The 141,098-nt window shown below is 48.5% G+C and overlaps 4 protein-coding genes across 18 annotated transcripts in view; 3 read left to right on the top strand and 1 right to left on the bottom strand.

Annotated features, from left to right (window-relative positions):
• Positions 1 to 29,697, top strand: part of FAIM2 (Fas apoptotic inhibitory molecule 2) — a 33,089-nt gene extending 3,392 nt beyond the window's left edge. Inside the window, exons 2-12 of the mRNA XM_082741236.1 lie at positions 282 to 477; positions 2,820 to 2,920; positions 3,379 to 3,443; positions 3,844 to 3,897; positions 9,370 to 9,420; positions 9,762 to 9,801; positions 10,546 to 10,583; positions 11,116 to 11,203; positions 11,454 to 11,549; positions 13,235 to 13,288; positions 26,111 to 29,697. Coding sequence (XP_082597362.1) covers positions 282 to 477; positions 2,820 to 2,920; positions 3,379 to 3,443; positions 3,844 to 3,897; positions 9,370 to 9,420; positions 9,762 to 9,801; positions 10,546 to 10,583; positions 11,116 to 11,203; positions 11,454 to 11,549; positions 13,235 to 13,288; positions 26,111 to 26,260 — 933 coding nt within the window. The 3' untranslated portion in view covers positions 26,261 to 29,697. The remainder of the gene's footprint in view (positions 1 to 281; positions 478 to 2,819; positions 2,921 to 3,378; positions 3,444 to 3,843; positions 3,898 to 9,369; positions 9,421 to 9,761; positions 9,802 to 10,545; positions 10,584 to 11,115; positions 11,204 to 11,453; positions 11,550 to 13,234; positions 13,289 to 26,110) is intronic.
• A 17,661-nt stretch (positions 29,698 to 47,358) lies between these two features.
• Positions 47,359 to 52,310, top strand: BCDIN3D (BCDIN3 domain containing RNA methyltransferase). The gene is given in 3 exon segments (XM_082741237.1): positions 47,359 to 47,642; positions 51,519 to 52,084; positions 52,086 to 52,310. Coding segments are annotated over 3 exon segments (876 nt in total). The 5' UTR covers positions 47,359 to 47,408; the 3' UTR covers positions 52,162 to 52,310.
• A 15,525-nt stretch (positions 52,311 to 67,835) lies between these two features.
• Positions 67,836 to 98,894, top strand: NCKAP5L (NCK associated protein 5 like). 12 transcript variants are annotated; one of them, XM_082741224.1, is made up of 14 exons: positions 68,162 to 68,292; positions 82,849 to 82,926; positions 85,554 to 85,622; positions 86,702 to 86,859; positions 87,605 to 87,673; positions 87,798 to 87,836; positions 88,568 to 88,687; positions 91,485 to 91,598; positions 92,834 to 95,454; positions 96,331 to 96,493; positions 96,711 to 96,792; positions 97,153 to 97,373; positions 97,540 to 97,682; positions 97,992 to 98,894. In XM_082741224.1, the coding sequence occupies exons 2-14, from the start codon at positions 82,893 to 82,895 to the stop codon at positions 98,350 to 98,352; spliced, it is 4,194 nt and encodes a 1,397-aa protein (XP_082597350.1). In that variant the 5' UTR covers positions 68,162 to 68,292; positions 82,849 to 82,892; the 3' UTR covers positions 98,353 to 98,894. The 12 variants fall into 12 exon arrangements, with proteins under 12 accessions (XP_082597358.1, XP_082597357.1, XP_082597359.1 ...); XM_082741229.1 differs by having other exon boundaries at positions 97,153 to 97,461; XM_082741234.1 differs by having other exon boundaries at positions 68,201 to 68,292; positions 86,731 to 86,859; positions 97,153 to 97,461.
• A 16,308-nt stretch (positions 98,895 to 115,202) lies between these two features.
• TMBIM6 (transmembrane BAX inhibitor motif containing 6) lies at positions 115,203 to 135,312 on the bottom strand. 4 transcript variants are annotated; one of them, XM_082741240.1, is made up of 10 exons: positions 135,163 to 135,312; positions 125,379 to 125,466; positions 124,689 to 124,797; positions 121,422 to 121,542; positions 120,192 to 120,240; positions 119,986 to 120,083; positions 119,698 to 119,777; positions 119,298 to 119,398; positions 118,611 to 118,686; positions 115,203 to 117,194 (listed from the first exon to the last, which is right to left on the bottom strand). In XM_082741240.1, exons 2-10 carry the CDS (start codon positions 125,432 to 125,434, stop codon positions 117,171 to 117,173), a joined length of 714 nt encoding a protein of 237 aa, XP_082597366.1. In that variant the 5' UTR covers positions 125,435 to 125,466; positions 135,163 to 135,312; the 3' UTR covers positions 115,203 to 117,170. The 4 variants fall into 4 exon arrangements, with proteins under 4 accessions (XP_082597366.1, XP_082597365.1, XP_082597367.1 ...); XM_082741239.1 differs by having other exon boundaries at positions 135,171 to 135,309; XM_082741241.1 differs by lacking the exon at positions 135,163 to 135,312 and adding an exon at positions 134,445 to 134,953.
• Positions 135,313 to 141,098: the final 5,786 nt, after the last annotated feature.

Genomic DNA, 141,098 nt, shown 5'->3' with positions numbered 1-141,098 from the left:
AGCCCCATGTGGGGCTCGATTCCAGGACCCTGGGATCATGACCCAAGCTGAAGGCAGAGGCCCAACCCACTGAGCCACCCAGGCACCCCGATTTCTTTCTTTTCTTAAGGCTGAATAACATTTCCTATCCTGCATAAAATAGGGAGATTCTCATCTGTGCCCCCAACCTTCCTAGTGCAGGTGAGAAAGTACCAGAAATTAGGGGCTTGTGAGAAGGACTTGGAAGACTCCCTTTCCTTGGTGACTGTCTGTGACTGTCTCTCCTTGCCTCTACTCCACAGATCTCCGTGGCTAACAAAGCCCCCGGGACAGAGGGGCAGCAGCAGGCCAGTGGGGAGAAGAAGGAAACTCCAGCAGTGCCCTCGGCCCCACCCTCCTATGAGGAGGCCACCTCTGGGGAGGGGCTGAAGGCAGGGGCCTTCCCCCCGGCCCCGTCAGCCGTGCCTCTCCATCCCAGCTGGGCCTATGTGGACCCTAGTAAGTCTCTGAGCTCCTGGAGGCAGGAGCATTAAGGGGAGTGTTGGGACCAGATGAGAAACCTGGGTAGGAGGAAGTTGCCTGTAAATAGATGCATTGTGTGGTTGTTATATGAGGCTCTGTTGTCAGAGGCTTGGGATTTGGAGGACTCTTCCAAAGGTAGGTCAAGGAGGACTCCATGGAAAGGGAGAGACACAGTGTCTGCAGTCACAGTACTCTTGAGGGAGGTGTGTGGATGTCAGCCTCTGTGCCTCTCATGGCCAGGCATAATTCGTAGGCAGGCTGACCCAGGCCAATTCCAGCTCTCTGCAGACCAAGAATCACAGCCAGTGGGAGCCCCTCTGTCAAGATGAGCAGACTGTGGGAGCTTTGCCTCAGGGCTGGGAACATACAGTTCCCCACAAGCTATAAGGAAGGACCCCCTTCAAGCTTTCCTCAGCTCCTATGGCCTCCCTCAGCAGCTCCTCAAACTACCCTTCACCCCCATCTTATCAACTCCCACCCTCTCCAGCAGATTCTAGAAGGAACCTCAAGAATAACACCTCAGACAGAGCCTCTACTCACCAGCAGTGGCCACCACGGTCCACACCCCTTACCACAAATCCCTCGGCCCAGAGCTAAGCAGCCCTATACCTGCTGTGACCTGTTGGAAGGCCAATGAAAGTCTGGTGTTTGTGGGAACCTTCTCACTGCCCCAGATACCCACAGGACTGCTTTCTTTCTCCTCTTCTCCCACTCTGTGTCCTGGCCATTCAGGCTTTGGCAGGGGCTGTAGACAGAACGTGAAAGAGAAGTGCAACATTAAAGGGTGAGGGCCTCCAGGCCCCAGGTTTGTAGTGGGTTTCCCCTCTCTCCCCCTTCCTCAGTTTCCATTTCTGGGTTGCAGAGATTAGCTGCCTTAAGTAATGTTTTCCAGGGAACTGCTGGGGCAGGAAGGGACCTCATTTTAGTCCACATGTGACAAACATTTAAGTGTGTGCCAAGCACTGTGTCCAGCCCCCATTAAATTTCCAGGGATGCATCTCTTTGCAAGACTTGCCCTCGCAGACCTGACTCCATAGACAAGCATGCAGTGACAGAGGCCTGGGCAGCTGACCTAACCCACCCGGCAGTCGGAGAAGGCTGCCTTGACAAAGGGATATCCGCACTGAGTCCTGAAGGATTACATGAGTTAGCCTGGTGAAGAGACAGGGAAATGAGTGTTTGGGCTGGGAGATGATGATTTGCAGAGGTCCAGAGGCAAGAAAGCACATGGCTGGAAAAATAGAGTCAGCTGGAGAAACGTGTAGGAGGGAGGAATGTGCACCAGGGCTGAGGGCTCAGGGGAGGCTGTGGAGGCTTTGTTAAGGATCTTGAACTTGAGTAAAAGGCAGTGGGGAGCCATCAAAGAGCTTGATGCAGGCTCGGCTTTGAAAGACCAAAACTGATGTTTTTGCTCCGGAGAGTAAGATCATGGAGAAATGGCAGGAAGAGAATGGGAACTGAAATGACAGAGGACGAATACAGAGCCTAGTCTTAGGAGTGGCCCAGCTGAGGGGTGGAAAGGAGAGGGCAGCAGAGTCCCTACCAGGCACAGAGCCATAGGCTTTCACTTTCATCTAGTTTGGTCCCCACGAGGTGAGTATCACTGACCCTAGCAGAGAGAAGACTCAGAGATGGCTGGTGACTTGCTCAAGGTCACACAGCTAGTCAGCCTTAGAGGAAGGATCTGCATGTTGGTCTTTCTGACTGTGGATCCCATGCTCTTCCCCAGGCCTGATACCTAGGCTCTGGGTTCTGGGAGCAGCCCCCAAACTTCATTTCCATCCATACCCTCCTTGCCCTGGCTTTCCTTCCCTCTCTTGTCTTCCCCCTGCCTTGCTTCCAGGCTGGGGTACCAGCAGGTCCTTCCTCCCCAGCTAGTCCCCAGTTCTTACCCCAAGGACCTTAGAGCAAGCTGGGGTAGGACCTTTGACCCTGGGATGTGCTAGGTGACTCCCTCTCTGGTTCTCAGCCACAAAGGGAGAACAGCCAGCAGGTTCAGGGAAAACAAGTGGGGGACGTAAAGGGTGGTTATTTGTTTGCCCGGGCTTGGCCCCGGAGAGCTCCAACCAGCGTGTAGGAAGCGGAGAGGAGATGACAGTTTATTCTCAGGACTCAGACAGGAGAAGCAGGTGGGGAGAGTGATCTGGGGATGGGATGGGTTTGGGTGAGATGTCTGAGAACGGGGCTAGAGAGAAAGGCATGCCCAATCCTGAGAGCCACTTTGACAAAAGTCAACTCTGGACAGGTGGCCACTAGGAGCAGCATTTAAATGATTTAAATGTCTGGGAGCCCTCATGGCCCTCCCCATGTCCATCCAGGCAGCTCTAGTTATGAGAACGGTTTCCCCGCTGGAGACCATGAGCTCTTCACCACCTTCAGCTGGGATGACCAGAAAGTTCGACGAGTCTTCATCAGAAAGGTAACCACCTCTCCCAACTCTCAAGGACTCGGGGTTAGGTGGGGAGAGTCCCTTGGGAAGGCCCTGGTCCATCCTTCTGTCTGCAGATTCGTACAGAGGCTACCCCTCTCCCCCTCTCCAATGACCCCAGCTGGCAGTACCTACTGGGAAGCATGTCCCTAGGTTTCAGCCCACTTCCTCCTGCTATGCCTAACCCAGTGTCTCATCCTCTTTCTAAATACTTGGGACCTCTCGTCCTGTAGGGGTGGGCTCTGGATCATCTTTGCTCTTTTTATACCTTGTCCTTAGTCCATTCTAGTGACCCCCAAGAAGGAGAGTGGAGGGTATAGGATGCAGGTCTAGAGAGGAGACTGAGTTACTGGGAAGCTGGGATCCCCCTGAGCCTCAGTGGGGGGCCAAGTCTCTGTGGCCACAGATGGGGCTCTCCAAAGCTGAACAGAACTCCCTCCTACCCCTAGGTCTATACAATCTTGCTGATCCAGCTGCTGGTGACCTTGGGTGTCGTGGCTCTTTTTACCTTCTGGTGAGTTGGTGGCATGGACCTGACACTTTCCAGGGACAGCCGTGGTGAGGCTAGATGGTTCTGGGAATGTTTGGCTAAGTGATTTGGCTAAGCAGATGGCCTCATGCTGGGAAGGAACTTCAGTGAGTGCCCACAAGGAGTCCTCCACTCAGGGGCAGGGGGTGGAGAGGACCTGGTGGTTTCTGGGCCATCAGGTGTCCACAAGGCAGTCATCCTCTCAGATCTTCCAGCCCCACAACCTGGTACCTCCCCACCCCAGCCCAGGACTGTGGTGGGGCTCCCTGTGCCCCACAGGGGTACCTTCCCCCTTTCTCCTCACCAGTCCTGGGAGCCCTGGAGGGTGGATGCAGAGATGGAGCTAGAGGGCACTTTCTGATTCTCCCCTCTCCTTTCTTTGCAGTGACCCCGTTAAGGACTATGTCCAGGCCAACCCAGGATGGTACTGGGCATCCTAGTGAGTATACCCTAGGCCTCCAGGCCCCTTCTCAGAGAACCCTCAGTGGCACAAGGTGGGAAATCTCCCCTGACAGAAGCCAGGCCCATGGCTCCTCCCCACCCTAAAGGGAGACTGTCCTCACAAGAGCATGGCCAGAAGGACCCTTCTGGTGTTTAGATCTGAGACGGAGGGAAGAAGCAGACTGAGGTTCTGGTGCTTGCACAAAGAAGGGAGGGTGGGGCTGGGGCCCCAGCTGGAGAGACCCAGACCTTGGCCTTGAGGGGAAGGGGGCCTGGAACACCTTGGCCCACACTAATGATGATGTTGCTACTCTAATTAATGTTGTTATTAATGCCTATGAATTATTCATCGTAATAGGTACCACTTACGGAGTGCCTAATAAGGGTTGGGCGTTGTTCTGTGTGCTGGATGTACAGTATTGCATTCGATCCTCGAGTCAACTGGGAAGGATTACTTCAGAAAACTGAAGGTTCAGAGAGGTTGAGTAATTTGCCCAAGGTCACACAGCTAGTCAGTGGTGGATTGGGGATTCAAATCCAGGGTTCAGGTTGAGGCCTGTGCTCTTCATCACTCTGCTTGGCAGGTTCCCTTCCTCTCGAGCCACTCAGCTCCTGCTTGTCCTCTGGAGCGTGGCAGGTAACTTAAGAGAAGAAGTTTGATGGGATAGCTGATTCCTGACCCTCTTATCTGGGCAATTAGGGGTCATTCTGGATAATTCTAGGCCAGAACTACCCTGGGCTCAAAGCAGAACTGCTCTCACCTAAGTCTTGTTCAGCCTATGGTCCATTTGGTAAATAAGGGACGAGACTAGCGGAGGACTGGAAGGCGCCATGTAAGGGAATCTGAGACACCTCAGAGAGCCATGAAGGCTTATTGGGCGGAAGTTCTGGATGTCTGGTGAGGAGCTTGCACCCTCCAGCTGTGCTAGGCCTGCTTTTGGGCGGAGATATGGTGGAGAGGTTGGCTTGGCCTCCTGGACCACCCCAAGTCCAGAACAGTCTTAGAGTAGGCTTTGAATTAACACAAGCCAGCCATAAACTGACAAGAAGGAGAGTCGTCCTGGCCTCTACAGCTCTTTAGAGGAGCAGAGGAGTGGAGAGGTAGCTCAGTCAAGTTGGGAGTCCCAGGGGAGGAGACATTCACACCTGGAACCTTACTTAAGGCGTAGGGCAGAGGGCCTGTCTGCAGACCAGACAGAAAGGTATACAACTAGGGGAACAGGGAGGCACTGTGTGGTAAGCTAATGAGACCCCAGGGACTGCCCCCGGGCCAGCCCACATGGCAGGTTGGCATGGTTCCCAGTACGTCAGCACCGCCTGGCAGACTCAGGTGCCCTGAGGACTCAGGAATGGAGTCCCCAGGCCCTTCAGCAGGCCTTCTGTGGGAGGGTCGGCAGGACTCCACGTCCTGAGCCGACGGTGGCAGGGACACAGCCCAGGAATGAGCAGACTCGGAAGTGGGGGCAGAGTCCACCCCACTGAGAATCCGGCCTATGGATGGCGAGATTGAATGGTCCTTCACCTCCACATCTCTGGACAGAAAGCGGAGATATTCCCCCCATCTCTGGGTGGGCGGAGAGATGTTGGGAGTGGGCATGGACCCTGCGCTTTTTATGTCACAAAGCCTTGGAAGTACTTGCAAATTCTACCACCAGAATGCTGCCCTCTTCTCCAGAAAGCCAGCCTGTGGCTCTGTCCCACCCCAGCCCCTTCCCTCTTCTCAGCTCTCTCCTCTTTGCCCCCCTGAACCTGCTTCTGGGTCTGAGACCTCATGGGTCTCACCTCCTACCACATACCAAGCCCCTAATAGCAATAAGAATAAGACCACTCTTCCCATGGTGAGGCACCGTGTCAGTGCTTTCCAGGTATTATCATTTGATCCGGAAAACAAGCCTACCAGGCAGATACTGGGATTATCCCCATTCTACAGATGAAGACGTGAGGCTCTTGCTTCCTAAGCCTCGTAGTGTTGCGCACTTCCCCTAAGTGCTGGCTACCTCCCTGCTGCCCCGGGATTGGCCCTAGAGCGGGACACACCGAGGGAGGACACTGGGTTTGGACGCTTTCCTCCACCTGAGCCTCACTCCCTTGTTCTGACACTCTGTAAACAGACCTTGGCTCCAGCCCAGGCCCTGGGGCCCCAGCACTGACAAGCAAGTTTCTTTCTTTTACTTCTGTGACTCATTCTTTGCCCCCTGGGATGGCGGCCTTCCAGCACCCCCCTCAACTCTCCGCCTTCTCAAGGCCCCAGTCATCTCCCTTAGCAGGGATCCTGCCGTATTGTCTGATTATTGTCTGATTGCTCCCTCAGGGCCCTATGGTGGGAAGGAGTTGGGGCTGTGGGCATGGGGGGTGGGGGTTGGCAGGCAGAGGAAGAAACGGTAAGACCAGAGCCAGGAGAGGTGGGTCAGAGCCTCTCTGGGAGATTGTCAATCTAATAGATTGTCAGTCTAAAAGTAATAACAACTCCCACTCTCAAGTCCTTACCCTGTGCCAGGCCCTGTGCTAAATGTTGGGGTGCGTACTCTCTGTCCTGCTACAGCTCCGTGAATCAGTACCAGTATTGCTGTTTCACTAAGGAGGAGACGAGGGGGTTCTGCAATTAAGTAACTTGTTCAAGGTCACACAAAGTGGTAGAGCTAGGCTAAGAATATGAGTGTTGGGCTCCAAACGGGCGCCGTAACCCCTGGGGGGATGATGTCCCTCTGCCCTTCCTCTGATACCTGGTCTTGAGGGCTGAGGAGCTGTGGGCTAGGAAGAGAAAGAGACTGGGTGGGCTCTTGCCCTTCGGATACTCCCAGTCTGGAAGGAAGGCAGGACTCACACCCAGGACGCACATAGACAAGGGTGTTGTTATTATTATTATTATTATCATCATCATCAATATTGCCAACGTGACTGACCAGTGACTCAAGTTGAGACCAGAAGAGAGCAGATCCTGGAGTGTTTCTCAACTGGGGCCGGATAATTCTGCTGTCCCTCACTGGTCCTTGGCACTAAGAACTCCTCAGTCACTGGGGCAACTGTCCCCCATCACTTGAGAGCAGCTGAAGTAAAGGAGAAGATGATGATGGAAAGGTCCTATTTGCTAAATCCAATAGGCTTTTCTCCGCTCCTACATCCCCTATGCTTTTGGATTTCATCCAGATGTATTTAAAGGTCACCTAACCATTGCCAGGCCCCAGGTTAATCTGAGGAATGCAAAATGAGTAGGTCACACCAGATGCTACGTCTGGGCAGGGGTTCAGGTGAACAGGCCCGTAGGGTGTGGGGCGTGGGCTGCAGTTAAGGAATGTCTATGGTGCACGGAGGGAGCCCCTCTGACCCAAGCCTTGGGCATCCCTGCCGGCTGGTCCTTCCCAGCAGGAGCAGAGGGTGGTGGGCGTTTTAAGAGGGTACAGAGGGCAGGGAGGAGGTTGGCAGGGCAGATCAAGCAGGGCTTTGCCAGGTCTTTGGGAATTCTAAACAAGGGAGTCCCAGGGTCGGGTCTATCTGGGGCTTAAAGGGTGAAAGGGAGGGCTGGAGACAACAGGACCAGACAGAGAGAGGCGGTCCCACCTGAAAGGGTGATATTGGGCAGGGAGAGAAGGTGACAGATCCGAACGCAGCCTGGGTAGGAGGATTGGCAGGTCCCCGTGATTAATCAGGTGAGGCCATCAGAGAGTCAAGGATGCAGAGTTCTCTGGTTGGGCGATGTGGATGTGCGTAGTGTCCTCTGCAAGATGAGACTCAGGAGCAGGGGCAGGGAGGAGGACAAGTTCACTCCTGACCTGCTGGGTTTGGCACATTTCTGAATGGCCGTGTCTGCCGAGTTGGCAGTTGCCTGTTCAGGTCTGGGGTTGAGAAGGAACATCTAGATGAGAAACAAAGGTGTGGGAGCCGTGAGCCTTTGCCTGTTAGAGGGAGTCCTTGGGGGAGTGAGCCCCCAGGGAGAGCATGAGGGGACATTGCCCAGGTGGGATGCTATATCAAAGGAACGGGGACTATTTAGATTCTCTGAAGGCGACTGGGAAGGAGTGGCCTGGGGCATAGGAGGGGCCCCAGGAGTGTGTCATTTTGGAACCAGGGGAACAATGGGAGTGATCAGATGTTGAAAAGTCAGGTTAAGACAGGGACTAACAAGTGTCGCTGGGACTCAACAAGGTCACAGGGCTGTGGCAAAGCCGGCTCTCATTAAGTGGGGCTGGGTTTGGGTTTGTGGGGTTGGGGAGTAATTCAGGGATGGAGAAGGATACTACGAAATGGGGACAGCTGTTTCAAGAAGCTTCTCCAGGAGGCTGGATGAAGTAGCCGTAGCTGGAACTGGGGAAGATGTTGGCCGAAGATGGGAAAGAGCTGAGGAGGGCTGTGTGGGAGGAGAGGCACCAGCAGAAAGGCTGAGGTATTAGAGAGAGAGATGGTGGGACCCCTGAGTGGGTGGGGCCTGGAGCCCAGGCTGGGGCGATGGGCCGGGGATGGAAGGACAGGAAAAAGGGCACACAAATGCATGGTACAGTGTTTGCAGATGGCAGGCGGGGAACCAAGGGAGCCCCACGTCATCTTGAATCTTTCTGGGATGCGTCAGGCCAGATATGCAGGAATGAGGCAGCCTGGGATGTCTGTGGGTGGGGGAAAGATGGTTGGAATTGCTGCTGGTGGGATAGGTGATGAACCCAGGAGGAAGAGGGCCCTGTTGAGGGCCCACTGGGGGCTGGAGACCATGCACTGATGCTGGCACCAATCTAGGTAGGCATGGACACACGCCTGGAGTCCTCAGCCCCTCGTCTTCCACCTCCTAGACTGGTCCTCACCTCCACTGCTGTCTAGAAAATTCTCAGTCCTCAGCCCTTCCTGTTGCTGGATGGCACCTGACCTCCCAGCCGGTCATCCACTGGACATGGCCTCCTGATCCGGAAATTCACGTCACTAGTACTTCCTGCCTGGGCCAGGTGCTGGCAGGACAGATGAGGGCCCGTCCCTTGATTCACTTGCAGTCTAGTTGGGGAGACCAACAAGAAAGCAACAAGGTGATGACAAGTAGTGAGCAGGGCGGGAGGGGACTGACCGAGGCAGTGTAGGGCAGTGGTTACAAGCTAGGACTCTGGGGCAAGAAGGTTTGAGGATTACATCAATTATTAGTCCTAAAGCACTTCACACTCTGCCGGGCACACAGAAAACTCCGTATGCAAACTTACTATGGAGTATTGAGTGTCTGGGGAAGCCACTTTGGACCGGGTGTGAGCTGCCCCATGGCACCCCTGACCCAGAATTTCCTGAAGCTCGTCCAATGCCCATTCCTGTCTTTTGGGATTGGATGGCCCACCTGCCTGTTGCCAGGTTCTAGGACGACTGTAGTCTTCAACCCCCTTCCCCTCGCCCAATCTTACTGCCTGACACCTGAGGGCAGGGGTGGCGGAGAGGAGAATGAGCAGGGCATTGGCTGGAGGGACCTTGGGGCACGGGCTGACTGGCCCCTCCCTCTCTCTCACAGCGCTGTATTCTTTGCGACCTATCTGACCCTGGCCTGCTGTTCTGGACCTAGGTATGTGATGGCTCGAGGAGCAACTTGTGGGAGCATGAACAGGGTCTTGAAAGTTCAGACCCTTGTCCTGCCCGCCCCCAGGGTACAGTGCATGTCTGAGAGGGCTCTATCCTCTGCCTCTGTCAAGCCTGCCCCTCTCTCCTTCACTTGGGGCCTCTGAGGTAGCAACAGGAACGCGTGGATCCACTGATGGGGGTGCCTGGGGATGTGGCTGAAGGAAGGGACTCTGAGGAGTGGGGGATGGGGGCAAGACCGAGAACCCCTCCCCGTGGCAGTGACCCTGGCCCGTGCCTATTGGTGCCCCCCACCTTCTCCTCTGACCTTGGTGTCTTGCCTTGCAGGAGGCATTTCCCCTGGAACCTGATTCTCTTGACCATCTTCGTAAGTGATGTAGGGGTGACTGGGGACAGAGGCTGAGTGGAGATGGTGGGGGGAGGGAAAGAGGATGGGCTTCGAGGGCCAGGAAATCTGGGCTGGGGATGTCCAATGTGAGGTCACTGGTGGAAGCAAGAGCATCCTCATCCCACTTCTGCCACAAAGACATCCCACCTCTCTTTCCAGATGGGCTTAGTCTCCCCCAACTCTATCCACTGTCTCTCTTCTTTGTGATGTTGTTTTTTTTTTTTTTTAAGATTTTATTTATTTATTTGACAGAGAGATCACAAGTAGATGGAGAGGCAGGTAGAGAGAGAGAGAGAGAGAGAAGCAGGCTCCCCGCTGAGCAGAGAGCCTGATGCGGGACTCGATCCCAGGACCCCGAGATCATGACCTGAGCCGAAGGCAGCGGCTTAACCCACTGAGCCACCCAGGCGCCCTGTGATGTTGTTTTTAAGAGGTTTGAATGAGGCATCCTAGGAGCTACCAATAATGAACAGTAGGTCATAGAAAGGTGGGGAGGAGGTAGAAACAGGGCTGCCAGAGAACGAAGGGGACAGCTAGTGCTGGCCTGTCAGGACACTCCTCAACCAGGCCTGAGCTGTGGAAGTGAGTGTGGGGGGTGGGGGCGAGGCAGACACAGAGCTGAAGGAAGCACACCAGGGGTGGAGACCCAGGCTGGGCCTTGGAGGTGTCTGGTCCCCGAAGGCTGAGTTCTGGAGCATTCCCTCATCCTGCTTTTCCTTCCAGACCCTGTCCATGGCCTACCTCACTGGGATGTTGTCCAGGTAAAGGGAACAGGTGGAGGGGGATGGGCCACACTCTGAGGGGATTTGCTCCTGAACACATCCCTTCAGATAGCAGTCAGATGGGGAGGGGGTTCAGGCAGGCAGGAAACATTGGCCTGGAGCCCTCTTCTCACACATTCCACTCAACAGTGACAGTGGGACCTGGCCAGGTCAGCGAGGCAGAGGTGGGGAATGGAGAGGAGCAAGGTGACCTCTTGCGCTGCAGCTTAGAAGACCCCAGACTGGCTGATCACCCCATTCCATGTGAGCCTCCTCCTGGCGGCAGCACCAAGCCCTCCCCACCCTCCTCCACTCCCACATTCTCAAGATCCTTCTGACAGAAGTTTGAGTCTAAGCAGGCTCTCAGGGAAGAGGCTGGGAAAGCAGGGAGAGGGAGGACACTGGGAAGGGGGCAGGGTGAGGACCTGAGGTCAAGGGATCAGGGACTGAACGAAGATGGTGGGCCTGGGAGGAGGGCCGGGGAGACCAGAAGGCCCGCCCAAAGCTGAGCTCCTGGCCTGGCATCCTGCAGCTACTACAACACCACATCTGTGCTGCTGTGCCTGGGCATCACGGCTCTCGTCTGCCTCTCTGTCACCGTCTTCAGCTTCCAGACTAAGGTCAGCTTCAGGCTCGCGGGCAGGGCAAGGGCTCTGAGATGGGGGTGGAGGGGAGCTCCAAGTTTGGGTCCCTGGCTAGGGAGAGGTGAAAGGGACGAGTGGGGTCTGGGGACGCCTCCTGGAAGAGGAATGCTGGCTTCTGCCATGTAGGCCTCCGCCTTCTGGCCAGCACGCTGCCCAGCGGGGGCCCCCAGAAATGCGCAGCCCTCCGGGGCAGGCCCCACAGCTGACGCCTGTCCTGTCCCTGTAGTTCGACTTCACCTCCTGCCAAGGCGTGATCTTCGTGCTGCTCATGACGCTCTTCTTCAGTGGACTCATCCTGGCCGTCCTCCTGCCCTTCCAATATGTGAGTCCTGCCTCCCAGCCTGGCCCGGGGAGGGAGGGAGAGCCCCCCTCGCCCAAGGCTGCTGTTTCCTCCCCCACCCTCCAGGGAAGGCCCCGAGCCAAAGGCCTCCAACTTGCCGTCCTGTCCAGCCCTCCTGGCACCTGTCCTGGGCTGGTTGGCAGGATAAGCAAACAAACAAGGAGGCTTTTCTTGGCAGGCCTGGGCACCTGCTTGCACCATGAGCCACATCCGGCTTCACCTTTCTCATTCTCCCCTCTGGGGGGAAGGGGAGGCCGGATGTGTGGGGAGCATAGCACATTCAAACCCTAGGCAGAGAAGGGAGCACAGGAGATCCAGAGGACCACGTGGCCCAGAAGGACCCTGGGGAAGGGCCCTGGAGCTCTCAAGGGATCAGCCAAGTCCAGAGAGACAGAATCTGGGTGGCCAGGCAGTCAGGAGGTGGGGCAGTGGGGCACTGAGCCTACCTCCTACCCCATTAGAGTGTCATCTCAGCTGTCCAGTTGGGCCTGGGAAATCCAACTAGGCCTAAACAGGTTCCAGTGACTGAGGCAGTCAGGCTGCTGCCGATGGAGAAGGGGGCAGACTGAGGGCATCACAGGAGGGACTGGGGTTTAATCCTGTGAACCCTAGGGATGAGGCTATTAGACTTCTACTAAGGGCTCAGTGCTTCTACCCCCACCCCAGGCCCCACCCAAGGCTCTTCTTAGCCACCTTTGGTGCAAAATTCCGCTCACCCCCCGTTGCCCCTTTTCTGCCAGGCTAGGGCCAGCAACCCTCGCTCTCCCCTTCCCCACCCCATCCTGCCCAGCCCCAGCCCCCAGGGTATTGGCTTCAAGTCCAGGACATCAGGATTGGTTCTAGCGTTTCCTTGGCACTTTCCAGGATCCTGTTGACGAAGGGAGGAGCCGGAGCTGGTCTGGGGGCCCTCTGTGTATCTAGGATGGGGGCGCGACTACAGGAAGGGGCCTCAGAGCTTCAAAGAACCCTTTATTGACTCAGGGCAGGCTAATGGGATGCTTGTGTTTCCAAGAATATTCTGGGAGAAGGCCTTATGGAGGGGGGCACAACTGAAACTTGCTGGGTTTCCGTACCCATCTAGACGCCCCAGAGACCTAGGGGGAGCCAAGGTTGGGCAGGGGTGCTGTTCCTGTCTCTGCAAACAGTCCCATCATGCATAGCTGCCAGGGGCTCCAGAGGACCCTCCCCACCCTCCCACACCCCTCTGAGTCCTTCACCCCTTCAGACAAAGCTAAGGAGTGCTCCTACAGAGGAACAGACAGACCCCGCACAGGACAGGGATGAGTTCACCCTGGGGGAAGTCAGCAGCTTGAGGCCAGGCTCAGGCAGGGAGGATGACAGGGGTCCTCCAGGGTGAGTCTCCCTCATCCAGCCTGAATCTGGGGCTGTGTGTGCAGGGAACAAGTACCATCACCTGGGAACGGCCCTGCCAGTCCCTCCATGATCACGCTATCCTGGGGTTCCCCAGACCCACCTGGAGCCCACAGAGAATCACGGACCCCTTGGTGTTCTGGGGCTTCTTAGGGACAGCTGAGGGTCAGGAGGTCCTGTGAGAGATGGAATCCACCAGCGAGGTCTGTGCTGTGTCCTTTGGTCTCTGGACAAAGCCCTCCTCCCTGCACCCGTCATCCCCATCCCCCTAAACCCATTTTGTGTCTGCTCCCCAGGTGCCCTGGCTTCACGCAGTGTATGCCGTGCTGGGAGCAGGCGTGTTTACGTTGGTGAGTGTGGCTCCCTGGGGGGGGGGGGCGCCTTCTCAGCCTCTGATCACCTCCCCAGGTCCTTCCATTGTCCCTGCCTTCCTCACAGTCCTCCTCCCTGACACCATACGAAGCTCCTGTAGGCGGGTCAGGGCTCAATGCCGCATTCAGGGAACTCTCTCTGGTCTCCAAGACACACCATCTTAGCTTGGCAGAGGGTGGGTAGGGAGGGAGGTTGTAACAACAGGATTAGAGCTTCGGACAGAGCTGAGAAGACGCACTCCTAGGCCCTGGGGAGGCCAGTGCTGCTTGTGGGGATGGGAGAATGAGGGTGCCCTGGCCACAGGGACTAAGTTAGTCAATGCTCTCCTAGGGGTAATCTGGGAAGGCTTCTTGGAGCCAGGGAGATCCCAAGCGTGAGAGAGGCACTTAGTTCAAGCTCACTTGTGGTGACTCTCACTGAACTGAGTGTTGAGGACAATGACAATGACAATAAGAGCAATAGCTAATAATTATTGAGTACGTCCCCCCACCAGCAAGCCCTCTGTGTGCATTTAATCTTCACTGTAACTCTATAAAATGGGATCTATTGCCATCAGATTCAGATGAGGAGCTTGAAACTCAGAGACTAAACGACTTGCCCAAGTTCACATCGTTAATCCTAGGAAGTGGAGGGTGGGATTGCGACCCCGGATGGTCTGACTCCAGAGCCCCAGTCTGGGTATAAGGCCACATGGGGGAAGGCTGGCGTGCCTGGAGCAGAGGCCCAGGAGACAGGAGGTCTCCAGGGACAGACAACTGCCTGGAGCAGCCCACCACAGGCCCTTTGCTCAGGTGGGCTCCAAGCACTTGAACGTGATGCTGCCCTGGGACACCCCCTACCACCCGAGGTGGGCAAGCCCATCTTGGTGACTTCTCAGAGAACATACAAGGTAAACATCCCTTGCTAGCACAAGCCACCACCCGAGCCTCCTGTCCCTCCCCCATTGGAATGTTTAGCTCAGCTCAGTCTGGCCAGAGTTCTAGGCTCATTCATAGGGTCCACCAGCTTGTGGGTGACACACTGGAAAAAATGGAGGGTCAGAACCAGGAACAGGGGTTTTGAGGGGTGTGGACAAGGAACGAGGTTTGGTAGATTGAATCATTCATCTCCACGGGTCTTTATTGAGCAGTTACTATGTGTGAGATTCAGTGCTCTGTGCCCAGGGCACCGTGGTCAATAGGAAGAGCATAGTGCGTGGCACATAGTAGAGTTCAGGAACTGTTTTCAGAATGAGGAAATGACCTCTGGCTTGGAAGCCGAGGCTGGAAGGGACTGAAAAGGAATCTAGTGAAACTCCAAGCCCTCCCTTTTATAGAGGAGAAAACTAGACCACAAAGAAGTTAAATGACCGTCTGGTTTCCTAGCAAGATAAGGGCATATCAACTAACCATGGTCTTGGTCATAACTAGGTTAACCCATTCATCCCAATTTACCCAGAACTTGCCCAGTTTGAGTACTGAAAATCCCACTTCTTGAGGGAACCGTTAAATCCTAGGCAAATCGGGAAGGTTGGTCACCCCACCGCGCTAACTTCTCTTGGCTCCTGCACCAACGCTCCCTCCTCCAGGCAGCACCTACTTAAAACAGATTTCAGTGAGGAGGATGGGGTAGGGAATAGGGCCAGGAGGAAAGAGAGAGGCCAGGTCACACTGCGGGGAGTGAGCCTGGAGACCTTCAGAGGGCGCCATTTGCCAGAGACAAATGGAAGAAGCTGGGTCAGTATTGCCGGGTGGAGTGAGAGGTGGGTGAGCCTCGGTGGGGAGTTGGGGAGTTTATGTGGTTTCATGGGGATCGGGGCACAGCTAGCGTGTCTGCTAAGCAGGAAGGCTGTATATACATGTAGGGCTGGATGAACAGTAATCTCTTAAATTTGTTTAATAATTCCCTGTATTATTAGAATAATAAAAATAATCCCAGTCATCTGTTCCACCCTTTACATTTTACAAAACACTTTCACACCTGTTGCCTCATTGGATCTCCACCACAACTCAGGGAGGGAGGCAGCGTCTGATGTTACAAGACCTGCTTTCCACATCTGAAGCCCTGGGTGTTACAGGCTGCCACAGAGTCCCACTGCCAATAAGGGGCAGCCTGGTGCCATTTCCAGCACCCCTGCAGTCCCCCTTCAAGAAGGCAACTCTTAGAAGCTTGGAGTTGGTAAGAAGCTGGGGCATTCTCTCCAGCCACCCCCCTGCTTCTTCCCCCCAACGGCATTGCCCTCTCTCCTGTGTTATTCCCGTCAGCGTGGGAACAGGCTAGAATTTCTCCCGTCTGGAAACACACACACACAACAACACTCTTGACCCACACCCCCTTCTAGCCACCCCCATTTAGAGCAAAAAGCTCTATTAAGGAATCTACACTGACTATAGGCACCCCCCGCCCCCCCAGGAAGTAGAGCTTTCCTACGAAACCTTTCGTAAACTGGAAGAACGAAAAGTGAAGAAGCAATCACCATTAATTTCTATGGAAGAGATTCTGAGTGTCCCAGACCCCAAAAATGACCTCTCTTGGGTTTTTCTGCTGCCTTAGGTCACATCTTGCGGATCTTATGCACAAAATAAATAGAGATAAAGCACAGGAGCTCACAGACGCAGCTCAAAGCTGCAGCGGCTTGATGCCAGAGATGCTGGGTACAGTTCCCAGGCAAGGAGCTTGGGGGCGCTGCTCGCTGCTGGGGGTGCGTGCTGTCTCTGCTACAGCTCTCGCTGCAAAGCAAATGCTGGAGATGCTACAGCTGCTTTTTTTTTTTTTTTATAAAAGTGAAAATCCTCTTTGGATTTCTTTTGGCTAGCGAAATCAGGTGCTACTGCAGGTCTTTTGTAAAAATGAAATGGCATAAGTTGAATTTTCGGCCAGAGTGGGGACCTGTATTTCCAATTCTTCTCCTCCCTTCTCTCCTCCAAATCCTTCTCCGGTTCTCTCAACCCTCTTAATGCTCTCACCAGGTCAGTCATGGCCTCCATGTTGCTAAATCCAGAGGTCATCCCCCAGCCCTCACCTTGCCAGACTCAGCCTCTTTGATACAGTTGCTCATTCCTCCGCCCAGAAGCGCCTTCTGCCCCAGGCATCTTGGACACCAGCTGTCTGGTCTTCCTCTAGCCTCCCTACTCGCACTGAGCACCATCGGGCCATCGGCTCTTCTCTCTCTACCCTCACTGCCTACAGGATCTCAGACTGTCTCAAGACTGAATACCATCTTTTAATGCTGATGGCCCTAAAACTTATCTCCAGCCCAGACTTCCAGACTAGAATTTCTGGTTGCCTACTCAGTATCTACATTTGGAAATCTACGCGGCACCCCAAACCTATCATGCAGAAAACTGAGCACCTGCTCTCTCCCTGAACCCCTGTTTCTCCCACAGCTTTCCCATCTCTGTTAATGACAACTCCGTCCTTCCTGTCACTCGGGCCAAACGCCCTGCTGACATCCTCCACTCCTCCGCTCTCTTCACACACCATATCTGGCCCCGCAGCAAATTCTCTTGGCTCCACCTTCTAGCCAGAATCTGACCACTTGTCTCCACCTACATGGCCACTCCCTGGGCCATGTCCCAAAGTGCTCCCACTGGTGGGGTCCTCACAGTCTGTGCTCAATGGCAAGCAGCTAGAGGGTTCCTGTTAACCGTGAATGAGGTCGGATCATTCCTCTGCTTGGCCTTCAGGGATCGCTTCCCAGTCCTGCCAGCCCCTGCTGACCTCACCTCCTCCCATGGCCCCTTCCCCCACTCTGTCCTTGCTGCCCCTGACCATGGCCGGCTCACACCCAGCCCAGTACCTCTGCACCTGCCTCCGTCCATCCCCTCAGATCCCCTCACAGCTCTCCATGTCCCCGCCTTCAAGTGTTCACTTTGTTTACAATCCTGTGTGACTGAGCCTGCACGCACGCCTACACGTGAACGCGCGCACACACACGCACACAACTCCCTCCTCCTCTTCCCTGCTTTATTTCTCGTCATAGCACTTCTCATCCTCTGACATATGCTTTGATTTTTCTGGTTGGTTTAGTTGATTGTCTCCCTGCAGCAGAATTGAAGTCCCTTGAGGGCAGCGATTTCCGCATCCCTGGTGCCTCGAATAGTGCCTGGCATGCAGGAGGCACCCCCTTGGTGTTTGTGGAGTGAATGGCTACCTGAGGGGCCCAGCTGGCTGAGGGGCCGGGCCGGCTGCGGGGCTGGTCAGAGCAGGGCAAAGAGCCTCAGTTGCATAGTGAGTCACAGGGGAGGAGAAACCACAGCGCCTAATTACAAGTTAATGTCTCATTAGGAGAACAACACACAGAAAGGCCAAGGCCAGGCTCCTCCTGCAGATTATGTAAACAATGGTTAGGAGCACGTTGTGTGACGCCCCCAGATGCATCCCCTGCCCCTCGTTCTCCTGGGTCACCAGGAGGGGAAGCAATCCCTGAAGGCCAAAGCTTCCCTGGGTCCCCTGGGAATGGAAAGAACTGAGAAGGGGCCCTGGATTCGTTCTCCTCCTCCCCTGAGTTTCACGTGGACAGAGGCCATCAGAGGCCCAGCCCCACAAGAACTGTCTTGGGGCCTTTCCATTAACCCCCACTCGGAATCTCCTTGGCCTCAGTCTGACCCTGCTTCCTGCATCCGCTCTGTCCTAAGGAAACTGTGGTCCCCTAGTCTCTTCATCTGCTTACCCTGGCCTCTCCTACCCCAGGAGATGGAGAATTCTCAGCACCATGAGGGGCCCTCCCAGCACTGTGGCTCCAATGAGGAGATAGCACTCAGAGCCTCCTTGCCCAGCTGCCCAAGGAGGGTGTGTGAGAAAGGAGAGTGCTGTCGGAGGAGGGTCCAGACCCCCAGTGAGGAACTCCCTCCCGGACCCAATCCTCCCAGCTGGGGCCTTGGAAGGGCTGCTAGAATCTAAGCTTTTCCTCTCCTGGAGACTGTCAGCCCCTCCCTGACAGTCTTTGGCATCTGTGAGCCGCCAGGCTAGACGAAGCTGAGCTTGGGGGTGGGGAGCCTAGGCTTCTTGAAACCGAGGTCCTGCCTTGAGGAACAGGCCCCTCCAACACCTCACCTGTTGAGCCTTGGTGCATTCTCAAGAGGCTTTGGGTTTTCTGCCTCGCCCCTATCTCATACCCCCCACTGGGCACCAGACCCAAATGCCCATAGAAGCAGGTGAGTCAGCCCACAGGTAGGTACTTCAGGGTGGCTTCCTCCTCCTCACCCTTTGCATTCCCTCTTCTCTCATGTAGTGCTTTCATGTAGAAGCTCATGGAAGGTCAGGCAGGGGAGCGTGAGGGCTTGCCTGGGTGGGATGATGGGGTAAGGTAGAGGGGCTGGGACAGAGCAGGAGGGCTGGGCAGGGAGAAGGAGAGAGCAGGTGGGGCCAAGGGCCTGGCCAGCTGGTTGCCCACTGTGGCTGAGCCTCTGTGCTTATACGGCTCTACCTCAGAGCTGGGCCTCCTCTGGGGAAGCTAAGGTCTCTATGCCACCTGAATGAAGAAGCCAAGCCAGGAGACTTAGGAAAGGAACTAGGCACAGGACTTCAGAAATTAGGTGACAAGCCCAGTAGGAACAGAACTCTCCCCTGCCCAGCCTGGCCAGTCTGGGGACCTCAGAAGACATCACAGTCTCTGTTTTAAGAAAGATTATCAAGAAGCAGTGTGGATAGAGAAGAGGCAGAGAGACCAGATAAGAGGCCACTGCAGAGTCCCAGAGTCAGGGACAGGGTGGCAGGAAGAACATATGTTGGTCAGAACTGGATGCTTCAGGGCCCAATGGTGTTCGGATGAGTGAAGCTTAGGTAGGAAGATGCTTTGTTTATAGAGGTGCTGGGTCTCCAAACCTGGGTGTTGGCCCCTGACCATGGGGAAGATGTGCACGGCCATCTGTCCTCAGCCCCTGGAAGAAAGGAGGGCAGAGACTGAGTCCTCAGAGCTGGTGTGGACCTATTTGTGCTGAGGCCTCAAGAGAGCATGCCCCCCGCCCCACATACACTCCTACATACCACACGTGCCGCACAACCCCCCATGTACCACACACACCACACATGTACCACACATAAACCAAATACCACACACACCACACAACTCCTCCACATACCACATACCACATGTACCACACAACAACCCCATGTACCACACACACCACACACATACTGCACACCATGTATGTACACACACACACACACACACACACGGGCACACAATGTTAGCTGCCAAGGCTGGATGAAATCCCCATTTTCCTGACTCTCAGCTCAATATTCTTTCAACTCTACCTCCCTGTCCGTTTCACAGGGAAAACAGAGGCCTCCTGACTAACTCACTCCACAGCAGAAGGACCCAGAGAGGCTTTCTCAACCTCTGAGACCAGGCTTTTAGCAGTTACTTCTATCCAGCCCCAACAGAGAATCTGTGTCCCCTGTGCCCCATGACTGGCCTAGGTCAGCCCCTACAGCTTCTGAAAGTTTCTAGAAAGAGACTCCTGATTGTTTTCCCACTTCACCCCTCTCCCTGCTTAGAAGCTCTTTTGCATCAGTTTTTTACATGAGCCTGAAAGATCTTTTGAGAACCTTCTCTGTTCTGCCACCCACCCTCAGGCCACTAAAACAGCCTTAACACCTCACCTGAGGCCTCATATGAAGCCTCTGGAAGTCGAGTTATTTCCTCTGAGGGCTACAGGTTGGAGGTGGAATGCTGGGTAATTGCTCCTTCAGGGGGAAAGTGCTCTTGGTGTCCCCCTCCCAGGACTCTTCTCAGTTTCACTTCCTGAGGCGCAAATCCTCAGCAACCAACCCCCTGCTCAAACCAAGCCCTTGAAACCCACAACTTGATCCAGAGAAGGCAAAAGAAGCCCCTCTCCCAGCCCCCAGGGATGGGGGACTCATGGAGAAGGGTGGCTCAGAGTTCCTGTAGGGAGCAGGAGTATCTAACTGGCATGCTGGGGCAGGGAAGGCACCAGTCGCTGCTCTCTTATCCAATGCAGAGCTGGGAAGAGGTGCTATCAAGATCTAGCTTGTCATCTTAACTACTGTGACCCAGGGCAGGTTACTTGACTTCTCTGTGCTTCAGTTGCTTCATCTATAAAATGGGCTAATATGAACTAGTTCACAAAGCTGTGGTAATAATTAAATAAGATACTTTATGAAAGGAAAAATGAAAACAGCCTAGCACCTGGAACTTGGTACTTTTTCAAACTATTTTTTCAAAGTTTTTCAAACTTTTACTCTTTTTTAAAAAGATTTTACTTATTTATTTGACAAAGAGAAAGATCACAAGGCAGAGAGGCAGGCGGGGGGTGGGAAGCAGGCTCCCTGCTGAGCAGAGAGCCGGATGCAGGGCTCAATCCCAGAACCCTGAGATCATGACCAGAGCCGAACACAGAGGCTTTAACCCACTGAACCACCCAGGCGCCCCTTGGTCACACTTTTTTTTTTTTTTTTAAGATTTTATTTATTTATTTGACAGAGATCACAGAGGCAGGCGATAGGGGTAGGCAGAGGCAGGCGGTAGGGGTGGAGGGGGAGCAGGCTCTCTGCTGAGCAGAAAGCCCGGATTCGATGCGGGGCTTGATCCCAGGACCCTGGGATCATGACCTGAGCCGAAGACAGAGGCGTTAACCCACTGAGCCACCCAGGCGCCCCATAATAGCTTTTACCCTTACCATAAATGTTAACCTTGTACCTCAGAGCACCAAATTTTGGAGCAGAGTACCTGGGGTTCAAATACATTCTCCACCACAATCTAGCCCTGTGGACTGATAATATCATATCACCTCCCTGTGCTTCCGTTTCCTTATCTTTAAAATGCAGATAATAATAGTACCCACCTGTAGGTTGTTGAGACTTGCGAGTGAATTAATATATGCAAAGCACTTGGAAAGCGCCTGGCGGGTCATTAATCAATAATATCACCTGTTAGCATTAGTCAGTTGCAAGATTTGAACCCAGGTCTTCATGACTCCCCAGTCCGTGTTGTTAAGCACTGTATTACTCTCGTGCCCTTCCTCAGAAGACCACACATGGGCTCTTTTACACACTCTCCTACACACTTTCATCCCCTTTATCCTGGGCCAGGCTTTCTGGCTCATGTGCCTGCCAGACCCTGTTCCCTAGTAGCCACCTGGAGGTGCTCAGGCCCACATGCTGATGTTGTCTGTGCCATTGAAACTTTTGACACTCAGTCCAGTGAAGACGAGTATCTTCTATTGGTACCAGCCTCTCCTCCGCTCCCCTACTCCTGCACCTGGTCCTGCATCCCTGCCAAGGGCACAAGGACTTAAGGCTGGCAGCCTCTTCCTATAGACTCCCCCATGCCTAGGCTCACTCTCCAGCCCAGAAAGTGGGGGCAGGGTCAGGTAGGCACAGTACTCACTGCAGCCCTCCCCAGGAAGCCTGCAGCCCTCTTGGCTGTGTGCTCTGTGCTTCTCTTCCCACCTCTTTCAGCCTTTTACACACGCGCGTGTGCGCGCAACCCCCCACCCCCACCCAAAGCAGTGTCACAAGGTGGAAGGAGAACAGGATTTAACAGTCTGTCCTCTTGGCTGTGTAAATCAGGCGAGTCACTTAGCCTCTCTGTGCCCCAGACTCCTCAGCTTTACCATGGACACAATAACAGAACACTCATCCTGGAGGCTTGTGTGACGATTCAGTGAAAACACTCCCCAACTCTTTTTTGTGTGTGTTACTTTAATCCTTCTTTTCAAAATTTCTAATTAAATTATATATGAATACATTCATATAAAATGTATTATAAAATCAAATATAAAACATTTCAGTTTTTAACTCTGACATACTATAGATAAAGCAAATGTCACTTGCACGGCCTTCACTACCGTCCTCAGAGGTAAGCAATCTTAGGAAGATCCCAGATCTTTCTATATGCATTTTATAGGTATCTGCTAGCTAGACTTCTATGACATGGTTTTGTGCAGGTTTTTGTTGTTGTTGTTACAGAAAGGGGATTTTATGATGTAGATTTTTCTGCAGCTTGTTCTTTTCTCATGAAATCCTATTTCAGAGCTGTTTCTGCCTCAGTACTGCTGCCCACAGTTTATTTAACCAACCCTGGTTGCGTGTTTGGGGTTTCCAGTCCTTCACTGTTAAAACCATGCTGCGCCATGGGGCATGTGCTGCTTTGCACACTAGCACCGCCATTTCTGTAGGATGGATGCCATCCATGTGTTATTTTGTCCTACTGATTCAACACATGGTAACCCCAGCTTTTTGTATTCAGTGCCTGTTTCTTGATGGCTCTGAGAGGGCCTCTGCATGGCATGGCTCCCCATGTCCTCTGGGAGGACAGCAAACATAAGCCTAGGTCCTGGACACAGCAGGCTGAGGCCAGGTGTGTAGCCAGGGGGCCCTGACCAGGCAAGTTGAGGCAAGTTGGCCTTTGGCTCCTCTGCCCTCTGTGCCCAGCCCCCTTGGCCAGTCGCCCCCACCCCCACCCCCACCCCCGACCTGCTTCTCTATCAAAGTGGGAGACAGATGGTCTGGACCCAGCACTAGGGAAATGATCATTAGCAAGCCACTCTCTTGCTCAGAGACGCCTTTCCTCGTATGTAAAATAGTGATAATTATACCCACCTCCTAAGAGTGAGCCGAGAGAAAGGATTAGTGTGTGAGAGGGCGTCTCAGGGCTAAGTTAGTAGCCTCCTAGTTCCCCTCTGTCTCTTGTCCCCGAGACTGCCCTTCCTTCTTGTGCTCAGCTGGGACCTTTCAGGCGTCAGCAGTCAACCTGGCTGTTAGCACTCAACTCAGGTCTTAGCCACCAAGACGTTAGCTATGACCAACATAGCTGCTCTCGACCAAGATGTTAGTCAGCACTGCTCACCATCACCCAAGGTCATCAGGTTCCTTTCCCCTGCAATAAGTACATGCTCCTAAAGGAATCTCTGATCATTTGCTTTCATTAGACTTTCGGCTATCTAAAGGCAAACTCCCCAGAACATAGTAGGTGCTCGATAAATATTGTTGGGACTACTGAGTGAAAAGCTGTCAGCTGACTTACAGGTGTGAGGCTGCCGTGCTGGGTGGTACCAGGCAGTGCAGTTGAAATCTGGGGCAGGTTATCCCACGTTGATAAGCATCCATGGCCACAGACCAAGGGCAGGAGTAGAAATAATTTCATTCCTCTTTTCTGCACGAGCAAAGCCTGCTGGCTGCTCTAGGAGGCCTCCTGGGTGGGGGTTCCTTGGAGGAGCGCCCTGCACCCCCCGTACCTGGTCAGGTCCAAGCCTTCTAGGTTGAGAGATTCAATTTCATTAGCTCACCCAGGGGTGACCGGGCTCTGAGAAATCAACGAAGCAAGCCACTGATTGATAAGCCAGATCAGCAATTTATTAACTTCTGCTGGCAGCATGACCGCTAAGCAGCCTGCAGCATTCGAGTTGGTCCCTCTCCTTGCTCATTCTCTCTGGAGAGGGCAAACTTTCGTGGGAATCCAATTCCAAATCAGAAGGAGCAGAGCGAAATGAGAATGGTTGAGGCCACACTCAGACATACATCCACCCTGAACACCACACCACAGTGTGGTCACAGCTGCTGTCCCATTTTGCAGACGAAGACACTGAGGTCAGGAGGGGACGGCTACGGAGGGATGGAACCAGAGCTCAAATACAAGAGTTCTGACTCCAGTCCTGGGTTCTCCTGCATCCTCCCCTCAACGCTGCTGAGCTCAGGGAGCCCGACCTGTGCTGCACAAGGTCCCCCCTCAGCCCCTCTTCAGTCGTCACCCCGCCCACCCCATTCCTTCTGTTAAGCCTACACAGTGTCCCCTAGTAACGTTTCCTCCTCCTTGATGGACCTCCTTGATGGGACATCTGGGACTCGGCAGCCGCCTATGACAAGATGTCAAGGGGGCACCCCTGCTTCTGCAGATAAATACAAACCCACACTAGGAGCTAGTGCATTGGGTTCTTGCCATGTGTCAGCCTCCAGGCTGGGCCCTTTGTGTGCCTCTTCCTCCTCACAACTTCAGGAGGCAAGCCCACTCGTCTCCCCTTTCCTGATATGTGCTCAGAGCTCAGGGACACCGCCTTGCCCAGGCGCTCAGAGCTAGTGAGGAGTGGAGATGAGGCCACAATTCATTTGGAGCTGACTTTCAAGCCCGTGCTCATAACCACCCCCACCTCCCCACGTTCCAGGGAGTCATGCCTTGATGTCCCGGATGGGGGAGATGCTCCCTGTAGGAACCTCTGGCCCCAAGGCTCTAGTCCCGCTCCCTCCATCCCCTGCCCCCCTGCCCCCACCATGCGGAATTCCTCACTTTTCACACCATAGCCCGTACCTCCCCAGGCCTTCTCAGTCTAGCAAACTCCTACTCGTCCTTCAAGCTCCAGGTAAAATGTCACCTCTCCTGGCCCACCATCCTCCTGCTCAGTCTGCCCTAATGATGGCATTTACTGAGTTTTATTGTGATCATCCCACAAAGCAGTGAGCCCCGGAAGGCAGGCACAGCATAGTGAAGGCAGACTCTGCCAGCAAGTGGCCGGCGCCAGCTCTTGCCCCATACCTATTTATTGCATAATGAATGTTCCAGAGGACCCAAGGTACACAGGTCTTCCACACACGAGTGACGGAAGAGCGGGGCACAGCCCAGTTAGCAAGAATGTGAATGGATTTAAAGAATTCCAATCCCAGGTGGGCCAGTTCATGACCTTTGAGACACTGGTGGAACTTTTGGGTTTCCTTCTCCCCGAAAACTACACTATGCCTGTGAAACATCATCTGCTGTTTCTAGGGGATTCTGCTTCCTGTGCTTGGACCCCAGAGAATCGCCAAGTGGGAAGAGCTTGAGTCAGTGTAGATGATAGGAAGACCTGGTTGGGGGTGGGGCGGGCAGGGAAGAGCTGTCCTCAAGGGAATCACTGTTCATAGTCTGTTAGGCCAAGAAGGTGCCCTGGGGAGAAGGCATTTCCTGTCAGGAGACACGGTGCTATTCCTGAATAGTGGACCTCTGGAGCTGGGCTGCTCAGGTTCAAACCCTAGCTTTGCTGCTTCCCAGCTCTGTGACCTCAGACAAGAACTTAACATCTCTGGGACATGGTTTCCTCTAGGAATAATCCCTACTTTAGGGATGTTATTAAGACTAAGTGGGCTAATGTCTACACAACACAGAATAAGTGCCTCTGCTCACTGTTAAATGAAGTGTTTGTTCATCTGCTAAAAGGAGGGCCCTGGGGCAATGGCAAGGAGACTAGGCTTCAGCTCAAAGCCTTCCCGAACTCCCTGCCACACTCACATAGGTCAAGTTCCTTATTATTAGCTACCCTCCTGGGACAATTCCCATTTCTCTTTGCTTTCACTCATATTAATGATTACTTCCACTCTAGACTCTAAGGCCGGGATCTTGTCTGTCTTTTTATTTGTTTTTCTGTTTTTGTTTTTGTTTTTTTTTAAGACTTTATTTATTTATTTGACAGAGAGAGACACAGCAAGAGAGGGAACACAAGCAGGGGGAGAGGCAGAGGGAGAAGCAGGCTCCTCGCTGAGCGGGAGCCCAGTGTGGTCTCAATCCCAGGCCCCTGGGATCATGACCTGAGCTGAAGGCAGATGCTTAATGACTGAGCCACCCAGGCGCCTTTGTCTGTCTTGTTCTTGACTATTTCCTTGTGCTTGGCACATAGTAGGTGCTTGGGGAGATAGGTGTTAATTAGGGATAGAAGGTATTGGGAAAATTCCAGATTCTGGGCCATTCCAGGAGGGTCACTGAGCAGCCAAGCAGCAGATGATGGTAGCAAAATTGGTTGGGGGGTGGCCCAGATGGGGACACTGGGCCCCCTTGGTCAATGTCACAGCTGCTGGACCTTCTGACTTCTCTCTCTTCGCCCTTCCCTCAGTTCCTGGCATTCGACACCCAGTTGCTGATGGGTAACCGACGCCACTCACTGAGCCCCGAGGAGTATATTTTTGGAGCCCTCAACATTTACCTAGACATCATCTACATCTTCACCTTCTTCCTGCAGCTTTTTGGCACCAACCGGGAATGAGGAGTCCTTCCTTCCTTCCTTTCAAGAGTGTCCCCCTTGCTGGTCCTCTGTCCCTCCCTGTACTCTCCTGCAAGCCCAGATGTGAAACTAGCTGTCAGCCCATCCTTTGGCCTCCCCTCAGCCCGATGCTTGTCCTCACCCTCTGCAGCCTTGTACCCCAGCATTAGGGGCCCCACAGAACCGAGGTCACACCCTCTGTGCTGCCCCTTCCTCCCACTTACATCTCCTGAAGTGAACAGTCAAGACTGGAGACTCCTCTGGGTTTGAGGACCAAAGGGACGAGTGGGAGGAGTCCAGCAGGATTCCAGAGGTGGAAAAGAGATCTCAGGACCGTAGCTGAAGTCTGCACCCCACTGAGGTTCCTCCTAAGGCTGCCCCAGCTGTGTGGGGTACATTGTCCTGTGTCAAATCCACTCCTCTGTTCTTTCCTTCTAGATCAGGCATTGACACTTATAAGGGGGTGTGAGGAAGCTGGGAGAGAAAGTGAGACTGTTCTGCCGGTGGGGGGATGTGGATCGACCCAATGGTTGTCCCAGGCTGCCCATCCTGGCAACTATAAGACTAGCAGCATATTCTAGGCACTTGAGCACTATGGCCCATGGAAGAGGGGCAGGAAGCCAGAACGAACCATCTGCACTTGCCTTGGTTTACCCTCCTGGGTCATGAAAGAACTCTGTTGGGGCAGGAGGTGGGGACAGGGGACCTGTCCAGGGGCCATAAGGGAGATGGGGGGCAGGTGGTCCTTTGGGAGGTATGGGCTTTGTAGTAACACCAAGACACCCAGCCCTGCATCTCACTGTTGGTGGGGGGACGGCATTTGAAATTGGCAGGACTGACTTCCTCTCACCCTCTTCCCTGGACTCCCTGGGCTGTCCCCCAACCTCGGCCTGAGGCTGAGTGGAGTGCGTGGACCCTAGAGGATTGGATGCTCCGATAGAGAGGGAGGGTTATACTAGCTGCTGAACTAGCCCCACTGGGAGGGAATCCTGCCCTGCCCTGAGGCCTTTCCACACTTCTTTCCTAAACTTTCCCCCACCCACTGCTGCCCTGCGCTGGTGGATCCCCAAGCCAGGCCTCCTGAGGCCTCAGTTGGCAGTGCCCATATTCCTCCCCCTGGCTTCTCTGGCCACTCAGCCCAGAAGCCTAAGCCCCCCCCCCTTCATTCCTTATCTCCTTATCTCTGGACTCTGGAAGCCGTTCAGCTGATGCTAACAGCCAGAGCCGGTCCTTCCAGCTGGTCCCATGTGATGAGGTTGGGTCTCCTTATCAGCCTCCAGGCCTCTGAGAGCTGAGACTCGATCAGGGTGTACGTCAGCCCCCCAGCAGGGCCTGCAGGGGAGGGTATGATGGGGCCATACCAGGGGGAAGTGTGCAGCCAGCACCTCGAAGCCAGCTCTGCGCGGGTGGAAAGTTACCGGGTAGGGTCAGCGAGGTTCATATACCTGGACCTTCCCTTGGGCTTTCCCTCCAGGGCTCACCTCTCTTCCCGGTGCTGGGGGCTCTTTTGCCCTTGGAGAGAGTGACTAGGTATGTTAGCAATCTGTTTTGACTCTTCCTTCTCCACCCTTCCTGTTTTCAGCTTTCAAGAAATATTGCAGAAGCATTTGAAATTTTGTTCCCCCTTGGGCATTTGAGGAAAGAGGGAAGCAAGAACGGATGGTAGTGTTTGTGCATGAGACAAAGGCAACTGGGAGCATGGCTGGATGCCTACTGTGTGCTGGTCTAAATCCGTCCATTAAAGCAATCCTGTAAAGGCAGTCGTCTGCACATGCTGATCGCAGAGGGCAAAGCTGAGGTGGTCGAGAGGATTGGGAGCAAGACCAAGGGCATACAGCTAACCTACTAGACTGGGGCTGGAATGAGACCGGGTGGTCAGGCCAGACATCCTAGGTCTCCTGAGGATTTGTTGTCTTCTGTGTCTCCCCGGCTTCCCCCTTCCCCCCACTACCACCACCAAATTTTGTACTCTGTCGTTTCCATCTTCTAGACACAAGCTGGGAAGCAGGATTCTGGTGGCTGATTCCCAGCCTCACTGCCGACAGGCTCATGGTATTAAGTTGCGAGTAGTTTCCAGATTAACGAGATGGAAGACCTCGGCCTGGGCGGTGCAGGGAGAGGGACCAGAACACATTTCCCCTGACTTCCGGGTCCATTTGCCACCTTTCCTCCAAGGTCTGTTCACTTCCTCTCCAGTTCCAAAAGGGTCATTCAGCCCAGGCCTTGGTCATGCTTCCCAGAATCCTCTTGTCCAAGTTGTCCTCTCCCTAGGACAGTTTATGCAGAAATAGGCTTGAGAAGCTGATCTGGGGCTGAGCTCTGAAAGGTTGAGGGAAGGAGGTAAGCCCTCAGCAACAAACAATGTGACTGGGCAACTTGGCATTCTGGAAGCAGGGGCAGTATGCCACAGACTCTCCTGTGAGAGGCCCCTGAGGATCCAGAACATGCTGAGCCAGCAGCAGAGCTGGGGCTGGGAGCCCTGCTTATCGCCTCCCCGCCCCCAACTCAGGCCAGGAATAGCCCAGGAACACCTGGCTGGGCCTTTGAAGGAGGAAGGGCAGAGGAACAGGAATGCAAGATTAGGAGAAACTGAGAAACCAAAGCTAAGCAGGTGCCACAACCTGCCGAGGAGAAGGAGAACCTGTGGGCCCTCACATTTTTGGCAGGGGAGGGGCTGGGCCAAGGAAGGGGTAGGTTGGATTTTATAGAGCTCGATGCAGCCAGGAATCTGATCATCTGTGATGTCAGGTCGGAGGTTTCCTGCCAGGAGGAAGACAGAAAGATCAAGAGATCCTCTCCTAGGGTTGTGTCTGGGGTCCCAGGAGGCACAGGGAATTCCCCGGACTCCTGCCCCAATTCCCAGGCACGTGTGTGGCTCCTGTGTTGTCTGAGGAAGCCCCAGGAATCTTGTTCTTCCTCCCAGGGGAGTCAGGAACCCACAGATACCCTTATTTCAAAAGGTTCTGCCTCTCCCTCCCTGGCCCTCCTGGGACTAGCCCAAGACCTAGCCTTGCTCCCGAGAGCAGGATTTCACGCCAGCGCTTTGCTGCCCCCCGGTGGTCGCTGGAGGAAAAGCAGGGCCTGGTTCTGCGGGCGAGCAGCAGAAGGGCTGTGTGGCTTGCTGGCTTCAGATAGGATTCATTCACCACCCTTCTCAGACCTCCCCAGACCTCTCTCCTCATCAGCCTCTGATTGTTCACTTTAGTCCAACCGTTGTCACATCTTTGGGACACTGTTCACCCATCTCCTAGAAACCACCCTGTGCCACCCGGCCCCAGAGCTTTCCCTCAAGAGACTGAGGGCAGACACCTGCCACCACACACAGTCCCTCTGGCCTCAGCCCCTTCAAGCTGCCCAGGGTCCGAGTCTGTTCCATTTCCTGGCATCACCTTCCCGGTCTGTGACTGACAGGAGATAATAATAAAATTATGACATCTGAACCGTTTCCTTCGCCTGCCTTTTGCTTGTCGCCTCAGTTGGCCAGGAGGCCGTTCGTGAGATTTAACTCAGATTTGATGTGAAATGTTCATACCAGAGCTCTTTGTCCCCACAGAGCTAAGTGTAAATTAAATCTCCACACTTACCTTGATGTGGGAAAAGAAACACTGGGGGCACCTGGGTGACTCAATCAGTTAAGCATCTGTCTTCGGCTCAGGTCCTGATCCCAGGGTCCTGGAATCGAGCCCTGTTCCAGACTCCCTGCTCAGCGGGAAGTCTGCTTCTCCCTCTCCCTCTGCCCCTCTCCCTGCTCATGCTCCCTGCCCCCGCAGGTGAATACAAAATTTAAAAAACACTGGTCCTTCTGTCAATATATACCCCTTGTAGCGGCTCTTAGGATGCTTGTACCTGTCACTGCCTGGCTGGAGGTGACTTCCAATAGCAGGCCTTCCTTCTAGTTCTGTTGAAAGAGTCTTCCTTATATTGACCCCAACCCCATGTCCCTAGAAGGAAAGCCTATGTTGTAGCTGGAAGGATCCTGAAGATGGGCAGCTTTAGGCATTACTTCTCCCATGAAGCCTTTCTCAGCTCCCCTTCCCCCCCCCCCAGTGCTCTGGCCACCCCCTCCTCAGAGCCCCCTTGCCCTGTACCACCCTGGCACATTTTAACCTCTCCTCCTGTCTGCTTGTATGTATGATCCTTTAGATCCTTGAAATCTTGTTCACCCTTGAATTCATGTAACTTAGACAAATAGTCTCAACAGTGGTTTTTGTATAAATGGGGTAATGAATGAACCTGCTCCAATCCTTTTGTTTTACTTGACAGGAAACTGAGGAGCAGAGGTGCCTTGACTTGTCCGAGTTTACACACAAGTTAGTGCCAAGAGTGAGATTAGAAGACACATGGGGGTGATGCTTACTTTGCCAAGTTCCTTCAGGGAACTTGGGGCCCAGGGTGCCATGTGGGAGGGGGACACACCACACTGATGTAAAGGGGGAAATTATCTTCACCTGTGACAAGGTTTTGGCATAAATTCAGCTGCAGCAGGGGAAGGAGCAGGGCAATGTTTAGGGGACTCTGCAGAGAGAATAAATAACACTTATTAGGCACCCACTGTGTACAAAGCACTTCCATAGATAAGATAGGGGAGGGAGAAGACAGCGGTGTTGCAGGAGAGAAAACGTAGATGACAGCTCCCGACCACTGAGCTCACGGTCCCAAGTAAATGCTCTTGAAAGCAGGCCTGGCAGGGAAGCAAGTACTGAGGAGATGTGGAACAGTGGCGAGGCGGTGGGGGGCCTCCGAGTCAGGGTCTGAAGCGCATGAAAGGCTGAGCCTGGGCACTGGTGGAAGGGGAGGGAAGGCGGTCCCTGCAGGAGGTGGGGGCTGAGTTGGAAACACCAGGCTCCTCACCTCCTCCTGCTTCCAGCCAGCTCTTCTGTCTGCCCATTCATTCTTCATTAGTTTCCTAGGGCTAGGGTCACAAATCTCCACCAACTGGTGTCTTAAGACCGGAGAAATAAATGATTCTCACATAGTTGTGGAGGTTAGAAGCCTGAAATCAAGGGGTCAGTACGGTTGGCTCGGCTCCTTTCCGAGGCCCTGAGGGAGAAGCCATTCCAGGCCTCTCTTCCAGCTTCTGGCGACTGCCGCTGTCCTTGCTGTTCCCCGGCTTGGGGCGCCCTCCAATCTTCACCTGCCTTCACACAGTCTTTCCCCACTCTGTGTCTTGAGTCTCCCTCTCCTTTCTCTCATAAGGCTGCCTGTCATGGATTTAGGGCCCACCATCAATCCAGGATGAGAATCTTTCCTCAAGGTCTCAAGGTCTCTCCTCAAAGCCCTATTTCTGAAGAAAGTCACATTCACAGGTAAAAGGGTGTTAGCACTTGTACCTCTCTTTTTGGGTATCACTATACAACCCACTATACCATCCGTTCCCTTCTGGCAGCTACTGTCTTAAGCGGTGGCCTCCAACCACGTCCCCCCACCCCCATGCCTGGGATGGTCCTCACACCAAGACTCTTCATTCACATTCCCAGGCTCCTAAGTTAAGGCTGGAGAAATTACAGAGCTGAGTGGACTTAATCCAGCTCATAAATATGCCATCTGCTTTCACTCAAGTCCAGCAACTCCCAGCAAATGGGTGTTTGCCCTCTTGCTGATTACATACACACACACACACACACACAGCCAAGATACTTTCTTCCCAGCCTACTATTCCCAAATCCTCTCCAAGTTCTCTGCTTTCCTTTCTGGGAAAACCTTGCCAAGAGAAGTGAGCCTTATCCTGTCCCTCTCTGCCCCTTTGTTAGCTCCCTTTTCTCCATGCTGAGGTGGCCATGTGCTCCAGCCAAGGCACCCAGCTGAGTCCAGTCTTCCAGCCATGCCCATCAAGAGGCAGCCATGGGAGGGAAGAGGCCATTTTGGAAGTAGAGTCCCTCACTTTAGCTGCTTCAACCCCCGGCCATTTGTGTTTTCCTAGTTCTGGCCCAAGATATCATGAAGCATGGTCTAACCATCCTTATCCACATTCCTAATCCACATAACCCATGAGCATAATCAAATAGTTGCTGTTTTAGGCCACTGAGTTTGAAGTGGTTTGCTTTGCAGCAACAGATAACTAAAACAGAATTTGGTCCCTGGAAGTGAGACACCGCCATAACCAAACTTAAAACATCTGGCAGGAGATGCCTGACAGGCCTCAATGAGTCCAGTAGGGCAGGCTAGAAGGGCTTCAAGGAGATGGCAGGTGGAAGTTCAAAGGAAAGTTGAGGAAAATGGACTTGGAACCTGGAAGAACAAAGAACCCTTGTTGCATCATGATAGAGTTTAGCAAAACTCTTCTCTGCGCTAATGTAAAAACAAACAAACAAACAAAAAAACAACAACAACAACAACAACAAAAAACAGAGAAAGTACCTAATGAATGGAAGGATCTGGCTAAGATTTCCAGGCACAATGTTGAAGGGGCAATGGCTTATCTTGGCTTTGTATCCTAAGAAACAGGTAGTGAGAGGAATACTAAAGAAGGAATTATTCTGTTTTTAAGCAGAATTTAGAGGAGACATAAGAAGCCCCTAGTCTTTTGAGCCAGCAAAGAATTCTCAGAGTAATAAAGGGTCCCATGACAAAAATTAAATCCAAGACACTATCAGGAAAACACAGTCTTCTGGTAAAGATGAGGCCAAAAGTGTGATTATAAAGCCCTTTGTTAAGACCTCAGGAAGATCTAAGATGTTGCCTCATAGAATCTTTCCAACAGATAGAAGTACTCCTAAGAGTCTTAAAGTTGTTTTTTTCCACAGCATCTCTGCTAGACAATGGGGTTTCTCAAGAGCTTAAAGATAGTAGTCTTCAGCAGCTTTACTGGGGGTCCAAGACAGAGGAGGCCTTCCCTTAGATTTATGAGTGCGACTTGTCTAATGAAGCTGGTTACTGAGCCCCAGTTAGATTCAGAGAAAAACCACAGAGTTTCTAACTCTGAGTTTTTAACTCAGAGTTTTTTATTCTTTGCGGGGAGGAGGGCACCTGGGTGATGCAGTCAGTTAAGCTTCTGACTGTTGGTTTCTGCTCAGGCCATGATCTCAGGGTCATAAGGTGGAGCCCCGAATCAGGCTCTGTGCTCAGCACAGAGTCTGCTTGAGATTCTCTTCTCCCTCTGCCCCTTCCTCACCCGCTCTTGGCTTACTCTCCCCCGCACCAATAAATAAATAAATCTTTAAAAAAAAAAAAAAAAAAGACTTGTACTGGTAGAAGCACCACCAGCTCAACTTGAAAGGGAGAGAAATAATACAAAATGAAGAGGCTGTTGGACCTATGCCTGTCTTGCTATTATACGCTGTGTGTGTATGTGTGTAGGTGGGTGCAGGTAAATAACTTGTCTTTAGTTCAGATTGAGAACAGCCTTTCCTAAGGAACCAAACCTGAGGAGCCTCATATGCACATAGACTTCGTTTAGAAGTGATTCTGGGGGCGCCTGGGCGGCTCAGTTGGTTAAGCAACTGCCTTCAGCTCAGGTCATGATCCTGGAGTCCCAGGATCAAGTCCTGCATCGGGCTCCCTGCTCAGCACGGAGTCTGCTTCTCCCACTGACCTCTTTCTTCTCATGCTCTCTCTCTCTCTCACCCTCTGTCTCTCACACACAAATAAATAAATAAAATCTTTTTTTTTTTTTTTTAAGAAGTGATTTTGGACCTCGAGCCTAAGCCTGATGTAGTAGGGGAATGAAACTTCGTGGTATCTTGGGAGAGGCACGAGGCCAGAGGGTGGAATGGAACAGTTCAAAACAATGAGCACAGTTCTTTGACTAATGGAACATGATGGAAGGGCCACTCTGTGTTCCACGAGTTCTCTGGCCCGGCAATTCTGGCAGAAGTCCTGGTTGCCCCTGATGGGACCTCCTTGATTCAGAAGCTAGTTCTTCACTGAACCAATCTGTCTGGCACTGGAGTGAAATGCACTGAGTGACCGGACCCAGGCCATACATTCAGCCCGGAGCCACCCTCATGGGCAAGGATAGGGAAAATGAGGGGTGTCTCCCCAAAGGAAAACCAGAGTATGGCTCCCAGGAGAATGTTGAATGTCAAGTAGGCGAGAACAGCACAAATCTACCTTCTTAAGACAGGGAGCCTGTCCTCAGGGAACTCAGCATAACAGTACGGAGATGACAGGGAAGTGACTGTCACGGGGGAGGTGCCACATGAATGTGGTTAGACAAAGAGGTACGAGAACTCTGAGCTGGATCTTAAAGGAGGAACAAATTTTAGTCAAGTAGGCTAGAGAAAAGAGGGCCATTCAGAGGGAACAGCTCGAACAAAGGCCTGGTGTGTGCGCGGTGCGGGGGGCGATTGGGGGAAGCCAAATAATTGACACTCTGTGCCTCTTCTAGTGCAATGTACTAACAGGGACACATTCTACTCATGCAATTTATACCAAAAATTCTCAAATCCTGAGTCTTATGAGAAAACACTAGACAAAACCAAATGAGGGTTATTCCACAAGCTAACGCTTCTATTCCTTAAAAATGTTCTGAAATGAATAGGTGGTGGGGATTAAAGAATACACTTATGATGAGCCTGGAATAACATAGAGTTGTTGAATCACTATATTGTATACTTGAAACTAATATAACACTGTATTTAACTATCCTGGAATTAAAATTAAAAACTTAATACAAAAAGGACCGAATTTTTTTTTAAATGTTCCAAAATGTAAGCTTTGGTGTTATCTCCAAAGGAGTGTGCCCACTGTTGCATTTCAGTGAGTAATATTCTTTTTTAAAGATTTTATTTATTTATTTGACAGACAGAGATCACAAGTAGGCAGAGAGAGAGAGAGAGGGAAGCAGGCTCCCCGCGGAGCAGAGAGCCCGATGCGGGGCTCGATCCCAGGACCCCGAGATCATGACCTGAGCCAAAGGCAGCAGCCCAACCCACTGAGCCACCCAGGCGCCCCTCAGTGAGTAATATTTTAAAAGTTGACTTGTTGGGACGCCTGGGTGGCTCAGTTGGTTAGACGACTGCCTTCGGCTCAGGTCATGATCCTGGAGTCCCGGGATCGAGTCCCACATCGGGCTCCCAGCTCCACCGGGAGACTGCTTCTCTCTCTGGCCTTCTCCTCGCTCATGATCTCTCTCACTGTCTCTCTCTCAAATAAATAAATAAAAAATCTTTAAAAAATTTTTAAAAATAAAATAAAAGTTGACTTGTTTAATGTTAATTAAATATATAGATACATGCATACATTTTACATATACTTAAGAATAAGAAAAAAATCTAGATGGATGGATATACATTAAGAGGTTAATTGTGGTTATCTCCAGGTGGTGAATAAGACTTTAGGTCTTTTCTTGTGGTTTATCTAGATTTGCTAATTTTTATATACTGAAAAATTACAAAATTTGTATAATGAATATACTAAAAAGAAAAATTCAAAGAATAGGGGCACCTGGATGGCTCAGTCAGTTAAGTGTCTGACTCTTTTGTGGGTTTTTAAAAGATTTTATTTATTTATTTGAGAAAGAGAGAGAAAGAAAGAGAGAGCACAAGATGAGTGAGAAGCAGACCCCCTGCTGAGCAAGGAGCCTGATGTGGGGCTCCATGCCAAGACCCTGAGATCATGACCCCAGCTGAAAGCAGACACTTAACCAATGAGCTATCCCAGGCGTCTTGCATCTGACTCTTGATTTTATTTTATTATTTTTTTTAAAGATATTATTTATTTGAGAGGGAGACAGAGAGAGAGCACACATACATGAGCAGGGGGAGAGAGAAGCAGACTTTCTGCTGAGCAGGGAGCCAATCCCAGGCTCAATCCCAGGACCCTGAGATCATAACCTGAGCCAAAGGCAGACACATAACCGACTGAGCTACCCAGGTGTCCTGACTCTTGATTTTAGCTCGGGTGGTGACCTCGGGGTAATGAGATGGAGCCCCAGATCAGACTCCTTGCTGAGGGAAGAGCCTGTCTGAGATTCCCTCTGTCCCTCCCCCACTTCACACTCAGGAGAGCACATGCTCTCTCTCTCTCTCTCTGAAAGAAAAAAACAGAAAAGAGAAGAAAAGAAAAGAAAGAAATAAAGAAATAGGAAGAAATAAAGAAAGACAGGAAGAAAGAAAGATAATGTAAGGGCCTATTTAGCCAGAGCGGCCCCACCTCGGTTGAACAGCCATTTTGTTGTTCATGCAGTAAAACTTAAATTGACTCTGCCCCCCCCACCAAGGGGACTTACTTAAAAAACAGGTCCGGGAAACCAGTCCCATGTAACGAAGTCCAAATACAAGGGTGGGTCAGGTCAGATAGAGGTAATAGCCCGAATGCAGGGATGAGTCGGGTCAGGTGGAGACATCCAATCAGTGGGGCAGCATACCGTCTCCCTAGCTACCAAGGAGTGTGGGCCCCACCTTTTGGGCGCCAATTCTGACCAAGGTGATAGGCTAGTTCAAATATCTACTAGGGTAAATTGTAATTCAATTGGCCACCCGTGTGGGCCCTACCATAACTGTGCAGCTTTCTCTGTGTGTTACAATCTCATTGGTCACCTGTGTGTGGCCAGGCCCAACCACATGGCCTTTGCTCTATAAAAGTTAGTCTGTGAGGCAGGGAGGGGTCGTCCTCTGTAAGGGGCGGCCCGACCAGTCGGTTTGCCAGTCGGTTTGCCAGTCGGTTTGATTCTTGATGCTTGGCGCGAAATAAAGCTTTGCTTGACCTTCGCTTTGTATCAGTCTCGCTCCTTTGATCATGGACCCATTACTGGGGGACCCAACAATAGGAAGAGAGAGAGAAAGGCAGGAAGAAAGAAAGAGAGTGAGAGAGAGAGGGAGGGAGGGAGGAAAGGAAGAAAGAGAGAGAGGAGGGAAGGAAGGAATGCAGACCGCAGACCTTCTAAATCATAATCTGCATTTTAACAAAAGGTTAGGGTGACTTATTTGCATATCCATGTTTCAGAAGCCCTATGTAAGGACTTTGGACTTCGTTCTATAGGCACCAGCAAGCTGGCCCTCAGATCGGTCTTCCCTTCCTGTCCTCAGTAGGGAGAGTAGGTGGTTCCTCATCTTCTCTTCCTGGTTTCTTCACCAGCTCCTTTCCTCCACCAATGTCAGAGCAGACCAGGCCTCCTGCTCTGTTCCCTTCACAGACCTTGCCTCAGCCACGTTGCCCTAAACACACCTCACAAAACCCTTGACTCTTGGGAACCCCTTGAATCTGAAAGATGGTAAATGAAAAGGTAGGATTCAATGATTCTATGAAGGAATGCTTTGCACAGCACGGTGACCTTATGAAACTCATTATACCCAAGCAGGGATACATGTTGAAAATGTACGTACATCCAAATAACATTAAGAAAAACATATAGATGCTAAAGTCCATTGTGAATTAAGAAAAGGAGCTGAGGATGCTTAGAGACATCATTCCTGACCTTTTCTTTGTAATAAGCTGTGTTTTTTTTTCCCTGACTATAAAAACTAATATGTGTCCATTTTTTTTTTAAGATTTTTTAATTTAGGGGCGTCTGGGTGGCTCAGTGGGTTAAGCCGCTGCCTTTAGCTCAGGTCATGATCTCAGGGTCCTGGGATCGAGTCCCACATCGGGCTCTCTGCTCGGCAGGGAGCCTGCTTCCTCCTCTCTCTCTGCCTGCCTCTCTTCCTGCCTCTCTGCCTACTTGTGATCTCTCTCTGTCAAATAAATAAATAAATAAATCTTTTAAAAAAAAAAAGATTTTTTAATTTATTTATCGGGGGCGGGGGGAGAGCGAGCACAGGCAGACAGAATGGCAGGCAGAGGGAGAAGCAGGCTCCCTGCTGAGCAAGGAGCCCGATGTGGGACTCGATCCCAGGACGCTGGGATCAGGACCTGAGCTGAAGGCAGCTGCTTAACCAACTGAGCCACCCAGGCGTCCCAATATGTGTCCATTATTGAAAGCATGGGAAATACATTAGTTTAAGATTTTATTTATTTATTTGACAGAGAGAAATCACAAGTAGTTGGAGAGGCAGGCAGAGAGAGAGAGAGACGGAAGCAGGCTCCCTGCTGAGCAGAGAGCCCGACGCGGGACTCGATCCCAGGACCCTGAGATCATGACCTGAGCCGAAGGCAGCGGCTTAACCCACTGAGCCACCCAGGCGCCCCAATACATTAGTTTAAAGAAGAAAATAAAAGGGCATTCAGAGGGGAAAACAAAGTATTCAAAACAAACTGGGAGAGAGAGGTGGAAGTCCAGGCATGAAAACACACACACATGCACACACACACATTCTTCCTTTTCCACCTACTCCCTGGGTGCTTCTGATTTGGTTATATCAATAATTATTAATTATTGATATATTTAATTTGATAATTATGAATTATCAAATATTTACATATTAAGACTATAAACCCTGCTGACCAGGAACTATGTAGTATATGGTGATTATTTTTCCTTTCTTGCACATTTTGCTTTTCTGGAGATGAATCAGTTATCGTTGTTAGTTGTTTGTACATTTACTTTCCTACGTCCTTATTTTTTTTTTCTTTGCCACCTTAAGTGGGTAAATATCAACCCTATATGTTCAAATATATTGGGTGTTCTATCAGTTTCATCTTGTTGACACTATATAGTCTTTCCAAATCTTCGGACTTCTCTAGCCTGCCCTGTTTGTCATGCAGGGGGTCTGTGGGTATCTCCCCTCATCTCCATCCCCAGGAACCTCCTTCACCACACTACTCTGTTGGAAACCTGCACTCTAGATTCCATGAACTTCCCTTTCTTGGATTTCTACTCGTTTTGGTAGAAAACCTTCCCCAACAACTGCCTGAGAAAGAGTTAATGGGAAATAATAGTGTTGGTTTCTTGAGTGTCTAGAAGCGTCTTCATTTTGTGTTCGCCATTCATCATTTGGCTGTGTGTCAAATGAAAGGCTGGAAAGAATTTTCCTTCAGAATTTCTCTGTCTCCTAAATAAATAAATAACTTCCTAAAAAAAAAAAAAGTTTTATGTTGAAATAATTATATGGGCAGTGAGGTCCCATACAGCCTTCACCAGTTTCCTTCAATGATTCCATCTTCTGTGCTGAGAACGTACTACCCAAACTGGGACATTAACATTGGTATGTGTGTACACAGTTCTGTGACATGTCATCATACATGTAGATTCATGTAACTACCACTGTAGTCAAGACACAGAACCATTCCATCATCACAAACATCTTCCCTGAGCTAACCCTTTATGGTCACATCCACCCTTACCATCCCTAACTAATCAGTTTTCTCTCTTCTATAATTTTTTTACATTTTGCAAATGTTATATAATGGAATTCCATTATATAATGGAATTCCAGTTCTTAACTTGGGGGGGGATTTTTTTTTCACACAGCCTAAGGCCTTTAACACCCATTTGAGCTGCTGCATGTGTCGGTAGTGTGTGCTTTTTACTCCTGAGTAAGAGTCCGTACTATGGCTGTGTCACAGTTCACTTAACCATTCACCTACTGAAGGACATTTTGGTTATTTCCAATTGTTGGCTATTACAAATAAAGCCCTGGGGCGCCTGGTGGCGTAGTCCGTTGGGTATCTGCTTTCAGCTCAGGTCACAATCTCAGGGTCCTAGGATCAAGTCCCTGCATGGGGTTGGTTCCCTGCTCGTCAGGAAGTCTGCTTCTCCCTCTCCCTCTGCCCCTTCCCCCTGCTCATTCTCTCTCTCTTTCTCTGTTGTTCTTTTTCAAATAAATAAATACAATATTTTTTTTAAAAATTACAAATAAACTCTATGAACATTCATGTAAAGGTTTTGTGTGGATATAAATTTTCATTTCTCTAGTATAAATGCCCAGGAGTGTGATGGCTTGGGTCGTATGGTGTTTGTTCATATTTTTTCTTTTTTAAACAGATTTATTAAGATACAATTTACATAACATAGAGTTCACCCATTTAAATTATACGATGTAGGGGCGCCTGGGTGGCTCAGTGGGTTAAGCCGCTGCCTTCGGCTCAGGTCATGATCCCAGGGTCCTGGGATCGAGTCCCACATCAGGCTCTCTGCTCAGCAGGGAGCCTGCTTCCTCCTCTCTCTCTGCCTGCCTCTCTGCCTACTTGTAATCTCTGTCGAATAAATAAATAAAATCTTAAAAAAAATAAAATAAATTATACGATGTAATATTTTTAGTATATTTAGAGTCCTTCCCCTCTTCCCCACTGACCCACAATGGACTGTGACAAAGAGGAAGAAATCAACCTTTATTACGGTAAGGCATTGAGATTTGGGGGTTATTTGCTACAACATTTAGCCTGCCCTGACTAATTTGGCTCCATCTTTGGAGAAACTGCCTTTAACTCCTGGATCTCAGTTTCCTCATCAGATAATGAGGGGTTCAAAATAGGGACTCTCTTAGTTGGGTTTCAACAATAACACTCCATTTATAGAGTCTTGTGTATTGTTTCCAAGTAGTTTCAAACTTTTCAAAAACTAATTATAGAATTTCTAAATTATAATAAGGAGTAAGTTCTCCGTTTACAGATGAGTTGGGTTCCAAAAGTGCAGGTAGGACTCCCTTGTTGGAAGGTTGTTTCTGTGAGAAAATAGATTCAATATTTTAAAATATACACCAACTTCTGCTTAACCCTCAGTTCTAAGGCCCTCTGATCCCCTGGTGGAGGCAGTGAAGAGCAGGGACCGAGCAGAGGCTCTAGGGCATTTGAAAGGGAAAGAAGGGAGGTTAAGATGGACCAGACCACCAGCAAAATACAAATCAAAACCACAATGAGATACTACCTCACACCAGTCAGAATGGCTAAAATGAACAAGTCAGGAAATGACAGATGCTGACGAGGATGTGGAGAAAGGGGAACCCTCCTACACTGTTGGTGGGAATGCAAGCTGGTGCAACCACTCTGGGAAACAGCATGGAGGTTCCTCAAAAAGTTGAAAATGGAGCTTCCCTACGACCCAGCAATCCTACTACTGGGTATTTACCCTAAAGATACAAATGTAGTGATCCAAAGGGGCATGTGCACCCAAATGTTTATAGCAGCAATATCCACAATAGCCAAACTATGGAAAGAACCTAGATGTCCATCATCAGATGAATGGATAAAGAAGATGTGGCATATATATGCCACATCCTATATATGCCACATCATATACATATATATATATATATATATATATATATATATAATGCAGCCATCAAAATAAATAAAACCTTGCCATTTGCAATGACGTGGATGGAACTAGAGGGTATTATGCTGAGCTAAATAAGTCAATCAGAGAAAGACAATTATCATATAATCTCCCTTATATGAGGAATTTGAGAGGCAACATGAGGGGTTTGGGGTGTAGGGAAGGAAAAAATCAAACAAGATGGGATTGGGAGGGAAACAAACCATAGAGACTCTTAATCTCACAAAACAAACTGAGGGTTGCTGGGGAGAGAGGAGTAGGGAGAGGGTGGTTGGGTTATGGACACTGGGGAGGTTATGTGCTTTGGTGAGTGCTGTGAAGTGTGTAAACCTGGTGATTCACAGACCTTTACCCCTGGGGCAAATAACACATTATATATTAATTTAAAAGAAATGGACCAGACCATGGCCAGGACATCAGCTGCACAAGGTTCCTTAGGAAGCCATGGAAATCATTATACATGTCAATCATTCCTGTCTTGGATATTTCCAATTCTTTATATACACACCTCTGCATTTTAACTATTCTTGTGTATATGTTCTGTGCAGGACAGAGATGAATTTTCCACAGGGCTAATGAAGCTGAAGGTTCAGCAACCTCATTCAAACATAGAACACTTCTAAGGTCCTAAAAAATGTGTCTGCGAGGTCATTTGTTTTTGTACAATTTGAAAAAATAAGATATGTTAACTGCAGGTGGTTAAAACTTCGATTTCCCACTTTGATGTCCCTTCCTTCACATTTGCCCTTGTGTTAAATGGCACTGGAATGGTTACAGGCATTTTTGGAATCAGCTAAGGGGAAGCTTAGTTGGAGATACACTCCATGGAAGTCTAAAATTACTTCCATGTATAGCTGAACTTTCACCAGCTAAAGGAATAACTCTAGAAGTCTCTTATCCACCCATGTGCTGACTTACCTCATGTTATAGCCTAAAGATACAAAGCCAGAGTTCAAATCAAGACCTAAACGTGTCCTACATGTAGCATCTGGTACCAGAGGTATGCAGGAGTGGAGGAAAATAAAGTTTAGAAGATGTACAAAGCAGAAGCTAGTCTGAAGAAAATTTTTCCAATTGCCAGCTGTGCAAAAATATGAACAGAGGATTCTGTCCATATTGACATCTATTCAAAATAAGTTTTGCCCTGGTGGTAATATACTCAATAACACAGTATATTATTATAAATGTACCATGCATTCTTTTCTCTTTTGATGGGAACTGTTCAAAATACAATTTGTCAGAATTCCTATCTTTATATTTTTTTCATGACACAAACTACCAATATCAAAACAGTTAATAAAAAACCCAAAATACACCAATCATAATGAGGTTCTCAAAGGCAAATTGGGTAGTGAATGTAGTCAATTTGAAGAGTATATCTAAGATTAGTCTTTGCATGGGAAAAATTTTTAAAGCTGACAAATTATCACAAAAAATCCTATAATAATTTGATGAATTAAATGAAAGTCATGGGGCGCCTGGGTGCTCAGTGGGTTAGCCTCTGCCTTCGGCTCCGGTCATGATCCCAGTGTCCTGGGATTGAGCCCCGCATTGGGCTTTCTGCTCTTCAGGGAGCCTGCTTCCCTTCCTCTCTCTCTCTGCCTGACTCTCTGCCTATTTGTGATCTCTGTCAAATAAATAAATAAAATCTTTAAATAAATAAATAAAAGAAGGCCACACTTGAATATTACCTTTTTCTTACATGTTGGTTACATACTCTTTGGTGGCTTCTTCTATGGCAATTTTTAGAGACGACAAAAAAAGATAATTCAGTCTTTTCTTAGCGTGGCAGATTAAATTTGCCATTTATTTATTTATTTATTTGTTTGTTTATTTGGGGAGCAGGGGCAGAGGGAAAGGGAGAGAGAAATGAAAGCCGACTCTGCACTGAGCATGGAGCCCAACGCAGGGCTCAATCCCACAACCCTGAGATCATGACCCAAGCTGAAACTAAGAGTTGGATGCTTAACCAGCTTCACTATCCAGGCACCCCCAAATTCGCCTTTTATTATTTGATCGTTTGGAATAGTCTCTTTCAGGTTCACAATTTGTTACTGACAATGTCATGTAAATTTCGTCTGTTAGCAAACTGGGGATAAACTTGATCAGGTTTCTTTGATCTATGAGCTAAAATCCCAGAGCTTTTAAAAATGTGTTTTGTTGTGATTTATTTTCTCACTGTAAATAAATATTCACTTCTACATGTCTCTATATTTGTAATCTTAAAAGTTTTTATTTAAATTCTAGTTAATAACATACCATGCAACAGTGGTTTCTGGAGTAGAATTCAGTGACTCATCACTTATATGCAACACAGAGGGCTCATCACAAGTGCCCTCCTTCATCTCCAGCCCCCACCCAGCCCACCACCCACCCACAAAGCACACCCACTCCCACAACTGTATAAGCATCAGGCTCCACAAAACCTGACCAGCTGCAGTGTAAAACATTTTCTCAGGTGCTGCTACAGCTACTTGAGGTGTTGGACCTGGTGACTCAGGCCCCAAGCCCAGGAGCTGACTTGTCAGGTCATCCTGGGCCAATCAAAAATTAAAAAATGAACCCAGGTTCAAAAAGTCACCAGAGTGGATCAAATTAAAATGTCTCTTTATGGGCTCATCTCTGGGGTATTTTAGGTCCCCAGTAACATTACCAGACCCACCTCTATCTTTGCTTCTCAAGGATCCCTAGATTAAAAGGAGCCTGACATTCCCTATCTAGGCCTAGAGACTCCCGCCCGCCCATCCCCGTGAACGTGTTTAAAACACGCAGAAATATGCCCATGTCCTTAATGAAATCAAACATTTCACTGGCAATAACATATACTGTGTTTAAACAACAACAACAACAACAACAAAAGGGTGTTTAAAAAAGCAAGGTGATTCTGTCTCCTTGAAAATTAAGGGTGGTCAAGGGTTTGTGCTAGCACCATCTAGTGACAAAAAGAGGTAAGTTTGGCTTACCAAAACCTGTCAAAACACTGGGGAGAGAAATGATACCAGTGGTGCTGTCCCACGCTTTTCTGGAAGCTGTTCAGAGTACTGTGGTTTACTCGATTCCACTATGCCTTTTGGTCTTTAATTTATGACCCCAAATAGATCAGGCAGAGATGGAAGTATGAAGTACAACCTGGGAGGGCGAGACAGGGTCCATTTTAACCTCTGATACGCTATCTGTAGGGGTCACACCTCTGTCCCTTAGAAGTTCAGCAAGCCACTGGCTTCATGTAGCAGGAGGCCCTTTAAGATGGCAGGCCAGGTGGGGAGAGGTCAACACAACTCTGCTGACCCCTGGCTGAACCTGTTGCATATTCTGGGTCATCCTGATTTCTAACTGGAAACTGCTCCCTGGGCTAAACCCTCAGTTTCTCTCCTTACCAGCTCTGTTTTCTTTTCCTGCCTCTGGCTCAGTCCAGGTTTGGCCTAACTCCATTCTACTTCGTTTCAGTTTAGCTCCCTTCTTCCTTCCGTTCTAATTTTCCCAAAACAAACCTGGCTTTAAACATGTACTTGTAGCTTTTATTGAGTTTGTTTTTGTTATCCTAGATTTTACTTCATGTGGTAAGTACATTTAATATGGGATCTACCCTCTTAACAGATTTTTAAGTGTACAGCACGATATTGCTATCTATAGGCACAATATTGTACAACAGATCTCCAGGCCTTATTCATCTTGGATAACTGAAACTTGGCAGTCATTGATTAGCAATTCTCCCTTTCCCTCTCCCCTCGTCCCTAGCAGCTACCATTATAGTCCTTGTTTCTGTGAATTTGACTATTTTAGATAACTTACATAAGGGCAATCATACAGTATTTGACTTCCATGACTACCTTATTTCACTTAGCGAAATGTCTTCAAGTTTGATCCATGTTATCACATATGGCAGGATTTCTTTCTTTCTTAGGATGAATAATATTCCACTATATATAATGCTACATTTCTTTTATCTATTGATCTATTCAGTGGACATTTAAGTTGTTTCCACATCTTGACTCTTGTGAATAGTGTCGCAATGAACATCGGAGTGCTATTACCTCTTGGAGAACTTTATATAAATGTTTTTGGATAAATACCCAGACATGGAATTGCTGGGTCATATGGTAAGTTCTGTTTTTAATTTTTAGAAGGATTTCCATAGAGGCTGCACCATTTAACATTCCCACCAACAGTGTACAAGGGTTCCACTTTCTCTGCATGTTTGCCAAAACATTTGCCTTGTTTTTGTTCTTCCATAATAGCTATCCTAACATATGTGATGAGATGTCTGACTGTGGTTTTGATTTGCATTTCCTTGATGATTAGTAACATTTGAGTGTCTTTTCATATACCTGTTGGTCATTTATATGCTTCCCTTTGGGGAAATGTCTATTTAAATCCCTTGCCCATGGGCACCTGGGTAGCTCAGTGAATTAAAGCCTCTGCCTTTAGCTCAGGTCATGATCCCAGGGTCCTGGGATCAAGACCCACATTGGGCTCTCTGCTCAGCAGGGAGCCTGCTTCTCTTCCCCACCCCCTTCTCTGCCTGCCTCTCTGCCTACTTGTGAACTGTCAAATAAAGAAATAAAATCCTTAAAAAAAAAAAATCCCTTGCCCAGGGGCCCCCGGGGTGGCTCAGTTGTTAAGTGGCTGCCTTTGGCTCAGGTCATGATCCCAGAGTCCTGGGATAGAGCCCTGCATGGGGCTCCCTGCTCAGCAGAAAGCTTGTTTCTCTCTCTCCCACTCCCCCTGCTTGTGTTCCCTTTCTCACTGTTTCTCTGTCAAATAAATAAATAAAATATTTAAAAAAATAAATCCTTTGCCCATTTTTAAAGTTATGTTATTAGTTCTTCTGCTATTGAGTTATGAGAGTTTGTTATACACTTTGGAAATTAATTCCTTATCAAATCTATGGTTTGCAAACATTTTCTCCCATTCTGTAAGTTGCCTTTTTACTCTATCAATGGATTTCATTGCTGTGAGTAAGTTTCTTAGTTTGATGTAGTCTCACTTGTCTATTGTTGTCTCTGCTTTTCGTGTCACAGCTGTAAAATCATTGCCAAGATCAGTGTTTCCTTTTTTTTCTACCTATCAAACAGTTTCAGGTCTTACATTTAAATTCTTCATCCACTATTTTGCATACGAGTATCCAGTTTTCCCACCCCCATTTCTTGATACTGAGTTTTCATTCAGCAGATACTTATTGAGCATCTTTGGGCCAGGCATTATGGTACGTACAGGGGATTCAAGGCTGAATAACATAATGGTTGCAAGCACATCCTCTGGAACCAGACTGCCTAGGCTCAAATCCTGGTATCATCATTTCTAACTGCATGACCTTGAGCAGGTTACAAATTAGTGGTACCCCAATGTCCTCATATTTATATAAAAAGCGGGGGGGGGTAACTATGGTCTTTTCCTCACAGAATTGATGTGATTATTGAAAGAATATATGTAGAGATCCTAGACGGGTGTCTGGCACCCGATAAGCACTCTCAAGTGCTGGCTCTTAAGGCATTGTCCTTGCCTCTCAAGAAGCTTACAACTTATACTCGCCCCTATCCACCTGACCTACTTGGCAGTCAGGGCCATCTTGCTCTTTTGACACTTCAAATGACCCACAGCTCCCAGCTACCTTTTCCTGGAACCATGAGATGAACAGGGTACAAGTTCCTGTATCACAGATTCCTTGCGTGACTCTGGGTAAGTAATATCTACCCTCTGGGTCTCTCTCCCCTAATGCACTTGTAAAGGAAGGTAGCTGGGCCAAAATTGATTTCCAACATCCCAACAAACTCCTTGTTCTGGTTAGCTCAAGTTGAAACTATGTCAGCTTGGGAAGTCGCTTAACCTCTCTGCCTTAGTTTCCTCACCGTAAAATGGGATAATATTAATAACCATCTCCGAGACTGTGCTGAGAGTTCAACATGGCAACGCAAACCCGGTTGGCAGCGCTTTCCCAGACAGCCTCAGGTTCAGACCCACCCGCCTCCGCCATTCAACGCATGCGCGCTGGAGTCCCTGCCGCTCGCTAGCCGGTTCCCGACTTCCGGTTCCGCCGGGACCCGGAGGCCAGACCGACTAATGGCGGCGTCCATGGAAAAGGCCACCGGGGGCGTTGAAGAGGCCGCGACAGAAGAGGAACCGCGAATTCTGGAACCCGGGGCAGCCCCGTTTGGAAACTTCCCTCATTATTCCCGCTTCCATCCTCCAGAAGAACGGCTCCGCCTCCTGCCCCCGGAGCTGCTTCGCCGGCTCTTTCCTCAGAGTTCCGAAACGAGGCCGATCCTGGGGCTCGACGTGGGGTGTAACTCTGGGGTGAGTGACGGGGGCGGGGTCGGAGGTCGGGGAGCTGGGTGGTTGGCTTCCTCCACTTTCGCTGGGACTTTGGTTTGGGCGGGGCATTACACACACCACGACTTTTCCAGAATGAGTTTAAAGGCGTCGCCTGGGCCAACCCCTTGCTGCAGCTACCGGACCTCCAGGGTCCCACCACTATTTCTCTTAGGAATCGTGGGGAGGAACAATTTTTAACTCCGTTCCAAATTCCTGCGTCCCTCTCTTGAGTTCGCCCCCTCACGGCCAAACCTCAGTGGGTAGGGCCACCGTATTTGGGCTTCTGGCATTTGCCTTCTGTCCAGTGTGGCTGGCGACCTGGCTTCAGAGAGGGGGCTTCCTGAGACCCACCTTTGGGATCACAGGGTTGGGATTGGTTTCTGGGGAAAGGTGAGCCGGGATGAAAGAATCATGTCTGGAATTTATTTTTATTTTTATTTTTTTAAGATTTTATTTATTTATTTGACACAGAGATCACAAGTAGGCAGAGAGGCAGGCGGGGGCGGGGAAAGCAGGCTCCCCGCTGAGCAGAGAGCTCCATGCCGGGCTTGATCCCAAGACCCTGAGATCATGACCTGAGTTGAAGGCAGAGGCTTTAACCCACTGAGCCACCCACTGAGCCACCCACGCGCCCCTCATGTCTGGAATTTAGATTCGGGTACCATATAGTGTAGGATAGACACTGGAGCCAAGTGGATATTTATTTAAAAAGCAGTGTGTTGACCGAGTACAGTGGAGAGGATGAGAGGGAGAATACAGCTTCCTGGCGGAGGAAGGCATTGCCACGTCTTCTTACCACAAAGTATTCTTAGGCATAGAGTGATTATAGTGAAATCACGTCCAGAATATCAAAATGTATCTCAGACACCTATGTGTAACTACTAGCATATCCTAAAGGAACAGCCATTCTAACCCTATGATTGCAAATCACAGGCATGTAATAAAAAGTAAGCCTCTATTCCTGACCCTAAATTCTTCTTTCCCCCTACATAGTGGCACCCGCTCTTTATAATTTCTTGGGTATGCATCCAATGTTAACACAAGCATTTATGTATGTATAAATATCCCACCTCTTTTAGCTTTATACATAGTAACACACTTTTTCACCTTGCTTTTCACTTGATAATTTGGAGGTCACTTATGTCACTACATTTTTTTAGCAGCTTCAAAATTGTATGGATGTACCATAATTTATAGGGTGCTTTATTCACATTTCTAAAACTCCCAGGTCCCACTCTGGACTGATTGAGGATCTGGGGTGATTGAGCCCTTGAGTCTTTTTTTTTTTTTTTTAAGATTTTGTTTATTTATTTATTTGACAGAGAGAGAGAGAGCGCACAAGCGAGGGGAGCGACAGGGAGAGGGAGAAGCAGGCTCCCCTATGGACAGAGAGCCTGATGTGAGGCTCCATCCCAGGACCCTGGGATCATGATCTGAGCCTAAGGCAGATGCTTAACTGACTGAGCCACCCAGGCACCCCTGTATTTTCTTTTTTAAGCTTCTTGGGTGTTCTGAGATTGGGGAATTGAGGATGGAGAGGGTGAAGAGATGTGGAGAAGGGACTGATGTGACAAAATGACTAGTCAAATTGGCATACCCAAGATCATAGAGGAAGAGGGAGTAAACAAAGATAGAAGCATACAAACGGGGAGAAAATTAAGCAGCATAGTATAGGACCTTCCTACTCAAAATGTGGTCCTTGATCTGTAGCATCAGTATGACTTGGACACTTACTAGAAATGCAGACTCTCAGGGTGCCTGGGTGACTGACAGCTAAGAGTCCGACTCTTGGTCTCAGGTCAGGTCTTGATCTCAGGGTTGTGAATTCAAGCCCCACATTGGGCTGTATGCTAGGTATAGAGCCTACTTAAAAAACAAACAAACAAAAAAACCTAGAAATACAGGGGCACCTGGGTGGCTCAGTGGGTTAAGCCTCTGCCTTCGGCTCAGGTCATGATCTCGGGGTCCTGGGATCAAGTCCTACATTGGGCTCTCTGCTCAGCGTGGAGCCTGCTTCCCCTCTCTCTCTGCCTGCCTCTCTGCCTACTTGTGATCTCTGTCAAATAAATAAATAAAATCTTAAAAAGAAAAAACAACTAGAAATACAGAACCTCAGTTCCCCTCCCCCACAGTCTACTAAATCAGCATCTTTAATAAGATCCATAGGTGATATGCATGTCATTAATTATTAATACACATATTAAAATGTGAGTAGCCTGGTATAGAGGAAAGAACCTAATGTAGCCTAAATCATTCCATATACTAACTATGTGACATTGGACAATCATTAGCCTCTGAATCATAATTTTTAAAATGTAGAATTTTTTGTGAACTATGCCACACATGCAGAAAACATAAATTTATACTTTATGAATTATTATAATGTTGACGCCTTTATAACAGTTGTCCAGATCAAGAATAAAACATTGTCATAGGAATCCCTCATATCACTACCCCTGTTCATAAACCCCCCCTCTCCATCCAGAGGTAAAAACTAGTCTGACATTTATTATTATTTACTTACTTTTCTTTTCTTTCCTTTTTTTTTTTTTTTTTTAAGATTTTATTTATTCATTTGACAGACAGAAGTCACAAGTAGGCAGCAAGGCGGGCAGAGAGAGAGAGGAGGAAGCAGGCTCCCTGCTGAGCAGAGAGTCTGATGCAGGGCTCAATCCCAGGACCCCAGGATCATGACCTGAACCAAAGGCAGAGGCTTTAACCCACTGAGCCATGCCAGTGCCCCACTTGCTTTTCTTTATAGCTCACTATTTTTGTATCCCTAAGCAATGTAGTTTAATCTTGCCCATTTTTGAACTTCATATAAATGGAAGGTTGCCATGTATTTTATTTTGTGTCTTGCTTTTTCACTCAGCATTGTATATTTGTGAGAGTCATCTATATTGATACACTGAGCTGAATTCCTTCATTTGTAACTGCTATTTAGAGCACCCTAATTAATATATCACATTTATTTATCCATGCTGCTATTATTGGACATTAGGAGTTTTCCCGCCACACTTTCTTCACCTGCAGAAAGGGCATGAATATTTTCTTTACAGAATTGTTGCACAGAGCAAATGAGGTGATACATAAAAATGCCTTGAAAAAGTGGATTAGAACAACACAAATTTGAATTGGTTATAATGGTTATAGAAGTCATCATTAGAGAAGGGAGATGCTGACTTGTTTACAAGTCAGAAAGGTGCTGAGTTGGTGAAAATCACAAATCATTAGACTTGGCTAGAAGGAAGATCAGCAGGGACTTTGGGGAGTAATGGGTGCAGAAGCAAAGGAAATCCCAGAACAGGGTGGTGAAGCATAAGCCAGGTAATAATATTGAGGCTGTAGAGTGAAGGCTAAATAAGGAATCTTTGGAATCCAGACTTACCCAACCACAAGTCTGAAAAGCAGATTTTTGTAATACGGTGCTTGCTGTGTTCTTCACCTTCCTGATAAGGAACACTGGTTATTACCTTGGAACTCTTTGTTCTTCCCTGGGATCTGAGATACCAAAAAAGAAAGGAGAAAAAAGTGAGTTTACCAGCATATTACTTAAGTTGGAAAAGACTGCTCTCGGCTCCTTTTTTCACTCATTTGGGTGTAACTTTAAGCCATACAACCCAATGTACCATCAATGTCAGGAAAGTATAGAGAGGACACATTATAGCCGGAGACCCCTGGAGGGTGCTGAGAATCTGCTCTGTGGAAAACTTTCTTGGCAACCTCCTTAGTCTAGTAGCTTCACATCCTATAAAGCCAAGAGTATGTAACAGTCTGATGGGATGATGAGAAATAGAGGTTTTTCTTCTATTCACTGGTTGAGAGCTGCAATGACAAAGCTCTTCTGGATTTCTCTAGGATCTGAGTGTGGCTCTATACAAACACTTCCTTTCCCTACGTGATGGGGAGACCTGCTCAGATGCCTCAAGAGAACTCCACCTACTCTGCTGCGACATAGATCCAGTCCTGGTGGAGCGAGCTGAAAAAGAATGCCCTTTTCCTGATGCCCTGACCTTTATCACCCTGGACTTTATGAATCAAAGGACCCGGAAAGTTCTCTTGAGCTCTTTCTTAAGCCAATTTGGACGTTCAGTTTTTGACATTGGCTTCTGCATGTCAATAACCATGTGGATTCATCTGAACCACGGGGACCATGGCCTGTGGGAGTTCCTGGCCCACCTTTCCTCCCTTTGCCGCTACCTCCTTGTGGAGCCACAGCCCTGGAAGTGTTACCGGGCAGCTGCACGGCGTCTCCGGAAGCTGGGTCTTCATGATTTTGACCACTTCCGTTCCCTTACCATCCGAGGTGATATGGCCAGTGAGATTGTGCAGATCTTAACCCAGGACCATGGCATGGAATTAGTTTGCTGCTTTGGCAACACCAGCTGGGACCGAAGCCTTCTGCTCTTCAGGGCAAAAGAAACCAGAGACTCATCCAATTCCTGAATTACTGACAGAGGAAGGGAAAGAAAGGAATAGATTAGGCTACTGGAGACAGTGAGATGGGACGGTGGGAAGACCAGGAAAGAGGTATTGAAAGGGCGTTTTACTGAGAATTAAGTTAACTTAATTCATGATTGTGAGGCAGCCTCAAAAGATGGCAGAAGCTTTTGGCAAAATGTGCAGGACATGCATTTGAAAGAATCAGTATCTATTTCCTACTGTTTGAGTTCATCCTGGAAGGATTACTGTGGAGCAATGAGCTGGGCTGTCCAGATTGAGATGGCCTAGAGAAAGTGATCATGGTTCTAGGATATGGAAGGGGCTGCTTTTACTGGTTGGAGACGTAGACCAGGCTAGCCTTAGAATGTGTCAGGTCCATGGGCAACTTGAATCCAATCTGGCTTCTTCAGGCATTTCTGAATTTATTCACCCTGCCTTTAGGCAAAACCTCACAATACAATCTGGAAAGAAGAGTCACTGGCCTGGCTAAAGGAGAGGCTTGGTAAGAAAAACATCTTATCTTTCCAGAGCAGGTCAAGTGTCCAACATGCTCTGGCTCAGCACAGCAGGTAACAGATACTGGCCAAAATGAACTGACTAGCATTTATAAAATGTTTAAAAGATTTAAATTATGAACCCAATATCCAGCTGGTCCAAAAGAAATTAATGAAGTGGGATTGTATAATTATGTATAATAAAAGTGACTTGAGTATGATTGAGAATGTCCTGTGATTCTGGCATTGGTAGGAAACTTCTGCTTTTAACCACTCCCATCCAGGGAAGGTTTCAGCTAAGAAAAAGAACCTCACCCAAGCTCAGAATGGAAAATACGCCAGAGAGTAAGTTAATTCAGGACTTTTTTCGTTAGCATCCTCTGCCAAAGCATACCAATATAGGGGTGGGAATATGTGCAGGGAAGCAGGCATAAAATGCAGTCTACAGTTGGATGACTTCAGCATAAATGCTGTGGAATTGGTGTCACTGATGTCTGTCAGGTTTTTGACACCTGTGACTTGAGTCCAAGGGAAAGTGGAAGATGGAGAAAGATTTGTTTGGTGGAGAGAAGATGAGAAAACAAAATATAGCTAAGAAGGGAGACTAGATTGATGAGCTTCAAAATCCTTAAGGTCCTATTATTTTCTGAAGTTATAGAAGGAGGAGTAGGGAATAAAAGAGTCTGAACCACCAGTTTGACATTGGATCTCTTGCTGGAGAAGTTAGAAAAGTTCCTGCTAGAGAATTTGAGCTTTATACATGACAGAGCAACAACTAGTGCAGTCCCTAAACAGCAGAACAGAACCAAAACCTTCATTTAGGAAAACCAGTTTTTCTATTTTGTGCAGGATAATTACGTGGTTGGTGCCATTTCCAATCTCAGACTCCAGTACTACTTTTCAATGTTTTTATATTCCAGTTCCTGATCACTTTCACTCTAGTGACTCTTCTAGACTTTTACCCTTATACAGGTTCTTGACTATATCCCAGCTCCATTCATCTAAGCAGATGACCTTAGCCACCAACCAGTGCCATTCTTGTTTGCTGTGTCAGAAAGTCTTTCTTGCCCTCTATCTTAAACCCCTTCATCTTCCCTCCTTTTCACTTCTGAATTTACCCAGTGAGCTTTTACCCAGATAATCTCTGCCCGAATTCCTGATCCCAACCTCTACTGCCTCTCCCCAACTGTGTTTTTTTGAGGATTCCCTTGGGTGTCTCCTTGGTCTCATTGACTCCTTCCTGTCCACCTGCCAGCATGCTCAGTTCTCTCTCATCTTCAAAACCAAACTTTTCCTCTGTCCAGTCTCCCTTCAAGTTTATTCAGTCTCTCTCCCTCTATCTCTTTACCACCAAACATGAGCGAAGTCCTTGAAAGAATAAACCCCAGAGCCGCTGCTCTTTGATTTCCCATTCATCAGTGACCCCCCTTATTGCCAAATCCTGAGGCCTTGTTCAGTCTTCCCTGGGTCAAGGCAGTAGTCACTACTGACCCCTTCTTCTTTGAACTGCTTTTCCTTGGTTTCTTCACCATGCCCTTAACCATTTTTCTCTTCCTATCTCTTAGTTTTTTTCTACTCTTGAAGGACTTCAAGTTTTAATTGAACTTCAGTTACCTGGAGAGTCCTGGATTCATCTCCAGAAACAGTGATTCCGGTTAGGAATGGGGTCTGGCAATCGGTTTGGCTTGATTAGATTTGGGTTGTTTTTTTTGTTTGTTTGTTTTTTGCGTTTTTAAAAAATTGTGCTAAAATGCATATACCATAAACTTTACCATTTTAACTGCTTTTAAGTGTGTAATTCCATAGCATTAAATACATTCACAATGAAGAGTCAGCTTTTTGTTAAAAAACCCCAGGTGACTCTGTTGCAAACCAAAATAGACCACACTTTGATTGCTTAGGGTTCCTTAGGGTCCATCCAGTCCACTTCTACTCGGGTGAGTTCCTCCACTCCCCTACCTTTAGCAACCACCTATGTGCTGATCACTCCCAAATATATTGGTGGCCCTACCTCCACAGTTGTAGGTTAATATTTTTCCTGTTTTGTAGTCATACCATCCTAGATAGTTGTTAGTCACCTCAGAGTCAACATATCCCAAACTCATTACCCTCATTCCAAACCTAATCCTATCTGTGGCCTCCACCCATTCTCAATCTGCAAGCTTCAGTTGTCTCTTCACTATACCCCCCCCTTCACTGACAAAGTCACAAAGTCCAGTAAATTCTACCCATAACATGTAAATGCCATTTATTCCATCCCAGGTGGCTGGTGCCTACCAGGCATTTCTGTGTTAAGTCATCTACCCTCTAACCCCTACTGCCAGTTTTCCCTTCCTCAGATATCTAGTTATGCCAGTATTTTTTTTTAAAGATTTTATTTATTTGATAGAGAGAGAGATCACAAGTAGCCAGAGAGGCAGGCAGAGAGCCGGGGGGTGGGGGGAGCAGGCTCCCTGCTGAGCAGAGAGCCCGATGTGGGGCTCGATCCAAGGACCCTGGGATCATGACCTGAGCTGAAGGCAGAGGCTTAACCCACTGAGCCACCCAAACACCCCTAGTTATGCCAGTATTATGCTTAAAAACCTTCAGTGGTTTCCTAGTGCCTAGAGTCCTGTCCTTTATCCAGTGCCTGAACTATTGTTGTTCAATAGTAGCCACTTGCTATTTAAAATTTAAATGAAGTAAAATGAAATAAAATTTAAAGTTTAGCTTTTCAGTCATACTAGCCACATTGCAGGTGTTCAATAGGCAATGTGACTAGTGGCTCCTTCATTAGTACGGATTTAGACCATTTCCATCACTGCAAAAAGGTATATTGAGCAGCACTGGTCTTAATGCTTTTCCTCCTCACATCAGTCACACTGAACTCTCATACCACCCTGTCAGACTTGCCATGTCCTTTCATACCTATGAGACGTAGCATAAACTCCCTCTGTTTCCCTTCTTTCTCCCCCAGCTCTGGCACCTTGCAACCTGGTTGAACCGTTTGTACTAAAAGATGGCTCAAATGTTATATTTTGTCTGAAATCTTCCCCCCCCAACTCCTGTACACTTTGCATTTGTTACTACATTCTAGTGGGGACTTTGTGTGGAAACCTCTATTATAGTATTTACCTCATTATATTATAATTATTTATATGGCTCTACCCCCCCACATAAGACTGATCTCCTCAAGCCTGACTAATCTTTGCATGTTGAGGCCTAACACAATGGCTGACACATGGCAGGTAGCTGAGAAGTACTTGTTGAATTAATATATGAATGAACAAAAGAGAAATGGACCTGGATTCAAGTACTGAGAAGAAAAGGGAGATCTGTTATTGGGCAGAAAACTGCCCAGGAAACTGAAATGGGGAGAAATTAGGAAATTGAGAGAGAAAGAGATAAGCTTAGCCTTTGGCATGGAAGTTTGAGGTATGTTTTCTCAAACATATCTTTGCAATAAAATGTCCATTTGGGGTCCCTGGTGGCTCAGGTCATGATCCCAGGGTCCTGGGATTGAGCCCCCATGTTGGGCTCTCTGTGCAGTGGGGAGTTGGCTTCTCCCTCTTCCTCTGCCCTCCCCCACCCCCCGCTCATGTTCTGTCTCTCAACTAAATCTTTAAAAAATAAAAATAAATAAATGTCCATTCCAAGGCCTGGTTTGGGCATCTAGATAGTAAGACTAGATAGAAAAATTTGGAAGTCAGTCATATACAGTGATTGAGGTTTAAAGAGTAGTAAATTCCAAAAATACATGGATATGATGAAAGGACCAGATCCTAAGTCTGAGGGCCGCCAGTAGTTACTGAGTTTGGGGGTGGGGGAGAGGGAAGGAAGAACCAAAAGAGGTCTGGTTAGAAACAGGGGAAAAGAAAAAACGAGATAATAATATATCACCATGTGCCAAACAGCATCACAAAGCCAAAGCAGAGCTGGGCTTTGAACCTAGGCAGTGCAGTGGCAGAGTCTGGGCCTCGGCTACCATGCCTTGAGATGTCACAGAAATCCAAGACTGGGAAGAGACTCCAGAATGCCGGTGTAAAAGAGCATGAGCTTTGGAGTTACTGTGCTTCCTTAAGTTAAGCGTTCAAACCTGAGAATAGGAGACCCAAGCAGGTAACTCTCAGCTATTCCAGGTAGTCTTTGATATGCCCTCAGAGAAGTCAGGGCTAATTCTAGGTTGAGCACTACTCTAGGTTGAGTACCTGAGTAGCACCCCTGCTGCTGGCTACCTTTTAAACAGACTTGGCCCGCCTGAGTGTTTTGGAAAAGCAGTCAGCGGCTACACAGAGCACACACAGACACTGTTCTAATTAGTTCTAATTACGTTCTCACTGTACCTTTGACTCGCCAGCTACCCTGATCTTCCCCTGAATTCCTGAAATTCCCAATCTGCCCCTAACTTTGATCCCTGAGTAGGACCTCCAAAAAGTGGGTTTCAGACTGTCTCATGCTTAGGAGGTGGGGATTCCAGGCCAGCTTCAGAATGTGTTAAGATCCTGAGATCAGTCTGATCCTTCTCAGCCCCACGAGATCAAGTTTGACCCAGGAACAGTGCAGTGGAAAGAAAAATCCGGTTTGGCATCGAGATCTGTAACTCATTGCATAACCACTCTGTTCAAGTCACTTAACCTCTCTGAACCTCAGTTTACTCATCAGTGCAACCAAAATCACAAGACCTTCCTTTTCCTGTGCTCAAATGAACTGGAGCGTGTACAGGTATTTTACAGAATATAAAGTATTAAAATGAAACAAGGTGCTGTGACACTCTATAAGCATGCCACAGACTACGACTATGTTGGACTAAAAGCTTATGAGAGGGCGCCTGAGTGGCTCAGTGGGTTGGGCCGCTGCCTTCGGCTCAGGTCATGATCTCGGAGTCCTGGGATCGAGTCCCGCGTCGGGCTCTCTGCTCAGCAGGGAGCCTGCTTCCTCCTCTCTCTCTCTCTGTGGGCCTCTCTGCCTACTTGTGATCTCTCTCTGTCAAATAAATAAATAAAAATTAAAAAAAAAAAGCTTATGAGAAAAACATCTCATCTCTGTAGAAAGCGTCTTACTGTCTCTAATAATTTGTTTTTTAGGACAAGGAAGTAATGAGTTCAGCTTTAGCACTACAGAGCATTTTAAAGGAAGCAATGCTAGGAGGGAATTATTGTTGCTGATGGAAATGAGGCCAATTTATGATGGTCTCAGAGTGATCACAGTGGTTACAGATGCGAATTTACCTACCTGTCTGTAAATTTTAAGGATACTTTGGAAACCTTGTGACTCTACAGCTGGTGCTCTTTCCCTTCACCAGGGCAGTGCAAAGAAATGTATATAAAGCTGTGGCAGGTTGAATAATGGTCCCCTAAGATGTTCGCATCCCAATCCCTGGAACTTGTGAATGCTACCTTAGGTAGCAAAAGGGACTTTGTAGATGTGTACAGATGTGTAGATACATAGATTAAGGATTACAGATTTTCCAGTTGAAAGATTAATCTGGATTATCCAGATGGGTCCTAAATGTAATCACATGTGTCTTTATAAGAGGGAGGCAAAGGGAGATTTGACCACAGCAGGAGAGAGAGAATGATAGAAGCAGGAGGTTGGAGTGATGTGAAGAAGGGTTGTGGGCCAAGAAATGCAGGTAAAAAAGGCAAGAAAATGGATTCTCCATTTCCTTGGTAAGGAATGCAGTCCTGCCAACACCTTAATTTTAGACTTCTGATCTCCAGCACTGTAAAAAAATAAATTTGTGTTGTTTTAAACCAGTAAGTTTGTAATGATTTGTTAACAACAGAAACAGGAAACTAATACAGGGGCTCTGACCAGCAGTGAGACTAGACTACAAGCCAAGTGGCACCTGTCCCAAATAACTTCTTAATGGCAGAAAATGGCCCCCGTGACCAAAGCAATAGGCCAGGGCTCCATCTACATGGTTAACTGAGGACTCCTCAATCACTTCAGCTTCTGAACCTGACCTCTTCTATTGGCTGAGCAGTTGCCTGACCTATTGAAAGAAACCATTGTATTTCAAGTCTGTAGCAGTTACTTTCAAAGATGTATAGTGTTCATAATCCATGAAGGTACGGATTGTAGACTGGCCCATGAGAGCCTTTGGAGACAATGAGACTGTCTTTGGCTCCAAGAGATCATCTTATTTATGCTCAAACCAGCATAATGTAGGAGCCAACACTAAGCATGATGAGCCTTCTTGAGGACAAGAATCAACAATGGTCCTGGATATTCTTTAACTTAAGAAAATATATATATTTATGTATGTATATATATATGTGTGTGTGTGTGTGTACACACACACACATCTCTAACATGTGTATATATATATATATATATAAATCCAATATTTCTAAGAATGGTCATTTCAACATGCGGTCAGTATACAAATTATTAATGAGATACGTTACATTATTTTTTTATTCCATCCTATATGCAGCCAATGCATACATTTATGTAGCAAATCAAGAAGTATTTTATCAAATTCCTTCCATTTACCCAGTGTGCTTTTAGCTGTTTTGGGGGTAGGAAAAAGTAGATGAAAGAACCTGGACTTCCAAAGGTTATATTTGATTCATTCAGCAAATATGTTAAAGTTGAGTAAAGGAGAGTCTCAAACAAGGCAGCACGTGATCTTGTGAGCTTCAGCAAAGGAAAGATCTTTGTGGGCTACAGTGGGCATGGAAGACTTTCTAGCTGATACGGGATTTGAGCTGTTCCTGAAAGGAATATAGCTTTTGCAGTGATGGACAAGAGGGAAAGGCACATGCCATGTGAGCCTGGAGAAAGGAACCTTTCAACAGAGGTACAAAGGAATGAGTACTGTGTACATTGAGAACAGACCAACTGTTCTATAACGGAGATGTCATTCTGAGCAGTAGTGAGAAATGACAGTGGTCTTTGCCATTTAAGTCTATTTTGGATGAAATATTTAAAGTAAAAAGAAAACCCATAAACATACTAGAAAAAAAGTTTTTTAAAAAAAGGTACTTTCTAAACATAAAAAGCCTAAAAGCCATCAGGGAAAAGACCAGTAAATATGGCAAAGGAAAAAAAAAAAATACAGTGAAGTCAGAAGATGCACTACCAGCTAGGAAAACACTTTGCGGTACATGTGACAAAGGGTAAATTTCGTTAAAACAACGCTGTTAGAAAAGACATTCACAAAAAACAATAATGGCAGATGAACACCTGAAAACTTGTTTAGTGTTACCAATTATATGCAAATAAAAACAATGCAAGAATATTTCAGCACTTACAACAATATTCACAAACTTTTTAAACAGCGATGGTGAGAATGTGGGGAGGTGGGTATTCTTACACCCTGTTAGTGGGGATGGTAAATTAGCATGACCGTGTGGAAGGCAACTTGTCAATATTTATCAAAACGTACACTGCACATACCCAGGAATTCCACTGCTAGGAATTTGTTCTGTGGATATGCTCACAGAAATATGCAAGGATGTATGTACAACATTATCCATTACAGTTGTCTGATGAAATTGAGAAGCTGGCAACAATCTAAATGCCCACCAGTAGGAAACAAATAATATGGTACAGCCATAAATGGATTACTATGCAGTTGTTAAAAAGAACAAGATAGATCTATCCAGGTTAAAAAGAGAACGGTCTCCAAGGTATTTTAAGTGCAAGATGTAAGGTGCAGAACAGAATGAATGGTAAGATTCCACTTTTGTACCTTTTAAAGAGAATATATACATAGGAGGTAATAAAACATCTAAAAGTGAAAGATCAAAGAATAGCAGTTATGAGCATATTTAGTCATACTGAAGAATCAACTGGAAAGTTAAAATGGCTCATTACTTGAGGTGGGAAATGCAGCACATAATTGCTCTTGTATTACTTGATTTGTTAACCATATACACATGATGCTTTTTTAAAATAATGAATTTTAGGGGCACCTGAGTGGCTCAGTGGGTTAATTAAGCCTCTGCCTTCGGCTCAGGTCCTGATCCCAGGGTCCTGGGATAGAGTCCCGCATTGGACTCTCTGCTCAGCAGGGAGCCTACTTCCCCCTCTATCTCTCTGCCTGCCTGCCTCTCTGCCGACTTGTGATCTCTCTATCAAATAAATAAATAAAATCTTTTTAAAAATGAATTTTAAATGTTTTAAAATTAAATTAAGCAATAGCTTTCTAAAAATAGCTTTCTAAAAGAATTCTCATCCCCTGTTGCCCCACGCACCTGACTGACTTGTCCCTTACAGCATAGTCAAAATTCTTGAAAAAGTTTAAATACTCCCTACTTTGTACATCTTTCTCAACCCTTCAAAATTTGGTTTTGTCAAAGTCACCAATGATGTGGTTAAAGTCAGCAAGTATGTCTCAGTCCTGATCCCACCTGAGCTTAGTAATATCAGGAACTTCTTTTTTTTTTTTTTTTTTTTTTTTTTTGGAAACCCCTTGGGCTCTGGTGACAGCACTCAACCAGTTGTCTTCCTCGTTCTCTAGAGGCCTCTCTCTAATGTTGCTGTTTTTTAGGGTTCTGCTCCAGTCTCTCTTTCCACACGTGATCTCCACTCCATGGCTCCAGTTACCACCTATGTTCTAATGTTCTCGTGCCATACAAATCTTTTATCTCTAGTCCAGATCTCTCTCCTGAGCTTCAGAATTTCTTATCCAACAGCTTTATACATTAATACTTTCCAATTGGGGCGCCTGGGTGGCTCAGTGGTTTGGGCTGCTGCCTTCGGCTCGGGTCATGATCTCAGGGTCCTGGGATCGAGCCCCGCATCGGGCTCTCTGCTCCGCGGGAAGCCTGCTTCCCTCTCTCTCTCTCTCTCTCTCTCACTCTGCCTGCCTCTCTGCCTACTTGTGATCTCTGTCTGTCAAATAAATAAATAAAAAAGGAAGGTAACATTTCCTGTTGTAACTTTAAAAAAAAAAAAAATACTTTCCAACCTTTTCCATATCGTGGCACACATAAAAAATGATGGTATTTTCATGGCAACACAGTTTACCAAGACCGATGTCTTTTCCGAGGAAGTTCATGCTGCCATGAGGGCTAAGAAAATATGTAGCACATCTATACCCTCTTCCTGAGGCACAGCAGTTGGGAAGCTCTTACCTCTTGCACAAACATTTCCACTGGGACATCCCCCAGGCATTTCAGTGTGAACATATTTGGAAGTGAGCCTATCATCTCCCAAAACTGCTGTTCCTCCACTGTTTGCCATTTTAGTGAGTGGCCCTCCCATCTGCAAGTTACCCAGTCTGGAAGTCTTGGCTTAGCTCTCTGCTTCCCTCCGCTTCCAAGCCCAAGACCTGCCGACTCTGCTACTCTTTATTTCTTGAAGTGATCTCCTCTCCATCACCACTATCACTTTCCTAGTCCGGAGTACATCATTTCTCATTTTTCCCCTCAATTACTATAAAAACTTTGTCTGTTCTCCGACTTCAATCTTGCTTTCTCTCTAAACCGTTCTCCACATTGCTACCACAGTAATCTTTCTAAAATGCAATTCTGATTCTGTCAACTCCCGGCTTAAAACCATTCAAAGGACTGATGGGAGCAGTGATCTACCGGTCACTCATCAGCACCACATGCACCATTAGGCTACGCTACCAAACTGTTTTACTACTAGCAGCTTCTAGCAACAAGAGGCCTAAGAGACCCAGCCTGTTTTATAACAGACAGCTCAAGTAAAAACCAATATGTGATGGGGTGCCTGAGTGGCTCAGTCAGTTGAGCATCCAACTCTTGGTTTCAGCTCAGATCATGATCTCAGGGTTGGGAAGTTGAACCCCACATGGGATTCCGAGTTCAGCAGGTAGTCTGCTTCAGATTCTGTCCCTCCCCCTCCGTCTGCCCCCCCCCCCCCCGCCCCCGGCTCTCTCTCCCTCTCTAAAATAAATAAATCTTTTTGGAAAACCAACCATGGGACTTCTGTATAATTTTTAATAATTTAAGTGAATACCACTGAGGAATTAAAAGTGTCTTAAGGCCCATCAAAGACAGAAAGTGATCATGGGATAATAGTAGTTATACCTCCTGTCAGTGAAAATGAAGGTTTATAAAGTATGGTGAATCTGCCAAAATCTGAACGCCTAAACTTCCAAATGTACAAGAGCCTTTGAATAAGGAGGGCAGATACTTGCTCTGACAAGTTGCAGATGTTCTGGCTGTGGTTTTTGTTTTTGTTTTTTTTTAAGGGTAAACATCTAAATGAAAAGTTTAAAAATCCAGATGGTCTGTTTATTTCCCAAAATTTAGTTATTTGAAAAGATCCCAAAATAGTTAGAAATGCTTGGCATACTATTAAGGTTTTTCTACACTGTGCTTTTGGAATGCGGTAGATACATGGAGTCTTTCAGGCTTTTTAAGCCCTGTGAGGAAAAGTTCATGTCTAAATTTTGGTGTAAACCCAGGACTAGCCCTCTGATCCCTATTCAATAAATATTGGATGATTGAATAAGAATTAATTAATGCTGCAAGTTTCCAAAAATGCCACTATCTATCATCAAGCTCCCTAAAGACTCCACCAAAACACTATTAGAATATAATGGCTCAGTCAGTTATGCGTCTGCCTTCAGTTCAGGTCATGATCCCAGGCTCCTGGGATGGAGCCCTTGCATTGGGCTTCTCACTTAGCAGGGAGACTGCTTCTCCCTGTCACTCTGCCTGCTATTCTGCCTGCTTATGATCTCTCTCTGTCAAATAAAATCTTTAAACAAAAACAAACAAAAAACTATTAGAATAAATGACTAATAGGGGCACCTGGATGGCTCAGTGAGTTAAGCATCTGACTTTGACTCTGGAAATGGAGTCAGAATCTTGGGATCAAGCCCCGTGTCTGGCTCTGCACCCAGTGGGGAGTCTGTTTGTCCTTCTGTCTCTGCCCCTCTTCTAGTCATGCTCTCTCCATCTCTCTCTCAAATAAATAAATAAAATCTTTTTTAAAAAGATAAGTGACTAATAAATTCCATAAAGTTTCAGGATATACACTTAATATACAGAAAGCTGTTGTGTTTTTATAACACTAATAACAAACTATCAGAAAGAAATTTAGAAAACAATCCCATTCACAATTACATCAAAAGAATAAAATACCTAGACATAAATTTAACCGACGAAGTAATAAGACTTGTACTCCGAAAACTGTAACACATTGATGAAATTGAAGAAGACACAAATAAATGGAAGGATACACCCTGCTCATGAATTGGAAGAATTAATATTGTTAAAATGTTTATATTAGCCAAAGCAATCTACAGATTCAATGCAATCCAATGACATTTTTCACAGAAATAGAACAATAATCCTAAAATTTGTATGGAACCACAGAAACCACCAAATAGCCAAAGCAATCTTGAGAAAGAACAAAGGTGGGTAACATCACACTCCCTGCTCCCTGATTTCAAACTATACTACAAAGCTGAATGGTACTGTCACAAAACAGATACAAAGGCCAATGGAACAGAACTGAGAACCGAGAAATCAATCCACACATAATACGATTATTAAACTACAACAGAGGAGGCAAGAATATACAACAGGGAGGGAAAAGATCATCTCTTCAATAAACGGTGTTGGGAAAATGTACAATAATATGCAAAAATATGAAACTGAACCCCTATCTTAACATCGTACAAAAAAATCAACTCAAAATGGATTAAAGACTTGAATGTAAGGCCTGAAACCTTACATGAGCAATTAGTTCCCTGACATCAGTCTTACCAATATTTTGGGGGATCTGACTCCACAGGCAAGGGCAACAAAAGCAAAAAAATAAACAAATGGGACTATATCAAACTAAAAACCTGTTTGCACAGCAGAGCAAGTTCTCAAGAAAACAGAAAGGCAACTTACTGAATGGAAGAAAATATTTGCAAGTCATATATGTGATAAGGGGCTAATTTCTAAAATATATAAATAGCAGGGGCACCTGGGTGGCTCGGTTGGCTGAGCATCTGCCTTCCACTCATGTTGCGGTCTCAGGGTCCTGGGATTGAGTCCCGCGTGGGGCTCCCTGGTCAGCAGGAAATCTGTTTCTCTCTCTCTCTCTCTCTCTTTCTGCAGCTCCCTCTGCTGCTCCCTCTACTTGTGCTCTCTCAAATAAATAGAATTAAAAAAAAAAAAAATAGAAAAAGCAGGGGCGCCTGAGTGGCTCAGTGGATTAAGCCGCTGCCTTCAGCTCAGGTCATGATCTCAGGGTCCTGGGATCGAGTCCCACATCTGGCTCTCTGCTCAGCAGGGAGCCTGCTTCCCCCTCTCTCTCTGCCTGCCTCTCTGCCTACTTGTGATCTCTCTCTGTCAAATAAGTAAATAAAATCTTTTAAAAAAATAGAAAAAGCAAAAAAAAATCTGATTTAAAATTGGTGGGGGGCAGGGCAAAAAAGTAAATAATAAAATGGGCAAATGATCTGAGTGGACGTTTTTCCAAAGACAGTAATGTCCAAGAAGCACATGAAAGATGCTCAGTATCACCTAACCATCACAGAAATGCACATCAAAGCCATAATAAGATATCACTTCACAGAATGGCTAGTTTCAAAAAAAAAACAAGAAATAACAAGTGTTGGGGCACCTGGGTGGCTCAGTGGGTTAAGCATCTGACTTTGGCTCAGGTCATGATTTCAGGGTCCTGCAATCGAGCCCTGCATAGGGCTCTCTGCTCAAGTCTACTTGTCCCTCTGCCTCTGCCCTTTCCCCTGATTGTGCTCTTTCTCTCTCAGATAAATAAAATCTTAAAAAAGAAAGAAAGAAAAAGAAAAAAATAACAAGTGATGACAAGGATGTGGAGAAAAGCAATCACTTGTGTCCTGTTGGTGAGAATGTAAACTGGTGCAGCCACCATGGAGAACAGTATGGAAGTTACTTAAAAAGTTTAAAAGGGGACACCTGGATGGCTCAGTTGGTTAAGCAGCTGCCTTCGGCTCAGGTCATGATCCCAGTGTCATGGGATCGAGTCCCACATCGGGCTCCTTGCTCGGCAGGGAGCCTGCTTCTCCCTCTGACTCTGCCTGCCACTCTGTCTGCCTGTGCGCTCTCTCTCTCTCTCTCTCTCTGACAAATAAATAAAATCTTAAAAAAAAAAAAAAGTTTAAAAGAACTACCCTATAATCCAGCAATTCCACTCTGGGTTTTTATTCCAAGAAAACCAAACATCCCCATATTCACTGTAGCATTATTTACAAGCCAAGATATGGAACAACCTAAGTATCCATCGATAAATGAGTGAATAAATAAGATGTGGAGGGTGTGTGTGTGTGTGTGTGTGTGTATAAAATACACGCATACACAATGGAATACTATTCTGCCATAAAACAGAATGAAATCTTGCTGCTTGCAGCAATAAGGATGGACCTTGAAGGTATCATGCTAAGTCCAGTAAGTCAAAAAAAGACAAATACCCCATGATTTAACTTACATATGGAATCTGAAAAACAAAACAAACAAAATGGGACATATAGACACAGAGAACAGACTGGTGGTTGCCAGAAAAGAGGACGGTAAGAGGGTGGGCAACATGCTTGAAGGGAATCAAGAGGTTTAAACTCCCAATTATAAAATAAATAAGTAATGGGGACATATTTTATAACATGAGGATTATGGTCAACATTGTATTAACTTTGGTGACACATGAGAACTAGACTGGTGATCATTTTGCAGTATATATAAATGAGTCACTATGTTGTATACCTGAAACTAATATGATAATATATTTCAGTCATAATACTTCAATTTTTAAAAAAGATAAGGTGAGCTTTCTCAGAAATGAAAACATGTTCACGAAGAGATCTGCACAAGAACAGCCCTATTCTAATAACCCCAAAACTGGGAAACACCCAAATAAACATCAACTGGAGAATGGATAAACAATTGTGATATATTCATACAATGAAATATTACTCAGTGACAAAAAAAGAAAAGATTCACATTAGTGAAAAACATTACTAAGCTAAAGAATATTGACACAAAAAGAGCGCATACTATTTGATCACACTTATGTGAAATCCAAGAACAGCCAAAACTATGGTGACAGAATTCAGGACTTTGTGGGGGTGGGTGGTGTGGTAGGTGCAGCGTAGTTAACAATACATATAAAGGGGCAGAGGGAATTTTCTGGAGTAACAACTCATTATCTCGTTTTCAGTGTTACATAGGTGTATATTATTGTTGAAATTCACCAATTAGAACACCTGAGATCTGTGCATTTTATTGTATGTTAAGGATAAATCAATCAATAAATTTGTTATAAACCAAAGGTGAGAGAGCTGGTGGGAATAACCGTCATGGCATCTTTTAGGCTCCAGTAATAACTGACCTCAGACACTCACTTCTTTGCTCAAGAACATAAAATAACTTCTTTATCACTTACCCTGTCAAATCCGTACCCTCATTCTGATCTTCTCCATATAAAATCTCCTCCACTAACTTCCACTTCTCACCCAACCAAGGTGATCTGCTCACTGTCCCAGGCAGCTAATTTGCTCTTTGCTACCTGAGTCTCCTTGTGTCCTTACTGTGCCTGAATCTATTCAAGTTATCTATGCCCTTCAAATCCCATTCTAAATTAGGGAGCCTCCTTCAGAGAGGAACTCTTGGTTAATCCTAGCCAATTTAAGCACCCCAAGATCCCTCAGCTTTTATGTTCCTTTATTGGACTAATATGATGCGTTAATACATTCTGTGTACACCCACAACAGAAGCTATTTTAATAAAAATGGGCAGAGACTGTGGCTAGGGATCCCTTTGTATTTCTTTAATAACCCCATCAGAACCTGCATTAACGGGCTGGTCACCACCATGCAAATTGTGAAGACCATACGGTATCGAGACAAGGACAAATCGATATTTAATCAAGGACCAATGAGAATGGTACTGAACGGAGTTCTGAGGCCCTGCCGGGGTCTAAGTGGGCTGTTTACTTTTTTTTTCTTTTAAGCACGTGGTTAGTTCAACAGGACAGGTACCCGTCCCCACCAAGATAGCAAGTCGCTGAGAACAAGGTTTTATCTTTCTTCTGCTCAGCCTTACCTCCTCCTGTGAGGAAACGACCAGCCCTACTCTGAAAGCAACGGAGCCTGTTCCCAGCGCCCCGTTTCCCGAATTACTGGGAGGATCTAATCCCGATCCCGAGGAGGAAAAGTGAGGAGGGAGCACTTCAGGCCAAGGAGGCACTGAAGCGTCTTCCCATAGATTTACACCCAACACGTAAGCAGGAAGGCAAATTACAAACACCAACGCTCACAACCACATACACACGTGCACGCCCAGCCCCACAGAAGCTGACGCGCATGCCCGTGGCTCGGCGAGCACCTACTTAGTTTTCTCTGCTATAGATGCCCCTCATTCCACCCCCGCTCGGCCCAGCGCTGCTTCTCCAACCCCCGCACTCGGGAGGTTTACCAACCCGGACCCGACCGGGCCCGAGGAGAGCGTTTCAGTATAGGGGGAGGGGAGGTCCTTCCCACCGGGGAGGAAGCGGCGCTCTCCGGACGGGCGGACTTAGCTCTCCTCCTGGGAACATCTGGCGGGGGGCTGGGAGGGGCGCGCATCCAAGGCGAACGTGGATTGGCTGCACGGAAGGAGGGAGGCGGGGTCCGGGCGAGGGGCGGGGCTCACTGGCCCCTTTAAAGCCTTGACATCAAGAGGCGGCCCCAGCACCCCCCTTCTTCTGCCCCCCGCCCCCGAGCCGCGGCCATGGACCCGGCAGATCCGGCCTGCCCCGGCCCAGCTCAACACCTGATTTCGGTGAGTTCCAGGCCTACTTGGGATTTAAAGGGCGGCGAGTGGAGGGTCTGTAAGCTGTGGGCTGGGGGTGGGCTGCTTGAAGGGTAAGGCTCTTGTGGCAGGCTTGGGTCGGAGGGGGCGGCGCGCCTTCCTGCCCGGACCTCGCTGCCTGTCCTTCCCTCCCGCCTCACTGTCCCCGGCGGGGGTGGTGGGGGGGTCCGGCTGCGACTCTGTTCACCCCCACCCCACCCCCTCCCGCCCCCCGCGCCCTCCTCGCGCACACTCCATGGCCCCGGAAGGGAAACTTTCGGGACAGGGGGATGTTCCGGGGGCCGGTCTCCCTCCCTCTTTGAAAGCACTGACCTTGCCCCATCTGCGCACCCCACCCCACCCGCATCCCACTGTCCGGGTGCCGCTTAGCGGTGCCGGGTTGTTGCGTGGTGGGGGGAATCTGGGGGGTGGTGCGGGGAGGGAGACTCTCCCCAAAGCGCAGGCGCGGAGACGAGCCCTGGGCTCCTCTTCGCCCTCCTTGCAGTCCCGGTGGCCTGGGGCGGTAGGGCGTGGGGAAGATGGGGAGAGGCGGAGAGATCAGGGTCTCTAGGAACAATCCTTCGGTGGCTTTGAGGGGCTGTGAAAAGGAAGGAGGCGGGGGGCCGGCAGACTGAACACTGAAGAGAGGCTGAGGGAGGGAGAAGGGTTGGGCAGGGTGTGGGGCCAGGGCAGCGCCTGCAAAAAAGCCTCTCTGGGTCCTGGCTGCGGTGCCAGAAGAATGCAGAGAATTTATCTGTGCCCGACACTCCCCTGGCCTAGGCCGACTAGAAAAGCGGCTCACCGAACCCCAGCCCCCTTTTCCTTATTCTGGACTCAAGATTCTAGGTCTCCAGCTGTGGCACTGCCCCAGCGGCGCAGAGGTCCCTCACCTCCCACAGGCTTGGTTTTCCAGATTCTCAGCGCTATCCACCCAGCCTGCCAGCTGCGACTTAAATGCTCGTCTTTCTGAGGAACCAGGGGTCTTAGACTGATGGGTTCCTGGCTGTAAAGGCAAATCCCTCTTATTTCCCTCCCAACCGCTCTCTCCCTCCCCTCGGGTCCTCCTGCCTAAGCACAATTGTTGGCCAGAGGTAGTGGCTGGAGGCAGATATACCTGGGACAGGGATATTGGGAGACAGTAGAGAGGAAGTCAATGTCTAACCGTTCTATGGTCTGTACTTAATGGGGAAAATGAACCCAGCCCAGCTGCCTTGTTGCGGACCCTGTCTTGCAAGACCCCTTGTCTTTCAGGAAGGGAGACACAAAATTCACTACTCATATGGGTTCCCTGTCTTTCTAGGAACAGCCTAGTTTAGTGGGTTTCTTGCTTCAGAGAAACATGTGTGTTCCTGTCTGGGAATATAGTTGCACATAGTTCAACTTTGTTTTCAAAGTCCGTGGTCTGTGCATGAGGTGGCTCAGGCCCTCCTGCATCTTTCTTAAGCTTTGGTCTCTGGAACAGAGTGGGAACCTGGAGAGGCAGATGGCCTGGGTTGCAGGGAAGAAGGTTGTTCCACAATATGCAGAGGACCAGGCTCCTGTCCCTGTGGACTGGGAGTCAGAAGCCCTGGTCCCTGCTCTTCCCAGCTTGCTGTGTGACTTTGACCCAGACAGCCCGCCTCTCTGGGGCTCTTTTCCCTCATCTGTAAAATTCAGCTGTTGTACTGGAAAGCTCTCACATTCCCTTTCACTTTTTGACATTGTGTGGTTCCACTGATAAGTGAATCTGAAAGGGAGAAAGGTCCCCTGGCTGGGTGACTTAGTTTGAGGAGGTAGGTGTTGGCTGATGTAGTTTGAAATCACAGTAACTTAGTGCTAGAATCTTGGGTGGAGGGTTGCAGACTCCTTTATTCTGCCTAAGAATAGCCATTGTCTTGCTCACCCCTGGTGGTTTGGGGTATGAACTCTTGCTGGCTGGGGTTTGGCCCACCCATCAAGGTCTCTGCTGAGATATCCTGGCAGGCCAGTCTTTGAGTTGGGCCTTTGGGGAGGAGTTGAGAGAAGGGTAGGCAGCCAAGGGCCAGCCGGGTAAGCAGATTCCCAGGAGACAGTTTGCATCTCAGCTGTTGGGACTTGTTTTAGGATCTGAGCCAGGGAACACAGTACACTCATCCACCCTCTTATGAGAAGAGGATGAGAGCCCCATTGTCGCTGGCCATCTCCCTCTCTGGCCCTACTCACCTCACCTATGCACTCCCACCCTCCCGTGCCTAGGCAGTGGGCTTAAGGAGTTTTCCCTGCTAGCCTCACCCAGCCCAGCCAGGCTTCGGGGCCTTTCCTCGGCAGCCTGACAGCAGGGAAAGACTGCCCCAGCCCCACCTTTCCCAGCCTCCTTCCCTCCTGGGGCTATGGTTTCTCGGGAGTCAGGCTCTCCAGGTTGGGACTTGCTCTCTAGCCCAGGAGCCAAAGGCCTTCACGTTTTCCTTGTTTGTTTTCATCCTTGATCTCCCAGGTGCCAAGAGGGATGTTCCAGGAGCTGGTGGTTAGAGAGGCTGTGGGATTGGTTGGATGTGGGACACACTGTCTGTATTCCTTTTCCCTTTGCTAGCTCTCCCGGGCCTGGGGACCCCTCTTCCCCGGGCCCTGCTGTCCATGGACTGAAGCTGCCACAAAAGGTATTTAGGTTAGACTCCAAGGAAACCTTCCTCACTGCGAGGAGCCCCTGGAATGGAAAATGGAAGCTCCCAGGGAGGTCAGTTTCCCAGAAAGTGGTTAATGGTGGAGTCCCTGTCAGAGTGAAGGATGCGGCTGTTGCTAGGCAGAGGCTGCTGTTTCCTCTTGGGGTGTGGCTCCGAGGCTGGCCAGCCAGAGGCCCCGTTAGAAGCAGAAGGAGAAAGGACCCTTGCCCAGTAGCTGAAGAGGGCCCTGGCCCCATCGGCTCTGGGTCACCAGAACTGCATCTCTCAGAACACACACCACTTCTCACCCTGCTTCTTCTCCCAGCTCCTCCCCTGGTTCACCACCAGCACCACAGCCTGCTTTTGAAAATCCTCACCCGAACCTGGCAGGCTCCTGCAGCCCCAGTCTGGCTGCACTAATGGACTGATTGGATTTTTCTATACTTGGAGTTTGGGATTTCTGATTGAACATGCAAATTTATGTAAATCAACCTGGGATCTGCCACCACATCAAAACAACATTAGAGTCATAGGCTGGAAGGAATCCTAGAGACATCTAGTCCAACGCCCTCGTGTTAAAAATGGGGAAACTAGAGTCCAGAGGGGGAAGTGATTCATACAATGATGAGTGTCAGTGGCAGGGCTCCTGACCCTGGGCTAGTGTGTTGCATGATCCCACTCAGCCTTAATTTTTCGGGCGTGAAGTGCTTGGCTGAATTAAAGCAGAAAGGGCAGTTCTGGAACCTGAGATTGTGGAGAGCTGGACCCTTGGAGGGTCAGGTGTCATCTCAGGGCCTCCCCAGGGGCTCTGGTCAGATCTGCCATGCTGAGGAAAAATAACTTCAGATCCCTTCGAACAACACCCTTGTTTTTCCCCAGGCCCTGCCCTGGAAGGTAGGAAGACAAGGTCGTTGGTTTGTGCCTCCCTTGGTCCTTGTGGTTTTCCCAGAGCTGAGACTGGGTCTGTTCCAGCATCTCTCACAGTACCAGGGACACAGTAGGCTGGGATGGCTCCGCACAGGCACACGTCTCTGGCTTTCCCCTCCCATCCGAGTGTGAGTCTCCACTGCTTCCCTCCATGGTTACGGTGGGAATAGATCTTAGGCTTCTGTGACTTTTTGCCTCCCCTCCCCTGCTCTTGCTATAAGAAGGATCTCATTATTCTGAGGTTGGTGTCAAAGTTGGAAGGGGGCTGCAGAGATGGGCTCGGGTCCCTAGAAAGTAGTCTCCCCACTTCTTGACAAGTCTTTGATCGGATCCACACACCCCCCCACCCGCCGCCAGCTGCAAGATGCCCCCTGTTCGCGCTTCACAGACGGCAGCGCCTGCGGCATGGGCCCGTTGGGAGGGCTGAGTCCTCACTTACCCCACAGTGCCCTCAAGCGTTGCAGTGACGGCAGAGATGCCTAAAGCAGCTGTTGGCCTGCCTTGCCATGCTTTGGCAGGTTGAGCGTGTGGGCTCAAGATCAGAGGCCCCAACTCCCAAGCCAAGGCCACCACCCCAAGCCCTGCTGCTGCTGAGGTAGGGGGCTTGGGACACATCTGGGGGTCTTCCTCACCTTCCTCACCTTCATCCTAAACCCAGACCCTGCTGACTCTGGAGGGAGAGCCTCCCCCACGCCGTCTTCCCAAAACACAGCAAATAAGAAGCCAGCTCCTCAGTTCCTCACTGCCCAGCGGCCCTCAGTTCCTATAGCCTTAGTTGCGTGTAAGGGGAAGTCTTTCCTGCGCCTCAGTTTCCCAGTCTGTGTGGATGGATTAATGACACCTCATCACTGGGGTGTGGCACCTGCTCGGTTTTCCCAGCTCTGGGAGCTACATGGATGAAAGAGGCCCGAGGAGGCCAGGCTGTTATTAAGGTGAATTATCACTGCTGTTATTACTGATTTCTAAAAGTCGAGCAGCCACTGAGGAGAGCCCAGGCAGGCACAGCTCCCTGGACCCTTATGGCGGTCCTTCAGCTCTGGGAGATCTCCAGTACTCACTAGGCTTTTTAAAATATCTCTGTCTCTATCTAGAGAGATATTTTAAAAGGAGAGATGACCCCATTCTGCTTCTCACACTGATGCCCGCAAGGCTGGAGCGGTGGTGGGTGCTGCCGGGGTGCTGGTCCGCGGTTCTCATTCTCACACAGGGCTTGAAATGGTCCCTCTCCACTGACCCTCTGGGTAGAAGAATGATGAGGTTTTTCCTCGATGGGACTGTGAGGGGCCCCAGAACTCCGGGGGTGTGGCCCTAGGGTTCTCAGCAGTCATTGTTCCTATGGGCTGATTCATTTCACCCCCGGCTGGCTTGATGTGGGGGCTGTAATTGGTCCTTTTGTGTGAGGATCTGTTGAGACACCCCCAGAACCTGCCTGCAGCAGCTGCAGCAACCTCCTGGTGTCCTTTACCCCAACTTCCTCCCACCTGCCCCAAAGTCTCCCCTTGCCCAACCACCCACCTCTGCCCCAGCCCTTTGGGATCTAGAATGAACTCAGCTCTTACCCAGGTGGAAGGGGCCCTGACCAGCTTCCAGACAGTCTTGGTGCTCCCTTGCCTCACCACAGGCTGGGGGTGGCAGGACCTCTCTCCTAGCCCACGGGGAGAAGGAGTGAAGACCCGTGTCCTCTGGCCAGAGTCCCCATGCTCATCTAGCCAGACCTCCTCACTTCTCCCTTGTCCCAAGGGCCTGTTCCCTACTTCCTACTAAGAGAGGAGAGTAGATCACCCCAGCTGGGAGGGGCTTTAGAAATCACCTAGGCAGGTGGTGGTTCCTTGTAACTTTTTTTTTTTTCAAGTTTTTTTTTTTTTTTTTTTTTAAGATTTATTTATTTGACAGAGAGAAATCACAATAGACAGAGAGGCAGCCAGAGAGAGAGAGAGAGGGAAGCAAGCTCCCTGCTGAGCAGAGAGCTCGATGCGGGACCCGATCCCAGGACCCCGAGATCATGACCTGAGCCGAAGGCAGCGGCTCAATCCACTGAGCCACCCAGGCGCCCCTTTTTTTTCAAGTTTTATATTTTATTTTTTCACTAGACTTTTTAAGAAATATAGTCCAAAAATTAAACTGATACAGAAAAGTCTGTGTTGAAAAAGTGTGCTCCCACTTCCACCCTCTTTTCCCTCTGCAGATAGTCACTTACCAGTTTCTCACCTATCCCTCAAGAATGTTCAGTGGGTTAAAGCCTCTGCCTTCGGCTCAGGTCGTGATCTCAGGGTCCTGGGATCGAGCCCCGTGTCGGGCTCTCTGCTCAGCAGGGAGCCTGCTTCCTCCTCTCTCTGCCTGCCTCTCTGCCTGCTTGTGATCTCTGTCTGTCAAATAAATAAAGCTTTAAAAAAAAAAAAAAAAAGAATGTCTTTACACAAAACAAATATAAATGCCTACTCCTATTCGTCTCCCTTATCCAAAAGATAGCAGATAGCATACACTGTCTTTTCTCTCTTACCTGTTGGCAGTATCTGGGTGGGCATGGATTTCTCCCACCACCTCTCAATTCTCTGGTTTCTGATCTTTACTGCCCAGCCCAGGGTCACCCAGTGACCCCAGGCCATGAGCAAGGATTGTTCACCTTCGTACTCTAAACTTCATTCAGGTGCCAAGGTTTAGGCCAAAATCAGCCTCTGAGGCATTCTCAGCAGTCATTGTGTGCAAGGTGTTGTGCTAGACTCTGGGGGTACAGTGGTGATCCCCAAAGGCTACCATAATCAAATATTTCAGCAGTTACAGAGCCACGGCTATCATGCAGCCTACATAGAAAGGGTATATGCTGTAAGAGCAAGTAATCCGAGGCCCTGGGCCGCCTTGGGGTGTGCGGGAGTGTGCAGGTACTGTGGGGAGGCATGTGGCATGGCACAGCAGGAAGCCAGGGAAGGGGTGGGTAGGGCAGGAGGCTGCGGCCAGGCCTGTAAGTATAGTGCCATGTGACCTGGAAAGCTGGGTTTTTCAACTTGACTTCTGTGACTTCTCTTCTCCCCCATCTCCCAGTCTGTAGGATGTCCTAGGCCCTTTGAGTTTTATTATGTCCAAGACAAGAGACCCCTTCCTCTGCCACATGGTGCTGCTGATGCCTCCTCCCCACCCCCACCCCACTGCCTTCTCTCCCCGCTCAGGGCCTGCAGGCTCCTGAAGCCAGAGCCTTCCTTTCCCCTGTCCGCCGAAGGGAAGTTGGGGGGTGTTTGCTTCTAACTTCCTCTCTAGACGGCACCTCACTTCCTGTCCCTGGGCCCAGAAAAAGGCTAAAAGCTTATGAGTTTGCTGATCCTTCCTCTGCCTACTACCCACCCCCACCCCCCGCTTTCCTGGGAAGCCAATGGGTCCTATAGGAGGAAGACACAATCAAAACCAAGGGTTTCTTGGGGCACCTGGGTGGCTCAGTTGGTTAAGTGTCTGCCTTCAGCTCAGGTCATGATCTTGGGGTCCTGGGATCGAGTCCAGTATCAGGCTCTCTGCTCAGCAGGGAGTCTGATTGTCCCTTGGCTCCTCCCCACACTTGTTCTGTCTCTCTTTCAAATAAATAAAATCTTAAAAGCAACCAAAAAACAAAAACAAAGACCTCTCCCTAAAAGCCCTGCTGAGCTCCTCGTCTTCAACCCCCTACCCCACACGAGGGGATCTGTCTTCACAGCTGCAGTCCCTTTCCAGACATGATCTCATCCTTCTGTGCCCTGCAAGAAAAGTTAGAGCGAGTTCACCCCACTTTACAGATAGGAAAACTGAGTCCCAGATGGGTTCTAATCACTAGTCCCTAGTTCTAGTCACTAGTCACTCAGAGGCCACGCCAGAACCAGAATCCAGGAAGCCTCACTCCCACTTGTGGGCACAAGTAAGAGCAAAGTCCAGTTAGGGCTTTGTGGGTGAGCCAGAGCTACTCTCTGTTCCCAGAGAAAGCTGCTTGCTTTCTGCCAGAGCTCACAGACGAGGTCATCTCCACGCTCTGGCCACATGGCACCCACTGAGTCAACACCGAAGCTGCCTGGACTTGGAAGGCACTTGGCTGGCCAGAGCCTATTCTCTTTGAAGAAAGAGGCCAGGATAGGAACCTGGGGGAGTGAGTACAGGGGGCCAAGCTTGGGGGCTGGGTCGGCATAGCCAGCAGGTGCAGCCCAAGAGCCCGCTGGCCGTGTGGCCTCCCAGGCCCTCTTCCTCTTGGATCTGAGAGCAGAGAGCTGACGTTCCAGTAGTCAACTCAGCAGTCACCTCCATGATTGCCTCTCTGCATCAGCTCTTCCTGTGGGATCCAGCACATTTCTCTGGTTACACCCCGGGTGTTGAAAATATGCTGACTCTGCTGTTGGGTCGGGAGATAGGAGAGGAGTTAGTAACTGGCATGGGCCAGAGGGCCGGGAAACACTCACCTTCAGATGCCCTTGAGTCCAGCTGCACTGAGTCACTGTGTTTCCGTCCAGACCCACAGATTTCTGCCTCCTTCTGTTTCTGCCTTCCTTTTGCCTGGAATGTTCCCCTTTGCCTTTCCCTTGTACTTAAACCCCACCGGTCTATAAGTGTGCACTGATGCCTTATGTTCTGAAAAATGGTTGTAGCTGCAGCTTAATGTTTTCTCTCCTGATTTTTAAAGTTCTCCAGATGACCTCTCTTGGGCCATGTCCTCTGCTGTACAGCTGTGACCCACATGTATTATGTCCCCTACTAGACTGAACACCCCAAGAAGTCAGAAATGCTGACCCAGCTCTGAATTGCCCCCAAGTCCCCAGCCTCATGCCTCCTTCTGAGTGATCTGTTTGGAAGTATCTGCAGAAGGAACAGATTAGTCCCATTTGCCAGAGGGAGTCGCTGAGGCCTGGGAGTGGATTGAGGGCTCGGAGAAGGTCTTATCAACGTTAGGGACAAAGCTGAAAATGTCCCTTGCTCACCTCTCCTCGTGGTTGGTCCTCTGGGTCCTCAGAGCCATTTGGACGGGGACAGTTGGGGGTCTTTAAGAGAAGCTGAGGAGCCCATCGTCCCTTCTTTCTGGTCTTACTCTGTCCGGAAGAAAAGGAGGTGACCAGGGTTGGGGTTTCACTGGCAGAAAGTGTGGGGGAGCACAGAAATGCAGGCAGGGCTCCTCCTCCGGGAACTCCCCTTCTAACAGCACGGGAAGTCCCCTCGTCTTCATGGGAGAGGACTAGAGAACAGGACACGTGATGGTTGGAGACACCGCTCCTGCGGAAGGCGCCTCAAGAAGCCGCAGTCAGTGTGGACCGAGTCCATTCAGGACAGCTTTGTGGGGGAATTTCTCTGGGGCCGGGGCTGGGCTTCCACGCTGTGTCGAGGATTTTGGTCTGTCCCCAAAGCAATCAGAGGTCATGGGAAGGTTTGAGGCAGTAGGGACACAATCAGAGGTACAGTTTTAGAAAGAGGATTGCTCTGGTGGAGCTCCTTGGAAAAGTGATTATGGCAGGGAAAATATAAGATTAGTCTGGAATATCTTATGATGCCAGGAAGCAAGCAGATGTTCAAAAGTAAATACAGTTTTTTAAGATATTATTTATTTATTTAAGACAGAAAGAGCAGGCACGTGGGGGTGGGAAGGGGAGAGGCAGAGAGAGAGGAAGCCAGATGTGGGATCATGACCTGAACCAAAGGGGGACGCCCAACCAACTGAGCCACCCAGGTGCCCGGTAAATAACTTTTTTTAAATGGAGGCATGTGGAAAGAGGAGGAACCGACCAGAGAGAGTTCTTAATGATCAAAGCTGGAATTTAAGCAATGAAATAAGTGATGATAATATTGGATTCTAATCCAATGAATAAAATATTTATGAGTTCATGCTAATATAAATATGTAACTAAGTAAATCAGAGGCAGAGAAGGGACTTCCTTTTTTTTTTTTTTTTTTTTAAGATTTTATTTATTTATTTGACAGAGAGAGAGCACACAAGTAGGGAGATTTAGAGAAGCAGGATCCTGGCTGAGCAGGAGCCTGACATGGGGCTCAGTCCATCATGACCCAAGCTAAAGGCAGGTGCCCAGCCAACTGAGCCATCCAGGCACCCTAGGGACAGCTCTTCCTTACAGAAAATTTCTAGTTAATAAATGTATAAGGAATAATGGAAGTCAAAAATTATCATTAGAACACTGCGATAATTGCTGTAAGCAAGACCTACTAGTGAATCCTAAAATTAGTGGGTGAAAATTGAAGCAGAAACAGGGTATTTGCATGGTCACCAAGTATTGCCCCCCAAACTGGTTACTAATTACAAAAGGAAAAATAGTAATTTTATAACAGATAAGCCCACTAGATACCACCCAAGTACCTGCTCAAGGTTAATCTCATCAGTCCTAAGACATCTCAACTTTATACCCCCTGATACAATGCACTGAGAAGGGCACATCACCTCTGCGGTATTCTTTCTCAAAAATTAATAACTTCAGTCTCACTGGAAAAAAAACACAGAACAAATCCCAATAAGAAAACACTGTCCAAAATACTGACCTGATCAGTTCCCTTCCAAAATGTCAAGGTCATGAAAGACTACTGAGGAACTATCATGAACCATAGGAGAATAAGGAGATTTGGTGATTAAGCACAATGTAGGATCCTGGATTAGATGTTGGAATAGAACATCAGTGAAAAGGACATCAGTGGAAAAACCGGGAAGATCCAAATAAAGTCTGTGGTTCCGGGTTTTGTTTTTGTTTTTGTTTTGTTTTGTTTTTTTAGTTGTTCTTCTGAAGAAGGTTGTAGGACAGTGAGAACATTGCTGTGTCTGTGTTTTTTAGAGTTGTGTATGTGTATACACAACCATACAAAACCAAAGTTTTAAAATACACACACATATACATAGAAGTAGAGATGCAAGATGGCTGGAGGGGGAAAGCATCATAGACCAGGCAAAAGTCATCTAGGAGAAGGTGGTCACCATCAAGAAAGTGAAAGACAAGTTATGGAATAGGAGAAAATATTTGCAAGTCATATATCTTATTATAAGAGACTGTATTCAAAATATATAAAAAATCCTTATAAGTTGATTTAAAAAAAAAACAATAAACAGATAAAAAATGGGCAAAAGATCTAAATAGACATTCCTCCAGGGAAGGTATACAAATAAATGGCCATTAAGCACATGAAGAGATGCTCAACATCCTTAATTAGGGAAATATAAACTATTTCCTTCATGAGGGATCACTTCACACTCAGGTGACTAGAATTTGAGAATCAGACAGTAACCAGTGCTGAGGCCATGGAGAAATGGAAACCCTCATACACTGTTGGAGAAATGGAAACCTCATACACGATGCCTTCCCTTTGAAAAACAATGTGGCAGTTCCTCCAAAAGGTAAACCTAAACTTACCATGTGATCCAGCAAGTCCCCTCCTGAGTATACACACCCAAGAGAAGTGAAAATTGCATCCACACAAAAACTTGCACACGAATGCTCACAGCAGCACTACTCCTGAGATCCAAAACGTGGAAGCACGTCCATCAACAGATGAAGAGATAAAGACCTGATGGCACATCAATTATTCGTCAGAATATTATTGGGCCAACGAAAGGAACGTAGTGCTGATCCACGCATCAGCATGGCTGAGCCTTGCAGACATGAGGCAAGTGACAGAAGCCAGTCACGAAGACCGCCTGTTTGAGTCCATTCATCTGAGGTGTCCAGAAGAGGGAAATCTATAGACAGAAAACAGATTAGTTCAGGGGGTGAGGGGGTGCTAATTAAAGGGTAATGAAAATATTCTACAGTTGTCACGATGGCCTAGATCTGTGACTGCACCATGAGCCACTGGATTGCACACTTTAAACGGATGAGTCATAGGGGATGTGAACTGTGTCTCGAAGCTTTAAAAAAAAGTCCAGGAGGAAGTGGCCACCAGGGGCACTTGTGCCTGAGAAGGCGATGGGGGTGGGAAAATCTTGTTTGGGTTGAGCATTGAGGCAGTTAACTGCTGATGTTGGACTGAGTCGAGGAAGGAGTGAGAAGTGAGGCTGGGTGTTTTGTTTGGTTTGGTTCTAGAAGTTTGAATTGGAAGGGCAGAAGAGGGCACTGTCTGGGGAAATGTCAGGGGGAAATTATTTTGTAGATGAAAGACACTTGAGAAGCTTTAACGGCGGATGGGAAAGGTCCCTTGAGGAGGTAAATACTGAAGACCTAAGTGGGGATGGGCCAGGGCAGGAAGGATTGGCCTTGCCTGGGAAGGCGGCAGCTGGTCTGCTGTACCTGGAGGAGATGGGGAGAGGGGAGGTACAAGGGTTCTGATGGGGCTGGGAGGACAGTGGCAGATTTTAGGGGTTTTCCCTCTGCTGGCTTTAATCCCCTGGGGAAAGGAGGGCAGGCAATGGAGGAAAGCGGAGTGGGTGTGAAGCAGCCCTTAGAGGATAAGAGTGCAACTCTAACAGTTAACCTCGGTGGGAGTGCCAGGCCGTGCTGATGAGCTGGTTGTGGTGGCTTTCCTTCGGTGAGGACAGAATAAGAAACAGTGTGAGCAAAAGCCTAAAGACAGAAGTGAGTGTCAAACCCCATCCTGTTCTATCCTCAACCTCTAGACTCTATGGAAAAAAGCATTGACCTAGAAGGCTCAAGTCAGGGAATCCCAGGGATCTTCTAGAATTGTACCATCCAGGACAGTAACCACAAACTGCATGTGGTTGTTTAAACTTAAAGTTCATTTCCTCAGTTGATCTAGCTTCATTTCTTTTTTTTTTTTCTTCTTCTTCTTCTTCTTTTTTTTTTTTTTTTTTTTTTTTAGATTTTATTTATTTATTTGAGAGAGAAAACATGTGAGAGCATGAGTGTGAAAGCGGGAAAGAGGGAGAGGGAGAAGTGGGCTCCCTGCTGAGCGGGAACTCAGTCCCAGGTTCCTGGGATCATGACCTGAGCTGAAGGCAGACTGGAACCAACTGAGCCACCTAGGCACCCTGAACTAGCTTCATTTCAAGGGCTCAATAGCCACATGTAGCTAATGGCTACCATATTAGATGGCACAGAATAAATGTTGCATCATCACAGAAAAGTTCTACCGGACAACACTTCTAGAAAAGTGATTCTCAAACTATTTTGGCCTGAGGACCCTCCAACCTCTTAAAAATTGAGGAACCCCAAAGAACTTTGGTTTATATATGTTATACCTTTTGACATGTACTGTCATATAAATTAGAACTCAGAGTTTTAAACATTTAATTAACTAAGATAATAAATCCATTATATGTTAACATTTTTATGAAAAGTAACTATGTATTTTCCAGGACAAAAAAAAAAAAAACAAAACTGAAAAGAATGGCATATATGTTCTTGCATTTATGTCATGTCTGACTTAATAAAAGGCAGCTGGATTCTCATATCTGCTTCTATATTCAGTCTGTTGTGATATCACATATCATGTGGTCTCTGGAAAATGCCACTGTATACTCATGAGAGAATGAGAGTTAAAAAAGCAAATCATGTCTTAGTAGTAGTATGAAAATAGTTTCAACTCTGTGAATTCCTTGGAAGAACGTCAGGGTCCCTGGACCATATTTTGAGAACCAGTGTTCTAGAACAGCTTCCATTTGGCCCAAAGGAACTTGTCCCTGAGAGACTGAGTGATTTGCCTGAAGCAACACAGGAAGTAAATTGCAGTGTTGGGACCAGACTCTCCGGCTGCTTGCTGGCTAGAATGAGCCCAGCTAGGCTTTGGTCAGTGGGGACTTGGCTACGCTCAGTGTCTGTGTTCTGAGCGCCTTCCCTCTCCCCACGTCCAGCAGCTGCTTTTTTTGTTGTTGGGTTATGCTGTGGGCCGGGAGCGAGGAGGTAAGGGGTGTTGGGGCTCAACAGGACTGCCCTTCCTCCTGCCTGCCTGGGCGGGCTGGGGGACTGATCCTACTGTGGATCAGAAAGAACCTACGCAAGGGATGGAGGTTCTTGCAGTGCTTGTGAATAGGAAGCTGGACAGGGCTGCAGAGGCCCCTTCCCCATGGACACATGCTTCTCAGTGGGGCTATTGTGTCCTGGGGCCAGTTGTCAGGAGGAGGGAAGGAAATTCTTGTCTGTCCTCTTTCCCTGTGTGGGGAGGAGACCAGCTGGAATTCTTCAGGCTCAAGGATGCTCTGGGCTGGGATTAAGGTGGCTACTTTGAGGCCAGGAATGCCCTGGGGCAGCAGTCCCTGTGCTCCCTCCCCACACCCACGGCAGCCCCGGGCTGATATGTCTGGAAAGGAGTGTTTGCTCTGGGTTCAGAAGTCGCTGTTTACAAGTGGACTCTTGGGTGTGACGGGGATTCCAGAAAGCAGCTGGGGGATGGGGGGAGCAGGGGGGAAACGGTTGTTGTTACGGATGATTCTGCTATTAAAGCGAGCTTCTCCATCTCTGCCTTCCCACAGCTGCCCACCCTCCCCCACCTCCTGGTCCCTGGCTTCTGTCCCTAGAGGACTCTGGGGGGAACAGCTGGTGAGTGAGGGGCTCATCAGGGCCCAGAGTCCTTGGCTAAGGGCCGGGATGAGGGAGCAAGGGAGTGAGGAAGACAGGCTTGCTGCCACCTCTCTAGTCCCTTCCTTCTAGGCCTGGGCCCAGAGTTCAGCGAGGGGTCTTGGCTTCTCCCTGGCTAGGCAGAGGGTGGGCGCTGCAGATCTTACTCCTTTGCTTTGACCGATGGAAAGGCCGGGGCAGTCAGCTGTCTTTGGGGCCCTGTGACTGCCTGGGCTGAAGAGACCAAGTCACCAGATTCATTCAGCGATCAGGCTGAGCCAGCCATGTCCCCCGGTTACCCAGAGCCCTCTGAGCAGCTGCTCCCCCTTCCCTGTCCCTGGTTGCTGCCAACAGCCCCCCACCCCCACTGAAGGAGGGCCCAGGAGGCTCTGGTCTTCCTCCCTTCCTCTCCCTCCCTCTCCTCGGCACTGAGGTCACCTCCCTCTGAATCAGGCCTTTGTGGGGGGCGGGGCTGCCTGTTGGCAGTTCTGGCGGGAGAAGCCTCCAGTTCAAGCTGCAGCTCCATCTCTACCCAACGTGGCCCACATCATGTGTTCCAGACCCAACATCCAACATCCAGGCACGTCGTGGGACCACGGGAGGAATGTGTGAAGCCAGGGCCATCCTGAAGAACCCAGGTTGGGGGTTTTCCAGGCTCGGGGTGGGGCTGAGTCCAGAAGCTGTGAGTAGGAGCTGTGGGGCCTGAGGGAGAGGGGGGTGTGCAGCCCCCGGGAGAGGGACCCCACTGACTCCCGGCAGGGATAGCTGTTGGGGAACAAACGTGGGTTGGTTTTTCCCCCATGAGATTTAGGCCAAAAACCCAGATGGTGATAGGCCAGATTCTTGACTGGGCTCAGACTGGATGCTGAGGTGGTAGTAGCTTTTTAGATATTCTAGAAGAGAGAGAAGCTGTAGGAAGTGTTCCTTCCACCATAGAAATCTTGAACTCTGACTGTTGTCCTGCTCATAGCCTGCCCTGCTCTGGGCACCAAGTTTAAATGCAGGCCTCTTCCCTGTGACTCAAGCAGTCTGGGCTGCCGGCTTCCTGGCCCTCTGCTTGTGACCTTGCAGATGGAGAGAAGGCCGCTCTGTCCCGGGTTGGCCAGACCACCTCAACTGAGGGCAGAAAGCCTCTCCCTAAAGTGAGGTTGAGTCACAGCCTGTCTTCATTTCCGGAGCCTCTCTGAAGCCCAGCTGGGGAGGCAGAGACCATTCCATGTGACAGAGCGGCTGCTTTGGGGTGACTTATCACCTGGAGGGTCTCTTCCAGGTCACAGCGGGGCTCTGGCCTCCCCACCCTGGGATCCACAGAAACTAGATGGATAGAGTGATGGCAGTCAGCTCTGGGGCCCGGGGTGGGGCCAGGGGTTGCCTATCGGGTCCCCACCGTCCTCGACCACAGACATCATCCATAGCCAATCCGCACGATCTGGGCCTCCTGGAGGCGTTTTTATTTTTGTTTCTTAAGGAAAAGATATTCTCCCAAAGCATCTTCGCCCGTAGTTTGGTTTTTGCTATCACTGTTGGGAACTCCAAGACATGGGCTTTTCCCCAGTTTTTTCTTCCTCCCTTTCTGGCCCTGGACACGGCGTGTTCACCCCCGCTGCTTTCCTTCACCCTCCTGGGTCTGTCTCTCCTATCCCCCGCTACCCCGTGGAGCTATCCACAAGGGAGAAAGGGTGAGGGGATTGAGGGGAAAGATAGGGCACACCGGGGGCACTGGGAGCCTCTAACGAGAGGAGGAGAAGGGCGTGCTGGGGTGCTGGGGTGGGGTTTAACTCTAGTGGTGGAGGTAACCCGAGGCCTTTTTTGGTTTTAACCCCTATTTATGTATGTGGGAAGGAGGATATTTCCTGAATTTTTTTCATTTTTTTCCAAGCCCGTCCATTTCTAAAAATACCAAACACGATAATGTCATGAGCAAATGAAGTTATACTCAATACATTTTTCATGATGTTAAAATAACAAAGGACTTGAGATTGTTGTAGAGTGTTTTAAAAATAAGTATTCTAAGTTTTTTCCTGCAGTTTTCAGAAGGCCACTGCCCGCTGTCCTCCATACACGGGCACATAGTCTCTCTCACTGGGAAAGAAGGTTCTCTCCTTTTGCAATCATCCCTTTCTCCCTCTGGGGTGAAGGCTTGGTGAGCAGCTGGTCGGGGGACAGGTTGAGGAGGAGGGAGCCCCTGAGCGCGGGGTTAGTGGGTGTCACAGTCAGGTCTGCAGGGTGCCCCCACTGCCCAGACCCTACAGGGAGGAGCCTGGGCCTCGGGGTTCCTTACAGATAAACATCCAGCAGGGGCAGGGAACAAGGCAGGACTTCACATCATACCCCTGTCGGGATAGGCTCGTGAAAAGTCCCCATTTGTAGAGTTCATATAAGCCCTCTACACAGACGATCTTAGTTCATTCTCCAACATCCGTTTGGGCTAAGTATTCTTAGGCCCCTTTTCTAGGTGAAGAAACAGATTTTGGAGAGTCGGGATTCTCATCCAGATCTGTCTTGTTGGCTTAGCTCCGGGAGCCCGGAGACTCCAAGGAGCTTATCAAAGGTCAGGAGCTTACAGTGCAACTTACATGTGTACAGAGAGGCCCGGCTAGGGAGGGGGAAAGGGAGGCGGGCCAGGGGGGCTTCGTGAAACAGCCGTGTGTCTCAGGTAGCCTCCTTCACCTGCGGGCACCACCCCCTCACCCCGGACGGTGCCTCCCCTCGTAAAGTTAGGATTGGGGGCAGTAGTGTCTGAGAAAGTGCCAACACGCTGCTTGGCACACAGGATACACTCCATTGGGAGCATAATTTCCTGCTCTTTGGTTTCCTTAGTTCTGATATAGGTGTTGCCGAGAGCATGGCGTCCCCTTTGTGGTTGTGAGGATTAAAGAAGCCAATGTGTGTTGCCAAAGGGCCATAAAGCCTCATGTGTTGCTGTTCATCCCTCTTTGGTATCTGAATGATGTCCAGCTGACAGCTGGCCCTTTCCACTGGCTCTTTTCTCAGCCTGCAGTGCTCTTCCTGCTCCAGGATTTCATCTGGATGTCCCTGAGCTCTCTGTTTTGGTGTCACCTCTCGGTGCCTTATTGGGACCTGACGTATGTCCATTGGCTTCTCTGTGCATTATTTGCCCCCGCCCCCAGTAGAATGGAAGCTTCATAGAGGCAGGGCTTTCTCTGGCTTGTTGATCCCCAAGACCCAGTGCCTGGCACACAACGGGAGCCCAGTAAATGCTCGTGGAATGCATGACTGATGTCGTCTCCCTCTTTCTCCATAGGTGAGGTGACCATTCTGGCTGCTAGCGTGACCATTCTGGCTGCCAGCCTGGGTGAGGAGGCAGAGACAGGTGAGGGGCTTTGAGCCTGTGCCTGTTGTGGGGGACAGAGGGGGACTGGAGGAGAAGGGTGCGGGGTGGGGAAGGCATTCCCTGCGCCTCACTGCGGGGGACAGAGGAGGGGTGGTTCAGATGCCTGCCCACTGAGCTGCTAGAGGGCTCCTCTCTTCCTTGGTCTGAAAGTGCTAAGCTCCTTTTGTGGGGGCTACAGGGGGTTAGAGAGGCACATAATCTGTGGTGGACTGGGGGCCTCCGCCCTTTTACATTAGGAAGGGTTTTCCCATTTCCTGGAAATTTCTGCGCTATTTCTGCAAAAGAAGGACATGAGAACTTTCCTCTAGAAGAGAAATTGCAACTCAAATAGCAGCCGAAGGCTTGTCAGGTACAGCCAGGAACCATGGCCACAGTCCATTGACCTCTATGTCACGACACAGGACAGAAGCCTGGCTGTGCTGTTCGCAGGCAGTGACAAGCGAGTCATTGCTTGTCATCAGTCTGTCCCAGACATGCCAGGTAGCCCACTAAGGAGTGGGAGTCTGGGCAGGGAAATGAATGCAGAGTCCCTGCCTTCATGAGTCGACCCTCCCGGGAAGGCGGTTCCAGAACCGCAAGGGAGCGGTGCCTGACCTGGACTTGGAGCAGGAACCCTGAAGAATACATAGGAAGGACTTGCTGGGCGGAAAGCGGGGAGGTGTCAGAGGACCCCTGCAGAGGGAATGGCATGCACCCCAAGACTGGGCCACTGGGGCCTGGCCCTGGCCAGGAGCAGGGAACTGGTGAGGCAGCGGGCTCACTCCCACTGTGCCTGGAAGATGGAGTGTGCCGGTTTGAGGCAGATTGCAGCAGAGAATTCAGCTTTCTTGGCCGTTGGCCAGCGTCTGTGTGACCTGTGATAGGGTGAGCGCAGGGACTGAGGTTTGTAAAACAATGGTCTTCGTTCTTAAAATGGGAAGAGTATGTCTGTCCTGGGATCAGAAGAGCCTGAGTTGTTACAGTGTCAGTGGCCCATCAGTCACACTAAGCTTCCAGAATGCTGACGAGGTTTTGTCGTCCTCCTCCTCCACTCTCCTCCGCCCTGTGCCCTGGAGTAGCCTGCCGGGTGTCTCTCACGTGTTCCCAGGGCCCGATGTCAGAGGCCATGGACCAGCCCGCTGGGAGTCCTGGAAAGCCGAGGCCGGGAGAGGGTGGTGACAGCGGCACGGAGCCGGGCACCTGCCAGGAGCTGCTGCACCGACTTCGGGAGCTAGAGGTGGGGCACCAGGCAGGGTGGGGGTGGCAGGGCCCTCCGGAGCTTGGGTAGGCTTTATGCATGTGGGTGGACCTTCCTCTCAACCGGTTTTGCTGGGCTGGAGCAGAGCCTAACATTCTTTAGCAAAGTTCCTCTGAGAAGCCCTTTCTTTGCTCTGAGCTCTCCAACCTGGACTGGGGGTAAGGGGGTGCAGCTTGCCGGCAAGAGCATGCACAGGAGCAGGGCTGTCCTGGCCCCCAGATGGCTCCCTTCTTTATCCTTTACCTTTTACCTTTTGTCTCCCCCCAATTTTCATGCCCTTGCCGGTCTAGGAAAGGTGTGGTCACAGAGGCCCCAGGAAGAAGGGTTTAGATGACCCAGGACTTAGGGGTCGAGGGACAAGGATCCCTCCACCAAGCTCTTCGCCATGTTCTTAAGACACTGCCCTCCTCCCTTCAGCCTCCTCTGCCCTCCCTCCAGGGAACCAAGGATTACTCTGGCACCTCCCAGCTTAGGTCCTCTTGGCCACCATGTCTCTGCAGTCCTCCAACCTCCCTGACTGAGGTTGGGATTTATAGAAAACCAGCTATCTCAGCTCTGCCTTTCTGATGCCTTCCATCCGTCTCTGTAGGCCTTGCTATGGGGAATCCAGCCAGAGCTGGTGTAGCTGGTAGACTCCATGCTTCCCTTTCCTCACTAAGGAGTTTGCCCTGGTGGAGGAATGATCCCAGAGCCTCCTTGTTGGCCCTCTTTCTCCCTCCTGCAGGCAGAGAACTCGGCGCTTGCCCAGGCCAATGAAAACCAGCGGGAGACCTATGAGCGCTGTCTAGATGAGGTCTGTGAGGTCTCCAGGGGGACTGATGCAGGGGGAGCTGGTGAAGCGGGGAGGGGCACGGGCTGTCAGTGCTCCAGGCAGAGGCCGATGGGCTGAAGCTCTGCCTTGGGCCCTCTGTCCCCAGGTTGCCAACCATGTGGTGCAGGCACTGCTAAACCAAAAGGTAAGCGGCCATGGGGAGATGGGGAGATCTCACCCCTAAGCCCAGACACCCTGGGGAGAGGCCCTGAATATAGCAGGGGGAGTCCTTCCTGAGGACCCCGAGCCTATTCACGCAGGGGCTAGAGGAGGGAGCTTGGTGGAAATGGACTATTGACCCTCCAACAAGGCTCCTTCTCCCCACCTCGGACAGGTCCCTACTGTTCTGCCTGGAGGCCCAGGTGGGCTAGGTAAGGCCAGGTCTCTGAGTAACTTTGATTTGGGCTTGAACCCTTCCCCAGTCCTGGCCCCAGCAGGCTTCTCCAGATTGTGATGGCCCTGATCGCAGTGTTAATATTGTGAGCATAAGGTGGCATCTAAATATTTACTCAAGTACTGTGGGAACTTCTTGACTTCTGAGCCACTCTGACCCCCAAGTCTTCCTCTGCCTTATATGGACCCTTCTTTGATGTGTGGTTTCTAAGAGGCTGGGGTTGGCTCAAGGGATGGGAAAGATGCCAAAGGGAGTGGGATTTACCTCCCACTGGGGGTGGTAGACTTTAGAGAATTTATCATCCCCAGAAAATGTGACAGCTATCAACACAGGCAGGCTCAGCTCCCCCTAGACTAGGAGGCTGCAGGAGAAGGGCACGCACAGCGGGAGTGCCTGTCACTCTGGTGAAGGAGACTGGGCTCCTACCCCTCACCCCCTCCCTGCCATCCTCTCCTTGTCTCCCTCCACCTCCCCGGGCTCAGGACCTGCGGGAGGAGTGCATCAAGCTGAAGAAGAGGGTGTTTGACCTGGAACGGCAGAACCAGATGCTGAGCGCCCTGTTTCAGCAGAAACTCCAGCTGACAACAGGCTCCCTCCCTCAGGTGGGCACAAGCTTCACCTTCCCTTCTCCTCCCTCTGCTTCCTGCTGCTCCCAGCCCCATCAGCTTCATCACCTCCTTCTCTCCTGACACCTGAAGAAGCAGGCCACCAGCCATCTCTTCCGTTCTGGGACCTGTGGCCCTATGGGGAAGCCTGATAGATGTGAGCCTTAGGTGGGGAGGGGAAGATTCCCTGAGTCCCCTCAAGCTTGGCCCTCCCCACCTCCCAGGTGCTCCTTGCCCCGCTGGAGGGCATCCCTTGTTGTTGACAGAGAAGGTTCTTGCTTGGCTCTGGCTCTGTGTGGGGTGATGGGCGGAGGCTGAAAATGCAATGATTTCAAGCTCCCAAGGGGCTCCTTTGGCCATCGAGTTGCTTCTTCTTGGCCAGGGGCAGGGGTGGGGCTGGGCGTAAGGCGCCCAGTGCTGGGTGTCACAGAGAGGTCAGGAAAGGCACTTCCCCCCGGGTCACTCTGTGTGTGCACATAGTTGCCTACGCTCGCCCAGTGACATGCAGGCATGTCCTCAAACGCTAGCCCCTGATCGTAGACCTGCCTTACCCAGGAAAAGCAGAAACTACTAGTAGTGAATCCTGAACTCAGTCAAGATGTCACTTGGGGGAGCCTGGGTGGCTCAGTCGGTTAAGTGGCTGACTTTTGATCTCAGCTCAGGTCTTGATCTCAAGGTAGTGAGTTCATGCTCTATACTGGACTTAAAACAACAACAGAAAAAGATGTCACTTGCAGTCTCTCTATCAGGAGCCCCAAGGCTGGGTGAGATGGGGGGTGGGAGGACCAAGCCCAGCCCCAGGGAGTGGAGGTGAACCTTGGGTTCTGAGGTCAGCATATCCCTGCCCTACCCCCAACCTTGACAACAAGAGAAGCACCTTCTGTGTGTATCTGTCTGAATGTGCGTGCCTGTCTGATGCAAGCCAGGCAGCTCTTGGCCCCCAGACCTTAAGCAGGATGTTCCACAGCTCACTGGGAAGCTCCAGCCCCTGGTTGAGGCATCTCATCACTCTGGCCTTTTTGGAGGCTCTGCTCCCAAGCCTGTGCGGAGCGGTCTGAGTTGGTGACAGTGACCATGTAGCTCTTCCTGTCCTGGATCTGTCCCTGGACCAAGGTCACCTGGACTCCCCAGAGGCCTAAGCCCACTAGCCAAGCCTACCCTGTCCATGCCTTTCCTTGGTGACCAGTGATAACAGAGGTGTGGAGCATGCTTAAATCACTAAAATGAAATCTGGGGCCTTTGAGGGTTTGGGGCAATAATAGCTCTATCTTCCCCAGCAGTAACATGACATAATAAAAAGAGCATGAACCTTGGCCTCAGATACGCTTGGATGGGGTCCCTAACTGAGCTAATTCTTAGCTGTGTGACCCTGGGCAAATTATTTAACCTTATGAACCCCAGTTTTTTTCTCATAAGTGAAGATTAAGATCCTTATGTTGCTGGTTGTCATGAGGATGAAATGAAATACTATATAGTGTTTGGCCCTTAGTCGTGGTCAATAACTAGCAGCTGCTTATCATTATTAATGTTACTCTCAGGCTGTGCTTTGTTATGATGAAAGCTCCATTGAGCAAATGCTAATTAAGCTCTTACAGTGAGCAGTGCCTTTGCCAACACGTATATGGAATTGGACATGGAATTGGACGAGGCAGTGTCTGTGCCGAGCACAGAAACCCTTGGGGCGGTACTGCTCCAAGCTAAAGCAGGTCCACAGATAGCCATCATACGGGGCTGTAACATCCAGGGGCCCAAAGGGGTGAGAGGCCAGCAGAGTGGCCTTAAGGAGGTAACACTGGACCTGGGCCTTGCTGCACAGGTGATTTGAAAAGTAGAGTTGGGGGTAGGGAGAAAGGAGGCCCTGTGGGAGTAACCTCGGCAGAAGCAAGCTATTCGGCTGGGCTGGAATGAAGGCTGTGCGAAGGGGCAGTGAGTGAGAACCAGAAGTGGAGGGAAGGACCAGCAGGCTGGGCCCAGAAAGCTGGTGGAGGGGTCCAGACCATCTCCTTTAGGCAGTGGACAGGGGTAGGAGACTTGGAGCACAAAGATGCTTTAGATGAAAAAGGAAAAATCACTTCTGCTTTGTGGATAAGGGGTTGGTAAAGCCACCGAACCAGGTCAGGGAGACAAATAGCCGAGCAGCTTCCAGACCAGAAGAGTGAGGATCCGAGCTGTAGCCGGCCCCCACCCCCAACCCCCTCAGAAGAGGGAGAAAGGCCACAGAGGCAGGAGTTTAAAGCTAACTCCTGTCTAGTCAAGATGCCTTAGAGATGAAAACGACATTCTCAGAGATGGAGAGAAGTGACCGGTGATTAGTAGTACCCTCGACATCCTCAGGGACCAGTTGGGGGAGGACAGAAATGATAATTCCTGCCACCTCTGTTCTCCGACCCAGTAACAAATGCCTTTCCCTTAGTCTCAGCCGTCCCAGGGAAGCTCAGGACACAAGCAGTCAGAACAGGAAGGGGCCCCGCAGAGAAGCAGAGTGCCCTTGAAGTCTCCGGGGGCACCCAAATTAGGCTGGCCACTGCCCTCTGCCCCAGGGACGTTGTTCTTTCTCCAGAGCCCCAAACCAGCCCCATCTCCCTGTCACCTGGGGTCACATGGCTTCATTCTGTCTGTGCACGGTCTCCCAGGGCTCCTCTGTCCAAGTGGTGGGGACAGTGGCAGAAGCCACACTGGAAGCCAAGAGACATCCCCTGAAGGAGCAGACTTGGCAAGGGGAAGGCCGAACTTCAGGAGGGGGCAGGGTCTCTGGACAGAGCACCCCTGGGCTGACTCTGCCTCTTACCTGCAGATCCCACTAACGCCGCTCCAGCCGCCGCCAGAGCCCCCGGCCTCCCCGTCCCTGAGCTCTGTCGAGGGACCGACCACCTCGCTGCCTCTGGGGCACTGTGCGGGGCAGAGAGAGGTAGGAGGGCTGGGCACAGTGGTCTGTGGTTTCACTGGCAACGGACTCCTCAGTCACTACTGCGTTGCTTTTTCTTAAGGAGTCCCAGGGGAAGGGCCCGCTTCCTGGGGCCCAGATGCCGGTCTGGGTGTGAGCCCTCAGTGGTCAGCCTTAGACCGAGAGAAACAGGATCCCACTGGCGATCGCTAGCCTTGCAAGCAAAGTTAGTTAGTGGTAGACTTGTGTGGATCACCTTTCCTGATCTCTCACTCGGTGCTGCACACCTGGGTCTCACATATTTTTTAGGAACTTTGGCCTATATTTACAGTTGTCTATTTTTTTTTAAGATTTTATTTATTTATTTGACAGACAGAGATCACAAGTAGGCAGAGAGGCAGGCAGAGAGAGAGGAGGAAGCAGGGTCCCTGCTGAGCAGAGAGCCCCATGCGGGGCTCGATCCCAGGACCCTGGGATCATGACCTGAGGTGAAGGCAGAGGCTTTAACCCACTGAGCCACCCAGGTGCCCCTACAGTTGTCTATTTATTCAAGTCTAGAACTATTATTCATTTATTCTTTTGCTTCTCTGGTTTGCTTTTATGAGGTTAAGCATAATCACCACCCCATTTTATAGGCAATGCCATGAAGCTCAAGTTAAACTTGCTGAGTCCATACAACTAGTTGAGCAGTAGACCTGGGACTTGAACCTGCATAGTCTGGCTCAAGGGCGCAGGTAGTTAACCACTTTGCCAGAGGAGCTAGGCGCAAGAAGGAGCTGGGCAGAAACAGGGAGAGGCTTGCCATGGAGCTTCCCCAGTTCCCGCCTCCCGGGGGAGCAGGTCTGCAGCACAGCTGTCTGACCTGAGAAGGCCTGGGCTTGCCGGCAGGGACTGACTTAGCACTTGGCCCCATTGCCTCCCCTTCTTGAGTCTGTGTTCTTTCTGGTGCCTGGAAAACAGACAGGCCTCCCTCCCCTGGGGCAAACATAGATATCCAGGTTGTAGGTGGTGTCAGCCCTGCTAACCCAAATAGCAGTGGGGGAAGTCTGTATCCCACCTCAGGTACACCAGGAGGAAGAGGTGGGCTAACCAGGGCCCAGTGACTTGAGGAAGTTGAGCTGTCCTATCAGAGAAGCTGTTCGTTCCTTGTGGGGACTCCAACAAAACCAGGCCTGCTATGTTCCTGACACAGTCAGTCTGGTCCAGCTCAGGTCCTGGGCCTGCACATGGGCTCCAGCTCACATCCTTTCTCCCCAAAGGTATGTTGGGAGCAGCAGCTACGGCCAGGAGGCCCAGGACCCCCAGCCGCCCCACCGCTGGCCCTGGATGCCCTGTCCCCATTCCTTCGAAAGAAAGCGCAGATCCTGGAGGTGCTCAGAGCCCTGGAAGAGACCGACCCCTTGCTGCTTTGCTCGCCTGCCACCCCGTGGCGACCTCCCAGTGAGGGTCCTGGCTCCCCAGAGCCCATCAATGGCGAGCTGTGTGGCCCACCCCAACCTGAACCCTCCTCCTGGGCCCCCTACCTGCTCCTAGGCCCTGGTAGCCTGGGAGGCCTGCTACACTGGGAGCGCCTCTTGGGGGGCCCAGGGGAGGAAGAGGGTGCTGGGCGGATCTGGGGCCCTGGTAGGGGCACCTCCCAAGCTCCAGGCACTGGCTCTGGGGTCCTCTGTGCCCCAGGCAGCAGCTCCTCCTCTTCCTCTGATGAGGCGGGTGACCCCAATGAGGCGCCCAGCCCAGACACCCTACTTGGGGCCCTGGCCCGCAAACAGTTGAACCTGGGCCAGCTCCTTGAGGACACAGAGTCTTACCTGCAGGCCTTCTTGGCCGGGGCTGCAGGCCCACTCAGTGAGGACCTGCCAGGTCCCGGTCAGCCATCTTCTCCAGACCAGGGGCCCCCACAGCTGTCCAAGTCCAAAGGCCTCCCCAAGTCAGCTTGGGGTGGGGTTACTCCAGAGGCCCAGAGGCCAGGCTTTGGTGCTACCTCAGAGGGCCAGGGGCCCCTCCCCTTCCTCAGCATGTTCATGGGTGCGGGTGATGCCCCCCTTGGCTCACGGCCTGGGCACCCCTACTCCTCATCTCAGGTGAAAAGCAAGCTCCAAATTGGCCCCTCTTCTCCTGGGGAAGCCCAGGGGCCACTTCTGCCCTCTCCAGCCAGAGGTCTCAAGTTTCTAAAGCTGCCTCCAGCTTCAGATAAGGTCCCCAGCCCAGGAGGCCCCCAGCTCAGCCCCCAGCTTCCCCGGAACTCCCGAATTCCCTGTCGAAACAGTGGCTCTGATGGCAGCCCCTCCCCACTACTGGCCCGCAGGGGTCTGGGTGGAGGAGAGCTATCCCCGGAGGGAGCACAGGGCCTGCCCACCAGCCCTTCCCCCTGCTCCGCAGCTCTGGACTCTGCACAGCTCAGACCACCCCCACCAGCCTTGTCTACCACACTGTCCCCAGGACCCGTGGTTTCTCCCTGCTATGAGAACATTCTGGACCTTTCCCGGAGCACCTTTAGGGGGCCTTCCCCAGAGCCACCTCCATCCCCGCTGCAGGTACCCACCTACCCACAGTTAACCCTGGAGGTGCCACGGGCCCCTGAGGTCCTCAGAAGTCCTGGAGCTCCCTCCAGCCCTTGCCTCCCAGAACCCTGCTCCTATGGGAGTGCCCAGGAGAAGAGTCTGGACAAAACTGGCTCGGAGTCTCCCCATCCTGGCCGCCGGACCCCCAGCAGCTCATCCAAGAAACCCAACCAGGGGGCCGGGAGGCGACCTGGGGATCCTGGCTACACCCCTCTGCGGGACAGACTGGCGGCCCTGGGGAAACTGAAGACTGGCCCCGAGGGGCTGGAGAAAAACGGGGTGCCAGCCAAGCCTGGCACCGAGAAGGCCCGGGGAGCAGGGAGGTCAGGGGAGAGCCCTGGAGACGTGGCACCTCCCACCCCCAGGCCTCCTGAGGGGCCAGAAGCCAAGGGGGCCCTGCGGGGGGCAGTGGCCTTGGGCACGAGCAGCCTGAAGCAGCAAGAACCTGGGCTCCTGGGAGACCCCGGGGCCCGCATCTACTCCTCCCACTCCATGGGGGCCCGGGTGGACCTGGAGCCCGTCTCACCGCGGAGCTGCCTCACCAAAGTGGAGCTGGCCAAGAGCCGGCTGGCAGGGGCCCTGTGCCCCCAGGCACCCCGCACCCCTGCCAAAGCACCAACCTCAGCCCCCAGCCTTGGCAAGCCCAGTAAGAGCCCCCATGGCAGCCCGACGAAGCTGCCTTCCAAGTCACCCACCAAGGTGGTACCGCGCCCTGTGGCCCCACCGACCACCAAGGAGCCCCTGAAGCCTGACAAGGGGAAGGGCCCACCTTGGGCTGACTGTGGTGGCGCTCCGGCCCAGCCTTCGGCCCCCACCCCCAGCCCGGCGGACCCCAGCCAAGGCCCCGAGGGCCGGGCCCCACACTCGGCCATCGAGGAGAAGGTGATGAAGGGCATCGAGGAGAATGTGCTGCGGCTGCAGGGCCAGGAGCGGGCGCCGGGCACCGAGGCCAAGCACCGCAATGCCAGCAGCATCGCCAGCTGGTTCGGCCTGAAGAAGAGCAAACTGCCGGCGCTGAACCGCCGCACCGAGACCACCAAGAGCAAGGAAGGGGCCGGTGGGGGCTCCCCGCTCCGGAAGGAGGGCAAGATGGAAGCCCGGAAACTGGAGGCCGAGAGCCTCAACATCTCCAAGCTGATGGCTAAGGCGGAAGACCTGCGCCGGGCCCTGGAGGAAGAGAAGGCCTACCTGAGCAGCAGGGCACGGCCACGGCCCGGAGGCCCAGCCCCAGGACCGAGTACCGGGCTGGGGCAGGTGCAGGGCCAGCTGGCTGGCATGTACCAGGGCGCTGACACCTTCATGCAGCAGCTCCTCAACAGGTGAGGGTGGTCGGAGACCAGGCTGCGGGTGCGAGTGGCTGGGGGTCACTCTTCCCTCCCTGGGCCCGCCTGGGGCTGGGACTGCTTTTCCTGAGAGCAGAAAGGGTAGGGGGTCAAGTACAATGCCACCAGAGCAGCTGGGGGTTAATAGCCTGGCCCAGAGGAGAGACTGGGTCTTGGGTCCGAAGCCTGGGGTTTGTGCCCCAGGTCCACCCCTCTCTGGCTGTGTGGTGTTGCACGTGCTAAGACCCGGCATCTCATTTAAGGGGAGCTGACCATCCACGGTTTCCTAAATTGTCTCTGGCGTCAGCCGAGGCACCGGAAGTGCTGCCTGCACAAGAAGTTAGGGGATTGCTGGTTCCCAACGGGGGGCTGATAGCTCACTCTGGGATTTTCTGCCCTATAGCACAAGGGGGCTCCCCTTCCCATCTTGCCCACTTAGATTCGGTGGCCGGAGCAGGGTTGCAGAGAAGGGGCCATCTGTCTGGTCTCGGGGTTGCTTCATCCGGGCCAGATGAGGCAGAATGTCTGTGGGGGTTGGGCACCAGGTGGGGTGTGTCATGTATGGACAGGAGGTGACCAGGCTGCCATCTACTAGCAAATGGTATCACGAGATCTCTGGGTCTGACCTTGTATGGCTTTGGGGAACTTGTCCCATCTCCCCTGCCCCTGCTGTTTCTCTGAGGTTTTCCCTAGAGTCTCTGCCTGTCCCCAGCATCAGGAGGGGTTGCTGGCAGCAGCCACCAGGGCTACATCCCCTATCCCAGGGGCAGAGAGCAGTGGGGATTTCACAAGACCCACCCCCACCAGCGGGAGTGAGGTTGGAGTGGATGCACCCAGGCCTCCCTTCACCTTCGTCTACACTGCTGCCCGTAGGGTGGATGGCAAGGAGCTGCCGCCCAAGAACTGGCGGGAGCCCAAACCCGAGTATGGCGATTTCCAGCCAGTGTCCTCTGACCCCAAGAACCCCTGGCCAGCCTGTGGGCCTCGAAATGGCCTGGTGGGGCCTCTTCAGGGCTGTGGAAAACCTCCTGGAAAGGTAGGCTCTTGACGGCTAGGTATTAGGCCTGGCTCTGTGGCCTGGCTCAATGTCCCACCCCTTGGAGGGTCCACTTCCCTGGGGTGTGGAAGCTGGTGGGTGTGCTCTTGGTCTCTGGGGGCTGGTGGGCTCTAGGGGTCCTAATGACGGAGCTTGGGTAGGGGCCTGGGAGGGGGCGGAAGGAAGGGGTCCTGAGGTCTCCCGTACCCCCACACAGCCGAACAGCGAGTCAGGAAGGCGGGAAGAGATGCCCTCAGAGGACAACCTGGCTGAGCCAGTGCCCACCTCACACTTCACAGGTCAGCAGGGTCAGGGGCCAAGGATGGGACCCGTCCCTCACCCCCTGCCCACTTTGTTCCTTTCCTGTCACTGCAGCAGGTGCCAGGCCCTGAGCACCATCTTGGGGCCAAGCACCAGGTGGGCATTGGGGCTGCACAGAATTAAATCCCTCCCTGCCCTCGGGTCCCTGGCCAGCCACCCAAAGGTATCCCTGCAAGTCTAGGGTAGTGGAGGGGGAGGACTGGCAGGGCTGACAGCTGGTTGGGCGGGGAGGGGCCATGACCAGGTGGGGAGCCTGGACTGAGGCAGGAAGCCAGAAGAAGGCGGCGGAGGGGCTGAGACCATGGCCTCATATCCCCAACTTCCCCTCCCCTCCCCAGCCTGTGGCTCCTTGACTCGAACCCTGGACAGTGGCATTGGGACCTTTCCACCCCCAGACCATGGCAGCAATGGGACCCCCAGCAAGAATCTTCCCAAGACAAAGCCACCACGGCTGGACCCCCCACCCGGAGTGCCCCCGGCTCGGCCCCCATCCCTTACCAAAGTCCCCCGCCGTGCCCACACGCTGGAGCGTGAGGTGCCAGGCATAGAGGAGCTGCTGGTGAGTGGGCGGCACCCTAGCATGCCGGCCTTCCCCGCGCTGCTCACCGCCACTCCGGGCCACCGGGGTCATCAGCCCTGTCCTGACGGTAAGTGTCTGCGCGGAAGCGTGTGTCATCCCTGGAGCTCTGCCTGCCAACATCCACCTTCCCCTTGTCCCCTTGCAGATCCCTGTGAAGACCCAGGTCCTCCCCCTCCCGTCCAGCTGGCTAAGAACTGGACTTTCCCCAACGCAAGGGCAACCAACAGCTCCACTGACCCTTTTCTTTGCCCATCCCGACAATTGGAGGGGCTGCCCAGGACCCCCATGGTGAGCATGACCAGAGGGGAAAGGGACAGGCCCAGAGGGCGGGGGGATGACATGGGGAGCCCAGTTCCTGTCTTCGAAGAGGCTGAAGGGTGAGCTCCCTTGGATGCCCCTCTGGGCAGCCCAACCACCTGCCCTTTCTCAAACTGCTCTTGGAGAAAGGGTTTCTCTCCCCGCAGAACATCGGCAGGACCACATTCAGTTGTGCCTCTAGTCGTCTTGGTGGGCCCCATGGGCAGCACCCTATCAGGTGGGAGGAGCCCGGCTGGGAGGTGAAAGGCGCCTCCTCCTGAGCTTCCCTTCCTTTCCCAGGCCCTGCCCGTTGACCGGAAGCGGAGCCTGGAGCCCAGCCGCCCAGCCCCTCCTCCCCAGGGCCCGGCATTCGGAGGTAGCCGCACGCCCAGCACGTCGGACATGGGCGAGGAAGGGAGAGTGGCCAGTGGGGGTCCCCCAGGTCTGGAGACCTCAGAGTCTCTCAGCGACTCCCTCTACGATTCGCTTTCCTCCTGTGGGAGTCAGGGCTGAGAGGCCACGCCGCACGACGGCCCCTCTCTGGAGTTGGAAACCACTGACTGGACCAGCTCTCCTCCTGCCCCATCCCTTGGGGCAGGTGGGGCCCCTCCCTGCAGGGACCAAGGAGGCAGATGGATCAGAAGGTGAAGGGGGTCCCTGACACACCCCACTGCCCACCGCTGCTGTGGAGGAGATGACCGCTCTCAGCTCAGGGAGAGACCCCACCCTTGGTCCCTTCTCTCACCTGGAGTTAGGCTCTTACTCCGAGGGACTGGGGGTTCAAGGTCGCTGTGTCCTGGCCCCCGCTCCCCCTTTCGGGCTGAGCCATCCTGTGGTGCTGGGCTTCCCGCCCGCCAGCTGTGCCATCTCTGCCCAACCCGGCTGCTCCCTGCCCTGGAGCCCCGTGGGACTAGCCCAGAGGCCCCGGGCCAGTGGAGTCTAGGGGCAAAGGGTCAAGTTGCCTTCTCTCTCTGTCTGCCCTGGTCCTCCCTGCTGTCTGGATGGTGCTGCCCTCCCTACCCCATGTCTTTGGGGTCCATTTGTCTGTCTTTTTGTTGTTTTTTTTATATTGAAGCGCCTGGCCCAGTCCCCAGCCCCCATCCCTGTGCTGCGGTTAATTTATCTGTCGTTAAGAACTCGGCTGCTCTGCTTCCAGCCTCTGCTTCTGCCCTCTTCCTAATAAAATGTGGAGGCCCCTCCCTGCCCTGGACTCCGCTTTTTCTCTGGGAGGACTCCGTGTCGGACAGAGGGGTGGAGGCTGTGTGGGAACCAGGCTGCGGGACCCCAGGGACCTAGACTTTGCCTCAGGTGCCCTTGTCACCTTAGAAGGTCACTAAACATCGGGGAAGTGGGGCCTGCTTAGGCTTGGACTGGTTCCTGGGGTCAGGGGGATTCGTTCTTCCTGGGGTAGGGCGGAAGGCTGGGCTGTCTGTGGGAAGGGTGGCCGTGGGCGTGCACACCAACTCCTGCACGTGCTGGGGGGATGGGATGTGCAAAGTGAGCTTTGGGGGCTGCTGTGTAGACAGACTTAAGTGTCAGTAGCCTCCTATTGCCAGAAAGCAAAGCACAGCTGGGTCTCAAACTTGCCACCTCCTTTTTTTTTCTTTTATTTATTTGAGAGATAGCATGAGCCGGGGAGGGACAGAGGCAGAGGGAGAAGCAGACTCCCCGCTGAGCAGAGAGCCCCAAGACAGTGGGGCTCCATCCGAGGACACCAGGATCATGACCTGAGCCAAAGGCAAACGCTTACTCGACTGAGCCACCCAGGCACCCCTCTACCTCAGATTTCAACCAGGAGTTCCCCTGGCTCTGAAATTCTCACTTTAGGAAGGGGAGGCCAAGAATGAGGCTTTATGGAAGGGTCTAGGCTTCTAGGAGTAATTTCATACTCCCCAGATGGCATGAAAAGGCCATGGGGTGGGGGTGGCTCCCTAGCCCTTGGATTTCCTGTTGGTCATGGAGCTGGGCACATCTGAAGGTGAACCAGACCGTCACACATCAGCCAGCCAAGTTGGGCTTAGCCGGGCCTCCTTCCTGCCCAGGTTGCTGGGTGTGAGTGTGGGGTGACTTGTGGAGTGCCCACCAGACCAAGCCTGCACTCAGCCTCTCCCTGGGACATACGGTCTGAAGTCCCCGTGGGTGGCATGCATTTGGTACCCCTGGCCTTGTGGGGATTCTGGACGGTTCATCATGGGGGTGGGGACCCTCTGGTGACCACATGGTCTGTGATGGCAGCACAGGCTTACAGAGCTGAGGTTGGGATGCCTGGCGGCCAGTAGGCCTGTGCCCATCCATACATTGGTGATACCACTGGCTGCCGCTCTGTGTCCTGGCCAGCCCAAGGCAGGTTGGGATGGGGAGGGTGTCAGGGCCTCCCTCTCTACTAACTCCTAGTAGCGTCTCCAGCCACAGAATGCTCCAGAGAGTGGTAGAAAAAACTCTCCCATTAAAATAAACACCAGCCATGCCACCAGCCTCCTGATCCCCAATACCCACCAGAGCCTTATTTCAGAGACGAAGGCGTCAAGGCTCGGAAGCATCCAGTGGTTTTCTGAGGCTGAGAAGTGATGGAGCCTAATGAGGGAGATTTTTTCTGAGTGTGTAGCTTGCCTTTTTTTCCAGCAGGACTTTAATTTTCTCCTCCTTTTTTGGCCTGTGGATCACTCCTGATGGACAGGGCTTAACAGTACTCGACAGGGAACATAAGAGTCTTAACCATTAAGTCTGGTTTTGTGGGGGAAAGTAGCATCTTTTCTCTGGGCCTTGGTTTTCCTCATCGATAGAAGGAAGATTAGGAGGTTGGGCCAGACCATCTTTGTCTGTAGCTCTGTAGTTCCTCCTAAGCCTCCTTTAAGCTGGCCTCTCTCCCTCCCATTTCCCTCGGTTGATGTCCTGGAAAACATTAACAAGACTTAGAGAAGGGCCAGGTTGGATGTCTTGGTTTTTCTCTAACTGTCCCAATCCCATTTTCTCACTTCTGTCCTCTACCTGCAGCTCCTATCCCAATGTCCCTTCCACTTTCCCAGGCCTGCATCTGATATTGCCAAGAGGCTGATCTGCCTCTTACCAGAAGGGCTATACAAAGGCTACATCCTTCTAACTTCTTGCTTCTGGGTTCTTCAAGTGCCTTTCTCTGTTTGAACCTGATGTATTACCTCATTTCCTTGTCAGCCCAGAATTGTTTGCCTGCCGGATATTTACTCTCTCTCCTTTCCGGGAAAGAGTTTGGTGCGGTGGGTTTGACTCCGGACTCCACCTCTGGCAAGCTGAGACCAAATGGCCCATCTATATTTCTGTCCCCAGGGTCTGGCCCATCTGCTCTCAGGCTCTGTTCCGCAGGGTTGCAAACGCAAGGTGACAATGTGGGCCAACCAAAGTCAGCCCTGCCCCACTGATGGTTCCAGTGCGGGCCGCTCTCATTCCTAAATCCCTCCCTGTCCAGCCCACGGAACCGTGTGTGCCCTCCATCTGAAGCAGTCCTGTGGAGGGGTCACACAAGCGAGTTAGAGATACTCCTGGGAAACCAGTTTCTCCTTGTACTTTGAGGGATGGTTTGAATAAAAGACTCCTCGGTCTTTGCTATGACATGATACTGCCTATCTTGGTTGGCAACATCTGCTGGCAGGATTCAAGTGACCTCCCCGTTTTCTCTACGAACAATGGGTGTGATGTTTGTCTTACCGTTGTGTGTGACCCCTTCTGCCGAATTTCCCAAACAGAGGAAGCCGAAACTGCCAGGCGCCCCTCCTCCCTCTTCAAAGGGCATCAAGGCATCAGCAAAAGACTGAAAAGGTTTCAGGTTTCACATCACTGGGCACCCTGCGTTTTACAGGAAATGTCCTAAAGTGTTAACAGGTTTTCTCTGGGTTGCCAAGAGCTTTTATTGCTAAATTTTCTACAAAGAGTATGGTTTGTTTTTTTTTTATCAAAAAAGATTTTAAAAAAGAAACAGTCATGCTCAGCAGCAAACTCTAGATATACACACTCCTTCTTTAATCCTGTGTGAGTTAATTCAAACATGTAATTTAAAAAAAAAAAAAAAACTTGTGAATGTCAAGTAAATATAAGTGAGCATTTCTATGATCTTGGGATGAGGATGAACTTTTAAAGATCTTTTTGGTAATTATTAAAGACATACACATTATAAAAGTGCATGTTTCTTTAAAAACTTTTTTAAAAAGTGCATTTGTTTCTTTTTTAAAAAGTAATTGAAATTGAATAGAATGTTTTAGAAGGAAGAAGCATCTCTTTCATACCGCAATGCCCAACCTCACTCCCCAGATATAATCCAAGTTGATGGGTAATCTTTTCAAATCATGGTTTTTAAAAAATTAATTAATTAATTTTTTAGAAGATTTTATTTATTTATTTGACAGAAACATAGCGAGAGAAGGAATATAAGCAGGAAGAGTGGTAGAGGGAGAAGGAGCTTCTCCGTTGAGCAGGGAACCCGATGCGGGGCTCAATCCCAGGACCCTGGGATCATGACCTGAGCCAAAGGCAGACACTTAACGACTAAGCCACCCAGGCGCCCCTCAAATCATGTTTAAATGCACGAGTGTACACACACACACACACACACACACACACGGAACATGTTTATGTTGACCTTTTATTAAACAATGAAATTATCCTATAGTTACTGATCTGCTTCTTTTAGCACTTAATAATATATCTTGGGGATTTTTCCAAAGTCCATGAATCTCCATAACTGTACATGGTCTTCTATTGTATGGCTGTGCCATGTTCATTTGTGCTGCCATGGCAAGCAGGGCTGCAGTGAATATTGCATGTGTGTCTTTGGCCACTCGTGTATTTTCACAAGATTTTTTTTAACCAATGAAATTGCGAGGTCGGAGGGGCTGGGTGGCTCAGTCGGTTAAGCATCTGCCTTTGGCTCTGGTCATGATCCTAGAGTCCCAGGATCAGACCCGCATGAGGCTCCCTGCTTGGCGGGGTGTCTGTTTCTCCCTCTGCTCCTCCCCTGCTCGTGCTCTCTCTCCCTCAAATAAATGAACAAAATCTTTAAAAAAAAAAAAAAAAAAGGAATTGCTAGGTCATAGCATATGCTTAACTTAAATTTTCTGCAGATATTAACAAATTGCATTTCCCTAACAATGTATGTGAGACTATCCTTCTACATCATTCAGTATTATTAAACTTCTCAAGTAATGTGGTCAGAGTAAGTTACCATGTAGAGTCTTGTGGCCTAATGTTAGTGACTTTTACTTATACTCAGAGTGAAATAAGAAGCCGTTAGAGAGGGATAAAGAATGAACTAGAGAGGGCAAGTATGGCAGCAGATCAGGAAGGGGGCCCCTTGGGTAACTCTGATGACAGAGGGTGGCGACCTATTCCACGGTGGGGACACTGTAGACACTAAAATTCACTAATGTAATTGATGTGAAGAAAGGAGAAGAGCCAAGGGTAACTCCAAGGGTTAGGAAGAAGTTGGTAGGAATTGGTAGGAAGAAGTTGCCATTAACCATTAAGGGGGAGAGTAAATAGAGCAGACTTGGGGAAGGGAAGATCAGGAGTTAAGTGTTGGCCATGTTAAATTTGAAATGTCTTTTGGACACCATCCAATGGAAAATGTGGAGTAAGCATTTGGTTATAGAAGTCCAGAGTTTAGAAAAGAAGCCGGGGCTAGAGATATAAATTAGTAAGTCATCAACATATGGATGTTATTTAAAGCCAGGGGCTGGATGAGATCAACAAAGGAGTAAGAGGAAGAAAGGTCTGAGTCCTAAATCCTGGGATCCTTCATTTCTTCAGAGGTCAGAGGAAATGAGGAGAGATCACAGAGGAGACGAAAAAACAGTACCACAAGAATATAATAGGGTCCTGGGATATAAAAAAAGAAAACGTTTCAAGAAAGATGAATCGGTAAGTTTTGCTGATGCATCTGTCAAGATGAGATTGAAAATTGTTCCTCCAATTTAGTAATACAGAAGTCACTGGTGACCTTAGCGAGAGCTCTGGTGGAAATGAGAGCTGTCTGGAGTGGTTCAAGAAGGAAATGTGCCAGGATGGATCGAAGGGAGTATAGACGACTCCTCTAAGAAGTAGTGGAGAGAGAGGGGGAGAGGAGAGTGGGGTCAAGAAATGCAATATTTACTATTTTTTCAGTCTTATTTTTCAAACTATTTCTTTTTTTCTTTTTTAAAGATTTTATTTATTTGACAGAGATCACAAGCAGGCAGAGAGGCAGGCAGAGAGAGGAAGGGAAGCAGGCTCCCCGCTGAGCAGAGAGCCGGATGCAGGGCTCAATCCCAGGACTCTGGGATCATGACCTGAGCAGAAGGCAGAGGCTTAATGGACTGAGCCACCCGGGCGCCCCCAAACTGTCCTTGACTTTTGAGACCTTGACATTTAAAATTTTTTTTTATTTATGTGTTTATTTGAGAGAGAGAGAGAGAGCATGAACAAGGAGAGGGGCAGAGGGAGAAGCAAACTCCTGCTGAGCAGAGAGCCCAATGTGAGGCTCAATCCCAGTACCCTGGGATCATGACCTGAGCCAAAGGCAGAGGCTTAATGGACTGAGCCACCCAGACATCCTGAGAACTTGACATTTTTTAACTTTGCAGGCCATAATTTCCATTTATCTCATTATTAAGGATGTTCATTTTCCTTACTTAAGTTGGTGTATGCCAGATTTCTCTATTATACTTTTACTATTTTTCCCTGTATAATTAATAACATAATCGGAAAGTACTTTGACACTGTAAATGTTTCATTTTCATCAAACTTTCTATTTATGCATTTGTTTATGTCAGTATGAACTCATGACTTCCTATGTTATTCAATGGTTTGTAATCCATTACCATCATTATTTACTTTGGTGTCAAGTTGTCCATGATTTGGTCAGTAGGAGCCCCTTCAATATGGCCTCCATCTCTTTGACAAACCCCCATCATTCTTTGAGGATATACTTCCTGGCATAATTTGCTCAAGATTGATCTTGGACTTCCCCAACCCAAACCTGGAATCTGCTATTTCTCCAAAGAGCCCTGGATCTTCTGGTGGAGAGTGATATTTAGAAACCAAGATCTGGAAGCTGGGTATGCTTATTGCTACTGGGGATTTGTTCCTCAGGATTCCCAGGCCATAAGAGAGAATTTCTTTTTCTTTCTTTCTTTCTTTCTTTCTTTCTTTCTTTCTTTCTTTCTTTCTTTCTTTCTTTCTTTCTTTTCAAGATTTTATTTATTCTTTTGAGAGAAAGCACACAAGCAGGAAGAGGGGCAGAGGCCAAGGGAGAAGCAGACTCCCCGCTGAGTGGAGAGTTGAACGCAGGACTCGTTCTCACAACCCGAGATCCTGACCTGAGCCAAAGTCAGATACTTAATCTACTGAACTGCCCAGGATTTCTTAAAGGTGGAAGAAATTAAGGTATTTTCTTGTACTTACGGGAAAGAAAAAAATAGAGAAAATTTGATGATTCCAGGAGAGAGAAAAGGGAATTGTTGGGCCCTAGGGCATGTGTGGCCCTAAATAGTGTCTACAGGTACAGGAGGGAGGAAGGCACGGAGGCAGCTGAGTATACAAGTGTCTGCTTAGAGAAGGACACTTGTGATTGCTTTCATTTTCTCAAGGAAATAATCAAGGTCATCAGCTAAGAGGGAAGGATGGGAAAGGGAAGTGTTGGGGATTTGAGAAGAGAGGAGATAGTATGAGTAGTCATTTAGAAGGTCAAGGGTGAACACACTAGGGAATGGAGTGGGGGTACGAAGCAGCATGAAGGGTTCACATGAGATGCGTAGGAATTTAAAGTGAGACTTACTTTATTTAAAAAAAAGATTTTATTTCTTTATTTTAGAGAGAGAGAGAGAATGGGGGTGAAGGGGCAGAGGGAGAGAAAGTCCCAAGCTGACTCCATGCTGAGCACAGAGCCCAACATGGGCCCGATCCCATGACCCTGAGATCACAATCTGAGTGGACGTGACTCTCGGATCCACCAAGAGTCGGATGCTCAACCAAAAGTGGCACCCAGGCATCCCTTAAAGTGAGACTTATTAACACAAATGTGTTGGGGATTTTCTCCTGCCGTGGTAGGTGCAGAATAGACAGGTCTAGTCAGGGTTGCCGATTCACCAAATGACTACAGCATCGGGGAGAGAGAGAGGGAGGCCAGGGGACTGAAGGTATAGGCAAGAGAATGATTCTATCAGTTGGCCGTGGGCTTTACACTGATTAAAGAGGGAAGAGAGAATGATAAAGGACAGGCATGACAGAGGTACGATCAGTAGATGGCAAGTGTGGCGGGACCAGAGGACTTTTGCGGATAAGATACTAGAAGGAATGAGTTGGGAAGAGGTGAAGTGGTGATCAGAAGGTGAGGTGTATGAGATTGAGATGATGGGAGGTGTACTGGGTTAAGTTGTGCCCCCCTAAGGAAAAAAAAAGATGTTGAATTCCTAACCCCCAATACCTCAGAATGTGACCTTACTTGAAAACTGAGACTCTACAGAGGTAATCCAGCTAAAACCAAATCGTGTGAGAGGGCCCTACTTCCCGTATGACTGGGGTCTTATAAAAAGCGGAAAATTAGACATAAGGACAGACAGGCATGTGGGGAGAGGCTACATGACACAGGCAGAGATCATGGTGATGCATTTATAGGGCAAGGAATGCCAATCTGTGATTGTCAGCAAACCATCAGAAGTCAGGGGAGAGGTCGGAAGCAAACGGACGCTCCCTCACGGTCCTCAAGAAGGAGCCAACCCTGGACTTTCAGCCTCCAGAACTGTGAGGCAGTCACCTTCTGTTGATCCAGCTGCCCGGTCAGTGGGAGTTGGTTACAGAGGCCCTGGGACACTAACACAGAGGGGCTGCAGTTATCTGTTAATGACAAGAACCAGGTAATGACCATGAGAGTGAGTAGTTCAGACAGCTTGAAGGGCAAGGTCATTGGAGAAGAGATCCTGGAACTATCTGTGTGGATGTTGACATCTCTGAGAACTAGGACAGGATTAGCATCAGAGGGAATGACCAAGAGGCAGGAGCCAAAAGCCTTCGAGAAATGAGAGGAAGTAACCCAGGGGTCAGTAGGTGAGCGGGCAAGAGAGGTACAGTGAGCAGTATAGTCTGTGAACAGGAGATTCAAAGCTGAGGGATTAGTGCAAGGATGGGTTTTGCTGCTGAGGGGGTTGAGGTGGCTGTGAGGTCATCCACCACAGGCTCCGTCTTGAGCAAGAATAGTAAGAAATCAGAGCAAATGTCATGTGTGTCAAGTGTGTCAGGAACGGTTCTGAGTGCTTATCCATAGTAACTCAGTTTCCCTCACCACAATCTTTTATCCCCACTTTAATATGAGAGCGCGAGGCTCTGAGAGCTCAGGATGCTGTCGGAGCTCCAAGCCTATCTGTGGAGGAGCTGTGAGCTTCGGCAGTGCGGCTCCAGAGGGTGCTTTCTGCAGCACAAACAAGAGGGAGGGGCCCCCAGGAGGGCTCCGCAAGGAGCAGGATACAGTGGAGGGGTGAAGGGGCAGGGCTGGTGTTTCGGTGCAACCACAGGGCGGGGGGGGGGGGGGGGGGGGGGGGGGGGAGCAGAGAGTGGTAGTAAGAGCTGGAACCATGTGTGGTTGTGGTCCGAGAGCAGAAGAGGAGACTTTTATATCTGGGGCAGCTGGCTGAAATGAGGCAGAGGGAAAAGTCACTGGAGGGGACAGGAAGAGTGAGGAATCAGGGAGCCATGTGGTGGAGGGACATCATGGGACACTGAAGTATCCCAAAGTGACATGGACATGGAGGGAGAGGACAACTGGAGGCAGATCTCTGATAACTACAGAGAAAGGTTCCTGCAGGAGAATGGGTGGGCAGGGAAGAGTCTGGGCAGAGAGCCACTGGGGTCCACGGTGGCAGAAGCCATCAGGAAAGCGGGTTTCTGTCATTGACTCATGGGGAACCCAACAGGGTAGTCAGTCCTAGGCGCCTTCTCTCAGTCAGGAGCACTCCAAGGAGTGAGTTTAAAATCCCTAATTTAAGTTTGCCACATATTTTCTTTGTTTGAGAGTCTATCCTGGAAAAAAAAAAAATCATTTCCTGCAAAACGGCTGGGAAATATATTGCCACCAAGTGGCGCCTCGATGGCTGTGCCGTCAGAGAGGTTCGCAGGCCTGAACTGCCGCCCAGTGGAGAGAAGAGGAAATGCAGGGTGCCCTCCCTCCTTTGTCACCAATGCCCCAAATCAGCTGCTGGTCTCCCCATGCCCTCAGAATCACGCAAAGGACAGAGAATGTACTTGGACCTCCCCTCTCCTTCCTTTATTTCCTCACCTACTTGCGCTGTTGTTTATATAACAAAGGTTGGTTGGGCTCCTCGTGGGTGTGCAGCTCTGAGCTAGGCACCAGGGACCCAGAGGGGACTGTGACATGCCCCTTCCCTCAGGACTCACAGTTCTAGAGGCTGATGCCAGTCACTGGGTGATCACAGGAGGGTGTGGGGGTGCTGTAATGTTGGGCACCCATGTGCTATGGAGGCAGTGGATGGGGGTCTAACCCAGTTTCCATAGAAGAGCTGATATCAGGACCCAGACCTGCAGGGTCGGTGTGACTGAGTCATGCCCAGAGGCTGGGGATGAGAGTTCTGGGCAGAAAAATGTCCATGCCAAAGCCTAGCAGTGAGGGACCAAATGGAACATTCTAGCATACAGATGATTTATTATGGTTGGAGCGCTGAACTATGAGAGGATTTTTGATTATACAATGAAGTATGAACTTTTACCTGACAGCAAAGAGGTGCCATTGAAAAGTTCAGTGCTTGCTATCAGGAAGATCCATCCAGAAACAGTGTGTGGACACCCACAGCTAGGGGTGAGGCCAATGAGGAGGCAGAAGCAATAACCCAGGCAAGATTCAGTAGGGCCTGAATGCAGACAGCATTTGTTGTATTGGAGCACCGTGGACTAGATTTCCATATGTTCCTTAAGTATGAGGTTCCGGGGGTTCTGTTGGGTTTGGGCATTCTTCCTAAAATAATGCCTTTGAGATCCATCCAGCTTGTTGCCTTTATCTATGGCTTATCCTGTTTTACTGCAGAGTAGTATTCTGTTGTATGGACGTACCACAGTTAGTTTATCCATTCACCAGGTGAAGGAGGTTTGGATTGTTCCAGATTTGGGTCATTACAAATGAAGCTTCTGTGAGCGCTCAGGTACAGGTTTTTGTGTGAACACGTATTTTTGTTTTTCTAGGAAAAACATCCAGTAGTGAAGTTGTTGGGTTGTGTGGTTAATGGGTATTTCATTTTATGAGAAAGTGCCAGGTGATTTTCCAGATGTATGAGGCCTCTACCACTTCTTGGTCTTATCACCATTTCTTTAACATTTTATTCATTCTAGTAGGTGTAGAGCAGCATTTCATCATTGCTCGAGTTTGCTTTTGCCTAATATCTAATTACATCTAATTATATTTAATGTCTTTTCATGTGTTTATTTTTTTAAAGATTTTATTTATTTATTTGACAGAGAGAGATCACAAGTAGGCAGAGAGGCAGGCAGAGAGAGAGAGAGGAGGGGAAGCAGGCTCCCTGCTGAGCAGAGAGCCTGTTGTGGGGCTCGATCCCAGGACCCCGAGATCATGACCTGAGCAGAAAGCGGAGGCTTCACCCACTGAGCCACCCAGGTGCCCCTTTTTATGTGTTTATTTGCCATTTGTGTATCTTCTTGGGTAAAGTGTCTGTTCAAAGAGCTGACTCACTTTTATGGTTTTAAACTGTGCCAAATCATCCACGTCTCTATCTCTAACTTCCCTGCTGGACTTCAGATGGGGAAGCAAATGCTGCAAATGCCTCCTGCGTCTTCACGGAAGTCCCCCACCGCTGTGATCTCAACATGTCCAAAGCCAAAACCACCATCCCATCGCAGAGGTCCTGGGCCTCCCCAGGGGAAGAGCTATCACTTCTAGCTCTTTACCTTGTGCTAAACGCTGTTCCAGGTGCTTTCCATATTTTAATTAACTTAATCTTCACAATAATCCTCTGAGTAGTACTGAGTATTTTTTGTTTTGTTTTGTTTTGTGTTTTTTAAAAAGATTTTATATATTTATTTGACAGAGAGAGAGAGATCACAAGTAGGCAGAGAGGCAGGCAGAGAGAGGGGGAAGCAGGCTCTCTGCTGAGCGGAGACCCCAATGTCGGGCTCGATCCCAAGCCCTGAGATCATGACCTGAGCCGACGGCAGAGGCTTAGCCCACTGAGCCACCCAGGTGCCCCTAGTTTGTTTTAATATTTTATTTATTTTGGGGCACCTGGGTGGCTCAGTCAGGTAAGTGTCTGATCCCAGGGTCTGATCTCAGGGTATGATCCCAGGGTCCTGGAATGGAGCCCCATGTCAGGCTCTCTCTCCCTCTGCCACTCCCCCTGGTTGTGCTCTCTTGCTTGTTCTCTCCGGCTCTCACAAATAAATAAATATTTTATTTATTTATTGGAGTCGGGGAGAACCAAAGGGAGAGGGAAAGGAGGCACAGAGATGTTGAGTAACTCACCAAGCTTGCACAGCTGGCATCTGGTGGTCAGTCTATCCAGATCCCAGAATCACCCTTGACTCTCCTGTCTTTCTCACTCCCCAGTGTCTGTTCCATCATTAAAACCCACACATTTGCCTTCTGAACATTTTACTTCCATCATCTTTCCTCCAATCCTTATAACGACTGCTCTGGTACCTCCATCTTTTCTCTTGTCTGGACCATCGTAAGTACCTTTAAAAAAACTTTTTATTGTATTTATTAGAGAAGATTTCAACAATAGAAAAAACAGAGCCTAGTACAATGACTATGCCCATCTCTACAACCACTCCATCTGAACCGCACACTCCCTGCTGCCGCCTAACAGCATTATTTGTTCATTAAGGATTTTATTTATTTGACAGAGAGAGACACACCAAGAGAGGGAACACAAGCAGGGGGAGTGGGAGAGGGAGAAGCAGGCTTCCTGCTGAGCAGGGAGACTGATGTGGGACTGGATCCCAGCGCCCTGGGATCATGACCTGAGCTGAAGGCGGTCGCTTAACGACTGAGCCACCCAGGCGCCCATAACTGCATTATCTTGAAGCAGATCTCAGCATATTAATGCATCTATAAATATTTCAGTATTCGTCTCTAAAACAACTTTCAAATGACAAGCACAATAGCAGAGGATCTGGGTGGCTCAATTGGTTGGGGGGTCTGCCTTTGGCTCAGGTTGTGATCCCAGGGTCCCAGAATCGAGTCCTGCGTCAGGCTCCCTGCTCAATGGGGAATCTGCTTCTCCCTCACCCTCTGCCTGCTGCTCTCCCTGCTCATGCTCTCTAATTAAAAAAAAAAAAAAATCACGTAACATTCTTCACATTATGCATTAGGTATTTCAGTCATTAGCTAATCAGTAATTGTATTAGCTATTCACTGCTGTGTAACTGAGTGATTTAAAACAATAATAAACATTTATTTTTATTAGCTGCTCACAGTTTCTTTGGTTGGAAACCTGAGAGCAGATGAGCTAGCCGGTTCTGGATCAGTGTCTGCTGAGATGCCAGGTGCCCGGAAGGATCTGTGTTCCCATGCAGCTCATTGACACAGGCTGGGGAGTGGGTGCTGGCAGTTAGCAAGGGGCTCTGGTCCTCAGCACGAGGGCTCTCCCAGGGCTTGAATGCCTTCAGAACCTTGCCCGGTTTCCCCCAGAGCAAGCAAACCAAGGATCCACGGTGGAAGAGGAGGAAGCTGCAAGACCTTTCATGACCCAGCCTCGTAAGTCACACACATCTGCAACATTCCCTGGGTCACACATGCCAGCCTGCTTCATTGTGAGAGAGTAGGAATACCAGGAGGCTAGGCTTTTAGGGGGTCGTCCTAGAGAATGGTAACCACAGGTTCAAATTGCTCCAATTGTCTCCCATTCTTATAGTTGGGTTTGTTTGAACCAGAATCCACGCTTGCATTTTGTTGATCTGTCTCATAAGTCTTAATCTCTAGGTTTCATTCCTTCTTGTTTTTTTCATTTTGTCTTTTGCCTTTTTTTTTTTTTTTCAAAGAAGTCAGGTTCTTTTTCCTTAATTTTACATTTACTGGATTTTGCTGCTTACATCCCCATGATGTCATTTAACATGGTCCTTTGATTCATGTATTTCCTGTAAACTAGGACTTAGATCTAGAACTTAGTACAATTCTGATTCTTTTTTCTTTCTTTCTTTCTCTCCTTTTTTTTTTTTTCCCCAAGAAAGCTTCAAAAGTAATTCACATGACGTCCAGTTGTCTCTCTTAATATGATGTGGCTGCTGTCATGGCCTGGCTTCATTATTTCATTAGAGGTTTACAGAATAGTGATAAATTAACCCAATAATTCCATCATCTATTAGCTAGAATATTGCTGCAGATAGAAACTTTCACTTTTTGATTACCTTGAAGCACAGTTAATACAGTTAATACAGAAAAGATATATGCATTTTGCTTTCCCTTTATTAACTTGTAATTTGTACTGATGCTCAGATGATCGCATGTCAGCCAGGAGGGACTGACTTGAAGATGCGCCTCTTCAAGTCAGTCCCTCCATTCCTGAGTTCACCAGCCACCTCTGACTTGTTCACTCTCTGCCACCGTCTGGGCAGAGTGTCTTTACCTTCCAGTGGCAGCCCGCCCTGTCCATCCTCCAGTCACCTGAGATGTAAAACTGCAAATCCCATCACTCCCTTCCTCAAAGTCCTAACACCCTGACTCTATCGCCCCCAGGACAAAGTCTGTTCCTAAGCACAGGATAGCCGGTCCTGGGGAGCCTGGGTGGCTGGAAAGGGTGACTATCTGCCTTTGGCGCAGGTCCTCATCTCCAGGTCCTCAGGTCATGGTCTCCAGGTCCAGAGGAGCCTGCTTCTCCCTCTGCCTCTCCCCCTGCTTGTACTCTCAAATAAAATATTTTTTAAAAAATAGCCAGCCCTTTTACTGTCTCCCCATTTCCCCCTCTTTCCCACTTCCTCCCAGTCTCCTTAAACTTTAAAACCCAGCAGAACCTAAAGTTTTGTTGCTCCAGCATCTGCCTTCACCTCATTGCCTATCTCACTTTAACACAGTTTCGGAGATTTGGTCTTCTCAGGTGTCATCCCCTAAACACTTTTTTTTTCTTTTAGTATTTTATTTATTTACTCAGGAGAGACGGAGAGAGAAAGGCAGAGGCAGAGGGAGAAGTAGGTTCCCCGCAAAGCAGGGAGCCTGATGCAGGACTCGATCCCAGGAAGCTGGGATCATGACCTGAGTGGAAGACAGATGCTTCATCGACTCAGCCACCCAGGCGCTCTCTCCAAAATACTTTCCCCTGAACTGCCAGGCAGGGGTATCTCCCACGTCTCATGGCCACTGAGCCTAGACCCGTATAAGCACCAAACATCTCCACATAGCTCTCCTGCGTGGCTCAGCTGTTAAAGACTAGAAAGCAGTCATGCCTTATCCATCTTTACCCCCAATGTGGAGTACGTCATCTGGTGCCTAGTGGATGCCATCTGATCACCTGCTTAGGCAGCTGGATCCCCAGCCAGGATGATAGTCAGGATGGAAAGGATGACACCAGTCAGGAGGCACTAACACGATGTAGTATCACCTACACAGAGCAACAGTGAACAGGAGCTTTGGACAGTGTGCCAGGGATTTTTGGACACAGATTTGCCGCCACCTGCTGGCATGACTTGGGAAGTTATTGATCATGTGTAGTAAATACCCCACCTTAAAAAAAAAAAAAAAAATTAACACATAATGTATTATTAGCCCCAGGGGTACAGGTCTGTGAATCGCCAGGTTTACACACTTCACAGCACTCACCATAGCACATACCTTCCCCAACGTCCATAACCTCACCACCCTCTCCCTACCCACCCCCCCACCAGGCAACCCTGTTTGTTTTGTGAGATTGAGTCTCTTATGGTTTCTCTCCTGATCCCATCTTGTTTCATTTATTCCTTTCCTAACCTCCAAACCGCCCCCCCCGTTGCCTCTCAACTTCCTCATACCAAGGAGATCATATAATTGTCTTTCTCTGATTGACATTTCTCTAATCACAATACCCTCTAGTTCCATCCACGTCATTCCAAATGGCAATATTTCATTTCTTTTGATGGCTGCATAGTATTCCATTGTGTATATATACCGTATCTTCTTCATCCAGTCATCTGTTGGACATCTAGACTCTTTCCATAGTTTGGCTATCATGGACATTGCTGCTGTAACATTCAGGTACACGTGCCCCTTTGGATCACTACATTTGTATCTTTAGCGTAAATACCCAGTAGTGCAATTGCTGGGTCGTAGGGTGGCTCTATTTTTCAACTTTTTTTTTTTTAAAGATTTTTATTTATTTATTAGACAGAGATCACAAGTAGGCAGAGACGCAGGCAGAGAGAGGAGGAAGCAGGCTCCCCGCGGAGCAGAGAGCCCGATGTGGGGCTTGATCCCAGGACCTGATCCAAAAGCAGAGGCTTTAACCCACTGAGCCGCCCAGGCGCCCTCAACTTTTTTTTTTTTTTAAGATTTTATTTATTTGATAAACAGAGATTACAAGTGTGTGGGGGGGTAATAGGCTCCCGGCTGAGCAGAGAGCCCAATGCGGGGCTCGATCCCAGGACCCTGAGATCATAACCTGAGCCGAAGGCAGAGGCTTAACCCACTGAGCCACCCAGGTACCCCTCTATTTTTCAACTTTTTGAGGAACCTCCATGCTCTTTTCCAGAGCAATATCCCACCTTCTTAATCTATCAGGAGTATTAAACAACACAGAAAGTGCCTTGCCATGCCTGATTTATTGTAAGCACTACTTTGTGCCTGGTAGATGAAAGCAACTTCCTCCAAACAAAACGGCTTAGAGTCTGAGAGACTGGACTTTTTCAGTCAGGAAGAGAAAAAAGTTGAGAGGAGAGCGTAAGGTACGCTTTCTCAGCTGGGGAGAGTGGCTAACATTAGCTGGGATGGAGGTATGTGGAATCTAAGAGGTCAACTGGGAGAAACCTGAACCAGTCAGGGTAACAGTCAAACCCTAAGAGGAAGCTCTGCGTCTGCAAGGAACACAGCAACTAGAGGGCAAGCAAGCCATAACAGAGTAATCTGATTGTAATAGTGGTTTATGATCTCATAAGCTGTGAAGACAAGGATTTCTGTATTTTTCACTGATGATTCCTATCACCTAGAATAGAGCCTGGCCAGAGCAGGTGACCAAAAAGATGTGCAGAGCCACTAGATTACCATGCCTTTCCCATTATACACCCCAAATTCCAGAGCCTGGCTATCCACTGGAACAATGGCACACGCCACCACCACAAAGCGCCTGAAGACTGGGGACACAAAAAAGCCTGGGCTCTATAGTGACTGCACAGAGGAAATTCTTAACATTTGTGGCAAGCTGGAGTGGGAGGCCTTCTGTGGTCCGTTTCTTTCTAGTCACCAGTCTGCTAAGTGTAGATCAGAAACTCAAGCCTGTTCCACTCCCAGGCCCTACTTATAAGGCAAGTGAGAATGTCCCCAAGCCCTGTTCAGCTGTGGCCTTGAATTTAATACGCACACACACCAGGAAAGGTTAAGGAATTTTCTTTATTTTTTACAAATTAAGACTATGTAGATTTCATATATTTCTGAATCAAAAACACCTTTGTCTTCACAGTATGAGTTAGAGAATGCAGCCTGAGCTGAAAACCAAGGAACTAGAAAAGAAAGTGATAATTACAGTGATTACTGTATTAAAAACCTGTTAGGCATTTTCTTTAAAAGTCGTTTTTTAGATCTTGTCATTCTTGGCACTGTTTCTAAAGAAAAACTCCTTTATCCCAAGCAAAAAAGCACAAGAGGTGGAGTCTGGCTTCAAGAGATTCAACTCAGATTCTCAGGCCTTGCAGAGAATCAACAAATGTATGGAGAGTGCTACTGGGCATTTAATGGAAAGTCCCTTTATTAAAAGTTATCAAGCCAGAGGCTGGAGGCAGCAGCTAGGTCAGAGGGCAGCATCCTCTGCAGATGCCAGCCATTCCTGGCAGCACGGCTCCCCAGAAATACACACACCCTGGGGACAAACTGCTTCACAGGACAGCACGATGACATGGTGCACCGCGAACCAGCAGCCATTCAATCTGCGTGCTGCTTGTGAACAGGGAGAACCAAAAATGGTATCCTACTGGCAACAAGCTTTTGATGGCTCAGTCCCGTTCCACGGAAGTCCTGTGAACAGCCAGAAACATTAACTGCTCTCCAGGCTGCTTAACCTTCTGTGCCAGCAGCCTGTGGCAGCTCCCTGGGAAAGCTCCAGGGATCCCTATTAGTACTGGCCTCCCACACAATGACCGAGCTGGAGGGAATCATTTGTTTTGCAGGTTTGGTCACCTGTCCCTGGATGGAAGGCTATGGATTCTGGGAACAGGTTGCAGAGACCAAAAACTAAAGTGCATCTGTAAAATGAACTTTTATCTACTGCCCGGAATCTCTGGCCTGACACTACTGGCGTCCAGGCGGGAGAAGACAGAAATGCGCCGGACTGCTCTGAATGCAGTTCTGCAGCTCTCAACAAAGAACCATTCAGCTAGCAGCATCTCCTCCTACTTGCCTCACTGCCCCAAACAGGCCAACTAGGTTTGTCAGGCAGGATTAGTTTAAACTTACCCCCAGGCTCAACCATTCCCCTTCCCTATCCTTCCTGTCCTGGGATCTTCAATCAAGGCCAGGTGGGAGAGGCCACTCAACAACTAAGGTGATAAAAAGTAAAGACAGGAACCGTTCAGGAATTTTATGCTCTGTCTTGCCATACAAAACCAGCCTTTTCGTAAATACCTGACAAGAATCAGTCTTTCCTTTGTGCTGAAATCCTCCAGCCCCGGGGATGGAAAAACCTGCAGATTCCCTGAGGGTGAGACCAGGGACAGGGAAAGGGAACACAACAGTCCACATTCCTTTTGGGACAGCAAGACAGAACGGTATGTTTGTCAGACCCGCCGCCGCTTGGGCAGCTCAGAGGAAGCAAAGCATCCGCCAGAAGAAGCTCTTCATTTTCTTCACAGGGGTTGACAGCAGCTCAGATGTAACAAGCCTGAGGAACAAGAGGACCACCAAGCTCCTCTCCGACGGAGAACACACAGCCCAGTCCCACCAGGAACTGTGCACAAACCAAACGATGCTGAGGAAAGAGCCAAAGCAGCTCGACTGAAAGTTCAGGCGCACCTGGTGAAGCTTGGGTAGAAAGCGGACTCCTGGAGTTTACTCTGCTGTGGGTCCCACTCCTCATCATGGCGACCGGCTGCCCCAGCAGAGGGAGAAGCTAAGATGGACTAGACAGACAAGGGAGTGGGGAAGAACCCCAGGAATATGAAGCCAAACTCCAAACTATATTTTGCTAATCAGTTTTTTGATCAAAAAATTCAAAATAGAGAAAACCACAAAGTACAAAAGCTTTTCTGATGCTTTTCATTATCACAGAACACACCACCTGCAATGTGTGCGAAGAGGAAATGAGGGGTGGAGGGAGAGGTCAAAATGGGAAAGGCTGCATGGTCATTTCACTTCTTCTCTTTCTTCTTGTCCTAAAAATGGAGGAAAATTACCCAATTAATTTTTGGCACCTGACATTCAACCTAAAACACTCGAGTGAGCCAACACCTGGCTGCCTTTGGTTAGGGAAAGGAAGGGAACAGGACAATAAAAAGGAAGGAGAAATACTCCCTCGCTGTGGTAGGAACTGAATCTTAACCACCTTCCACTGATGGTCCCTCAAGCTGTTGACAGACCTGACGGGAATAAAAGTTAAGCAGGTGCTCCCACTTCTACCCCAAGAACACTCCTGGTTTACTCATAACCACCACAGCTCCAATCCCAACCCATGAAGGCTCTAGACTGGCAGTCCACCCTAGAACAACTACACAAGAGGCCGAGACCAACTTTCCATTAGCCCAAGAAGTGTAAATCCCAGGCACAAACCAAACCCAGAAATAATCCAGCCCAGTGAACTCTTCATCCCATTCTAGTGGACGCCAAGTTGATTGCTTTGGCTGAAACCTGCTTGGTGCTCTGTCTAGTCATGGCACAGGTGAGACCGAGAGCCACCAATCCCACCTCCTCACTGGCTTCCACCGCCACCACACAGTCTCCTGTTCCCTAAGGTCTGTGAAAACCCTCATGGTTTCGTTCGTTGACCTGCTGCTGGAGTAGACTATGTGTGACACTCACTAACCATACACAGAATATTCTCTGGAAACAAGACCAACAAATGAATAAAACCAATCTACTTCTGACACATATTTATAAAAGCCAGTATTAAACAAGTCCCCTAGAATATCTTTTCCTGAATCATAACTATCTTCACAGCCTTTAAATTCTTCATATACTAGATTGTTCCTTGCTGCCACTTAAGCCCCTTTCCCTTTTGATACTAATCTTAGGATTTGTTTTGGGTTGTTTTTTTTTTTTCCCCAATACTTTATTTGACAGACAGAGATCACAAGTAGGCAGAGAAGCAGGCGGCGGGGCGGGGGGAAGCAGGCTCCCTGATAAGCAGAGAGCCCGATGTGGGGCTTGATCCCAGGACCCTGAGATCATGACCTGAGCCAAAGGCAGAGGCTTAACCCACTGAGCCACTCAGGCACCCCTGGTTTTTTTTTTGTTTTCGGTTTTTTTTGTTTTTTTTTTTTTAAAGTAATATCTACCCCCAACGTGGGGCTTGAATTTATAACCCTAAGATTAAAAGTCATATGGTTCACCAACTGACCCAGCCAGGCAGCCCTTGTTTTTTTGTTTGTTTGTTTGTTTGTTTTTAAAGATTTTTTTTCTTTTACTTGTTCTTTTTCATCATGGGCTAAAAAGACTTCTGGTTCACCTCTTACTTGGTGGCCTGCCTTACGGTTAACCTAGACCTACACACTATGTCAGTTTTCAAACCTGCAGTCTACACAGATGCTAAGTTCAGGTGCCATTCTCTCATCCTCAGGAGCAGGTGGACTAACCTTCTCATTCATAGCCAGGATCATCATGAGTTTTCTGAAGAGAGTAATGAAATCTAAGAAGAGGTCAACACAGTGCCTGAAATAGAAGAACCAGATTACCAACTGGCTCATCCCACCTTCCTTTTCCACAGCCCACGGAGCAGCAGAGCATAAAAACCCCTCTCCCACCCTATGAGAGAGCTTTGCCAATACTCCAACACCCACTAAGTAAAACTCTGAGGTCCGAGATTCTTTTGAAATCAACAAAGCCATCAGCCCAGGTAAAAGCAAAGCTGAGCTTTTAGACTCTGCAGGGGCCCTGGACTACCATTAATTAGGTAGAAGGCTCAGAGAAGATTACATTTTTTAAAAGTTACATATGAAAAAGAATGTGTATCTTTCATTATTAAAGGTTTAAAGAATATAAAAATACAGAGTATTTTTATCCTTTCCCTCTCTCATGCGTAGAGATAACCACTATTAAAAGTAAGGATAATTAAATGCGTCTTAGTTCAATTTTAAAAAGAGCTGATGTCTTTCAGGAATTGAGGGAGACTATGCTATTTGGTTCCCATCCAAAACCATGGGCATCCTACCATATATGCTCCCAAAGGCTGGCCATGAAGTCCAGCCAGCACCACCCAGTCCACTCTTACCCATCCCGAAAGCCACATAAAGGGAGGCGGTAAAGACCAGTTTTTCACTCACCAGATATAATCCTTATCTCCATTTTCAGCCTTTTCAATAATGAGTTGAGTATCAAAAAGGACAAAGCCACACATGACCACCAGCCCCACATACAGGTTTGCCTAATAAGAGGAGAATGAGATGAGGTTACCATGTGGAAGACACCACAGAGGGGAAAAACCCAGCTGTGCCTCTTTTTGGCTCTTGGTTTTTTGAAAGCATGACAAATGCTAACCCTACTGGCATTAACGTTCTTGGGAACAGAAGGCTATGGTAAAGACCACATTGCTTCCCTAAGCACAACTCTGCACTACCAACAAAGTGAGCATTCTGAAAGATTCTTAGCCACCTTGCTTTAGGGTGGAGCAAGTATATGATGTGCCAGGCAAATGGCTGCTAGAAAGTTATAGCCAAGTCTTACCTGGAAAAGCCAAATGGATCCAAAGAAAAGGTTCCCCAGGGAAGACAAGAGCATCAGGCTCATGGCTGACATCAAGACACCTGTAAGAGATGACAAAAAGCCATGCTGAGAAAAACAAAAGTGAAGGAAGATAATCCTATTAAAGCCTTTCCTTACTTACCAACCTTCCCCCGACAAATTAAGGCTTTCAATTTCAAACCAACAATCCCAAGAAAGTAGAAGGTAGGGAAAGAGTCTTAGCGCGAATTCTGACTAAAGCAGAGACTCTGATTTCCAATCCACACTTACCTCCCAGAAAGAGGTAGCTCCGGCGCCTGGCATAGAGGGCGCTCAGGGTGAAGCAGGTGAAGATCATTGCTGTGCCCATGAAGGCGGTGGGAAGAATGCTGTGAGAGGAAAACACCATTAGACTGAGGGCTACAGGTCTGCAAAACTATATAGAGGACGTATATTTGCAACGATAAAGAGACATAAGACGCTACTAGAACACCTACCTGGGGTTGATGGCAATGCACAGCTCCAGAGCAGGGCCCAGGCCAACTCCTAGAAAACAAAAGCCCCAGAACACAGTATTACTGTCAACTCCTGAAAAGGACCCTCGTCCAAAAGCTGACCATCAAATGCACAGGCATGCCCCCGCTACTAAAAAACCAAAACATATACACTGAAGTAACTAAATCTCCACTCCTCTGCCTTGTTTTCCAGAGAACATACACATGACTGAATTATTTGTTTACAGACAGAGCTACAAAGCTGTTCTCTGAGCTGAAAATCATGCATGGCCCAGGATGGATAAACATTAGGAAAAAGAAAGCAGGCAAGTCAAACATTTTTGAGCAAAGCTGTAAGGCTGCATACTCCAAAGAGGAATGATGTGAGACCATAATGTGGGCCAGATCAGGAATTAGAACAGAAGGATCAAGAGCAAACCAGTGCCTTGTGGCCAGCCTTTTGTAGAAAAGGCCCGAGTGGTTTTGCAGGTGGACACTTGCCAAGAGGAAGGTGCAGTGGTAACCTGTTCCAGCCCCAGCATTTCCTCTACTCTTGCTACTCTCTCCTTCTGCTAATTCCACCCCTTAAAAACTAGCTTTCCATATTTAAAAAATCTTAATCTCCAAATCCCTTACTTTCTATTTCAACACTACGTAGATGAGGCACACTCAAAATGAGATGTACTAAGTCAAATGCTGCTCTGCAAGTATTTTTACTCTGTAGCTTGAGTCCTGTTTTCCTTAACGATAATTCTAGAAGGGTCGTGCTTTTAATTCTTTTCCTGAGAATCAGCAAAGTGCTCTGCTGGATGGATTTCAATGTATGGCTTTAATTACCTGCCCGCAAAGTTGAGAATAAATTCTCACAGGAGTGAGTTGCAGTGTGAGTCCAAATAAGTTAGAGTTTCAGGTCTAGCCCCACCTCGACCATTAACAAGTTATGCTACCTAAGCTCTTGAACCTCATTCATTCAAGAACACAAATGCTTATTTTTGAATACAAAGGTAGAAGTCTCAGTCACTAGTCCTAAAGAGCAAATCCCCTGGGCGGAAAAGATGCACCTCTATGAGGTGAGAAAGCAATACCAGGCAAAATACACTCAAATACAAGACTGATTAGCACAGTGTGCCAGTTGGGGTGAATCAGAATACATACAAATCTGGGGCCCTAGTCTAAAGAGAGGCTAGATACAGTACCCCCTCCCACCCCAAATTAGCCCAATTTCTAACATACCTGTAAGGAAAGCAAATCCAGCAAGAAGTCCCAGTCTTTTTTGCTCGGTTTCATGGCTATGAGGCGTTGTCATCAGCCAGATCATCAACCCCAGAGAGCCCAAGGCAGAGAGCAGGCCAGCCTGTCAAATCCAGAGTTAATAATGAAGTACTGGAAATACCAAATTTATTCTGCAGACCTTACTAGGATCAAATATTCATCTGAACTTCCCAATATTTCCCTCTAACCTGGAGGTTGTGGAAAGGCAGAGAGGGCTAAAGAGAAACTAGAAGTCCTGCAGGACAGGGCTACGACGACTGTGGTGGATACTAGAGGCTCTTCTTTTTCTTCTTCTTTTTTTTTTTTTAAGATTTTATTTATTTATTTATCTATCTGACAGAGATCACAAGTAGGCAGAGAGGCAGGCAGAGAAAGAGAGGGAAGCAGGCTCCCTGCTGAGCAGAGAGCCCAATGCACGACTGGATCCCAGGACCCTGAAATCATGACCTAAGCCGAAGGCGGCAGCTTAACACACTGAGCCACCCAGGCGCCCCTAGAGGCTCTTCTGACCCAGGTAGTCCATCAGCCACAACTTCCCAAGTCAAACTACAAATCTTGTCCAAGAAAAAGATGAATCAAAGTGACAAGTGTTTGAAGCACTTTCTAATCTGTAGGACAAGTAGGAACGATCCCTTTTTGATCACTTTAAAACACACACACAAATATATATACCCATACAGAGAAAAATGACTGAGAGGTGCTAGAGACTGAATGCTTATGCTCCCCCCAAATTCATGGTTAAATTTTAACCCCCAATGTGCTGATATTTCAAGGTGTGTAGGGGGTGGAGAGGAGGGTCTTTGGAAGGTGATTAGGTCATGAGGGTGCAACCTTCGTTAGTGTCCTTACAACAGAGATCCCAGAGCTCTCCTGCCCCTTCTGTGAAGATGCAGTGAGAAGACAGTCATTTACACGGGAAGCAGGACCTCCCCACACAACGTATCTGCTGGTGACATAACCTCGGACATCCAGCCTCCCAAACTGTGATAAACATTTGCTGTTTAAGCTACTCAGCCTAGGTGTTCTGTTAAAGCAGCCTCAATGGACTGAGGCAGAGTAAGAATCAAAATGTTAGGTTATGTCCGGGTGTTTTTATTTCCTTCTCATCACTAGTCTGTTTTCTAAATGTTCTACAATGAACGTGCATTAGTTTTCTAAGAGAAAAAAAAATTTTTTTTTTAAAGATTTTATTTGTTTATTTGACAGAAAGCAAGACAAAAGAGCACAAGCAGGGGGAATGGCAGAGGGAGAGGGAGAAGCAGGCTCCCCACCAAGCAGGAAGCCCGATGCAGGGCTTGATCCCAGGATCCTGGGATCATGACCTGAGCCGGAGGCAGACGCTTAATGACTGAGTCACCGAGGAGCCCCAGTAAAAATATTCTTTAAAAAAAGAAAGAAGAAGAAGGAGGAAGTGGGAAAAGCTATAGTCAATTGGAAAGAGAAGAAAATAATGAAGGAGGTATGTACATACTGAAGTTCCTTCCTTCCTTTAAAAGCACAGCTGGTCTTCATTTCTCACAGTTATGGTCTATAAAGTTACTGTGAATAATGAATTAATAATACTGAACAACTGCTCCTGAGAAAAATAAAGATTTAAATTCTTACATACCTCTGCTTACATTTTCTTCAACTGAAAAATACATATTTTATGTGTGTTTATGTTTAAGGACACTTTATTTGATATATACTGTTGGTTCACCAACCTGTAACTCATGACCAACACACCATAAACTCAAGCCTGAACAAAGCTTACCTAATACACATATTTTCTCCATAAGACACATCACAGTCTCAATGTACTTTTTTCTTTTTTAAAAAGATTTTATTTATTTGACAGAGATCACAAGTAGGCAGAGAGGCAGGCAGAGAGAGAGAGGAAGGGAAGCAGGCTCCCCACCGAGCGGAGCTTGATCCCAGGATCCTGAGATCATGACCTGAGCTGAATTAACCCCCTGAGCCACCCAGGCGCTCCTCAGTGTACTAGACAGCACTCTAGCACTATGCCACTATGCCTGGGGTCCATTTTAAATAAAGATATCACCACCAAAATCACAAAAATGCAAAAAATGTAGCACTACATAGACCATGAAAAAGATCCTTGTTTATACTACAAGAGTTTGAAGCAGGGCGGTGTGGCACCTTGTTCAACCTCAGCTGGAACACGGCTGTATGCAACTCAAAGTTTTTGCTGTTCTGCTTAGGACTGCGAATGTCTGCAAAAGCACCGTAGGTATGACTTTAGGGTTACAAATAGATTTTAGCAAGTAGGTAAATTCATAAACATAGAATCCATAAATAATGATAACTGCATTTTACTACATTGCTTAAAAACAAAACAACAAAATGAAACCAAAACACACACACACAAAACCCCCCCGAAAACAAAGAACACCCGGAAACCAAAATGGCCACTCTTGCCTAGAAATTGGAGTATGTTTTAGTCTAAACTCCAGGGATCAAAGTCTTATTCTCTAAGTATCTAGAGTAATTTTTCATACAACCCCTGCCAGGAGATGCCTGAGCACAGGGACAGTTCTCAGTATTGCAAATGCCAACACAGACACACTCTCTGCACTTACACAAAAAAGGACATTTGCAAAGGCCAAGTCGTGATTAGTGGGAACTTCAAACTTTTTGATTATTCATCAACTGTCCTTTTTATTCCTACTGGCCAACTGAAGGTCTCTTTCAACACAGGAAGGTGAGTTACTGAAGGTTCTCATGCAACTATGCAGATGTAAGTGCATCAGCAAATAAAATTAAGTCAAATCCTTGAAGGTCTCGACCCTGCCTCTCCTGATAATCGTACAATCAGTGGTCTGTATCTAAGAACCCCATAATCACAAGCAAATAGAGAAGGGAGGAAAAGATAAAAAGGCTACTGCGCAAACCCCAGCACACACATCATGCCACAACTTAAAGGGCCGGGGTCTTACGTATTGCCTGCACACCATTCCGTGTCCAGGTTAAGACATTGTTTTCAGCACCTAGAGAGGGCATATCTACCAGAAAATTTAAATGGCTCCGCATGTCCATAGTTACCAGCTGGCTCTGTCTGAGTTCAGATCACAAACTACAGAAAAGGATTACGAAGAGGTACAGGCTTGCACCACCCTGCTGCGCTAGTTTCTACATTTACTAAATTTATGCCACATACATTTGCCATCTACATTTACTAAATTTACTAAATTTATGCCACAGCAACACTACGAGAGAAAGTGCTCTTACCTGAAGGAAGTGAGTGACCACGTGGACATAGGCCCCCGCGGCCGCCACGAACATACAGAGGGCAAAACTGGCATAGACCTTCTTCAGGTGCTGCTGTGTCGATGGGGTTCTGGGAAAGAATGTTAGTAACAGCCATTATTCTGGGACCAATTTTATTTCTAAGCTAATAATCATTTCCCTCTCTTCTTCCCAGGGAGTATGTATAAGTTATAATCTAAAAAAAAGAATGCCTTGAAAATAGATGAATTGAGAATCTTAAATGCAGGGTAGGAGCCAAAGGTCCCAAATTATGAATAATCAGTACCCAAACTAGAATATCTAAATGGTTTCTCAGTGACTACAGGCAGCCTTTAGAATCTAGGTGCTTTTTGGGGCGCCTGGGTGGCTCAGTGGGTTAAGCCGCTGCCTTCGGCTTGGGTCATGATCCCAGGGTCCTGGGATCGAGCCCTGCATCGGGCTCTTGGCTCAGCAGGGAGCCTGCTTCCTCCTCTCTCTCTGCCTACTTGTGAACTCTCTCTGTCAAATAAATAAAATCTTTAAAAAAAAAAAAATCTAGGTGCTTTTATTAGATCCTCTGGATTCTAACAAAGTTAATATGGTAGTTAATACATATAAAAGCTAATAAACTAGGAAAAGGAACAAGATATGAAAGGAAATATAATAAACTGAAGTCAAGATCATAACACTTACATGTGGGAAAATTTTAAGAGTGCATCAAAGTTGATCTTCCGATCAAATATGTTCATGATGCCAGAGTCTGTGGGACACAGCCTCCGCTCTGTAGAATTAAGGATAAAAAGAAGGTTATTTTACAGATACAAGGACATACAAAATAACATAAACAACTTTCTCATGAAAAACAGCAACATCCAAGTTTGGAAAATTAAAGTTATCTAAAATCCCACTGTCCTGACACAGCCATTTTCATTTTTATGCATTTCCTTCTAGGATACATTTGCAATTATACTCCACCATTTTAAAGGACACAGAAGAAATGAAGCCATCTTCTTTTCACAAACTATTTTCTTACTACCATTTGATTTCTATTCCTTCAGAAAGTAACTGTCCCTTTAATAGATAGTTTCTTCCTTTGAGAAATTACCAGTTAGGAGTTAGTTAAAGGAACCCAGTGACTGGAACATAAGGTGATATTTATTTTTATTCTATTTTTTGATGGAAGGGAGAGGGTAAGGAAGAGGGAGAAAGAGAATCTGCAGCCTCCACCCTGAGATCAAGACCTGAGCCAAAATTAAGACTGGAACTTAATTAAGCACCCCTACAACATAAAGCAATTTTATTTCACTGTATCGAGATGCTACGGAATTCTCTCAGCAAAGACAAAGAACCTTAAAAGGGGATAGAGGGGGGAGGGAGGAAAGAAGGAGCTGGGCCTGGTACTAGGTCCTGAGTTTAATTTTTAAAAAAAAATTTTTTAACAGATTTTATTTATTTGACGGAGAGACAGAGAGAATGAGCAGGGAGAGCAGCACAGAGAGAGAGGGAAAATATGCCCCCTGCCGAGCAAGGACCACCCCCCCCACCCCACCTCCACCAACGTGGGGATCCCAGAACCCTGGGATCATGACAAAGGCAGGCACTTAACCGCTTAAGTGACTGAACCACCCAAGCGCGCCAGGTCTTGAATTTTAAATATATGCATGTAGAAACTTTCCATCCAATGCATGTTAAAACTGAACTGAAAGGGATTTACAATTTAAAAAAAAAGAAAAGTTCCTCTGTGAAAAAGTAATTTGTGCAGAAATGAATTTTTTTTAGATAATTTTATAAACTTTACCACAGAAGAGTTGGAATAGTACAAAGAATTCCTAGAAACTCTTTACCCAAATGTTCCGTTAATAGTTCACCATAGGTGCTTTATCCCCTCTCTATGTAACAGTATATAGAGACTAAAATATTTTTCTCCCAACCTTACAGGTACCCCTAAGTATTTGTGTGTACACCTGAAAACCATAATCAAATCCAGGCAATTAACACTGACACAATACTATTATCTGATATATACACCCTATTCAGATCTTGCCAACTGTCCCAATATGTCACAGAAAGGACGTTTTTAACTGAACTATACCCAGGTTACATGCCATCAATACCATCAAGTTGAGATCTTAAATTTTGTTCCCTCCTCTACTGCACATGCAATCCTAAAAAAACAAAAACAAACAAAAAAACCTATACTCAATCTATAGATTAAAAAAAAAACCCGGGGCGCCTGGGTGGCTCAGTGGGTTAAAGCCTCTGCCTTTGGCTCACGTCATGATCCCAGGGTCCTGGGATCTAGCCCCGCATTGGGCTCTCTGCTCAGCAGGGAGCCTGCTTCCTCCTCTCTCTGACTGCCTCTCTGCCTACTTGTGATCTCTGTCTGTCAAATAAATAAATAAATTTAAAAACAAAACAAAACAAAACAAAACCCAAAAACCTAATCAAGAATTTTCATCTTTCCTAAATATCAATCTTCTGCAATCACCTAGATTCTTACTAGACCCATAATGCCTATTCATTTCAAATTGACCAAAAAACGGGAACGGGGTGGTATCAAAACACAAAGCTAAGTAGTTTGAAAGACCAGCCAACTAGTCACGCCTATCCTAATGAGCACTTAGCCCAATACTCAGCAAAACTAATCTGGGCAATAAAAATTACAATCCCAAAATGACTCCTGAGAAATCCTGCGCCAGTGGAAAGATGCCAATCTTTTGGTTCACACACATCATTACCATTTGTTTCCTGAGGCTCGCTCTCTCACAAATGCAACCATTACAATGGCTAGCTTGCTCTCTCTTGATTTCCTTTTTCCTTTCCCACTAATATCCTACTCACCTCAATTTTTTTTGTTAGTTCTGTTCTTAAGGATGGATATACAGTGAGAAGCTGCAGAATGTAAGCTGCTCACCCCTCTAAGTCACAGGGCTCCCGGCCCTCCTGATCTAGATGGTGCAATTATTGCAGTCTGTTGCAGAACCAACCAAGGTCTTTCATAACCATGATGAACTCACATCCTCTAGAGAGCACACTTACAGGATGGCAGAATCCAGCACCTGGGAAGTGTCTTTGTTCAAGGCTTCCATTAACACCCTTAATGATATCCCTAGACAGAACTTGCAACAATTCTGAAGCAACCTTCAGAGCCAAGTTTCTCAGTATTTGCAACAACAACACTGAAGCACCTCTTGCTTCCAATTTCAAGAGTTTAAAAAAAAAAAAAAAAAAAAGGATTGGGGAGGGGGATTATGAATGGGTTTAGCAGTGTAAATCCTCAAATACCCAGGGGACTATTAGTCAGAAAGGGGCAACAGGCTGTAACCAGACCCCACTGTGTGGAAACAATGGGAGGGGATAATGTCAGAAAGTCCTCTTTCCCAGTTTGCTCTCTGGCATTTCCCAGGGGGTACTGCCTCTTAAAACTGCTGATGGAGGGGCGCCTGGGTGGCTCAGTGGGTTAAAGCCTCTGCCTTCAGCTCGAGTCGTGATCTCAGGGTCCTGGGATCAAACCCCAGGTAGGGCTCTCTGCTGAGCAAGGAGCCTGCTTCCTCCTCTCTCTCTGCCTGCCTCTTTGCCTACTTGTGATCTCTGTCAAATAAATAAATAAAATCTTTAAAAAAAAAAAAAAAAACTGCTGATGGAAAAACCAAAACTATCAAAAGGTAGTGAGGACATGAGAGAGTATCAAAAAGCAATTTCTCCATGATTTAATATTGCCTTGTGGTATAAAATAAATAAAAAATAAACCAAATAAAACCAGTTTTCTAACACCAGTACTTATTCTAAAATTTAAGTGCAATATGTAAGAATCAAATTTTCTAGATACAAAGGCACACAGCAGTTTTTTTTGAGTGTGTGTGCATGTAAACACACAAGTATTGGGGTGGGGGGGGGGGCAGAGAGGGAGAGAAGATTCTAAGCAGGCTCCAAGCTCAGTGTAGAGACTGATGCAGGGATCAATCCCATGACACTGAACATTATGACCTGAGCCAAAATCAAGAGTCAGATGCTTAACCGAATGAGCCCCCCAGAAGCCCCAAGGCATATAACAATTTTAATGATAGCTTTGTAGGGGAAAAACACAATAAAGTATACATTTATTAAATGACATAATATGTACAGGACACAAGTTATTTCAGAACTGTTAAAACATGGGAAGGTGGGCGCCTGGGTGGCTCAGTGGGCTGGGCCTCTGCCTTCAGCTCAGGGTCCTGGGATCGAGTCCCACCTCGGGCTCTCCCACATCTGCTTCCTCCTCTCTCTCTCTCTGCCGCTCTGCCTACTTCTGATCTCTCTCTGTCAAATAAATAAAATCGTAAAAAAAAAAAAAAAGACATGAGAAGGAAAAAGTTAGGTCTTAGAATCAAGGAAATGGGATAGTTCACTCTATGTTCCAAACAGAGAGGAACTACTGTACAGATGAGTAAAGAGTCAAAAGGGTTCTTAAAGTTTTGCCAGAGGGATTAAGCTAACCAAGCTTCTATCTTAGCCTCAACTGCTCAACTGAGCCACCCAGGCACCCACAATTTTTTTAAAGACTTGATTTATTTATTTGACAGAGAGATAGAGAGCATAAGTAGGCAGAGCAGCAAGCAGAGGGAAAGGGAGAAGCAGGCTCTCGGGTGAGCAGGGAGCCTGATATAGGTAGGGCTGGATCCCAGGACCCTGGGATCATAACCTGAGCTGGAGGCAGCCGCTTAATCAACTGAGCCACCCAGATGCCCCAAAACAATCACAATTTTTTAAAAAACCCTTAGCTTTGAAAGATAAAAGCCTGCTGATTATTGGGCAGCAGGCTGCCTTAATGTATACAATTTAAAAACAAAAGCAGAAAGTCAGGGGCACCTGGGTAGTTCAATTCGTACACCCTCCAACTCTTGATCTCAGGGTCATGAGTTCAAGCCCAATATTAGGTGTGGAGCCTATGTTAAAAAAAAAAAGTATTTTTTTTTTATAAATACAGCACCATCCCAGGGTCCTGGGATCCAACCCTGTATCAGGCTCTCTGCTCAGCGGGGAGCCTGCTTCCCTTCCTCTCTCTCTGCCAGCCTCTCTGCCAAATAAATAAATGAAATCTTAAAAAGAAAGAAAGAAAGAAAGAAATACAGCAAGTCAAAGAAACATTATTCACACATTTAACTAAACATTTAGTTTGTGAATTATATGGTTCCTCATTCCTGTCATAATTCGACCATTTGGAGTCCTCTTCCCACATATCCAGAAGGAACCAACTGATACTTAAGAGAAGAAAACCCCTATATGGTTATTAAAAAGCTTGGGTGCGGGAGAGGCAGCAGAATTGTTTTTTTTTTTTTTTTTTGGAAGTTCTTCCTACTGAAAAGCTTTCAGACTCTGTATAACCAAGTATCTAGAATAGTAGGTAAGAGAGCTTGGCTTGCTGCAAGCTCTTGAATCCTAACTGGTATTTCCTTAGCTGTGTGACCCACATCAAGTTTCTGGCACTTGAACCTCACTGTGCTTTAGTTTCTTCATTTGCAGAGAGTAAAATATAATAATCTCTACTTCATAGGCTTGAGACTGATAATACAAATAAAGTGCTTAGAACAGTGCTTCATACAGGGGTGCCTGGGTGGCTCAGCTAGTTAAGCATCTGACTCTTGACTTAGGCTCAGGTCCTGATCTCAGGGTTGTGGGATCAAGCCCTGCATCAGGCTCTGTGCCAGGCATGGAATTCTTAAGATTCTCTCTGCCCCTACCTCTCCCTCTGCCTATGCCCTTCTTCCCCCCCACCTACTATTTCATGCATACGTGCTTCCTCTCTTTAAAAAAAAAAAAAAAATAGTGCTTCATACATAAGACTGGCTCCACAAGTAAACTATTGTTGTTACCAGTGTAAATACTCATTACTCTTGTGTCTTCAGTGCATTATTTTCCCCTAGTTTTATAAAACACTTATTGTAGGTCTAATTTTCATATACCCTATATATTAATTTTTTTTTTTCTTTTTTTTTTTTTTTTTTTTCTAAGAGTTAACAAAGAAGTGCCTCACTCTGACCTTACTCCCTGCTCACTTTTCAGCGACTCCTTCTTAGATTTTATTTATTTATTTTTATTTATTATTTATTTGACAGAGAGAAATCACAAGTAGACAGAGAGGCAGGCAGAGAGAGAGGAAGGGAAGCAGGCTCCCTGCTGAGCAGAGAGCCCGATGCGGGACTCGATCCCAGGACCCTGAGATCATGACCTGAGCCGAAGGCAGCGGCTTAACCCACTGAGCCACCCAGGCGCCCCCCTATATATTAATTTTTTAAAATATTATTCGACCACTAACTCACAGCTAACTATATCCTGAAGGCTTAATATTTACCCAAATAAATAAAATTAAATTGGGGGAGAGGGAAGAGTCTAAGAAACTTATGAAATAAAATTTAAAGGACTTTGATAAATCTTTTTACTAGCTGAAGTTACTTTTGTTTAAATGCCATGTCTCTCCTTGGGCACATTTATACCGCACCTCCTGTCCCACAGGGCCACAAGGTGTTTCGAGACACCCTAATAACCACTAAGTGAGAATCCGTTGTGAAAGAGAATTTGATGAAGTAAATGGTGATTAGCTTGATGCTTTCCTTGTCATCCCTAAAGGTAGGTCAGTTTGGTTTCAGGAAGTCCAAAGAACTGTTTTGACAGGCCTGCGCTCTGGTGGTCCTAGATATGAACCCTAGATGTCCCAGCCCCTCCCTTAATTTGGGCCCAAACTCCTGGGCTAGCTAGGTTAGCTAGCTAACACTGGATCCCATCTCTCCACGGTGCTGCTGCAGAACCAAGCCAGTAACTCGAGATGGAATGCCTACAGCCTTCAATACATTATTGGTTTTTAAAGATTTTATTTATTTATTTGACAGAGAGGGACATAGCAAGAGAGGGAATACAAGCAGGGTGAGTGGAAGTGGGAGAGAAGCAAGCTTCCCACTGAGCAGGAGCCCCAATGTGGCACTGGATTCCAAGGACCCTGGGATCATGACCTGAACTGAAGGCAGATGCTTAACAACTGAGCCACCCAGGGGACCCAATAAATTATTTTTTTATATTGGGTTTTGACACTACTGAATCTCTCTATAACAAGTGTTTGACAGACTGAATCATAGAGAGGCCCCAGTGTCCTAAATATACTCATTTTCCAGTGTAAGCCAGTAATCCCTCCCGAATAACAACATATTTAGCCCAAGTGAGAGCAAGCATAGATGAAGATAAAGAACACACCCATTCAATTCTCATTCCTGAAGATCTTTTTAAGTGTTCTGGAATCCAGTTCATTGTGCAGAACCTTGAGAGCAGAGCTTGCATCTGATTCAGCTTCTATCCCCCCATATTTAAGCACAACCAGGAGTCACCAAAGCAAATGCAGACCCCATTACCTAATCAGGAGTGTTGCAACCTCAAATCAACACTTCCCAGCTGGCTCAAAGGGGAACTGATCTTAAGGAGTAACTTGAGTGGCCCTAAAAGCCAATCTCTAGTCTTTCTCTCCGTGGTTTGAACACTGTCTTTGGAAATCAAAAATGTGTTTAATACTAAAGCTACTTCATGAAACTTAAACTCTGGGAGGGCGGGGAGCACCTGGGTGGCTGAGTTAGTTAAATGTCTGCCTTCGGCTAAGGTCGTGATCTCAAGGTAGTGGGACTGAGTCCCACATCTGGCTCCCTGCACTGCAGGGAGTCTGCTTCTCCCTCTCCCTCTGCCCGTGCTCACTCTCTCAAATAATAAATATATCTTAAAAAAAGAACTCTGGGGGAACAAAACAGGGTGAAGTGGAAGACACTACTAACATCTTCTACAGTCAAGTCAAAGGGGCAAAGGAAAATTTAGCAGACAGAACATCAAGAGAATACTCAGTATTTTCCCAAAGGAGACTAATACCCTTGGGTAGTTTATGAAATAAAGTGAAACTTCAGGTCAGCAGCAGTACTTTCTATAATACATTTCTATAAAACTTTACAACTTTTAAAGTGCTTTTATATACTCCATCTCCTTTGATCATCACACCAATCCATAAAGAAAGGGCAAAAATGATTAGTCTCACTTTAAAAAGAAAGTTCCAAAAGGCAGTGTTAATAGTGGCAGGAGCACTGGCTTTGGAGTCACAAATCCTACCATTTTCTACAACGGAACTCTGGGAAAATCATTTCACCTAAGGTCATCTGGGCTTTCTTATCTGCATGATAAGGATGATTAAATAACACCAGCTCTACCAAACTTACTGAATGCCAGTAAAAAAAAAAAAAAAAAAATCTGTGGGACAGATAAAAAGTACAGCATAGAGGAAAGCAGTCAACGATACTGTAACAGCACCATATGGTGGGACCGTAGCTACCCCTGCGGTGAGCACAGCATAATGTACAGACTTGTTGAATCACTATGTCCTTCACCTGAAGTAATGGAACACTGTGTCAACTATACCTCAGTTAAAAAAAAAAAAAAAGAGGAAGAAAAAGAAAAGCTGTGTGAAATCACTGTGAAGTGCTAAAAAGACATTAGTATAGACTTACCAACACCACAAAGTTAAACAGTAGAGCCAGAACCACATTAGGGGCCTTATGACCTCTAACGCCTGGTGCTCTCCCTACTATTATGCCCTATAGTAGAAAAGCAAGTTTTCATGAAGGCAGTTCCAGCCACAGGCCAAGAGAAATTTTAAAAATATTAACACATGCTGATTCTTATTACACTTCTCTGTATTTTTCAGCACTTCTATGATAAGCTTGAACTATATGCATAACCAGGAAAAAAACAGAAATGCTGACTAATATCTAGACTAATTTCACCTTTCTTATTCTTAGAAGAGTAAGACTTCAGTCACATCAATAGCACGAAAAGGAGAGGGGTTCCTGGGTGGCTTAGTCGTTAAGCGTCTGCCTTCGGCTCAGGTCATGATCACAGTGTCCTGGGATCAAACCCCACACTGGGCTCCCTGCTCAGAGAGAAGCCTGCTTCTTCCTCTGCCCCCCACCCCCACTTGTGCTCCCTCTCTCACTGTCTCTCTCTCTCTGGCAAATAAATAAATAAATATCTTAAAAAAAAATAGTAGGGAAGGGAGAGAGGAAGAAAAGAGGGTTCACTCAGCCATGTTTCCATAAGATGAATAATGGAAGAAGGAAACTGAATACAAATTACAGAGAGTGTTTCTCAAGGATTTCACCACTGTATCCCCACTGGAAGAAAATGGTAGAAAATCTAAATTATAAACATATTCTTGAAGACAAAACAAGAAATACTGGACAAGAGAAATAAACCACCAAAGAGAGTAAACCTAGTAATAATTACAGAAGTAAGTGTTATCTGCAGAAGCCACAAGAACTCGGTTATGCAACGGAAATAATCTTGCTTGAACTGAATTCTTAAACTACACATTCAACCAGAAGATAAACTAAACCTACATATCAATAAATAACTAGAAAAGTCTATTCACCATTAACTTTCAGCCTTATAATCTTTGTATTTCAGGCACAGTCATTCTTGTACTGAGTTACACATTCACAAGTTAACTATTGCTAGAACAGTCTCAAGTTCAAAGAGGTTTTTGTTACTGTTCTTCGGTCAGTGAAAGGCTGAGGGGGTAGGCAATGGGCTGGCACTGAGTAACAATTCCACACTTGATAAATACACAAAAATACCAAAGCCTACCATAACTCCAACAAGTAGGTCCAAGAAAAAAACGTCCAACGACGCCCTTCCTGTGCTCACTCTGAGAAAGACGCCCACAAGGCTCGGGACCAAGCGAAGCCAAGGCCACCTCACCTGTCCAAAGGTAATCAATCAGACCGGAACGGGGCTGGAAAACCAGGAAGGATCTTCTCACCTCCTGCCTCTGCTTTCGGCTTCCAAGGAACTAAGGAGCTTCGCGTGTCACAGAGGAGTGTGACATCACCCGCCTGGCCGTGACAGGGCAACCTGCCTGACCAGGCCCTTTGTCCCGGCCCTCGCGGCTCACCCCCAAGGGGCCCAGCCAGAGGGCCCACAGCAGAGAAACAACCAGTCGGGTGAAGCAGGGGTGACCACAAACGCGGGAGGTTTCGCTTTCATTAGCCTCGGAAGGAAGGGGTGGGGGATGTGGCCTGAATTCAAGTAGTCGAGGCTGGGCCAAAGGGCTTCAGCGCCTACTCCTGGAGGGTGGAAGGGGGGAGGGGAAGAAAAAGAACGCAGAGTAGGAGGAAGGAAGACGGACTAACAAGGACCCTTGGCTAGCACTCGCGTTCACAGCGGGAGCCTCGACGTCCCCCAAAACCCAGCGGACGCGCCCCAACCCCTCCCCCGCTCCGGTACGGTAGGGTTGCGCATGCGCAGTACTAGTTCCCGAGCTTCTCCCCTCCCTGCGCAGTCCAGTCGCGGAGCAAGGCCCCATTCGCCGAAGGTGCAGTCTGTCCGAAAACTGACACTATTCCCACTCTTGCTCAGACAATAATCGCCAACCCCCTGTCCATTTCTCCGCCTTAAGCAGTCCCAGCTTCAGACGTACGTTCTTACCAGCCTCCTAAGAGCCTACACAGCTCTCCTCACACCGGATGTGCTTCTGACTCTCCCAGAGTCCGCTCTAGACTCTTTACCCAAGCGTCTGCCCCTCGAGGGAAGCTCCGCCCCTGCGTTCGGCTTAAGGCCAGTCCTCATTGGCCCCTGGCCGCACCTCTGCCTTCCTATTGGATTTACGTGCGTAAACAACGGCGGCTTACTTCAGCACCATTAGCTGATGCGCTTGTCGATCAAGACTCGGGCCACCAACCGGCGTCGTGGTAAAAGGTCTCCGCCTCTTCCTCCGTAGTTACGTAGGACCGTGGTCTCAAGCCGCCCCTAGTGGAGAAAGTGAAGAAGGGACAGGCCCCACCCAAGATACCTGGCGTGTCACCGAGCCCCCGCGACGCATGACAGGATAGCGCAATCAAGTCCCGGGATTCTGGTTTTAGCCTTCTCATGGAATGTTAAAGGGAGATAGAGATTCGAATAACTCGTAAAAAAGGCCGATCTTCCTTGAATCTAGCGGGCCTTAGGCTTCAGAGCACTTGTGAGTCTCTGCGAATCGTACGTGAATGCGAGGAGCACAGAGCAGTCCCAGTCCTGCACCGGAAACACCGACACCCTCTAGCCCAAGAGGTGGTCTTGGGGCCGCGTGCGGGGCTGTTGGGCTTCCAGGGTCACCTTGCCTGCTTGGAGGAGAAGGCAACAACTTCACAGTCACTCCGGCCTGTGGAGTAGGGTGGATGGGAGAGGCAACGAGGGCGGCAACCCGGCAGAACTGCCCAGGCCGCCCGGGAAGAAACTAAACCAAGGGAGATCAAAGGGCTGAGCTCCCCAAGAGCTTGTAGGGGCCAAGAAGCACCACGGTGCGAGAACTTCACGTAAGGAGGTGTGAAGCCAATTAAAAAAAAAAAAAAAAAAAGTTCTACACTATCAATGTTTTAAATTACTTTTTTACTATTTTACCTAATATCTCTATAAAAATAGTACAAAATTGACATATGAAGAGGCAAAGAGTATGTAGACCCAAAAAAATGTAGAAAAAGAGAGCTTATAGTGGTTGCCAGATAAAAATATTTTTTGGGTTTTGTTTCCTTTTTTTTTCTGAATTGTGTGATGTTTTTCATTTTGTCAGCATCTTAAAATGGGCAATGCTTCTATTTCTCATTATAAATAAATATTGACTATTATATAACTTCATATTCTATTTTTTTTTTTTTAAGATTTTATTTATTTGTAAGAGAGCACAAGCAGGGGCAGCAGCAGGTAAAGCAGGCAGAGGGAGAAGTAGGCTCCCTGCTGAGCAGGAAGCCTGATGTGAGACTCAATTCCAGGGCTCTGGAATCATGACCTGAGCCAAAGGCAGATGCTTAACCAACACTCAAGCATCCCTCATATTCTATTTCCTAAATACAGCCCCACAATTGCTTATTTTTTAGGCTGCACAGAATACAGATTTACCCCTCTCATTTTATAGATGAGGAAACAGGCCTCTGACTGAAAAACTTTTGGCAAAGTAAGGGAAGAAATGTAGATTAAGCATTGGATGAATGGAGATGAGATCAGAATCTATCCTTCTAGAAGGATTAGAACAGTTATCCTTTCAGTAAAGAATACAAATGTGCAGGATATGATTCTTGGTACCCAAACTTGGGTATGCAATAAATATACTTTTACTTTCTACAGTACAACCTAATATTTACTCTGAATCTCATTCCATCAGAGTGGGTGAAAATAATTATTGTCTTCCTTAGGGTTTCTCTCCCCACCCCACCCTTATGTCTGCTACATTTCTTGGGCTAAAGTGCTTGGGAATGGGGCCTACCTGCTTCTTGGTGGTCAGTTGCCGTAGAGGTTTTTACCTTTGTACTAGCGCAGCAGCTCTATTCCATGCCGTAGTTAAGGCACAAGAAACTTTTGTCATGCTAGTGTTGAATTCTCCACCTAGAAGAATTAAGTTGCTAAGGAATTGGTCTGTTCAGTATTGACCAATAGAGGTTACTCATCCACTGGTGACAGATTATTCATTCCCTTCCAGCTCAGGGTCTCTCATTAAGTTGCAGTCAGCTGTCAGCTGTCAGCAGGGGCTGTAGTCATCCAAAGACTTGAGTGAGGATGGAAGAATTGCTTCCAAGGTAGCTCACTCCTATAGCTGACAATTAGGTCCTAGCTGTTAACTTGAAGGCTGAGTTCCTCTGCATGTGGGCTCCTCCTTAGGGCTGCTTGAAGGTCCTTATAGCAAGAGAAGTGGCTGCTTCTCTTCCAGAGTGAGAAATCCCAGTAATGAGAATTAGATGGAAACTCTCTTTAAAACTTAGCCTCATAAATCACAGAGCAATCACTTCCTTATAATAACACTCTATTCCCAGGCTCTTGCCCTGGATCCTGTGCCCCAGAGGGCCTCAGTTTTGGAGGGCCTTCCTGTAAATATTCTAGGTGTCCCTTATGTGCCTGGGACCAGCCAGAGCCAGCAGTGCTATTAAGAGGAGCCCAGACCAGTCCCCGAAAGAGCCCTGGCCCCACTTTCTCTCCTTCATGGCATTCTCTAATCCCATGTTGCCTGAGAAACTCTGGAACTCATGTCTATGGGGTCATCCCAAGGGCCTGAGACTACGTCTCAGTTTTAACAGGGCGTCCTGAGGAGCCAACTGCTCTTTCTGGCCAGCACAGTATTCCTTTTGCGAAATCAGGTGAGATTATCTCTGGGATGGTGCTGATAACCCTATCTGTAGTCACATGGAAGATGAGGTCAGGCCTCTGGTCTACGAACAGTTTCCCCAGCCCTTGGATTTGAGTCATATATGTGGGTCCCTGCCTTGACCCTCTCTTTTCAGTGTTCTGACTGTGGAGCTACTGGTGGTCCATAGTGCCAGAGGACAGTAGAGAGGCACCCGGCATCTTTTCTCTTGTATCACTGCATACCATTGCCCCAGTGTCTAATCCACCACTGGCACCCAGGGCAGTAACTCCATTCCCTCCAAAGGCCCTGGGACACATATCAGGCAGTCATTTGGGAGCAGCCCCACCTTCTCCTCCAATATCATTTTGAGGTGCTTTTGAGACTGTCACTTCATGGTACCAATAGGCCCTTTCCAACTGATGTCCTCTTTTGTTTCAAAATGATGTGGTGAAAAAAAAAAAATGATGTGGTGATAAAATGCCCCTCCCATGTCAGTCTTAAGTCATGCCATATGAGGCATGCACAAATGGCCTCAGCTGTCTTGCTGCACCTGTGGATCTCCCCACATATATTCCCTGTTTCTGGTGGTGTATGGAAGATAGGGATGCGGTCAACATTGAAAGAAATCAGTCTGGAAATGCTATGATTATAGGATACAAGAGAAGACATGGTGGGAATAGGTGTTGGTCTGTGTTTGTGGTATAAAATTCTGAATGAAAATTTAACGTGACCATACAAAAAAATTGTTGTTCAAAATTTCCTCATACTCTGGGTAAGACTTCCATTTGTGGTCATCATCAACGGAGCACAGTAATAATTTTTGAGAAAGTCAAGGGCAACATGGTAAGTGATATGGTGTCATATAGTCAGGAGTAAATAAATAGTGTAGAAGAACTACCGAGACAAGAATATATTTATTGGTTCAATATAAAAAGTTTCCAAAGAGCCATGACATTATATTTACAGTATTACTGTATCTTCTCCTGGTAGGAGATATAACATTAGCCAGGAATGACATATTTGACAAAGAACATGAAGAACATGGTGGGGGGTAGGAAATAGGTGAAGGGGATTAAGGGGTATAAGCCCGTATTCCCAATCATCAAGCTATACTGCCTGTCATTGTAAAATTGACATGTATTGTTAATATACTTTTGTAAAGTTGTGTGTGTGTATGTGTGTGTTTGTGTGTTAATTTAATAAAACCTTTGAAAGAAAATGACAGTTTTACCTGACTTGCATCGCTAGGGATGTATAAGATGGTGGGGAGGAAGGTGGGAAGATAGCAATAGGTTCTACATTCCAGAAGTTGGGGAGGAGAATGTGACGGAGTTAAAGAGAGGGAAAGCAGCCTGGATTCCTCAGCCTAGGGCAAGGATGAAGAGGAGAACAGGAAGAGGGGGCAATCTGGGAATGACTTGAGCCCCTTGGTCTAAATTCAACCTTAGGGGAGCCACTGTGGTTTCCCAGCAAGTAGAGATAAACATGGCTTCCCTGAAGTCATTTTTTCTGTATCTCACACCTCTCCTTGTCTACTTTTACAGCCTCCATACCTTATTCTGATCTCAAATGCACCGACCTTCTTCTGCCCAGTGGTTATGAGAATAAGCAGCTCACAGGAATAAAGGACATTAAAATCCACACCATCACTTATAAGTGTGTGTGAGCATTTAATATTCTGTTTAAAATTCAGTAGGAGGCTTTTCACTTCCCAGATCTCATTTGCATATCCATTGACACCTGAAGGACAGGAGTGAAGACAACTGAGTTTTCTTTTTTCCAACCTCAGCATTATGGGCAATTATTACTGAAGACTGGCAGGAGAAAAGAAATGCCTAAAAATATAGCTTGCAATAATTTTTAATATTAATTCAGCCCCTTCTAATTTTGGAAAGCAGTGATAATAAAAGAGTATTAGAAGAATGTTTTACTCTTTTCAAAGTAATTTTCAGTGTTTCGCTTTGCATAATAGTAAGAAGATAATGTAGACATGATTAATCCCATTTTACAAATGAGGAAACTGGAACCCAGATTAAGTTAGTCTCCTTAAAGACCTATCACAGATGCTTCATTTTTGGAAGTAATTAGCTCTTTCCATACCACTGTGGGCCTCCTGCCTGAGCTTCAGGTCAATTATTTGAGTATTTCCCACCCCTCCAATGTCCACATTTTCCTCTTCTCTTGCTGCTTCCAAGCCACAAATCCTCTGTCAGCCTCTCCATCTGCTTGTCTTGGTCCTCCTCCTGTCACGTAGCACAGATAGGAAAGGTACTACACTTGTATAACAATTGTTCACTGCATTAACTCCTGTGTTGCTATTCACAACGGATGATCAAACCTTTTCTTCATTCTTAAGGCATTGATATACTTTTTTTTCTTGGCCTTATTGTGATGGTGTTCGAGTAGGTCCTGATATTCTTTAAGACTCTTCCCTTCAAGAGGTGAAGTCTAATTCTCCTCCCCTTTGGTGTGGGCTGGATAGAAGGACTTGCTCCTAACAAATACAATAAAGTAGAAAAGATGATGGCCAGGAAGACTAAATCATGAAAAACATCGTGACATCCTCTCTGCTCTCAGATCACTCATGGCCAGCTGCCATGTCAGGAGGAGACTCAAGCAGCTTGGTGGGATGGCCCAGGTGGTGAGGAACTAAGGCCTTTTGCTGACAAGCTAGCAAGGAACAGAGGCATCGTGCTGACAGCCCTGGGAGGGAGGCTTCTTCAAAGCAGTCCAGACTGCTGAGAACTAGATCCCCAGGCAGGAGTTTTATTGCAACCTTCTGAGAGAGGCTAAGCCAGAAGCACCCAGCTAAGCCTCTCCCAGATGCCTGACTCTCTGAAACTATAAGATCATAAAGTTTTTTGTTTGGTTCAAGCCTCAAAGGTTTGGGTAGTTTGTTTGGCAGAAATATATAACTAAGAGTCTTACTCCGTCCTCCCCTGATTCCAGCTGACAATTTGACAAAACTTTGAGGAGTTTGAGCACAGGAGCATATCAACCATGAGCGTACAGGGGGAACTAGAGTCCATGGAAGAACGAGGCACAGGACCCGATTCATGTTTTAACACCGTCATTCTAGCTATTTGTGGCAAATAGATTGTAAGAGAATGAGAGTGGCACCCAAGAAAGGAGAGTCAGGCTATCAGAACAGAACAAGGGACAGAGAATGAGGGCTTGGACGGGAGTCAACTAGTGAAGATGAAGACAGAGTGAAGCAAACTGATACTTTTCACTGTATGAAGAAGTTTTTGTTTCGTGTATGG

The sequence above is a fragment of the Mustela nivalis genome, assembly GCF_964662115.1.
Source record: "Mustela nivalis genome assembly, chromosome: 7".
Taxonomy (NCBI): domain Eukaryota; kingdom Metazoa; phylum Chordata; class Mammalia; order Carnivora; family Mustelidae; genus Mustela; species Mustela nivalis.
The sequence above is the reverse complement of the archived record's forward strand: the minus strand, read 5'-3'. Positions and strand labels throughout refer to the sequence as shown.

Excerpts from the sequence above, each read along its gene's own strand:
- NCKAP5L (XM_082741224.1), top strand. The coding sequence starts at position 82,893 with ATGTGTGAAGCCAGGGCCATCCTGAAGAACCCAG. Across the intron at positions 85,623-86,701 it reads GGGTGAGGAGGCAGAGACAG|CCTGCCGGGTGTCTCTCACG; the intron begins GTGAGGGGCTTT and ends GCCCTGGAGTAG. Across the intron at positions 87,837-88,567 it reads AGGCACTGCTAAACCAAAAG|GACCTGCGGGAGGAGTGCAT; the intron begins GTAAGCGGCCAT and ends CCCCGGGCTCAG.
- TMBIM6 (XM_082741238.1), bottom strand. The coding sequence starts at position 125,434 with ATGAACATATTTGATCGGAAGATCAACTTTGATGCACTCTTAAAATTT. Across the intron at positions 121,543-124,688 it reads TGGTCACTCACTTCCTTCAG|GCTGGCCTGCTCTCTGCCTT; the intron begins GTAAGAGCACTT and ends TGGATTTGACAG. Across the intron at positions 119,399-119,697 it reads GATCCATTTGGCTTTTCCAG|GCAAACCTGTATGTGGGGCT; the intron begins GTAAGACTTGGC and ends TCCTCTTATTAG.